We start from the raw sequence: 144,179 nt of genomic DNA, 5'->3' as shown, positions 1-144,179 counted from the left end.
TAAATCATATTTGGAATATCGTTCTCAGGTAACTGAAATTAAGTACATGGAAGGAAATGAACTCCTGGTACACCTTTCAGAACCATGTGGGCTACGTCATGGTGTTCCACAGGGCTCGATTTTAGATCCCTTTCTTTTTTTGGTCTACATTAATGATTTCCCATCACATGTTAGGGATTCTGAACCAGTCCTGTTTGCAGATGACACCAGTCTATTGATTGAAGGGAATAATGAAGAAAATCTTAATGCATCTGCAAAAGATATTACAAAAGGAGTATCTGAATGGTTTACCAGAAACAGGCTAATAGTTAATCCCCAAAAAACGGTACTCATGAATTTCCACACTGATGAAAATAAAAATCTGGCACAACCTGTAATATGTGTACATAACCAAAAAATTAGTGCTGTCAATGAAACTAAATTTCTTGGGATTCATATCCAGGAAAATCTTAAATGGAACACTCATATCACAGCCCTAAATTCAAAACTAGCAAAAATGAGCTATGTGGTAAGAATTCTTTGCAACAGTACTAGTGCAGAAACAGTTAGGACTGTATACTTTGCTCGTGTACATTCAATACTGAAGTACGGTATCATTTTCTGGGGAAATGTACATCAGGCCATAACAGTTTTCAGGAAACAAAAGGCAATTATAAGAATAATTAAACACGTGAGCAGCAGAAAATCATGCAAACCTTTCTTTAAAGATCTAAAGATCGTACCCTTTCCCTGAATTTATATACTGGAAGTAGACACACATGTCAAAAAAAGCATACTGAGAAAAGAAAACCTTTTTCCTCAAAACAGAAGTGTCCATGATTACAGTACCAGGTCAGACAAAACTTTACAATAGATTACCAAGACATATAAAATCTCTTACTGAACTACAAAGCTTTAAAAAGTCTGTGACATCCTACCTTCTGAAAAACTGCTACTATTCAATTTCACAGTATCTTATGCAAGAAAAAATGTAATTTGTATCTTTAATCGTAGAAATAAGTTATAAATATAAAGTATTTCAAAAATTTGCAATTATTAACTGTCTAGATCCCATTTGTCATAAAAATTTGTAATGTGTATATTTGACATTTGAAAATCCAATAGCTAAAAAGGTTTTCTGTCCAATATCCTGTGTACAATATATGTACCTAAAAAGAGATTTATATGGACAAATAAATAAATATTCCCGTGCGTCTGCATACCTTAAGGTATGTCCACATAATACATCTGCCCTTTTGTCATTTATTTGTTTCAAAGTGAGAACCTGCCTACTTCGCACTCATTTTTTGCGTACTGGTAAGTATTACCAAAAGGATATCTTCCAATGCTAAGTAGAGGTGCTTGTTGTGTGAAGTACCGCTATGTTATAATTTGTGCGAAAACTTACAAATCACTGCCAGAAAAGTAAACATCTTCTTTTACACTTAAAAGAAACTGACGCTACGAGAAAAAAACACCACCAGGAACATCCCTATCCATGTACCAGAATATACACTCCTGGAAATGGAAAAAAGAACACATTGGCACTGGTGTGTCAGACCCACCATACTTGCTCCGGACACTGCGAGAGGGCTGTACAAGCAATGATCACACGCACGGCACAGCGGACACACCAGGAACCGCGGTGTTGGCCGTCGAATGGCGCTAGCTGCGCAGCATTTGTGCACCGCCGCCGTCAGTGTCAGCCAGTTTGCCGTGGCATACGGAGCTCCATCGCAGTCTTTAACACTGGTAGCATGCTGCGACAGCGTGGACGTGAACCGTATGTGCAGTTGACGGACTTTGAGCGAGGGCGTATAGTGGGCATGCGGGAGGCCGGGTGGACGTACCGCCGAATTGCTCAACACGTGGGGCATGAGGTCTCCACAGTACATCGATGTTGTCGCCAGTGGTCAGCGGAAGGTGCACGTGCCCGTCGACCTGGGACCGGACCGCAGCGACGCACGGATGCACGCCAAGACCGTAGGATCCTACGCAGTGCCGTAGGGGACCGCACCGCCACTTCCCAGCAAATTAGGGACACTGTTGCTCCTGGGGTATCGGCGAGGACCATTCGCAACCGTCTCCATGAAGCTGGGCTACGGTCCCGCACACCGTTAGGCCGTCTTCCGCTCACGCCCCAACATCATGCAGCCCGCCTCCAGTGGTGTCACGACAGGCGTGAATGGAGGGACGAATGGAGACGTGTCGTCTTCAGCGATGAGAGTCGCTTCTGCCTTGGTGCCAATGATGGTCGTATGCGTGTTTGGCGCCGTGCAGGTGAGCGCCACAATCAGGACTGCATACGACCGAGGCACACAGGGCCAACACCTGGCATCATGGTGTGGGGAGCGATCTCCTACACTGGCCGTACACCACTGGTGATCGTCGAGGGGACACTGAATAGTGCACGGTACATCCAAACCGTCATCGAACCCATCGTTCTACCATTCCTAGACCGGCAAGGGAACTTGCTGTTCCAACAGGACAATGCACGTCCGCATGTATCCCGTGCCACCCAACGTGCTCTAGAAGGTGTAAGTCAACTACCCTGGCCAGCAAGATCTCCGGATCTGTCCCCCATTGAGCATGTTTGGGACTGGATGAAGCGTCGTCTCACGCGGTCTGCACGTCCAGCACGAACGCTGGTCCAACTGAGGCGCCAGGTGGAAATGGCATGGCAAGCCGTTCCACAGGACTACATCCAGCATCTCTACGATCGTCTCCATGGGAGAATAGCAGCCTGCATTGCTGCGAAAGGTGGATATATACTGTACTAGTGCCGACATTGTGCATGCTCTGTTGCCTGTGTCTATGTGCCTGTGGTTCTGTCAGTGTGATCATGTGATGTATCTGACCCCAGGAATGTGTCAATAAAGTTTCCCCTTCCTGGGACAATGAATTCACGGTGTTCTTATTTCAATTTCCAGGAGTGTATTTCATCTGCATATACGCTTTACAAGAAGCAGAAGAATCTGGCATGGTGTGCCCATTGTTTAACAGCCAACCTAGGCCTGACCCATGCAATAATAAGAAAGTGCGTGTATGTATATATGCAGACAGCCATGGAAGAAATATTGCTCGAGTGATGAGAGAAAAATATCTACAAGACATCACTAGTACAATGAAGCCAAATGCTTGTTTCCAGGATGTGACAGCAAGAAACGCTGAAATGGATGATTCTGAATGTGTTGCAGTGTTTCTGGCTGGCACAAACGATGTGGCTAGGAATGAAACAAGAAGCCTTCAACTTTCCCTTAACGAAACATTACATCGTTTAAGAAACACTAATGTCCTAGTATTCTCAGTGCCTCACCGCCGTCATCTACCCATATGGTCCTGCGTCAATTTAGAAGTAAGAAAAGCAAATGAAATTATGTTTAATAATTGTAAGAAATATACAAATGTATTATTTGTGGACATCAGTACATTAGGAAGTAGATTTCATACATTACATGGACTTCACCTGAATAGTCATGGCAAAAAAAATGTAAGTGAAAGAATTCTCGAATTTTCCAAAAAAGTAGTATTAGACTTTGGCACTAAATTAATTGAGAGTACTTCTACATCAATCCAATATAGTAAAATGAAAGCACGTTTAAAGACCCAGGAAAACGCGAGTCACTGACCAAGCCTAGTCCAGACCAGGCTTGGTCACTTCCTGTTAACCAGGGCCTAATCCATACTAAAAAACAGCAATTAAATAGTTCAGCAGGCAGTATATCCAAATCTAATAACATTATACCTAACTACACTGCTAAGATTATATTTGTTGACAAAAAGGGCTTATTAAATAAAACAGATGCATTGCATGTTCTGATTGAGTTAAAGTAAAAAGAAGCCCTTGGTTTAGCTAAACATTGGATGAACCCTGATGGCATCAACTTGACAGGCATTCCAGATTTTAAAGTAGCCTCTTACTTTTGCCGTTTAATATTCTGATCATCATGGAATTATTATTTATGTAAACATGGATACAATGATTTTTAATGTCACCAAGCCTTCTGTGATTTATAAGACACAACATTCAATTAGTGACTGAAATATATCTGTTTTTATAAAATGTCTCAGAGAAATTAATTGGTTGTGTGTGTATGGTAACACTGGGGCAGAATATAAGATAAGAAACGAGGTGGATCTGCCATTTTAATTAAGAACCACCTTGTTTTTGAGCCACTACCTAGTGTAACAAATTTATCTGTGGAGGAAACTTTTGAAATATCTGCCTGTTACATTGTGACTTATGGAACAGCCTTTATCTGTATTTACAGAAACCCAGTATTGGAAAATAAGAGAGAATTTTTTGAATGGTTGGACATCTTATTAAACACGTTGTTTTTAATGAAAGGTAATGTAATTCTAATGGCTTATTTTAATATTAATTTCAACTCCAGTACTTCTGACAACTTGGAAATAAATAGCTTAGTTAAAAGCTATGGGATGAATATCACGCTGAAGAATGTTATCACCAGACCTGGTAGTGTAAATATGGGTACTTGTATAGTCAATATTGTTACAACTTTTCATTCTTCAAACTACGATACAAGTGTGATTGACACTATTCTTTCTGATCATCATGGAATTATTATTCATGTAAACATGGATGCAATGATTTTTAATGTCACCAAGCCTTCTGTGATTTATAAGACACAACGTTCAATTAGTGACTGTAATATATCCGTTTTTATAAAATGTCTCAGAGAAATTAATTGGTTGTGTGTGTATGGTAACACTGGGGCAGAATATAAGATAAGAAACGAGGTGGATCTGCCATTTTAATTAAGAACCACTTTGTTTTTGAGCCACTACCTAGTGTAACAAATTTATCTGTGGAGGAAACTTTTGAAATATCTGCCTGTTACATTGTGACTTATGGAACAGCCTTTATCTGTATTTACAGAAACCCAGTATTGGAAAATAAGAGAGAATTTTTTGAATGGTTGGACATCTTATTAAACACATTGTTTTTAATGAAAGGTAATGTAATTCTAATGGCTTATTTTAATATTAATTTCAACTCCAGTACTTCTGACAACTTGGAAATAAATAGCTTAGTTAAAAGCTATGGGATGAATATCACGCTGAAGAATGTTATCACCAGACCTGGTAGTGTAAACACGGGTACTTGTATAGACAATATTGTCACAACTTCCATTCTTCAAACTACGATACAAGTGTGATTGACACTATTCTTTCTGATCATCATGGAATTATTATTCATGTAAACATGGATGCAATGATTTTTAATGTCACCAAGCATTCTGTGATTTATAAGACACAACATTCAATTAGTGACTGTAATATATCTGTTTTTATAAAATGTCTCAGAGAAATTAATTGGTTGTGTGTGTATGGTAACACTGGGGCAGAAAACCAGTTTAACTACTTTCTTGAATTATTCATGTGGGCAGTTATCATATGCCTGCCACTAAAGAACAAATGTGTTAAAATGAGCAGGGTATCGACTATCAATAAAAATAAGTGGTACACACAGGAACTATGAAAACTTAAAGATCAATGCAACAATTTCTACTACCTAGTGAAGAATTCATCTTGTCTGCATGCCAAAGTAAGATATAAGGAATGCAAATATCAGTACAGAATGGGTATTAAGAAAGCTAAATTAGAATATAATTGCAAATTGGTTGCACAAGCTATTAATAAACCAACAGAAATGTGGAAAATCATTAATGAGAATCTAGCATCGGGTAGCAAAGAATTTGTATCTAGATCCAGTGTTAATAATTATTTTGTAAACAGTGTAGATAGTGTAGGTACTAAGATACCTGATAGTAAACATGAACCTAGCTACTATTTGGATGTTGCATATAAAAACCAAAATGCTATGGGAAATGTGTTTTATTTTGAACATATTTTTGTAGAAGGTGTACACCCTTTCATTCTTTGTCTTAGCAAAAGCGATTCACTGGATTTTTACAATATCAGCTCTAAAATATTGAAACTTAGTAGTCATAATGTAGCAGAAGTTCTCTGTCACATCATAAACCACTGCTTTGATGAAAGTTGTTTCCCTGAAAAATTATAAGTAGTTTAAGTAATCCCAGTCCACAACAAAGATGACAATAATTTGCCTAACAATTATAGGCCAGTTTCTCTTGTACCACTTTTATCCAAGGTCATTAAGAAACTAATGAGTATTCAAATAACCAATTTTCTAGATTCTCATCAATTACTTTCTAATAGCCAGTTTGGGTTTAGGAAAAATCTATCAACATGTGATGCTGTTATGAGCTACATATGTAACTGTCTTGAAGCAAAAGAAGAAAAATTTACTGTAAGTATAAAGTTTTTTGATTTATCAAAAGCGTTTGACACTGTGTGCCACAACACTCTGCTGCTGAAATTAAAAACTGTAGGTTTCTCAGTCTCTGCTGTTAAAATTATTCAGTCATACTTAGGTAATAGATCTGAAACTGTTTACTTCAATAACCAATATTCCAGTTCCTCACCCGTTAACCATGGTGTTCCTCAATGGTCAATCTTGGGCCCTCTCTTGTTCATATTATATATGAATGACCTACCTAGCAATGTAATAGATGATACTACAAACTGTTGCTTGTATGCAGATGATATCAGTTTAAGTGTTACAGTGCCTACGAACAATAACATAAGTAACTCTACCTCACTCAAGGTAGATATACTTTCTGACTGGTGCAATGCCTATAGTGTGTCTATGAACATAAATAAAACACAGGAATTTAAAATGTCTTATAACAATAGAATCACCTTAGAGACAGTTCCTGTAAAGTGTCTTGGCTTTGTTTTGCAAAATAATTTAGGCTGGCAGGCACATGTGAATTATTTAACACCAAAAATTTCTAAAGGAATATTTATGCTCAAAAAATTACAAGCAACAGTAGATGTGAAAATTTTGCTTTCTGTCTATTATAGTTATATTCACTCTCATTTGATGTATGGGGCAATCTTGTGGGGAAATAATTGCTACTCAAAATGCTTACTTACAGCCCAGAAAAAAGCTGTCAGACTGATATAGAAAGTACCACCTAAAACTCACTGTAGAGAATTATTTATTAAACTTAGTATTATGACCTTCCCATGTATATGCATATTTCATTGTCTCTTGTACATTAAAAAGAACTTGTCTAGTTTTGATCTGAATTCTAATGTACATAGTTATAACACACAACACTGTAATGATGTAAAAAAAGACTACTGCTCACATACCAAAACTCTAAACAGCTTCAAACACACATCTGTAAAGCTATTTAATAAACTACCAGAGTACATTAAGAGTCTGGAGCTGAAAAAATTTAAGATATTTGTAAGAACTTTATTAATTCAAAATTGTGTTTATACAATGGAAGATTTCTGTGAGCATAATTTCTAACATAGATTAATTATTTGTGTATTTATTGTCATTGTTGTTTGTACATTTATTGACATTGCGTATACAAGCTTTACATCCCTGTAAGTTTTTTGTTTTTGGGCAATAAAAATCAATCAATCAATCAATCACTTGAACATGTCCTTGTTTGGAAAAGAAGCCTCCTAAAATGACCATAGCCTGTAAATTTTCTGATATATTTCATAGATGACTGAGATTTAGTCACTTTTTAATTCTTTTTCCTATGAGTCAATCCTTTCTATGTTTATTATTTTGAGTGGTACTTTGTTTTTATCAGATAATCAATATGTTTTGAATGTTCACCTTCATTTCTGTGGTTCATGCGTAATTTGTGTATGATTGACAATGGCAACTCATTCCTGAGAGAGCACTCTTATGTGCAAGTAATATCAAGTATCACAGAACATACTTCCATTTAATTAATAAGAAAAGCCCCAGAATCTTTCAGAAACATGAAGGTCAATAATAAAATACTGCTGATGTCCAAACACAAACTTGACTTTTCGAATTCTTAACTCCAAATCAATAACCACTACACCACAGTGATTAGGTATAAATTGTGACTTTGTACTGTGTCACCTGAAAGGCTCAATTCAGCTTGGTTCTATTTTATTACTCATCCCTTAACAATATGCACTGTATGGATGTAGTCACTTATTAGCTAGGACTATTTACAATACAGTATATTATATTTAAGCCATTTACAGTCTTAAATGAAAATATGATCTTACATCAGTATATATAATTTTTCATATTCATATATTCCTTAATGTTAAGAAAGCTATACATTATTAAAAATTGCCATAGGTTTACTTTGAATTTATGAAAATTTTTCATATTCAGATATTCTTCAATGTTATGAAAGCTATTCATTATTAAAAATAGTTGTAGGTTTAATGATTATAAAGATTCCACCTTGATTGCAAATTGAAACCAGTTTCAATTTGCAATCGAGGCAGAATCTTTATAAACCTCATCTTTATAATCTTTATAATCATCATCTTTATAATCATGATTATAAAGATGATGGAACTGGTTTCAATTTGCAATCAAGGCAGAATCTTTATAATCATTAAATTATTCATAATTGCTGATGTGCTGCAATGTTAAAAGTTCTCAAATTGTAGGTTTACTTTGAATTTATAAAATTCTTTTGGCCTAATTATCTTCAGTGTCAGACATCACATTCATACTATAATGCCCCAACTGAGGATAAAACAGATGAGGAAAAGCAAGAGTTACATGACCAATTAGAACAAACAATTGAGAGCACACCAAGTAGGAATATCAGGGTAGTGCTGGGAGATTTTAATGGAAAAGCAGGGAAAAAAAAGAATTCTACATGTCAACTATAGGAAGGCACAGTTTGCATGATGAGACCAGTGAGAATGGTCAGAGGATGATCAACTTAGCTATCTCAAAGAACCTGAGGGTAAGTTCGACTTACTTTGAACACAAGATATTATATAAGGGAACATAGTCCTCACCAGGTGGAAGAACCACCAACCAGATAGATCACATCTTGGTGGACTAGCGCTGCAGCCATAGAGTCATGGACATCTGGTTGTATAGAGGAGCCAACTGTGTGTCAGACCACTTCCTCGTTGTGTGCAGGCTTATAAACTCATGTTCACCTACATGCATAAGAAGAAGGGGACACTACAGTCTGCTTTGAATGTTGAGAAACTACGAGAAAGTGCCATTAAAGAACGATATGCTATAGAAATGAAAAACCATTTTCAGGTCCTAGAGACCCTGGAAGCAAGAGAGAACGTGGAGGATAAGTGGAAAGAAATGAAGTCCACAGTACTAGTGTAGTGGAGGAAACCAACTGTTGCAAAAAAAGTAGAAAGTAGGAGGAAAGTTCTTTTGTTATGTAGTAGCCATGGAAGAGGTGTGGCCTAGATTTTGCAGGAAAAATTAGGTGACAGGTACCAGGTCACAAGTATTTTCAAGCCCAGTGCATGTCTTAGCCAAGTGATAGAGGATGCAGGATCATTGTGCAAAGGTTTTACAAAGCAGGATCATGTTATGGTAGTGGGTGGAGCAGGAAACAGTATTGATAGGGATCAGGGCAACAATATTGAGTGTGACCTGTTAGAAATAGCACTGCAACGAACCATACAAATGTTAACTTTCCCTACTTTAATGTGGTATGACTGGCCCCAATTGAACAGCTCTGTCAGGAGGGTCAATGTGGAGCTAGATCAGCTGCTTTGGGCAGCTACTTTGTCAAGGATAGGTTTTGGTTCCTGTTGATGGTCTTGGTAGGTGAGACTTCACAAGACATGGCCTGCATCTCAATAGGAAAGGGAAGGCTATACTGGCTGGGATGATAGCAAAATCTTTAAGGGGGGGGGGGGGGACTGAAATTCATGGGAGTACTTTTTTAGGCTAAGATCAGTATCTAGTCATCCTGCATTGATTGAAATTAAGCTTAATGAAAAGTTCAGACAGGCAGGTACTAGTGGTGTGAAAATATCACAAGATTCTCATAACAATAAAGTGAAAAATAATGTTAGTATATCACAAGATTCACATAAAAGCACAGTTAAAAATAATGTTAATATGTTGCATCAGAATACCAGGGGATTAAAAAACAAAGTAGATGAGCTTCTTGTTTGTATAGAAGATTTAGAAACTGAGGGTGGAACAGATGTGCTATGCCTGTCTGAACATCATATAGTCACAGGTATGGAAATGGTAAATGTAGATGGATATAAGCTTTCAGCACATGTAAGTAGAAACACTATGGAGAGAGGAGGAGTTGCCATAGATGTGTAAATCAGTCATAGTGTGAAAAATTTGGAAACTAAAAATTTTTGCATAGAGCAACACATAGAAGCATGTGCATGTGAGCTTAAACTAATAAAGGCACTTTTATAATTGTAGCCATGTATAGGTTCCTATTGGGAAATTTTCAATTTTTTTTCGAAAAACTTGGATTCTTTGCTGTGCTACCTGTCAGACAAAGGTAAGCATTTCAACATTGATTTTCTGAAAGAGTCAGATAAAAAGTTTGATCTTGAAATATTACTTGGTTCTTTCAATTTGACATCAGTTATTGATTTTCCTACTCGGGTGGTACAGGAAAGCAGCACACTGATAGATAGCGTTTTCATAGACAAAGATAAATTCAATCAAATAAAAACTTTTCGTGTTAAGAATGGTATGATCATGATGCACAGCTAGTTACAGCATATGATAGAGCTCCATACAGTAATGCAAAACAGTCCTCCAAAATAGTGCGTTCCATTAATGATTTAACACTTCAAAGTTTTAGGGAAAGCTTGCAACAGTTAGACTGGGATGAGGTGTACAGGGAAAATGATGCTAATTTAAAATTTAACCTATTTCATGATACCTTTGTGAGTATATTTGAAAACAGTTTCCCTAAGTAAATAGTGAAATCTTGTAAACAGAAAAGGGAAATATATCTTATAGATAGGAGGAGTAATGATCCCAAAACAATGGAACATTATAAAAACTACTGCACTGTATAAAGAAATGTTATTAAAAAGTCCAGAAGTATGTGCATTATGTCTGAGATAAGCACATCTGATAATAAAATTAAAACAATTTGGAATATTGTGAAAAGGGAAACAGGGCAACCAAGAACACAGGAAGGCTGTATGTTTGTCAGACACAATGAAAAGTTTGTTAACACAAGTCAGAAGTAGAAAACATTTTTAATAATAATTTTTAAGTGTCATAGAGAAAATAGGTTAAAGCTATTCATTAGAAAATGCAAGGCAGTATGTGGAAGAGGCAGTACCTATTCAATCTGATAAAACTGAAGTTCAATGCACCTCTCTTACTGAAATTAGGAAAAGAATTATTTCACTCAAAAGTAAAAGCTCACATGGAATTGATGGCATTTCCAACAGAGTACTAAAAACTTGTTCCCAACAAATAAGTAGGATTCCCAGCCACATATGTAGTAGCTCACTGAAGCGGAATTTTTCCAGATAGACTGAAATATGCTATTGTTAAAGCATTGCATAAAAAAGGGGATAGATCTGATGCTAACACCTATCGCCCAATCTCACTTCTGACAGCTTTATCCAAAATTCTTGAAAAAGTAATGTATTCAAGAGTAGTATCAGATATTTGTGAAAATGAAGTACTAACAAAATGTCAATTTGGTTTTCAGAAAGTCTTTTCAACAGAAAACGCTATATATGCTTTCACTGATCAGATATTAAATGCAATGGATAAGTGAACATCACCCATTGGGATATTTCTTGATCTCTCAAAGGCTTTTGATTGTGTGTATTACGAAATTCTTGTAGATAAGCTTAAGTATTGTGGTATGAGTGGGACAGTGCACATATGGTTTAATTCATACTTAACTGGAAGAATGCAGAAGGTTGAAATTAACAGTACAGATAGTTTACAAAAACCAGCAAAGTCCTCTAACTGGGGAGGTATCAAGAATGGTGCCCCACAGGGTTCAGTCTTGGGACCCTTATTGTTCGTAATATACACTCCTGGAAATTGAAATAAGAACACCGTGAATTCATTGTCCCAGGAAGGGGAAACTTTATTGACACATTCCTGGGGTCAGATACATCACATGATCACACTGACAGAACCACAGGCACATAGACACAGGCAATAGAGCATGCACAATGTCGGCACTAGTACAGTGTATATCCACCTCTCGCAGCAATGCAGGCTGCTATTCTCCCATGGAGATGATCGTAGAGATGCTGGATGTAGTCCTGTGGAACGGCTTGCCATGCCATTTCCACCTGGCGCCTCAGTTGGACCAGCGTTCGTGCTGGACGTGCAGACCGCGTGAGACGACGCTTCATCCAGTCCCAAACATGCTCAATGGGGGACAGATCCGGAGATCTTGCTGGCCAGGGTAGTTGACTTACACCTTCTAGAGCACGTTGGGTGGCACGGGATACATGCGGACGTGCATTGTCCTGTTGGAACAGCAAGTTCCCTTGCCGGTCTAGGAATGGTAGAACGATGGGTTCGATGACGGTTTGGATGTACCGTGCACTATTCAGTGTCCCCTCGACGATCACCAGTGGTGTACGGCCAGTGTAGGAGATCGCTCCCCACACCATGATGCCGGGTGTTGGCCCTGTGTGCCTCGGTCATATGCAGTCCTGATTGTGGCGCTCACCTGCACGGTGCCAAACACGCATACGACCATCATTGGCACCAAGGCAGAAGCGACTCTCATCGCTGAAGACGACACGTCTCCATTCGTCCCTCCATTCACGCCTGTCGTGACACCACTGGAGGCGGGCTGCACGATGTTGGGGCGTGAGCGGAAGACGGCCTAACGGTGTGCGGGACCGTAGCCCAGCTTCATGGAGACGGTTGTGAATGGTCCTCGCCGATACCCCAGGAGCAACAGTGTCCCTAATTTGCTGGGAAGTGGCGGTGCGGTCCCCTACGGCACTGCGTGGGATCCTACGGTCTTGGCGTGCATCCGTGCGTCGCTGCGGTCCGGTCCCAGGTCGACGGGCACGTGCACCTTCCGCCGACCACTGGCGACAACATCGATGTACTGTGGAGACCTCACGCCCCACGTGTTGAGCAATTCGGCGGTACGTCCACCCGGCCTCCCGCATGCCCACTATACACCCTCGCTCAAAGTCCGTCAACTGCACATACGGTTCACGTCCACGCTGTCGCGGCATGCTACCAGTGTTAAAGACTGCGATGGAGCTTCGTATGCCACGGCAAACTGGCTGACACTGACGGCGGCGGTGCACAAATGCTGCGCAGCTAGCGCCATTCGACGGCCAACACCGCAGGTCCTGGTGTGTCCGCTGTGCCGTGCTTGTGATCATTGCTTGTACAGCCCTCTCGCAGTGTCCGGAGCAAGTATGGTGGGTCTGACACACCGGTGTCAATGTGTTCTTTTTTCCATTTCCAGGAGTGTATATTAACGACTTGCCACTCTATATTCATGAAGATGCAAAATTGGTTCTTTTTGCTGACGATACAAGTATAGTAATCACACCCAAGAAGCAAGAATCAGCTGAGGAAATTGCAAATAATGTCTTTCAGAAAAATATTGAGTGGTTCTCTGCAAATGGACTCTCACTAAATTTTGAGAAAACACAGTTTATACAATTCTGTACAGTAAATGGCATAACACCATTGATAAATATAGACTATAAATGGAAGTCTGCTGCTAAGGTAGAATTTTAAAAATTTCTGGGTGTGTACATTGTGAGAAATTGAATTAGAAGAAACACATTGATGATCTGCTGAAATGGTTAGGTTCAGCTACTTATGCTGTTAGGGTTATTGGAAATATCTTTAAATATGTCTGCTTGTGTCTGTATATGTGTGGATGGATATGTGTGTGTGTGCGAGTGTATACCCGTCCTTTTTTCCCCCTAAGGTAAGTCTTTCCGCTCCCGGGATTGGAATGACTCCTTACCCTCTCCCTTAAAACACACATCCTTTCGTCTTTCCCTCTCCTTCCCTCTTTCCTGATGAGGCAACAGTTTGTTGCGAAAGCTTGAACTCTGTGTGTATGTTTGTGTGTCTGTCGACCTGCCAAGGAAACAATCCACGTGGGACAAAATATATCTAAAAACAAAGATGATGTGACTTACCAAAAGAAAGCGCTGGCACGTCGATAGACACACAAACACAAACATACACACAAAATTCAAGCTTTCACAACAAACTGTTGCCTCATCAGGAAAGAGTGAAGGAGAGGGAAAGACGAAAGGATGTGGGTTTTAAGGGAGAGGGTAAGGAGTCATTCCAATCCCGGGAGCGGAAAGACTTACCTTAGGGGGAAAAAAGGACGGGTATACACTCGCACACACACACATATCCTTCCACACATATACAGACACAAGAAGACATATTTAAAGACAAAGAGTTTGGGCAGAGATGTCAGTCGAGGTGGAAGTGCAGAGGCAAAGATGTTGTTGAATGACAGGTGAGGTATGAGTGGTGGTAACTTGAAATTAGCGGAGATTGAGGCCTGATGGATAATGGGAAGAGAGGATATATTGAAGAGCAAGTTGCCATCTCCGGAGTTCGGATAGGTTGGTGTTAGTGGGAAGTTTTATTTTTGTATTTATTTTGGCATGTCTCCATAGGTTTCTACAGATAATAGCTGATTTTTTTAAAAAAATTCTTTTTCTTACACATGTGTTTGAGTTATTGAATTATTTTTAATGGGAATCCTATGTCTTTGACTTCTCTTTGAATTACTTTTAATGGGAATCTCATATCATAGCAGTATTAATAATCAGTGAATTGTTTCATACTTCTTGACTACATCATCAGTTTGTTCTCTGTCCCAGTGTACCTTTTGAAGCTTACTATTAAAAACCCTTATGTTTATTTCAATAATATAGTCACAAACTTTTTTGTTGATAAATGTCTGGTCAAGTGTTGTTTGGTACCCATCCCTATATCTGGTAATTTACTGCGCAGTTGACTGCATGTTTTATGAGCTAAACAGATTTAATAATTGCACCTTTTTCCCATTAACTGTTATAAAATTAATGTTGAAGTCATCAAGTACTATTACACATTTTGTTCTACTTTTCAATTCATTCAAAAGATCACCTCCACATTTATAACTTTCCCTGCAAAAGCCACTTATCAGGTCAAAGTCTGGTGTTTTTGCTGCACAAATCTGTGCGTCATGTAGCCAGTACTCATTAGTACACCTCACACAAACGTCCTTCAGATTAAAATTTAAAATGACTTCCAGCTCACAAAGATTGTTGCATAATCCTTGTTCTTCTGATACAGAAAAATTAAGGGATTGACATCTAGCTTTGATGAGTTGCTCACTTTGGTGTCCCCTTCAAGCTACTGGGCAGAGAAGAATTCTTCAAGTGTGATGTTTGTACGACTCTTCTTCTGATTGGAACTTAACTAATTGCTACTGATGGACTGGATGCTGTTGCTACTGCTGATGACAGATCTGCCTGCTGGTGGTGAGAGTGCAGCTGGTTGTTCTGCTACTGGTGCTGATGCTGACAGAGCCTTTGTTGCTAATGGGTGTTTTGTTGATCCGCTGCTGCCAGTGTGGTTCCTCTGCTGATGGTGGTTGTTATTGCTGTTCTGCTGCTGTTGCCAATAATGATGGTGACTTCACAACTGACACTTATAATAGTGGTTCTACTGCTGCAGATGACTCTTGTTTTGGGTGGAATTGGGAATGGACACCCTTGCTCTACAGATAACTTATTCTACATCTACATCTACATTTATACTCCGCAAACCACCCAACGGTGTGTGGTGGAGGGCACATTACATGCCACTGTCATTACCTCCCCTTTCTGTTCCAGTCTTGCAGAGTCTGCCACTTGAGTTTGCTAAACATCTCCGTAACGCTATCACGGTTACCAAATAACCCTGTGACAAAACGCGCTGCTCTTCTTTGGATCTTCTCTATCTCCTACGTCAACCCGATCTGGTACAGATCCCACACTGATGAACAATACTCAAGTATAGGTCGAACGAGTGTTTTGTAAGCCACCTTCTTTGTTGATGGACTACATTTTCTAAGGACTCTCCCAATGAATCTCAACCTGGTACCCGCCTTACCAACAATTAATTTTATATGATCATTCCACTTCAAATCGTTCCGTACGCATACACCCAGATATTTTACAGAAGTAACTGCTACCAGTGTTTGTTCCGTTACATATAATCATACAATAAAGGATCCTTCTTTCTATGTATTCGCAATACAGTACATTTGTCTATGTTAAGGGTCAGTTGCCACTCCCTGCAGGACTGCTACGGTCACAGGTTCGAATCCTGCCTCGGGCATGGATATGTGTGATGTCCTTAGGTTAGTTAGGTTTAAGTAGTTCTAAGTTCTAGGGGACTGATAACCACAGCAGTTGAGTCCCATAGTGCTCAGAGCCATTTGAACCATTTGAACCACTCCCTGCACCAAGTGCCTATCTGCTGCAGATCTCCCTGCATTTAGCTACAATTTTCTAATGCTGCAACTTCTCTGTATACTACAGCATCATCCGCGAAAAGCCGCATGGAACTTCCGATACTATCTACTAGGTCAATGAGTTTAAGTATTTCTACACTCTTTTTTCCCCTCTTGCTTTCACGTGGAGACTGTATATTGTAAAGTGTTCCTTGTTCCCACTGTTTATCTGTATAAACATTGCATTCAGGCAACATCTACAGATTTTCTCAAATATCCTATTTGCTGTAAAAATGTCAAAGTTTACGCATGAGTTTTCTGTCAAATCATGCCTCTGTGGAATAATGACAATCTAGAAAAGAGCTTGATGGCATTCTTTTGATTGTTTCCTTCAAGATTCTCATTGCACATAAAGTTTTGTTGTGATAAATATCGTCTGCACTTCCGATTATGATGCAACTGTTACCAGTCATCAGTAAAGCCGCTTTCATAAACACAACAAAAGTGTTGCCACAGCTAGTGATGTACTGCAGTTGCAATGCATTTGAATCCCTGTTTTTAGTGGCACAACTTAAGAGATGCAACTATTATCATGCCACAAAAAGTTCAACTTGGTTGTACTTTGTTGTGCCACTTTTTTCCATCACTGTTCCCTGGTGGTAGTATTTCGAAACAGGAGCATTCTGTTGCATTTATCGTGGAGTAATTGCTGCTGTACTCCATTCAATTACAGTGTGTTTTCATGATATTACCGAAAAAGTGAAAACAGTGGTCGGCAGGTATGTTTTTGCAGCTTCTGGAACTACAAGAACAGAAACTTATGTTTGATTTTCTGCAGCAGTGTGTGTGTGTGTGTGTGTGTGTGTGTGTGTGTGTGTGTGTGTGTGTGTGTGTGTGTGGGAGGGGGGGGGGGGGAGGCAATATCTACAAACCAATATTGTATCCTTCTGTCTTAAGACTTTTTTGGATGAATAAATAACCAAAAAAGTGAGTCATATAAACTTCTCAGTTTGTGAGTCCAAGCATTGGATAAATTTTGTATTAAATGATGTAAATAGCTCCCGAATGTGATGTGGGAGCTGTTAGAGTTAGTTACCTGAAATGGCTACATCAACAAATACAACAATATTCTAAAATCTTGGGAGATTGCCGTGTCTTCAGATGATATATGTATGATCGCCATTCGTTAGTTTGCCATTTCATACAGCATTTTCATCTCCTGAGTGTTATTTCTTTTATAAATTTGTTTGTGACCCCTGATTTATTTTTGTGCAAAATCTATTTTCAGATCCAAGATTTGGGTTTCATCTTTCTTGTATTTAACTGTTGTCACAGAAGCATTCCATTGGAACTACTGACGGCCTTGGGAAAGCCAGTCCTGACAAATACAACAATATTCTAAAATCTTGGGAGATTGCCGTGTCTTCAGATGATATATGTATGATCGCCATTCGTTAGTTTGCCATTTCATACAGCATTTTCATCTCCTGAGTGTTATTTCTTTTATAAATTTGTTTGTGACCCCTGATTTATTTTTGTGCAAAATCTATTTTCAGATCCAAGATTTGGGTTTCATCTTTCTTGTATTTAACTGTTGTCACAGAAGCATTCCATTGGAACTACTGACGGCCTTGGGAGAGCCAGTCCTGACAAATACAACAATATTCTAAAATCTTGGGAGATTGCCGTGTCTTCAGGTGATATATGTATGATCGCCATTCGTTAGTTTGCCATTTCATACAGCATTTTCATCTCCTGAGTGTTATTTCTTTTATAAATTTGTTTGTGACCCCTGATTTATTTTTGTGCAAAATCTATTTTCAGATCCAAGATTTGGGTTTCATCTTTCTTGTATTTAACTGTTGTCACAGAAGCATTCCATTGGAACTACTGACGGCCTTGGGAGAGCCAGTCCTGACAAAACTCTACCATCTGGTGAGCAAGATGTATGAAACAGGCGAAATACCCTCAGACTTCAAGAAGAATATAATAATTCCAATCCCAAAGAAAGCAGGTGTTGACAGATGTGAAAATTACTGAACCATCAGTTTAATAAGTCACAGCTGCAAAATACTAACACGAATTCTTTACAGACGAATGGAAAAACTAATAGAAGCCAACCTCGGGGAAGATCAGTTTGGATTCCGTAGAAACACTAGAACACGTGAGGCAATACTGACCTTACGACTTATCTTAGAAGAAAGATTAAGGAAAGGCAAACCTACGTTTCTAGCATTTGTAGACTCAGAGAAAGCTTTTGACAATGTTGACTGGAATACTCTCTTTCAAATTCTAAAGGTGGCAGGGGTAAAATACAGGGAGCGAAAGGCTATTTACAATTTGTACAGAAACCAGATGGCAGTTATAAGAGTCGAGGGACATGAAAGGGAAGCAGTGGTTGGGAAGGGAGTAAGACAGGGTTGTAGCCTCTCCACGATGTTATTCAATCTGTATATTGAGCAAGCAGTAAAGGAAAGAAAAGAAAAATTTGGAGTAGGTATTAAAATCCATGGAGAAGAAATAAAAAGTTTGAGGTTCGCCGATGACATTGTAATTCTGTCAGAGACAGCAAAGGACTTGGAAGAGCAGTTGAACAGAATGGACATTGTCATGAAAGGAGGGTATAAGATGAACATCAACAAAAGCAAAATGAGGATAATGGAATGTAGTCGAATTAAGTCGGGTGATGCTGAGGGAATTAGATTAGGAAATGAGACACTTAAAGAAGTAAAGGAGTTTTGCTATTTGGGGAGCAAAATAACTGATGATGGTCAAAGTAGAGAGGATATAAAATGTAGACTGGCAATGGCAAGGAAAGCGTTTCTGAAGAAGAGAAATTTGTTAACATCGAGTATAGATTTAAGTGTCAGGAAGTCATTTCTGAAAGTATTTGTATGGAGTGTAGCTATGTATGGAAGTGAAACATGGATGATAAATAGTTTGGACAAGAAGAGAATAGAAGCTTTCGAAATGTGGTGCTACAGAAGAATGCTGAAGATTAGATGGGTAGATCACATAACTAATGAGGAAGTACTGAATAGAATTGGGGAGAAGAGAAGTTTGTGGCACAACTTGACCAGAAGACGGGATCGGTTGGTAGGACATGTTCTGAGGCATCAAGGGATCACCAATTTACTATTGGAGGGCAGAGTGGAGGGTAAAAATCGTAGAGGGAGACCAAGAGATGAATACACTAAGCAGATTCAGAAGGATGTAGGTTGCAGTAGGTACTGGGAGATGAAGAAGCTTGCACAGAATAGAATAGCATGGAGAGCTGCAGCAAACCAGTCTCAGGACTGAAGACCACAACAACAAAACACAGAAGCAGTGCCATAACCTGCAGTATATCACTCATACTCGTCCATATGATTTCAATTGATGCCATATTGAAAGCTGTGCAACTACGTAGAATTTGTGGCATCCATTGTGAACGGTAGCTCATGATGACAGTACAGTAAACCACAAGCTGTGATGCCACGTTAGTTGCGTTTGAGAAACCGACTTAAGTTGTCACAGCTTTCCAAAACATGGCGTAGTGGCGAACGTGGCTTGATAATCAGGTCAACAATTGTTTTTAAACTTAGTGTTGGTACGGAGCAGGTGACAGAGGATTTAGGATCACTTTGCAAAGATTTCACTAAGGAAGACACCATGGTTATAGTGGGTGGGCCAGGTAATAGTATTGACAGAGATCCTGGGTACAGTATAGAGTCTGAAGTGGCAAAGATTGCATCAGCATCAGAGCATACTAGTTTTGAGTTTGTATCTGTTCCATGACCGACCTCATTTGAACTCTTTTGTCAGGAGAATTAATTTGGAGTTGAAATGGCTGCTTATGTTGGGTGCAGGGTCACACATTGGTGTGGTTCCTGTTGATTCTCTCAGTAGGTGGGATTATACTAGGCATGGCCTTCACCTCAACAGGAAAGGGAAGGGTAAATTGGCTGGGAAAATAGTAGGAAAGTTCAAGGGGGGAGGCACAGTCATGACTGATAAAATACCAGTGGTCATAGGGTCCAGAAAAGAACCTTTTTTAGGTTAGGGAGGACAGAAAGTTTTAAGAGAGGTTAGGATTGAGACAAACATTCAGTTTGAGAAAGAAACCAAAAAAACATAATTCTAGCTTATTACATCAGCATAAACAGCTTTTGGCTACGAAGTCTTTCGCGACGTATTTCTTGAGTAAAAATCTCTCTGTCGTGAACTAGCGAGGTTCCCACTTTTATATGCAAAGGATGGCTTCTGATTGGCTGGAATACGTCAGCGATATGGCGCATAGTGAAGTGGTGCCCTCTACTTCCATAGATGTAGTTGCTATCCCTCGTTGCTTGCAGCGCCATCCCTTGAATCAGGAGGTAAAGTGCGAGAAGTTTTTCTCTGCGATTTTTCTTTTTCCAGTGCGCTCTTCCACGTGTTGCTAAGTGCATAGCCGTTGTCTCTATTAAAGTTATTATCGCTAAGTCTAATTTCGACTGCTTCCCGGATCACAGAGTCCCAGTAATTCGATGTGTGGGCTATTACTCTGGTTTCTTCTGATTTGACGCGGCATGTACACCGAGAGATTTTTACTCATAAACAGCTTTTGGTTGAGAATTTTCAACAATCAGCAGAAATTTCAACTTTACCCAATTTTAACTCAGTCAACGTTAATGTCGGTTATTTTTATTGCATCAAAATGTTTGAGGACTGAGAAATAAAATTAATGAATTAATTATACGCATAAATGAATTAGAGTCCTCAAGGTGCTTAGGACAGTTGACACACACAAATGTTTTAGTGCTGAACATTCCACATCGGCATGACTTACCGTCTTGGTCATGCGTAACTAAAGAAATAATCAATGCCAACCAACAAATTTCATTACTTTGCAAACATTTCAGAAATGTAGAACCCGTAAATGTTAATAATATTGGGCGCAGATTCCACACATTACATGGATTGCACGTTAACAACATGGGGAAAAAACTGCTCGTCGGGAAAATTGAAGAAATTATCACCAAGAGGCATCAAACACTCAAAAGCAAAATCATCCTGGATTGGCCCCCCAAATATTCGAAGGAAACAATGCCAGCAGGACCTCACTCACCAACATCAACAACAAAAGAAGGAACTAGGTGCCTCCAATATTCAGGCACAATGAATGCAGTATCAGCTCTACCAATTGCAGACCCAGCTCTAACACCAGCAGCAATATTATCAACAGTAGGAACAGCAGCTGAACAACTACCAAGGGAGCCAGACACAGAAGAAAATTCTGCTGCAGATGATAATAGAAGAATAGGTGCAGTCGGGAAAAGAAAAGCAGTACTTCCAGCTCACCTGAATGATTTTTTATTGACAAGGTAAAGGTAAGTGATCAATTAAATATGCCAAAGTCTAACAATATGCCAAAGCCTAACAAACCCCTTAATTTCATGCTGATTCATCAAAATGTCCAATCATTGCTACACAAATTAAGTGAAGTTGAAATTTTATGTACTGATGAGCTAAAAAACGTTTCTGTAGTGTGTATAACTGAACACTGGCTGCCTAAAGATGCAATGTCAGTCACAAAACTTGCCGACTTCAATCTTTCTTCTTCATTTTTTAGAATTACATCCAGTCATGGAGGGTCATGTATATTTGTTAAAAGTGGCATTGATTATTGTAATATAAAACCCATTGAACTGTTAGCTGAAGAGAAAATTTTTGAAGTATCCGCAGTTGAACTGCCTGCTTTAAAATTAATAATCATCTGTGTGTATAGGAGCCATGATGGGAACTTAAATGATTTCTGTCGCCAACTAGAAGCAGCTTTAAATACTATAAAAAACTTCAACAAAACAGTGATCATATGTGGAGATTTTAATATAGATTTTCAAGAAATCTCAAAAGACCAGCAAAGCTTGATGACCCTACTGGAAACATATAACATAAAAGCCACCATAGACTCTCCTACAAGAGTTACACCAACAACTAGCTCAACAATTGATCAGATATTAATAAACACAAATGTAAATAACAATTTCTGTGCCGGAAATCTTAATACTGGCTTCAGTGATCACTATGCATAGTTTATTGCTTTTCACAGCCCAAGTGAAACAACTGAGAAAGAGGAACTTGTAAAAGAAGCAAGGAAATTCACTAACAAACAAATAAACCTTTTTGTACAGAGAGTAAGTGAAGAAACTTGGTATGAAGTGTATACTTGTGAAAATACTAACAAAAAGTTTGAAAAATTCATGGAAATCTTCATGTCATACTTTGAAGCTGCATTTCCATTAAAAAAGCAAAAATGTAAACCTAACTTCAAAAAGAACAAATGGATTACAACAGGTATTAGAATATCTGGTGCAGAGAAAAGAATATTACACGCTATAGCAAAGGCACAGAACATGCCTCATGAATTTCATTTGTACCTGAAGAATTACAAGAGGATCCTCAAAAATGTTGTAAGGAAAGCTAAAACAATGGCAAATGACAAATACATTGAAAATTCAAAAAACAAATCTAAAGCTATATGGGAAGTTATAAAAAATCAAACAAGTGAAACTAAACAATATAAAAATATGAACTTATGTTATGAAGGACAAATGATTTCTTGCCCAACAGAAATTGAAGGGACCTTCAACAAATATTTTTCAAACATTAGTGAACAGTTGGTGAGTGGACTGGAAGAACTCAACAAAATATCACCTCCATCATGCAATAGTATGAGAAATGTGTCTACATCTTTGTTCCTTTCACCCACAAATTCTGAAGAAATTTTATCAGTTATAAAAACCTTGAAAACAGGGTACTCATGTGGAATTGATGGAATACCAGATGTAATTATTAAAAAATGCTGTCTTGCCTTAGCTGAACCCTTAACACATTTGTCCAACAGCTCACTGGCATCAGGAACCTTCCCTTCATGCTTAAAAACAGCAAAGCTGAAACCACTGTTCAAAAAAGGAAATCCAGAATGTGTTTCAAATTATAGACCAATAGCCCTACTGCCTGTATTTTCTAAAATTTTAGAAAAAGTTTTTTATAAGAGACTGTCTGATTTCCTAAATAAAAATAAAATTCTCTCTCCTTCACAGCATGGCTTCAGGAAAGGCTATTCAACTGAAAGTGCAATATTTGAATTTCTTAATGAAATATATACTAAACTGGATGCAAGTGAGTTTGTGACAGGCATATGTCTTGATTTATCTAAAGCTTTTGATGTGATTGACCATAATGCCCTACTGCAGAAGCTTGACCAGTTAGGAATTAGAGGTATATCCAATGAGTGGCTCAAGACATACCTATGTGGTCGCAAACAGGTGGTTGAAGTGCAATATGCTGACCATAACAAAATCAGCTACTACTATTCAGGATATGAAAATGTGAAATATGGTGTCCCTCAAGGATCAGTATTAGGACCCATTCTGTTTCTCCTCTATGTCAATGATCTTATGTACAACAAGTATTGCCAAACTAACCTCCAATTTGCAGACGATACAAGCTTCCTTATTAGTGGTAAAACAGAAGAAAAACTAAAAGACTCCGCTATCCAAACAATGATCAGTGTAGAACAGTGGTTCAGCTACAACAAGCTAATTATAAACAAAGAAAAGACAGTAGCACTGAACTTCTATAATGTAAAAGGAAGACACCACCCAAATATAGAAATAGAACTTAGGGACAGAGTTCTTGAAAGTGTTGACAGCACTAAGTTTCTGGGACTCTGGCTCCAGAACAACACAAAATGGGAGGTACGTATTGAATATTTGCAAAGAAAACTAAGCAAAACCTGTTACATGATACGGATCTTAAAAACTTGTTGCAGCAAAGCCAGCCTGTTAAATGTATACTACTCCTATGTGCATTCTGTAATTAAATATGGGATAATCTTCTGGGGCAATACAACAACAAATATTAAACTTTTCAGGATGCAAAAGAGAATACTAAGAATTATTGAAGGGGTAAACAATACGAAATCGTGCAGACCCATATTCAAAAAACTGTCAGTTCTTCCTCTTCCTTGCATTTTTATCTATGAAACATCAGTTTTCATCAAACAATATATCAATAAACACCCAGATATCTTATTAAAAAATGAAGATATACATGCACAAAATACAAGGTAAAAATCTGACCTTCATGTGAAACAGGTGAGAACATCATTGTGCCAAAAAGGCACACTACATACTGGGATATGGATTTTCAATAATCTACCTAAACATATTAAATCAATAGGTAAACTCTGTAGTTTTAAGGCTGAAGTAAAGGCATATTTAATTGATCATTGCTTTGCCTGTAATGTTTGTTGTATTTATGAATCTGTGCTAAATTACCTCAATATCTAGTCCTTAGGATTGCAATACAAACTGTATTTTATCTTGTAAATACCTAACCATGTCCAATATCCTTGTATATATTCTATACATATAGGATTTGAAGGACTAAATAAATAAATAAAATAAATAAATAAACCCAGCTGACATAATCTGCCTCTCTGAACTTCATGTGACCACTGGTATAGAATTTTTAAGTGTTACAGGATTTAGGTTAGCATTGCATTTTTGTAGAGCAGAAATGGAGAAAGGAGGAGTTGCCACATTCATCAGGAACTGTCATAAATTAAGGAACATAGACATTCACAAATTGCCTAGAACAGCATATGGAAGCATGTGCAACAGGAGTAGAACCTAATAAAAAATCCTTCATAATATTAAGTGTATATCGAGCATCTGCAGGTAACTTTAATCTGTTCATAAACCACCTTGAAACAGTACTGGCCCATTTAACAACCAAAAACAAAGAAATGGTGGGTGCTGATGACTCCCACGTAGATTTCCTTAAAGACTCTCCCAGTAAGAACTTATTTGAGTTAGTAGCACTATCATTCAACTTAATACCTACAGTAATGTTCCCAAGTAAGATATGATCTTTTAGATCTACGTGAGGACAAACATTTCGAACTTTCCGCTGTTGAAATAATAGGACCTGGCATAGCAAAAAAATTAGTCATATTTTGTGTGTACCGCTCTCCCAGTGGAGATATTGATATATTCTTCTCAAAACTGAATCAAAGCTTAGACAAGGTTTCTGGACCAAAAGCAAATGTAATTATCTGTGGTGACTTAAACATTAATATGATGAAGCCTGATAAGGCTAGCAACATATATGTGAATATTGTAAGCTATTATGGAATATCCTCCCTTGTTAATTGTCCAACTAGAATAACGAAAGAATCCTCCTCATCTATAGATCATGTAGCTACAGATATTGATAGTAAAAAATGTCATATTGTTGTCCAAAACCTGGGCCTAGCAGACCACCTCTGCCAGATCTTAAAAACTAACATTCATGTAGAAACTCCTCCTAAACTTTGTATATACAAAAGAATGTTTTCCAAATCAGCCCTGCATCAGTTTAAATCCCAGCTAGAATATGAAGATTGGAGGGAAGTCTATGCAGAAACCAATGCAAATCAGAAATTTATCAAGTTCATGTCAATTTTTAAACTCAGATTTGAAGAGATGTTTCCCAAAACTCTTTATCAAATTAAAACTACAAAGAGAAATCAGTGGGTGACTAAAGGTATCAAAAAATCCTCAGAAACTCTTAGATATCTCAACTCCATAAAAAATAATCAATCTAACCCAGAAGTTCTGCAATCCTACAAAAAGTACAGGAAAATTTACAGAAAGGTGTTGCTAGCCGCAAAAAAAACTTTCAAACAACAAAATATTACTTGAAGCTGAAAACAAGAGCAAAGCAGCCTGGAACATCATCAAACAGGAAACATCTAACTCTGCTAAAAAGGACCTCAATTCACATATTAAAAACAAAGATGTACCAGTAGGTAACCCTAAAAAATTAGCTGATTTTGTAAACTCATATTTCAGTAGTATTGCAAAAAAATTACAGCAGAAATTTCCAGATACATATGATTTACCTACTCAGAACCAGCCAACAAATTCAATGGTGCTCTTGCCAACTACAGAAAGGGAAGTGGCACTAGTAGTACACCAACTAAAAAATAAAACTTCAGTAGGACTTGATGAAATCCCAGTCTGCGTAATTAAAGATTGTATAGATTCCATAAAGGGCCCATTAACAGACATAATTAATGAATCTTTCGAATCTGGATACTTTCCAGAGTACCTAAAACAAGCAAAAGTTATACCTATCCTTAAAAACGGAGATGTGGAAAATGTAGTACTGTCTATCATTTCTAAAATAATAGAAATACTAGTCAAAAAGAGACTGCTAAATTACCTGAATAAATATAATCTTCTTTCCAATGACCAATTTGGTTTTAGGCCCGGAAAAGGCACACAATATGCTATAGCACAGTTCACTAAAGTAATTTTAGAAGCACTGGACAAAGGTGAAAATGTAAGTGGTATCTTTTTAGACTTGTCCAAGGCCTTTGATACAGTTGACCACAAAATCTTACTTCATAAATTAGGGCAAATAGGAATAAGAGGTGTGACAAAGAAGTGGTTCAAATCATACTTGGAAAACAGAGTTCAACGAGTTGAGATATCACAAGTTTCAAACAATTCCCTTATAAAACACCTGTCTGACCCAGAAAATGTGAATATAGGCGTCCCACAATGAAGTGTATTAGGCCCAATATTGTTTCTTATATACATTAACGACTTCCCACAAAGTATCAGACATGGCGAAAAAATACTTTTTGCTGATGACAGCAACATAGTAATAACAGGTGAAAATCCAACACAACTGTCAGAAAGAGCATACGAGGCTCTCAATGATGTCCACAACTGGTCATTAAAAAATAAAGTAACCCTAAATGTAAAGAAAACTAACTATATTAACTTCCAATTGAACAAAAAACACAATGCCACTAGAATAAAAGTTAATAATAATGAATTAGAATGTGTAACAAGTACCAACTTCTTAGGGATGAATGTAGACAGCCAACTAAAATGGACAAACCATGTCAACATTTTGGCAAAGAAATTATCCACAGCATGCTATGCTCTTAAGAATCCTTGCACCGGTATGCAATAATACCTGTCTTAAAATAACATATTACGGATATCTACACTCAGTCCTCAGCTATGGGATCATGTTTTGGGGAACAAGTGCCAGTAACATACAAACTGTGTTCAAAGTACAAAAAAGAGCCATAAGGATAATAACAAATAGCAACAACAGGGCCCACTGTCTAGAATTATTTAGAAAGCTAGTATATCTTTCAGAATATAATGTTCATTAAGAAAAATCTCAACATGTACAACACAAACAGCCTAATACATGACCATGAAACAAGAGCTTGTCACCACCTCCATCTAGATAGAAAGAACAAGGCAAAGACGCAAAAAAGTATATTTTACAATGGGATAAAACTGTACAACAAATTACCACAAGAAATTAAAGAAATAAATGAGCCCCTCACTTTCAGACAAAAGCTTAAAACCGTTTTAGTAAGTAAAAGTTGTTATACTGTAAAAGAATATTTAACATAGATGTAGATTATTAGCAACATATGACATTATCACCAAAATATTATGTAATTATAAATATGTGTATGACTAGTTATAAAAACTACATAAAATATGAGAAACCTGTTTAATTGTAAATGTAAATGTGTGCTCATGTGTTGTAATCCGACGACATCCATACAATATTTATTGTTCCACGGATGAATAAATAAATAAAATAAAACCAGGGTAGCCAATTGCTCACAAACAGCCACTGATAATATCTTTATAGAAAAGTCCAATGAACAAAATCCTAGTAGAAAACCAATAGTCAATGGCCTCTCAGACCATGACATGCAGTTCCTTCTGTTAAATGTTAATACTGAACAGGATATAAAATCTGTTAAATCTGAACTCAAGAGGGTACTCAATACACAAAAAATTGATTATTTTAGGACACTCCTCAGAGGCATTCACTGGAGTGATGTTTACAGTGCTCATGGCATGAATGAAAAATACAACACTTTTGCTAATCAAGTGCTTACTTTATTTGAACACTGTTTTCCCCCAACACTAACCAAGGTTAGAGCAAAGTCTACAAAGAAGGTATAGAGGTATCTTGTAAAACAAAAAGAAAACTGTAACTGTCTATCCGAAACAGTTCTGATGTTGATGCTATAGCACATTACAAGAAATACAGCAAAATATTAAAGACTGTAATATGGACATCAAAACAAATATATTACAAGGAAAAGATAGTTATATGAGATAACAAAATAAAGACAATATGGGATATAGTGAAGGGGGAGGCCGATAGAATCAGACATGAAGGAGGGCAAAAAGCATTAAGAGTAAATGATACATTGGTGACAGATGTGTATAGTGTTGCAGAACTTTTTAACAAACACTTTATAACTGTTACTGAAAAGATGGGGTTGTCAGGTTCTGTAGATGCTGCCATGAGATACCTCAGCCCAGACATTTCAAGTAACTTCCATAAAAGATCCACTATCTCAGCAGTGGAGCTGCTTTTAAAAAACATATGGGGAACCATCGATAAGAAGCAAAATATTATGCTGTATTCATAGACTTCACAAAGGCCTTCAACCTCCTCGATCGATCATTAGTAAAAAGGATGCTCGACGAAACCCTGGGAAGAGACAGCGTCTGGATGAGGATCATAAACTCCATAAATGAATGGAACGAGATAAGGATCTCGGACAACCTCGACCTGTCTGAACCAATGAGGCAAACAAATGGAGTACTCCAAGCAGGCCCACTAAGCCCACTCCTGTTCATTCTGGCAGCAAAGGACATTATGGAAATCGCTCAAGATGAAGATGTCGAAGCATATGCCTATGCGGACGACATTGTGATAGGCTCAAAAAACTTAAAGAAACTACAGGAGACTATAGAAGACGTGGAAAAATGGTGCACAAAACACAAGTTCATAATCAACACCGACAAGACGGAAATGATGGTATTCAGACCAGGCGGGCAAATCCCAAAAACGACAAGAATTGCACTACAAGGAAAGCAAATATCTATCACAAAAGATTACAAATATCTAGGGATAACACTCCAGCTGTCCGCAAAGTGCTTCACTAAACACACAACAGAGAAAGCGACACAAGCCATCAGAGCGATAAACAAAATAAGTTCCATCAGAACACTAAATCTAGACACAGCTATGGCACTCTTCAAATCAACAATAATACTGATACTGGCTTATGGGATAGCAATCATATGGATACACCTAAATGAAAAGAACTTAGAAACATTGGAAAGAGTAAAAGCAACCTATATCAAAAGAGCATCAGCGGTAGCAAAAACCACGAGATCAAAATTAGTCTACCTTCTTGCCTGAGAATCTTTCCTCATAGAGGATCTAAGGACAAGGTTCTTACTTCCCAACACATCAGCATCGGAGAACCTACTAAGATCACTACTCAAGAAAAGAGATGAAGTACCAACGGAATTCTATGGATCCAGGGCCATGATCAACTGCACTTGGACTGCAGCAAATTTTGAGATGAGACACGTATTTACAAGACTCGCAGTACCCGGATTCCACCATGAAATTTGTGCAAATACAATATATCATGAACTGTCAAACCTTTGCAAGTGTACACTATGTGGACAGTCTTGTGAGAGATACTATATAGAAATATGCAACAAGAGGACCAGATCAATTAGAGACTATGCAATAAATGGTTCATATGATAATCTGTTATAATACCTGCACTGAATGTAATCTACTATTAAGAATTATGCAGACACTCAATACATCCTTGTAATTCACTCTCAAATGATTGTATTCTAATGTATAACTATAATGGCTATTTTGCTGCAATAAATCGTTTATATAATATGAATTTGACCCTCACTACCCTAGCAGAAGTAATGTCCATCATAAAATCTTTAAAATCAAAAACATCTAGTGGGTATGATGAAATATCAACAAAGTTAATTAAAGAATGTGATTCTGAGTTAAGTAACATCTGTGTAACCAGTCATTTATCAGTGGACTATTTCCTGAATGGTTGAAATATGTTGAAGTTAAGCCACTGTTTAAGAAGGGAGATAAAGAAACAGCATCGAATTTCTGTCCAATTTCACTTTTGTCAGCATTATCAAAAATTTTAGAAAAGGTAATGTACAATTGGCTTAATAACCATCTTATCACAAATAACATACTGCCGAAGTCGCAGTTCAGATTTCTAAAGGGTTCTGATATTGAGAAGGCTATCTACACTTACAGTGAAAATGTACTTAATTCATTAGACAAAAAAGTGCAGGCAGCTGGTCTATTTTGTGATCTGTCAAAAGCATTTGACTGTGTAAATCGCAATATCCTTTTCAATAAATTAGAATATTATGGTGTAACAGGAAATGCTGCAAAATGCTTCAAATCTTATACCTCTGGCAGGAAACAAAGGGTGTTATTAGGAAAGAGACATGTATTAAGCTATCAGGCATCATCCAAATGATAATGATTACATGTGGGTTCCCACAAAGTTCCATCTTAGGGCCCTTACTTTTTCTTGTGTATGTCAATGACCTTTCATCAGTTACATTACCAGATGCCAAGTTTTTTTGCTTGCTGATGGTACAAACATTGCAATAAATAGCAAATCAAGTGTAGTTTTAGAAAGATCAGTTAATAAAATATTTGTGGACATTAATCACTGGTTCCTAACCAATTCTTTGTCACTAAACTTTGAAAAAGCACACTGCACGCAGTTCAGAACTTGTAAGGGGTGTCCCATGAGTGTATGCCTAACATATGATGACAGGCAGATAGAAGAAGTGAAGAGTGTTAAATTCTTGGGATTACAGCTTGATAATAAATTCACCTGGGAGGAGCACACCACAGAACTGCTGAAGCATCTAATCAAATCTATCTTTGCAATGCAAATTCTGTCAGACATAGGGGATATAAAAATGAAAAAGCTGGCATACTATGCTTACTTTCACTCCATAATGTCATATGTGTCAGGAACACACATTTTCAATAACTTGCCAGCAGCCATAAAAAGATTAACAACCAATGAAATTCAGTTTAAGAGAATCCTAAAGGATTTTCACCGTAAATAAGTACTGTAGTAGTTCTATTATTTGTTTATTACCTTATAAATAAAAAAAACCCTTTTTTCAAATTTTAAATTCAGTGCATTAAGGTGATCTTAGTAAATGAGTGTTCATTAAAGAAGAGAGAGAGAGAGACAGAGAGATGATCATTCCACTTGGGACCTGTGGAAGGCACATTAGCGTATTTGTTTTAGTTGTAAATATTTGTCATGTACTATTGTTACACACACATACTACTATAAATAATTATAAGAGTAAAAATGGACAGGAGTACTTTGTTTGGCTAAATATTTTTTTTTTTTTTTTTTTTTTTTTGTCTCACTGCCCTAAAAATTTGAAAATACTGTGTAATGGAACTAATTAATCACATACCAGCAGGTGGCAATTTAAGCTCATTTCTTCTCTTATATACTTACCATCAGGATACAAAATGTGTAATATTGATGATAGACATATAAAAGTAAAAGGGACGCACTACCTAGCTTTCAGAAATAAGAGTTCCAATCCATCTGCCATTAAGTTAACAACTTAGTCTTTTCATTATCTGTAATCCAGTAAAGAACTTCCTTGATCCATCTGGGATTTGTTTGATTATGTGTCCCACCCATTTACATTTCATTCTCATTGGAATAATTGTAATTATGTCTTCCAGTCATTTCCTAATCCTTTTGTTTACTTTATTGAGTGTCATAAATCTGATACTTCGTGGCTTGCTGAGCAACCCTCAGTTTCTGAATAGTTTTTACATTTTATATCTTGTCTCACTGCCCTAAAAATTTGAAAATGCTGTGTAATGGAAATAATGAATCACGTACCAGCAGGTGGCAATTTAAGCTCATTTCTTCTCTAACGTGGTTTTGCATTTGTTCCTTTATTCTCTTTTGAGTTGAAACAGAAGGCTTTGTGTCTAATATTTTGTATCACCTCTTTCGGTGTCTTAGTATATTTTTAATTTTTTCTTTCTTTTTGTGTCAAATATTATACCTGAACTTTAGTGAAATGTTCATCACTTTAAGTGTTTCTTTAAGAAATTGATAGTAAGTTATCTTCTACCACATTGTCATAACTATTGATACATCTGACATCCTGTTATGAGGAGAGTAAAAGATATGGACCAAAAATGCTTTAATGGTCTCTGATACTAATAATAAAATCCAGCTTTAGTTGAATTGTAATTTATGCAACTACAAGGAAACAGGAAAATATTCGTCATCTAGAATTTGCATCATGCTGCAGCACTCAAAGTAACTGCAAGGGTCTTCAGAAGTCTCCCATCATATATGAAGTACGGTAACACATTTAGAATTCCTACAGATTCAAAAGAAAATTAACTATATAACTTGCTAGCCACTCCTTCTAAATTGCCTGATCATGTAGATTGAAAAATGTAATATTTCTATTTGCTTCATGAAAAGTAGCGATGCAGGGCTCAAATTTTGTGGTGCATAGACTGTTCTATGACAAACCTTGATGCAGTCATGCAGGTAGTAAGTTTGCAATAGGAGATACACAGCACTGATTTAATGTCAGCTTTGCTGCTAATTTTTGTATGTTCAGTTTGTGCTGGCTCAACATAAATACTTTTGTAGCAGTATTGTGATGATTAATTGTTAGTACCATACCACGGCTGCTTGAAATCTGTTATTGTATACTTCGACTATTTTCAAATCCTTAAAGGTTATACTTGTTTGCAGGATACACGTAACATGATGAATGAAGGAATGAAACTTCAAAAAAATCTAGGGGTCATGTTTTGATATTGAATGTACGTTGGAAATACAACATCAATTACTGCACAATTGCTGATAGTTGTACTGGATGTATAAATAATTTTATAAATTATATATGAAAGTTTTTCAGGCTGATCCATTGAGTAACTGTTGTTAATACAAATACTAGATGCATACTGTCTTCTTTTTATTTGTTAAACTGATATTTTAAAGAGTTATATTCTTGTACATTTTGTACAAAATCTTGATTTACATACTGCGTAGTTGCAATCATTGAGATAACATCTATCACCTTAAGACTAGGTGAAATCACAGACATGTAGGGAAGTCCACCACTAATGTGCGTGACTCATGAAATCTTCAGGTCCAGGTGTTTTCGTCTTTTTGCGTAATCCACTTAATGTGTTACAGAATTTAATGTAGTCTATCATTGCAACTCCTTTCCTCATGCAAACTGGAGCATCATCAAGAGCCAGATCAGCCTGTGAAAAAATTGACATGCTGTTAGCTATTATCTCCACTGTATCACCAAGTAAACATTTTTAAATTTGTTGAACTTATAACACTGCATTATCAAAAAATGAATATGAATTACAGTAAACTGAAGTTGAATACCAGGGTGTTGAACAACATAAAATATTTATATTATTGAGGGAAAATGGTGAATAGCAATAAAAAGGAAGCATATGTATAGCTTTAAATAGAGTGTTGACACCTGTGATAGATGATGGACAAAGATCAATAAGCAATAAAGCTGTGACAATTTAGGTGTGTGAAGATGGCTGACTCAGTCAAATTCAGTAACAGCTATATGTAAGCAATTTGCTATTGTATTTTAATGAAAGTAATTTTAAGAGTCCTCCAGCTCTGTCTGCACTTCATCTTGTGATGTCTGCAGATTTACTGCTATAGACACAAGTCACTAGATGGAAGTGTTTATATTATGACCAACAAAAAATTACCTTCTCATTTCAAATTTATTTTCTGCTCATAACATGTAATTTCACATGCATGGGCAGTATCAACAAAGTATAAATTATAGCATTATTTTTTACAATAAGCTACAATAAAATAATTTGAACAGTACAACACTAATAAACCCATAGCGCATAGTTGATTTGTTATGAAATTTATCCTATACTTGTTTCTTGGGAGGATTCTTACTTAATTATTATTTATCTTATATCTAAGTTACATGGTCATTTATGGATAAGCTGCTGCTTGAATCATTTTTTACAAGTGTCTCATGTCTCATCTTAAGAACATTTGGTAGAAAATTATAAAGAACAGGCCCTTGGACATATGGGCTTTTTGGTGATAAAGTTAATCCTCAATCAGCCATATACACTCCTGGAAATTGAAATAAGAACACAGTGAATTCATTGTCCCAGGAAGGGGAAACCTTATTGACACATTCCTGGGGTCACATACATCACATGATCACACTGACAGAACCACAGGCACATAGACACAGGCAACAGAGCATGCACAATGTCGGCACTAGTACAGTGTATATCCACCTTTCGCAGCAATGCAGGCTGCTATTCTCCCATGGAGACGATCGTAGAGATGCTGGATGTAGTCCTGTGGAACGGCTTGCCATGCCATTTCCACCTGGCGCCTCAGTTGGACCAGCGTTCGTGCTGGACGTGCAGACCGCGTGAGACGACGCTTCATCCAGTCCCAAACATGCTCAATGGGGGACAGATCCGGAGATCTTGCTGGCCAGGGTAGTTGACTTACACCTTCTAGAGCACGTTGGGTGGCACGGGATACATGCGGACGTGCATTGTCCTGTTGGAACAGCAAGTTCCCTTGCCGGTCTAGGAATGGTAGAACGATGGGTTCGATGACGGTTTGGATGTACCGTGCACTATTCAGTGTCCCCTCGACGATCACCAGTGGTGTACGGCCAGTGTAGGAGATCGCTCCCCACACCATGATGCCGGGTGTAGGCCCTGTGTGCCTCGGTCGTATGCAGTCCTGATTGTGGCGCTCACTCACCTGCATGGCACCAAACACGCATACGACCATCATTGGCACCAAGGCAGAAGCGACTCTCATCGCTGAAGACGACACGTCTCCATTCGTCCCTCCATTCACGCCTGTCGCGACACCACTGGAGGCGGGCTGCACGATGTTGGGGCGTGAGCGGAAGACGGCCTAACGGTGTGCGGGACCGTAGCCCAGCTTCATGGAGACGGTTGCGAATGGTCCTCGCCGATACCCCAGGAGCAACAGTGTCCCTAATTTGCTGGGAAGTGGCGGTGCGGTCCCCTACGGCACTGCGTAGGATCCTACGGTCTTGGCGTGCATCCGTGCATCACTGCGGTCTGGTCCCAGGTCGACGGGCACGTGCACCTTCCGCCGACCACTGGCGACAACATCGATGTACTGTGGAGACCTCATGCCCCACGTGTTGAGCAATTCGGCGGTACGTCCACCCGGCCTCCCGCATGCCCACTATACGCCCTCGCTCAAAGTCCGTCAACTGCACATACGGTTCACGTCCACGCTGTCGCGGCATGCTACCAGTGTTAAAGACTGCGATGGAGCTCCGTATGCCACGGCAAACTGGCTGACACTGACGGCGGCGGTGCACAAATGCTGCGCAGCTAGCGCCATTCGACGGCCAATACCGCGGTTCCTGGTGTGTCCGCTGTGCCGTGCGTGTGATCATTGCTTGTACAGCCCTCTCGCAGTGTCCGGAGCAAGTATGGTGGGTCTGACACACCGGTGTCAATGTGTTCTTTTTTCCATTTCCAGGAGTGTATATGGAAGTCTGTTTTATGCTTTGTATCATGACTGTGAATTTGCATGTTCCAATTTGTGATCTTAGTGTCTTCTTTCACTAGCATAATGGTTCTAGCATGCACATAGCCTAACTGGCAGAATACAGAAACTGTTAAACAGGCTTTTACAAGCTGTTCCTTGTTTCACTTCCAGTGTGATCTTCAAGGCTCTCATCTGTATAATACAAAACCTTTTCATGTTAGTATGGCAAGTCATTTTACTTAGGTCTGGCAAATGTACACAGTTAAACTTATTACACAATTTTTAGCTCAGAATTGTAGAACTGTACTACTTTATTAACTCAAAACCAATAACCAATGTGGCAGACCGTGCTGTGCTGCATATCTATGCTAATGACATTCGTAATAATTAGTTTTGGGAACAAGTTTCAAAACTATCAAGGGCTCTCTTGCTTTCATTTTTATTTACATTGTTGCCGCTACCTATAATCACCAAATGATAATCTTTTTTTGTTGACTTGTCCGTTAAAACATTCTGCACCACTGCATTTAATGTGGCAACCAGGCTTAACCTTAATAAAAATGGAATGTTTTAAATGTATATTTTTACAAATGCATGTATAGAGGTCTTTGCCATGGCAGTCAGCACATAGTAGGATCCCTTTGGTGCATCATTGCATTAGAACTTCAATTTTAGATTTTTTTGTAGATTTTGCCATTGCTTTTCTGTTTACCTATATTGGTTGTATTACCACAACCAGCTTGTAGTGCCAAAATTTTGACAACAATGTCACTGGAGGTGTACTTACATATTGAGCTTGCTGCATGTTTTGTTCAGCACTCACCACATTTTCTACATGGAATGATCCTTAATAACACCTTCAGTTTGGGATGTGTGATGTTTCCAGCTGAGTGCTTTATATTTCATTTCCAGCTCATGATATTACCCCCAAAAAATTGTACAATTTACCTCTCTTTTATCCCTTCTTCTGTTTCTTGTGGTAATTCCCATAATGCACCTCTCCATTGCTTCCTGAGTAAGTCTCTGTTTTTTAATGATTTTCATATTAAAAGTCCATATCTGCTCCCATAAATCAAAACTAGTAATGCACTCTGATTATAAATTGTCTGTTTTAGATACATCAGAGGTCTTGTTTTTAATGGTTTTCACATTAAAAGCTTGTATCTCACTCCCACAAAGCAGAACTGGTAATACACACTGATTGTAAATTTTATGTTTTAGGTATATCAGAAAATGAAAATAGTTGTTTAGTTGACTACAAAAACCCCAGTCAATTTTTACTCTTTTGTTCATTTACTTTTGTAGAAATTTAATATTTGTCATCAACTGTTTGACATACAAAGACCTATCAACTAGTCCTCTGACTTAAATGTTACTTTATTTTCTATGTCATCATTATCACCACCACCACCATTTCCCAGCTCCAGTTTCCCTGGTGTGATGTACAAGCCCTCACTATCTCCTCCTGCCTTCTAGATCTACTGTTGCTGTCCATTTATCCCAAAATATCATCTGGCTGTTATTTTTTTTTCCAATCTCATAAAATGCCCATACCACTGCAGTCTATGTTTCTTTATTGCACTAGTAACAGGGATTTCAATGCCAATTACATTCCTGTTCAGATTATTTTTTATCTTGTCCTTTCTAGTAGTTTGCTTCATAGGTCTTATGAATCTCATTTTCCCCCCCTTAATTCTGCCATTATCTTTTATCAGTAGGGTTTATTGCTCTAAACCATAAGCGAGAATTGGCACAAATTATGTGCTGTATAGGGTTGTTTTTGCTTTTTGTGGTGTTTTGCAGTCCCATGAATGTTTTCGGACTTTATTACAATAACTGAATGCTTTCTGTGTCCCTCTAGTGTTTCCTGGTTAATAGCATTGTCTTTGGAAATTGGTCCCTGTTGATGGTCATTTTAATAGTCTTTGTGTTGCTCATCTTCAGCCCAAAATTTTTAAACATACTGTTCATTCTATCAACTTTTTCTTACAGTTTATATGTTGATTCCTTATTCTCGGTATGTTGATTATAAATAATTTTGGTCTAATTCTACTGCTTTCTAGTAATACTCTCAAATTTTTTATTACAATCTTCCATTTGTTTCTGCAGTCAACACAAACAAGAAATACACTGTACATTCAGAAAGTGTTTTACGTACTGGGCATCTACAGCTGTTCAAGAGTGTGATGTTAAGAAGAATTCCACTGAAAGCTTGTAAAATTATTGTTTATTGACATGCAACTGGCCTTGCAGCCTAAAGCTACATCTTCAGGTGGAACAATGTTAAAAGGTCATAGGTACCCATCATTCCTAGTCAAGATATATGATGGTGATTTAAATAAGAACCTTAAGAGTTCCATAAAATTTCGAAAAGTTGTGTGCTGTGTTGGTAGTTGGTAGTTTAAAAAGTGACTGACATGTGGCAAAGAGCTGCTAAAATGCAGGATAAGGCAGCAGCATCCACAACAAGATGGCCACCCTGCTGTCAGCATACACTGCAATTGAGCAGCTGTATCTGATCCGTTTTTTGTGTAATGAAGGTGTCAAATCCATCAATATTCATCGCAGAGTTACAGCACAGTATGGTGATTCATGTTTGTCATTGCAGAAAGTGTACAAATGGTGTGGGAAGTTTAAAAGTGGTGTAACTTCTGTGGAGGATGCCCCAAGCCCAGAGCGGCCTCACCGCGTAGTGATGGACGAGACGAGAATGTTGCATTAGCAGAGGAGCTTGTAGAGGAGAAAAGACATGTAACTCTGAATGAAACAGCCACAAATTTCAAGTTTAATACTGGTAGTGCAGAATATTGTTCGCAATGTACTGCATTTCAATAAGGTGTCTGCAAGATGGGTGCTATGTCAGTTGATTGCCGAATTGGAAGACCATCGTGTTGGTACCTGTGAAGAACTTACGCAATTTCCATGTTGAAGATAAAGCATTTCTGTAAAAAATTGTTACAGGCTTGGGTCCCCTGTCACCAACCAGAAATGAAAAGGTCAAGCAAAGAATGGCACCATGGCTCATTCCTGGAATCAAAAAAATTTCGCACTCAGCCGTCTGCTGGAAAATTCATGTTCATTCACTTCTGTGATGCAAACAGAGTAGTTTTGGAGCATTACATGGCTAGGTGAGTGATGGTAACCAGTACTTCTTATTCACCCTGCAATCGGGAGTAAATGATGAGGACTTCTGATGTCAGGAGTATTGATACACCATGACAAAACCTGACACCATAAGACAGTTGAGACTATTCAGGAAATTAAATTTGAATGTCTGGTAAATTTTCCTTATTCACCAGACCTCACTTCTAGTGACTTTCATCTGTTTGGTGCACTCAAAGAAGCAATGGGAGGCAGGCATTTCAGAAGTAACAAAAAGGTGAAAACTGTGGTTTATGAATGGCTAAACACATGACCAAAATAATTCTTTCATCATGGCATCTATGCACTTGTGAAGCAGTGGAATATACACATTCAATGTCTGGGAGACTATGCTGAAAAAGGACATGTAAGTTTTCTTGTTCAGTGTTACAATGAAAAATATTATAGCACTTTTAAGGTTTTCACTTGAATCACCCTTGTATTATTTAGTGAGTATTATCTACATTACATTGGTGAATGAAGGGTGACCAAGACATGAGTCATTAATTTTATTAAAATTGCTGGTGTGTGAATCATATGGTTATAGACCACAGTATTATGATTTGTCTGCATTATTGTGATGACAGGGCAACCCGATGTTGGGAAGAGTAGAAGTGGCTTGCACAAGTGACTGTGACAGATGGTGTTAGTATCAGGAGGCTGCATATCTCCACAATAGCTAATTGAATTGTGACTCTAGTGAAGTGATGTGATCAGCGGTTACCAAAGAATTCTAAAAGCAGTTATCCACGAGTTGCCTATCAGTGGTCATCAAGTAACCTTCAAGTAATTTTCCAGATGTCTACTCTGATTTACAGATATTTATAGACTGGACTATATCCTGTGAGTTGGTTAGCCTGGATTTAGTTTGGACTTTGCTTTAGAGTGATCTTTAGTGAACTTATGCATTTTATTCTGAGTCTCCTCATATAACTCTAATTGTGTATATTGCTTTGAATAAATCTGATGACTCTTGTTAATACTGTGTTTTGTAGGTAAGTAGCCACCTTGGAGAAACTGACATTTATTTACGTGCAATACAGCTTTCTGTGACTGCCATCACAACAAAATGGTGATAAGAATGTTTGAGCATAGTGATTTCATTTGTGACTACTTTCTGCTGTGCATATTTTTTAATTATTCTCAGTGAAATATTTTTTACTCTGTTCTAATCAGACACTTTCACATTTCAGTATGGCAACTTTGAACTCTGATATTCAGTTAAAATATAAGCTAGCAGATAACTATGATTTGCATGTACATGTTGCAGATACTAGAAATAAACTAGTATACCCTCAAATCTTTGAAAAATCAAACTACCCTGTATATGTGATTACTGTTTGCAAAATGTATTGCAAATAGAGTTAGTGGTAAAGCAATATATTAAAATGTGATGCCTGATGTTGAAGGTTTACTGCATGAGCGGTGAAAATGTAGCACTATAAACTTTTTCCTCTCATTATTTTATGAGGGTGTCAGTGAGAAAAAGTTTCATAAGGGTTTAAAATTTTGTGTCGCATTTGTTGAATGTCACTAAGTGCTCTCATTCTCAGATACTGGGTGAATAAACTCTGAGTAATTTTGTGCCATGAATTAAGCTGCCACAAGACACATATACAATTTCTAGCTGTAATACCTATTTTTGAATTCAGTCAGTAATCACAAGAAATGTTGAAAAATCATATTTTTGTTGCTCCTGGAAGTTATTAGATAGACAACCTGCAGCTGGTAGTGGTTACTGGGTTCTGGGATAGTCGAATAGTAAAGTAGATAGACCCAAACATTTTGAATCAGTTAATGTAGAGGAGAGCATCAGTGATCATAACGCTGTTACAACATCAATGACTATAGGTGTTGCAAGGAATATTAAGAAAGGTAGGAAACATTTTTTTCTTAGAAAGAGTTACAGTATACAAATTGCAGAGTAACTGATAGTCAACTACAAATATTCAGCTTTGAGGATGACTATGCAGGACACAAAAGGATAAAATTCAAAAGTGTTATTTAATACACATTAGACCAGGTTATGAAGGATGTGAAAGACTCAACATAGATGAGGAACTGTCAGAAATTTGCTACTAAAGCAAAGAGATTCATAATAAATTTAGCCAAAGTCAAAGCCTAGATGAAAAACAACAGGGGCTGAAAGAAGCCAAAGTGAGCATAAGGAGAGCTAGGCAAGGAGCACTCAATGAATTCAAATGCAAAATTTCATCAGCTGATCTGAATAAAAATCTTAAGTTTTTGTCAGTAAGTGGATCGAAATCATCTGCTCAGTCACTCAGTAACCACATATCACTGAAATTTAAGACAACAAGAGCAAAGTGTTAAATGCTGAATTTGGTTTTCTGAAACTATTTCCCCACAGAAGACTGTAATACAGTTTCATTTTTCAGTCATTCCATGAATGATTGAGATAAGTGTTGTCAGAATAAAAAATCAACAGAAATTATTTAGTATTTGAAAGGCCACATGAGATACCTATGAGATTCTGAAGAGATTATGCAAAAGAATTTACTCCCCTTCTACAGAAGTTAGCATAGGTCACTGGAGTGACAAAGGGTACTTGGCGACTGGAAAATTACAAGAGTGATTCCCATTTTCCCAAAGAGTAGTAGGGGAGATGAACACAGTTGTAGACCTATATTGAAAACTCCATGAGGATGTTTCTGCTATCAATGCAGTTATTAACAGGAAACAATGCCAGAACACCAGAGTGCAGAGTGAATTGCAAGAAGACCTGCAAGGATCAGTCATTGGTGCGAGTACTTGAAGTTAACCCTTAATGTAACATATTGTTCATAAATAGGTGTAGAAATTCACCACTGTTTGAATAAAACTGTTGGTGGCAAATCACTGAAAATTTTAACTACTGTAACTGAGATTCGTTAGAAGAATCTCAAGAAAATGTAATTCACTCATGAAAGAAGTAGATTATAAAACACTTGTTCAACTGTTTCTTGATTGATGTTCAGCAGTCTGAGACCCTTACCATGTTAAGATTAGTAGGAGATAGATAGACAGATAGATAGATAGACAGAGAGAGAGAGAGAGAGAGAGAGAGAGAGAAAGAGAAAGAGAAAGACAGAGAGAGAGAAATATTCCAAAAAAGAGAGGTGCATTTTATCATGTTCAGAGATGCTCAACAAACTCCAGTGGCAGATACTACAAGAGAGTCATTGTGCACAATGGAGAGGTTCACTGATGAAATTCTAAGAGCATACATTTGAGAGAAAAGTCAGGCAACACATTATTTCTTCCCACATACATGTAATTAATGATCACGACAATGAAATCAAATAAATTTGAGCTCATACAGAGGTTTACAGAAAACCATTGTTCCCACATGCCATTTTGAAGTGGAACCAGGAAAGGTGGTAAAATAGTGGTACTAGAAATATGCTCTACCTCACACTGTGAGATGGTTTGTTGAATATAGATGTAGATGTAGATGCAGAATCAGTTATGAAAGACAGATTAATGAGTTACATGAATAAATACAATCTTCTTATCAGATTACAGTTTGGCTTCCAAGGTGGCACAAGAACAGTATCAGACTTAAATGTGCTTGCAAAAGTGTTACCTCAAGCTGTTGACAGTGATGACTGTGTTATAGGCTTATTTCCAGACCTGTCTGGGCTTTCGCAATGTTAGCCACAAAATATTACTAAATATACTAGAAGCACTATATATAAAAGGAATAGCTAATGGGTGGCTCCAGTCAAACCCAGAAAATAGACTGCAAAAAGTAGAAATAGCCTACACATCAGATGACACTAAATTTTTAGTGAAACAACTATCAGATGCAAAACATATTAACATATATGTTCCTTTGGGTAGTGTATTAGGGCCAATTCTGCTCTTAATTCATAAATGACTTAACAGACAGTATTAGGTATGGATAAAAAATTGTCTTTGCTGATAACGGCAACATTACAGTCACTGATGAAACAACAGAACTCCTAGTTGAGAAGGCAAATGTAATAAATTAGCACTGAACATAAAGAAAACAATTCACTTAAAGAAGGAAAACAATTCTGCCACTCTAAATATAAATGATGAATCTAGGAAAACAATTCTGCCACTCTAAATATAAATGATGAATCTATAGACTGTAGCAGAAACAAAGTTTTTAGGAATGAAAATTGATTTTCAGATGACTTCAAATGAACATGTCAAGATACCAGCAAAGAGAATGCCATCAACATGTTATACCAGTAGGATTCTATCATTAGTATCTAACAGCCAGAACCTTGGGTGACGTACTATTCACATGTACACTCATTCGTAATTATTAGCTATTGTATTCTTTTCTGGGAATTAAATGCACAAAACATGGACATGATTTACAAACTGCAGAAAATGGCCATAAGAATAATAAATAACTAAAAGTAGTAGCTGGGCTCACTGTAAGGAAATATTTAAAAGAATTAGGTGTCCTCAGTGTGCCAAGTAGGTTTACCTATGTGTCTGTTGTGCACATTACGAAAAACATTAATAATTATATCAGCAATAATTATGCATAATCACGGAAAAAGTAGTATTTTGAATTTGCAGTTAGCATAGGGAAAAAAAAAATTGAAGTCTCTGAACAGTGTTTTCTTGTATGAGTTAAAATTGTGTAATAATTTATCCAAGGAGATGGAAAAGATAGCTAAAGTACATTTATTTGAAATGCGCTCAAAGCAGACCTCTTAAATACAAGGTCTGTTCAAATATTCTGGAGCTTTGTCCACAAAATTTTACTGAAGTTAACTTTTACTTCGTGTGCATGGTCTCCTTTGAAGTACTCTTCTCCACAATTGATACACTGCTCCCAACACCGTTTCCCCTTCCAGAAGCAGTCTCAGCGTGCCTCCTCCTCAATTGCGCAAAGCACCATTGTGAATTTTCTTTTATCTCATCTATTGTTGCAAATCATTGTCCTTTCAACAGGGCCTTCAATTTTGGAAATAAAAAGAATTCCATAGGACCAGGTCTGGAGAGTGTGGAGGATGAGACAGCACAGTGATTTCATTTTTTGTGCAGTAGTCACACATCAACAGAGATAAATATGGAGGTGTGTTATTGTGATGCAAGAGCCATGAATTTTCTCGCTACATTTCAGGCCGTTTTCTTCACACATTTTCTCACAGGCATCACAAAACATTCCAATAGTACAGTCAATTAACAGTTTATCCCTGTAGCAAGAATTTGTGATGAAATAATCCTTCAAAGGCAAAAAAACTAACAGCCTTTGACGAGCTTTTTCTTGTCTTGGAGAACTGTTCCTGCCCCCCTGTGAAGACTGAACCTTGGTCTCAACATCATAACCATAGATCCACAACTCATCGCCAGTTATGATTATATTAAGGAAAATCTCATTCTCATTTGCACAATCCAAAAGCTCTTCGTAGATTGCAAGGTGAAGGTCTTTCTGGTATTGACTCATGAGCCGTGGGGCAGACTACGTGGCAACAAGAAGCATTTCAAGATGCTGTGTCAGGATTGCCTGTCATGATCCACCTGAAATGTTACACTCTTCTACAATCTCTTGGACAGTCAGTCTTAAATTGGCATGCACAATTTTGTTGACGTTCCTGACATGAGTGTCGTCAGTAGATGTCAACGGGCGTCCTGAGTGAGAGTCATCTTTAACTTCTGCCTGGCTACTTTTAAACCATGTGAACCATTCATAACAACAAGTGTGGCATAAGCACTCATCACTGTAGGCTTCCTGTATCATTTGGTGTGTCTCTGTAAAGGTTTTCTGGAGTTTCACGTAAAATTTAATGCAGACTCACTCCTGTAACTCTGCCATTTGCAAACTGTGCAACACAATGTTGAACTCAATACAGCTCTGAATAATAACTAAAAGACATACAACAATGAAACTTCCTGCAGTTACACACTAAATACAGGCATGTTCAAGGATTCTGATTGCATTTTTTTCCAACACACCACTGGCGCAAAATTGCAAATGTTCCAGAACTTTTTGATCAGACCTTGTAATGCATACTATACAATTAAAAGTTACTTAAAGAACTTAAAGTAGGGTTTAATAAAAAAACTGACAACAACTAAACCACCTCTGTCAAATTATATGTTCACAATATAATGTTTTCAAATGGAAAATCTTACAAGTAAAATTAACAGATTATAATATTAAAGCTTCACCTTTTTCTAACCTCAACATCTTACTCATCATAATGGGATGCTAGTAAGTTTTTCAGACAGGCAAAAGGAAAGTGATGGAGATGTAACAGAGGTATTGCAGTAGGATCACAGTACTAAGTCATCTAGAAGGATATGTGGTGTGTGCCATGATAAGTGTTGAGAGACTAAATGAGCTGTATTTAATTATTGTCTCACATTGTCAAGCTAACTTGTTTTCAGTATGTGTATACAAAAGAGCATTATATGCTAGATATAACTGTCTGAGTTAGTGCATCCTGGGTTTTCTGTAGTTAGACTACTACCTAAAAATCAAGACAGTTGCTACAGGGTCAGTGTTTTTGTATTCAGGATGTAGTGCTTAGTAAGCCCATAATATAACTCTTCAAAATACTGCCTTCATTTATTTATTTATTTTATTCATCATCCAAAAGATCTCACATGTGATTCATCATTAGAATGTTTACATGTAACACATGACAACAATGCATAACATAATAACCAAACAAAGCAAATTATATACCCACAGTATATAAATAGAGAACAAACACTTAGTGCACAGACAAAACACATACTCATGCGAAACATGTATAGGGCATTAACTGTGCCTTATACACTAAATGTTCTGAGAGCATGTAACAGAATTTCTATAAGTATTTCATAATTTGAAAATAAATTTAAATTCATTTAAATTATTGAAAGCATGTAAAGGCTTCAATTTATTATCTGATACAGATATTCATTGACACTGTAGAAGCATTTATCCATCAGGTATTTTTTTAGACTGATATTTTCACTCTGCAGTGGAGTGTGCGCTGATATGAAACTTCCTAGCAGATTAAAACTGTGTGGTGGACTGAGATCAAACTTGGGACCTTTGCCTTTCATGGCAAGTGCTCTACCATCTGAGCTACCAAACACGACTCATGTCCCACCCTCACAGCTCCAATTCTGTCAGTACTTCATCTTCACAAAAGTTCTTCCGCGAACCTTGCAGAACTAGCACGCCTGGAAGAAAGGATATTGCGGAGATGTGGCTTAGCCACAGCCTGGGGGATGTTTCCAGGATGATATTTTCACTCTCAGTGGAGTGTGCACTGATATGAAACTTCCTGGCAGATTAAAACTGCGTGGCTGAGACTCGAGATCTTTGCCTTTTCTGCCACACACTTTTAATCTGCCAGGAAATTTCATATCAGTGCACACTCCACTGCAGAGTGAAAATATCATTCTGGAAACAACCCCCAGGCTGTAGCTAAGCCATGTCTCCGCAATTTCCTTTCTTCCAGGAGTGCTAGTTCTGCAAGGTACGCAGAAGAGCTTCTGTGAAGTTTGGAAGGTAGAAGACAAGGTACTGGCAGAATTGAAGCTGTGAGCGCGGGTCGTGAGCTGTGCCTGGATAGCTCAGATGGTAGAGCACTTGCCTGTGAAAGGCAAAGGACCCGAGTTCGAGTCTCAGTCCACCACACAGTTTTAATCTGCCAGGACATGTCAGGTATTTTTTTACTTCATGCTTGAATTTACTTTAGTATGGAAGCACAGTTAAAAGCTTTATTCCTAAGTGCTCACATGGTTCTAACTTCTGGATTTTGCTCCATAGCTAATGTGGAAGTCTTTACCATGCCTTGTATTGTGATTATGGTAGCTAGAGCTGATTTGAAGATTACAGTGATTTTTGTGATCATTTCCAGGAATTTTAAAATATATGTGGATGGTAATGTTAGCATCTTTAGCTGTTTAAATAAGGGTCTACAGTGTGTTTGTGGTGTGCATGAGTCATTATATGGATAGCTCTTTGCATAATAAAAATTTCTTTTGATCTTGACTTGGTTTTGTCCCAAAAACTTATGCCATAGTTTGCAACTGACTGGAAATAACCAAAGTACATAGCTCTAGTGCATTCTGGGCTACATACCTTCGATATTATTCTCGAAGCAAAACATGCTGAACTGAGTTTCTGAGTAACATGCACATGTTTGTTCCAGTTAAAATGTTGATCAATCTACATTCCCAGAAACTTTTTAGTACACATCTTTTCTATTTGTTTGTTTTCTGGCATTATGCACATATTATCCTGTTGATACTTACTTCTGTACTGTATAAAGTTAGGTGTTTTTGTATTTAAAGTCAGCTGATTTTAGTAAAACCATGACAGTAATCATGAGAGCACTTTCTCTGCTGTAGTACACAATGATTCTTGCCCTTTGTCAGTGCAAAAATTATACAATAACTGGTTTATAACTAAACTTAAGTATACAGGTTTGTCATAAAAGATACTTTCCATGCCTAATCATAGCTGAACTCACAAAACTGTTTTTCTTTGTATAAATAGTTCCTTTGCTCAAGGGAAATGAGGATTTCATATAAAGGAAACACAATAAATTCCACATAATTAATCTTTTATGTTCTGAAGTACAATTCATCAAAAATCATTTGCCAAAATTAAGAGTAAAAAATTGGCAAGACAAATTTGTAACTAAACTCATGGGTATAAAACTTATAACATAATTATACCAAATAAAAATTAAGATTAAATAAATAGATGAAAAATAAAGTGAGAAAAGCTCACCTCTTCGGGAGTAAATCTGTCACCCCATGTGACTAGATCATGTTTTATCCTATAAGAAAAGATGAAACTGGTCATATGTGATGCCCAACATACATAATCACACAATTTTTTTTGTCTTGTGTACATAGGACAGTTCTTTATTTCAAATGTGACAACAAATAGTATTAACGATATTGCAAGCTCATACCTAAATATTATTCTGAAAGTTGTTGTTATTGTTACTGTTACTGTACCTTTCTTCAGAAATCAAGCCAGAATTGTCATAGTCCCATCTTGAGAGAGCATCAATTAGTACAGTTTCTGGATCCAACTCTACCGTTTTATACCCCAATAGGATAACAAATGATTCAAAATCAAGTGGACCAATTGTCTGAAATGTTAAACACCTTAGATAAATTCTTTGTACTACAATAATCAATTTTGGGTTTCATTTGATGATTTTATTCAGTGCATTTGCCACTCAATGTAGCTTTTATTTTTCACCACTCATGTTTGGAAGAAAAAGAAAAGACAAATGCTACAATAAATTTACTTTTTGTATAGCTACTGCAGTCATCTGAGAATGCGTGAGGACATCGACAAATAATATTTTCACTGATTATTTTGGATTTACGTATCATTCTTGGTAGAGGGATGTGTAACACTGTGTCTGCTTGGCTGATGAAAGTGGTCACAATCTTAAAACTACATAATGATTTAGTAATTAAGAATATGAAACTGTTTGAAGTCTTGTTATCTGTTTATGCATGTAACAAATGTATGGAAGGCCACCACATGTCTTCAAGGTGGGGCAGCAATCACAGTGTCACCAAGAAATGAGGTACCTGTCTGGCTTTTGTGTGTGTTCATTGCATCACTGTCCCAGGCTGCAGTAAAGTGGCGTGTCACTGAATAACAGTATGCAGTGTTAACAATGTGGCATGGCATCAGTGCAGAACAGGAGAATAATTTTGAAATTGCTTGGAGAGAGGAAAAAGTTATGATGATTAAATTATATTTAATTTAAGATACAAATGTAATAGAAGAGGTGGTAAGCTTTAATTTTTTATGTAACTTATGTCAGAAAAATGTATGTAGAAGCACTGTAAGCACTGACTGTTGTATTTTGTATTAAAAAAATCTAGATAAATGATGATTCAAAACAAGAATCAAAATACTACATTCTGTAAATGAAACTATTTTTTATAAGGCAGAAGTAGATGGAGATTTAAAATAAGGTATGAACTGCACTTGTGAAGGTAATTAATTATGTACAGGAACTGATATATAAGGAAAGTATAATAAATGAACTTCTTATAGGTATGTACTTGTGAAAGTAATTAATTGCATGCAGGACTTAATATGTAATTAAAGTATGATAAATGAATTTGTCACAACGACTTTGCTTGAGTCGTAGAATACATGATTTACACATCACTCTGGTAGAGTGATCTGTAACCCTATGTCTACCTAGCAGATGAATGATGGTGATGAATTTAAACTATATAGTGATTTAGAATATGAAACTATTTGGATGTTTTGTTACCTATATCACTATATAGTTACCTATATCACTATATAGTGATTTAGAATATGAAACTATTTGGATGTTTTGTTACCTGTTTTTGCGTGTAATGTTTGTACAGAGGGCCACTGCATGTCATCAAGGTGATCACACTATCACCAGGAGATGATGTACCCTCAAGGGCTTTGTGTATTTTCCTTGCATTGTTGTCCCAGTTTTGAGTAACACTGGCTGCCATTGGATTAATGTACACAGTGTAACAGTATGGCATGATGTCATTGCAAAACAGAAGAAGAATAATGAATGTTAATTAATGTAGGTTTTATGTCAGAACTTGAGATGTATTGTCATGTGATGTACTCTAACTTGTGAATAATGAATGTGAGAAGTTGCATCATACTGGACAATATGCAAAAATTATTACAGAAGAAACTCTTTGCATTTATTTGAGAAAGTTGAACATGTGTTGAAGTATTTTGATTCCAGAACATTTAAGACTGCAATGGTAAAGAAGTCCAATTGATTTGCATCAGCAAGGTCAGAAGATAGTTTTATGTCAGGTACAGTTGTTCAGAACTGTGAGATGTCAACAAACTCTAATCTGAAACCATCATCTGATATCTGATATGTGTAGTATCTGACAAGGGGCCGAGTTAACGCACCTAGTGCAACTGGTGGAAGGCAGGAAAGAAGTAGCATAGTGGCAGACCTTAGATTGCACCCAGCAGTTTCTTGTATTAGTGTTACATTACTTGCAGTACATACAAAAAACTGACATCAGATGGATAGAGACAGCCCCTGATGCACATGGATACTGGGGGAACTGTTCACTGTCTGTAAACAGCTGAAAGCTGTTTTGGCCACAATAGACAGGTGTCAAGCAGCTACCCTGGGCTATGGTGGCATTGGGCACCTGATATGACTGCTTTTGTACAGCTGGAGCCTATAATGATACCTGGAGTCCCTGATTCCACTGCACCCTCTGATTTGCACTTCCTGGCTGGACAACACTTACCTGACCCTGATTGGTGAACAGTGGTAGGATCATGTATCTTGGGGTGCAAAAGCAAGCATGGGTACCAGCTGCACAGTTGCCCCCCACATGTCTTAAAAATATGTTTGAGGTATTGCCTACTACTGGAAGTACATCTGAACAGCATGGGATGCTTTGCACATTGGGACTGTAGCTGATCTTCCTGAGAGGTCCAGATAAGTGCAGAGAGTGGGACTACATATCATTAGGAGCTACAATGTTAGTAAGCTCTCAAGGGAAACAGCAGGCTGGTCAGTAAAGAAGGTCAGTGTCTACTCTGTTTCCTACTGGGGGGTCTAATCTGAAATATGGAGGAGACTCTGTCAGCAGTGATTTAGCACAGTGGGTGTACATAACTGCAAACTGTGCCTCATGTAGGCATGAGTGATGCTTGCAACCTTGGTTCAAAGGCGATTCTCAGTTCCTGCACGTGTCTGGCTGCTTTAGTGAAGACAGCTAGGCTTACCTGTGGAATGGAACCAGAACTATCATTTTGAGCTGAGTGGAAGGCTTAAAACAGTGTCTCAGATGATTATATGATTATGTTGAATGCAGGTCTTGTGGCCTCCTCTATTGAGGGGAGAATAGATCAGATGTGCACTATGCGTGGGAAGTGGCTAGTAGGGTAGTGGAGTAAGTGTGGCAAGCACATGTGGATGTTTAGGATAGAGAAGTCCCCCCCACAGATCCAATAAAATGCATCCTGCTTCCAGGTAAAGTTGAACTCATTATAAGAATTCCAAACTGCAATTGGTATGTATATCACTAAGATAATTTTAATGTTTATGATATAGATGTGTTTATAGCCATTAAAATATGATAATTTCTAGTGAGATTAGTACAGATTACAAATGCAAAATAATTTGGATGAAGACAAATGTTAAAGTTGGGTCAAATGTTGTCATTAGATACTTTTATAGATTCCTCCAACCACCATCTCAGGAACATTAGTGGTGTAACATTTGAGGGGAAACTTGGAGAATATTTTGCATAAATTTTCTGGTCATTTTGTGGTATTAGGTGGTGATTAGGGTAGGTAGTAGGGACAGCGAATCATGTAAAAATTTTTCTAATGCCTTATCAAAGAATTTTGTTGTGCAATTCATCAGAGAACCAACTTCTGCAGGTAATATTGTAGAGCTGCTGGTGGCAAACAGACCTTAAGTTTTCAACTCAGTTAGTATAAAAGAGAGGAAGCTGTTACAGCATCATTGAAAATGGCTGTAAACAGGAACAAAGAAAGGTAGGAAGATTTTCCTGCTGAGCAAGATTGACAAGAAACATATTTCAGATTACTTGAGTTGTCAGTTTGAAAATTTCATATCCAGCACTAACAACATTGAGTATCAATGGACAAAATTTAATAGCATTATGCAACATGCTTTAGTGTGCTGAGCAAAGTTGTGAGGGATGGAAAAGGCAAACTGTGGTTTGACAGCTCTTTTATGAATCTGCTCCCTAAGCAGAAAGAGCATCACTGCAAATTTAAATACAGCCAAAGCCTCACAGACACACAAAAACCAAAGAAAGCCAAAAGTTTAAATACAGCCAAAGCCTCACAGACAAACAAAAACCAAAGAAAGCCAAAATTAGTGTTAGGAGAGTCAACATGCAGCTTTCAGTGGATTTGAATGTAAAATTCTGCATACTGACTTGTGGAAGCACACAGATGATGCAATATTAGTTGTAGATGACTTTAAGCTACCAACTACAGATTGGGATCTCTATGAATTCAATGCAGGGGGTATGGACAGACAGTACTATTGAACACGTGTTTTTGAATATATTTTTCAAAACTTGTCTTGAGCAGCTAGTTCAACAGCCCATACACAATGGAAATATTTTAAACCTTGTAGCTGTAAACAGATCTGACCTTATTGATGGTGTCAGCAGAGAAACAGGGTTAGCAGACATGATGTTGTCATAGTCATGATGGTTACGGAAGTTAATAAACAAATAAAGAAAGATGGTAGAGTATTTTGGGGGAATGGGCAGATAGGCAGTTGTTAACATCCCACTTAGACAATGAATAGACATCATTTAGAATGAGATTTTCACTCTGCAGCGGAGTGTGCGCTGATATGAAACTTCCTGGCAGATTAAAACTGTGTGCCCGACCGAGACTCGAACTCGGGACCTTTGCCTGTCGCGGGCAAGTGCTCTACCATCTGAGCTACCGAAGCACGACCCACGCCCGGTACTCACAGCTTTACTTCTGCCAGTATCTCGTCTCCTACCTTCCAAACTTTACAGAAGCTCTTCTGTAAAGAGGGAAGCGTGCAAGGGATAAGTCCCTGCAGTCGCTCTATTCATCTGTGTCCTCGGTGGCTCAGATGGATAGAGCGTCTGCCATGTAAGCAGGAGATCCTGGGTTCGAGTCCTGGTCTGGGCACACATTTTCAGCTGTCCACATCAAGGTATATCAACAACACCTGTCGGCAGCTGAGGTTGTCAGTTAGTTATCATTTATTCCAGGGAAAAGCTGCACGGTCATCAACAGTAACTGTTCTTTCGAGAACAAGTTACTGACTTCATATATATATATAATTAGCAATAAGTCTGGAGGTGGCCGTCATCCAATAGTGGATGTCCAGTGGCTGATGAAAATGACTGTGGCAATGATAAGGATTGTCTGCTGTGAAAGTAATATTGGAGGATGATATGAGTGCTCGCCAACCTGTTAGCAATTTACTAGTGTCATCCAGAGTATTTCAATACCCATTTTCTGTTAATAAGTTAAATCAGTACTTTATTGGTATGGACAAGTATGCTGAAGTTTTACAAGATGGTGGCCAATGACAGTTCGTGATGAAGCAAGCTGGGATATTTTCACTTCCCCTTTTTTTTTTACCATCTGCCTCCTTAAATTCGTTTTTCACTTTTAACTAATTACCATTAACATATGTGAATATAATATGCATTTTCATAAAAGAGAAAGGTTGACTTTCAGTTTTAAAGAATATAACACCAGACCTAATTTTGTGCTTAGTTTTAGGTATGTAATTGATTTTCTAATTTATTTTGACTATTCCTAGTTAGTATATTTCATCATAGGGTGAAATCTGTGATTGTTTCGTAATTAAATTCTATTGTTGACATATAAACATATATAAATTCTGTATTAATTGTAAGCATTTGGAAGATGAAATGCTAATAATCTTAAAGTATCTATTTGGCTCTCTTCGAAACAGTGTTAGCAAAGCCAGCCCTAGCTGATTTTGTAAACTCATATTTCAGTAGTATTGCAAAAAAATTACAGCAGAAATTTCCAGATACGTATGATTTACCTACTCAGAACCAGCCAACAAACTCAATGGTGCTCTTGCCAACTACAGAAAGGGAAGTGGCACTAGTAGTACACCAACTAAAAAATAAAACTTCAGTAGGACTTGATGAAATCCCAGTCTGCGTAATTAAAGATTGTATAGACTCCATAAAGGGCCCATTAACAGACATAATTAATGAAATCTTTCGAATCTGGATACTTTCCGGAGTACCTAAAACAAGCAAAAGTTATACCTAACCTTAAAAACGGAGATGTGGAAAATGTAGAGAACTACAGGCCGATCTCTATACTGTCTATCATTTCTAAAATAATAGAAATACTAGTCAAAAAGAGACTGCTAAATTACCTGAATAAATATAATCTTCTTTCCAATGACCAATTTGGTTTTAGGCCCGGAAAAGGCACACAATATGCTATAGCACAGTTCACTAAAGTAATTTTAGAAGCACTGGACAAAGGTGAAAATGTAAGTGGTATCTTTTTAGACTTGTCCAAGGCCTTTGATACAGTTGTCCACAAAATCTTACTTCACAAATTAGGGCAAATAGGAATAAGAGGTGTGACAAAGAAGTGGTTCAAATCATACTTGGAAAACAGAGTTCAACGAGTTGAGATATCACAAGTTTCAAACAATTCCCTTATAAAACACCTGTCTGACCCAGAAAATGTGAATATAGGCGTCCCACAGGGAAGTGTATTAGGCCCAATATTGTTTCTTATATACATTAACGACTTCCCACAAAGTATCAGACATGGCGAAAAAATACTTTTTGCTGATGACAGCAACATAGTAATAACAGGTGAAAATCCAACACAACTGTCAGAAAGAGCAAACGAGGCTCTCAATGATGTCCACAACTGGTCATTAAAAAATAAAGTAACCCTAAATGTAAAGAAAACTAACTATATTAACTTCCAATTGAACAAAAAACACAATTCCACTAGAATAAAAGTTAATAATAATGAATTAGAATGTGTAACAAGTACCAAATTCTTAGGGATGAATGTAGACAGCCAACTGAAATGGACAAACCATGTCAACATTTTGGCAAAGAAATTATCCACAGCATGCTATGCTCTTAGAAACCTTGCACCGGTATGCAATAATACCTGTCTTAAAATAACATATTACAGATGACATCTTGGGTTGTCGGGTGTTCTGCCGGATATCAGCGTCGTACTTGCACGATATTTCGGTCACGTAGCTCGTAACCTTCATCAGGTGCGACCTGAGACTGCTTTGTAGAGATTTGTGCATCTATAACAAGATTGGTGTGCAACTACCACCTTTGCAAAAGATCTTGCTGAGAGCCTGAGAAAATTCTGGTCCTACGTAAAGTTGCTAATTGGGTCAAATGCTTCTGCCCACTTCTTGTTGACCAGTCTGGTGTGGTAGAAGAAGATAGCAAAAGGAAATCTGAAGTTTCAAATTTCACATTTAAGAAATTGTTCATACATGAAAATCGTAAGCGTACCATTGTTTGTCCAGCATCCAGATTCCCGCATGGAAGACGTAATAACAGGCATCCCTGGCATAGAGAAACAACTGAAAGAGTTTAAAACAAATAAGTCACCAAGTCAAGATGAAATTATGATTGGGTTAAAGAGTACTCAATGGCACCGCCCCCTTTTTAGCTTGCATTTATCGCAAATCTCTTGGTCAGTACAATGTCCCAAGCAACTGGAAATAAGTGCAGGTCACTGCTGCATAAAGGGTAAAAGAATGAACCTGCGTAATTACAGACCAATATTGTTAACATCAGTTTGCTGCAGAATTCTTGAATGTACTCTCAGTTTGAATATAATAAATTCCCTTGAGACACATAAGTTCTGTCCACAAATCAGCATGGTTTTAGAAAGCATCACTCATACAAAAGTCAACTTGTCCTTTTCTCACATGATAACCTGCAAACTAAAGATGAAGGGAAACAGGCAGGTACAATATTCCTAGATTTCCAAAAAGTGTTTGACATGGTGCTCCACTGCAGATTGTTAATGAAGGTACAAGCATACATAATTAGTTCCCAGATATGTGAGTGTTCAAGGACCTCTTACATAATAGAAACCCAGTAAGTTGTCTTCGACAATGAGTGTTCATTAGAGACAAGAGAATCATCAGGAGTGCCCAGAGAAGTGTGATAAGACTGCAATTATTCTCTTTATACATAAATGATCTGGCAGGCAGGGTGGGCAGCAATCTCTGGTTTTTTGCTGATGATGCTGTGTGCATGTGAAGGTGTTGAAATTGAGTGGCTGTAGGAGAATACACGATGACTTAGACAAAATTTCTAGTTGGTGTGATGAATCGCAGCTAGCTCTAAATGTAGAAAATTGGAAGTTACTGCAGATGAGTAGGGAAAACAATCCCATAATGTTCAAGTACAGCATTAGTGATGCGCTCTTGACACAGCCATACCAATTAAATAACTAGGCATAATGTTGCAAAGCATCCACATCTGTAGCTGAGTGGTAAAGGCAACTGACTGCTATGCAGGAGGCCCAGGTTCAATTCCTGGTCAGGTTGGAGATTTAATCCACCTGAGGACTGCGTGTCACGTTGTCCTCATAACCATTTCATCATCATTGATGTGCAAGTTGCTGAAGCGGTGTCAAATAAAAAGACCTGCACCAGATGGCCAACTATACTAGATGGTGTATCCCAGCTAAAAATGCCATATGATCATTTAATTTCATGACACGTTGCAAAGCGATATGAAATTAAATAAACACATTAGAACTGTAGTAAGGAAGGCAAATGGTCAACTTCAGTTTATTGGGAGAATTTTAGGAAAATATGGCTCATCTGTAAAAGAAACGGTATAAGAGACTAGTGTGACACATTTTTGAGTTCTGTTTGAGTGTTTGGCATCCCCACCAGGTCAGATTTAAGGAAGATATTCACGCAATTCAGAGAAAAGCTGCTAGATTTGTTACAACATGCATGAATTTCAGAGGTGCCTCAGGAACTCAAATGGAGATCCTTGGAGTGAAGGCAACATTCTTTTCAACGTACACTATTGAGAAAATTTAGAGAAACTGACATTTGAAAGTGGCAGGAGGCCTGGGATTGATTGATGTTAACATAGCTCTGTCAAAGTGTGGCAATGTTCATGTACCCTGTCAAACTCACTGGATACTGACTGGCTACTGTACTGCAGGTAGGTTTGTTGCTGGCCATGTGTGTGAATTCTTTGCGCACTGATCTTTTGGTATTCCAGCCCATTTGAAAAAATATTGGGAGTAGTGGTATGAGGGAGCCCATCGGTGGCTTTCGGCCATGGAAAACACCCAGCCATTGCTTTCCCCAAATCTTGCTATTGCTTTCCCCAAATCTTGCTACATGAAATTTGGGCTGGATAAACAATAAAAGGAGCTGTAAACCCAACTAGTTCAAGTAAGTGCCCCTAAATAAAAATTAGTAGATGAACTTTAGGAATTGAAAACGAGTCAGTGGAGCAGGAAGAGGTGTAAAATGACATCACATGGGATATTTACCAGAAGGGCAGTGATAATGAAGATTAAATCAAATAAGAATGATATTTGTTTTACTACAAAGGAGAATATCAGAGATATAATTCAGGTGCAGGCTTAATTGTAAATAAAAAATTATTTACAGCATTACAGGGGTCTTGCGGAAATAATAGGAAGACTTATATTCATCATGAACAAAATATGTTCAGGTTTTTGCACCAAATGTGCTGATTTTGTAATGAGGAGTTAGAGGATCACTACAAACAGTTACAAAACAAAAATGATAGAAAATACCACTACAGTGTGATACAGGGGATATTAATACAAAAGTGAGACAAACATTAAAAAGTGAGTTGTCAATGGGGAACTCAAGGTGTGATTATAGAAAGAACTGAGGTTGTACATTAACCGTTGACTCACAAAGGGTGGTCTCTCACAAAGCGTGAAAATTTTTGAACTCACTCTCCAAGATCAGTTCTGGTGGACTGCTTCTATAACCCTCCAGCTCCTTTTTCCCTTAAATAACCAATCCTACAATACTGTATTGTCAGTTGCATTATTGCCTTCTCTGTCTGTTGTTGACATGTTTTTGGGTTTCCTAGACGGAGCCTTGTGAACTACATACCCGTTTTGCTCAGTATAATATGAAATGTGTCTGCAGGAACATTTCAATTTTAACAATCCTAAGTTTGATAAAATTATTGGTCTGTGGATGCAGAAAGATATCAGTGATATAGAACAAGATGAAGATTTTATTAGGTTGGTGCAAAAATTCGAAGCATTTTTGTTTTGCATGTTAGTATTCCGCTTACTGTGGGTTTACTTGTCAATTGTCTTTTTTATTTGTAATTCACTGTCGTATTTTGTCATTTGGAGATGGTGACACTCCACGAGCTGTGGATATTAGAAAATGGAGTGCCAAGTGGAGAAATCAGAAGATTTCCAACATATGCTTCTGTTAGAGTTCAACAGAGGGGTGACAGCAGCAGAGGCAGGCAGAAACATTTTTGCCATGTATGAGAATAATGCCATTGGACAGAGCATGGCAAGAAAATGGTTTTCTCATTTTAAGAAGGATTGTTTTGACATTAGTGACTGTTCACATTCAGGAAGACCTTCGAGATTTGATGAATATCGTTTAAATGCAGTACTCAAATGATCCACATCATTGTACTCAAGTACTGCCAAACTGTGGTCATTCTATCATTGTGTGACATTTGGATGTGATGGGGAAGGTTAAAAAATTTGGTGTATGTGAATTGCATGCTCTAAACCAAAATCACAAAAATCATTAGGTGGCCATGTGTACATCTCTGCTTACTCATTACTCATTACATTCCTATCCAGTATCATTAATGGTCATGATAAATGGTGTTTTTATGCTAGCATAAGAAAAAGAAAGGAACAATTCAGCCCAAGCAAAGCAGCAACTCCCCGTGCAAAGATCTGCGTGAATCCACAAAAGATAATGTTATGCATCTGGTGGACCACTGTTGTGGTTTATTAGGAATTGCTCTCCTTATGTGTGACCATTACTACTGACATTTATTGTCAACAGCTGGGATGTCTTACAGACACAATCCAAGACCGATGACCAAGAAGTTGCGTGAAGAGATGCTACTTCACAATATTGCCCATCCGCATTCTGCTACACTGACAGAAAACACTATGCAGGTGTGGGGTAGAGAATTCATTCCACACCCACTTTGTTCACCTGATTTTTGCACCTTCAGGTGTTCAGCTCTTCAACTCTCTGTAAAACAACCTTGAAGGAATTTTCTTTCTAGATGAAAATGTGCTCCAAACATGGCTCAATGAGTTATTCACCCCAAAACCACATGATTTCTACCATAGTGGAATCAAAAAGGTACCCCAGAATTGCAGACTGTAGTAAATAGTGAAGGAGAATATATTATTCATGACTAAAGTCTGTTATCTGTATCTGTTGTGTTTATTAAACTTATGGAAAAATGTTAGGAACTTATGCACCAACCTAATACAATAGCCAGTAATCACAGTTCTTCTAGCGGAATATTATTTAGAGGAAGAACTTCAGGCAAATTGTGATGGGGAACTTTCTGTTTCTCCAATAAAATCAAATTCTCCCAAATGGTGATAAAGAAAAATGTATATGGGGGCAATTTTTGTGTGTGTGATCAAAACCTGAAATTTAGTTTTATTTTAAAATTTACTTGCTACAAAGATACTACATTTTTTCAGAAAGTAAAATTCACGTCTCTAACAGTTTGTTTATGTAATGTGTAAAAAACTGCAGAAACATGTTATTTCGGTATGATAAAAAGTAAAGTACTGCAGGCTTTATTTAGTGCAATAATGTCAACAAGGATTATTTAAACAACACTTAAATAATTTAAAAATAAATATTAAATAACTTAAATAAAAAAATTAAAATGATTTGCACATTAAGTCTCAGTTACAACAGGGGTCTCAGAGACCGTACCTCACAGTATACATTACAGATACGTCAGTGTTAAGACTTATTAAAATTCAACATAAAGAGCAACAGGTGAGAACTTCAAAAAAAATTGTCCGCAACAAAAGAAATAGAAAATAATCTCAACAGGAGCCAACTAAATGTTAGACTGCCTACATTTTATCGGTTGCTAATGAAATTGTACAGAATGTGATTGTCCTAAATCAGTTTTAAATTTCAAATCATTATAGGCTAGTGAGATGCTGAGTAAAGAAAGATGCAAAGCAAGAGAGAATGAAATTCATCAGACAAGAAATCAGAAATGCAGATTATGAGAATTTATCTACAAATGGGAAGCTCTACAAGACTAAATTAAGTAGCAAGTTCACCAACTGAAAGGTGTGATTATTTCACAAAGGTATTGTGGTAACCAACAGACCTGCTCATATAGCATAACATTCAGTGAGATAGGTTGTGAATTATGGAGGTGAGCCAGACCTGGACTTAATCCATGCAGCGGATTAACAGCTATTTGTGGGTACACTGGGCAGGCTGTGTGTGGCTTTTAGGTGGTTTCCCATGCTTGTTTAGGCAAATGCTGATCTGGTCCCAAGTTTCACCTCATAGGTTACAATAATGTTGTTCTTCTTGTGGTCTTCAGTGCAAAGACTGGTTTAATGCAGCTCTCCATGCTACTCTATCCTGCGTGAACCTCTTCATCTCTGAACCGCTATTGCAGCCTACATCCTTCTGAATCTGCTTACTGTATTCATCTCTTGGTTTCCCTCTACAATATTTAACCCCCCCCCCACTTCCCTCCAATACTAAATTTTAAATTTGTGACCCCTTCATGTCTGAGAATGTGTGCTGTCAACCGAGTCCTTTGTTTTGTCAACTTGTGCCACGAATTCTTTTGTCTCCCCAGTCCTATTCAGTACCACCAGTTATTTTGCTGTCTAAATAGCAAAACTCATATACTACTTTAAGTGCCTTGTTTCCTAATCTCATTCGCTTAACATCACCTGATTTAATTCGACTACATTCCATTATCTTTGTTTTGCTTTTGTCAGTTTTCATCTCATTTCCTCTTTCAAGGCTATGTACATTCCATTCAACTGCTCTTCCAAATCCTTTTCTGTCTCTGACAGGATTGCAATGTTATCGGAAAACTTTAAAGTTTTCATTTCTTCTCCCTGAACTTTAACTCCTACTTCAAATTTTTCTTTGGTTGCTTTTACTGCTTCGTCAATGTACAGATTGAATAACATTGGGGATATGCTACAACCTTGTCTCACTCCCTTCTCAATCACTGCTTCTCTTTCATGCCCTTTGACTCTTATTACTGCTGCCTGGTTTGTGTACAAATTGTATGTAGCCTTCCACTCCCTGTATTTTACACCTGCTATCTTCCGAATTTCAAAGAGAGTATTCCAGTAATATTGTCAAAAGTTTTCTCTAAGTATACAAATGCTGTAAATGTCAGTTTGTCTTTCCTTAATCTGTCTTCTAAGATACGATAAGGGTCAGTATTGCCTCACATGTTCCTATATTTCTCCAGAATCCAAACTGATCTTCTCCAGGTTCTGGATCTTCCAGTTTTTCCATTCTCCAGTAAAGAATTCGTGTAAGTATTTTGCAACTATGATCTATTAAACCAATAGTATGGTAATTTTCACATCTGTCAGCATCTGTTTTCTTTGGAATTGCAATTATTACATTCTTCTTGAAGTCTGAGGTTATGTGTGGGAAATGTAGATGACTACAGTAATAAATAGTTAAAATACAAGGGTCATTTGATTAGTAATGCGACACATTTTTTTAAATAAGCCATTAACAGATGTAGACAAACATCCTTGTTGGTGCTTCACATTTGATGTTTGTTCTGTGTGCCAGTGAAGTTTCGAATCATTCTGGCAGATAGCAGAACCATAGTACAGCATCAAAATGGCGTCTACATATGACTCACATTACAAGCAGTGTGTTGTTATTGAATTCTTGTGTGCAGAAAAGGAAATTGTGTTGAACATCATAAATTAAATGTTTGCAGTGTATGGTGATGCTGCAGTTGATATGAGTACAGTTGGGCAATGGGTAAAGAAAGTTACAGCCTCAAGACATGCAGAAACAGAGCTCCACGATCAGCGACACTTGGGATATCCTGTCACAGCCATTGCTCAAGACATGCTGAATCATGTGGATGCCATTATTTGTGCTGACCGGTGCATCACAACTCGACAATTGGCTCTACAGTTGTTGGTCAGCATTGGAAGTGTGTCTGCAATGATCGAGACTCTCGGATATTCAAAGAGGTGCTCATGATGAATGCTCACAGTGGACCACAAATCAAAGAAAGTCCATTTAATCTGAATAGTTGGAGCATTCTGAGACTGAAGGAGAGCCCTTTCTGTCTTTTGAAGATGACAAGAGTGTCAGTCATGCAATGGAAACATGGCTACGCCTACAGGACAAGAGCTTTTACCAGCAGGGAATACGTGCTCTTCCACAATGTTGGCGTATGGCCGTAGAAAGTGATAGAGACTATGTAGAAGAATAGGACATGGATAAGACATGGTGATGTATATTGCCACTGAATTCTGACTCTTAACAAACAATATGTTCTGAGAAAAAAAATGTGGGGCATTACTTATTGAACGACCCTCATATAATAACATACAAAAGAAAGTTTACATGATTCACAGACAGATGGTACATATGTCTTCCCTCCATTATGTAATCTTGATGGATTTGGCAACAGGAAGGGCATCCATCCAGAATGTTAATAATAAAATAAAATTTGTCAAATTCTAAGAAAAAAAGAAAGAAAGAAAAGAACCCTGTACTAGATGGTGTAAATGCTAGGGAAAAGAAAGAAATATTGTGGCAACTAGCAGAAGATGCTGGAGGCATGAAGGAGGCAAACTAAAGAGATCTCAAATGTAATGTGGCGACTATTAATGAAAAATGAGAGTTTCACCCTTATATAATAGGAACACTCATTATGCAAAATCGTTTGGAAATGTGAGGTGGTTTGAAGGAAAATAAAATTCCATACCATCAAAACTGTTCTCAGCAGTCCTGGGGTATGTTTTTAGATTCTTAAACTGGGGAAATGTAGAAGGAATACCTGCCCTAAACCACCATTGTTTTTCGCCCTTGAGTTTTTTGATAACATTATACAGTTTTCCTTTAGTGCAGATAAATTCATAAATTAATTTGTACCATTGATTAATAGACTTATAATAATTAATAGAGTCTGAAATTAGGACAGAAAATCAATTACAAAAAGACTAAATTAATATATAACTTCACTTCTAAAAGAAAATTGCAGAAATTAACTACAAAATCATAGAACTAGTTGATGAGTTCCTGTAGTTATAGTAGTTGAAGACAACTGTGGGATGGATAGGAAAAGAAATAAGCAGAAACGTAAAACTGGCCTTTAGTGCTTTTAGTAAACTGAACAGTTCTCAAAACTAAGCTTCTGGTGAGTCTAAAACTTAAATTTTAATTTTCACTACATTTTGCCAGTTTTGGTTTATAGTGGTGAGAGATGAAACCCATTCAAAAGTGGAAGGTTAATCAATTAGCAATAAATGATGACTAACTGACAACCTCAGCTGCCGACAGGTGCTGTTGATATACCTCGATGTGGACAGCTGAAAATGTGTGCCCCGACCGGGACTTGAACCCGGGATCCCCTGCTTACATGGCAGACGCTCTATCCATCTGAGCCACCGAGGACACAGATGAATAGAGCGACTGCAGGGACTTATCCCTTGCACGCTTCCCGTGAGACTCACATTCCCAACTGTCCACAACTCTACATATGTATTGTACTTTATAGACATTTGCCCACCCACTCATTACTCGCGCACACTTTGGCGATTTCCGTAAGAGTTATATAAAAACAAAGATGATGTGACTTACCGAACAAAAGCGCTGGCAGGTCGATAGACACACAAACAAACACAAACACAAAATTCAAGCTTTCGCAACAAACTGTTGCCTCATCAGGAAAGAGGGGAAGGAGAGGGAAAGACGAAAGGATGTGGGTTTTAAAGGAGAGGGTAAGGAGTCATTCCAATCCCGGGAGTGGAAAGACTTACCTTGGGGGGAAAAAAGGGGAGATATACACTCGCACACACACACACATTTCCATCCACACATATACAGACACAAGCAGACATATTTAAAGTTAGGGCAGAGATGTCAGTCGAGACGGAAGTGTTTGTTTGTGTGTCTATCGACCTGCCAGCGCTTTCGTTCGGTAAGTCGCATCATCTTTGTTTTTAGATATATATTTTTCCCACGTGGAATGTTTCCCTCTAATATATATGAAGACAGTAACTTGTTCTCGAAATAACAGTTACTGTTGATGACCGTGCAGCTTTTCCTGGGAATAAATGACGACTAACTGACAACCTCAGCTGCCGACAGACCGCAGAGGGAACACCTAGAACCGCAGCGGACGGAAAACGGAGCAGCAACGCTCCAGCAGGTCGCAGGGAATGGGCGCGGACCACAGAGGAAGCGCCTGCAGCCGTTGGTGGAGGGGGAAGGCCATAGGCATAAATACTGGACCAGGTCCACTCGAGGAGCAGTCTCAGGTCGCACCTGATGAAGGTTACGAGCTACGTGACCGAAATATCGTGCAAGTACGACGCTGATATCCGGCAGAACACCCGACAACCCAAGATGTCATTAGATCGCCGGGAAAGCCTGAAGAGTTACATATTACAGATATCTACACTCAGTCCTCAGCTATGGGATCATGTTTTGGGGAACAAGTGCCAGTAACATACAAACTGTGTTCAAAGTACAAAAAAGAGCCATAAGGATAATAACAAATAGCAACAACAGGGCCCACTGTCTAGAATTATTTAGAAAGCTAGGAATTCTAACTGTTTCTTGTGAGTATATCTTTCAGAACATAATGTTCATTAAGAAAAATCTCAACATGTACAACACAAACAGCCTAATACATGACCATGAAACAAGAGCTTGTCACCACCTCCATCTAGATAGAAAGAACAAGGCAAAGACGCAAAAAAGTATATTTTACAATGGGATAAAACTGTACAACAAATTACCACAAGAAATTAAAGAAATAAATGAGCCTCTCACTTTCAGACAAAAGCTTAAAACCTTTTTAGTAAGTAAAAGTTGTTATACTGTAAAAGAATATTTAACATAGATGTAGATTATTAGCAACATATGACATTATCACCAAAATATTATGTAATTATAAATATGTGTATGACTAGTTATAAAAACTACACAAAATATGAGAAACCTGTTTAATTGTAAATGTAAATGTGTGCTCATGTGTTGTAATCTGACGACATCCATACAATATTTATTGTTCCACAGATGAATAAATAAATAAATAAATAAATAATTGCAAAGTATTTATCAGTTTTGTCAAAACTATTGTTCACATAACTATACCTGTTAATTTTATCATTTAAACAAAGAATTCAGCCTAACTCTTGTATGAGAACAAACTGTTAAGAAGAACCAATTTTTCGATGTATTCGGTTAATTTAATGAGTTAAGTTTTAATTGTAGTTTCTGTAAGTTAAACTTTGACAATGTATAGTTTCAGTAGCTATTATTGTGAGGATATATAAGGGCACGATTTTTGGTCATGAGACAGTCAGTCCATGGCGGAGTTTCAGATGAGAAACATGTGTTGGTTAGAATAACAACAATGCTTCAACTTAACTGTGGAATAAGTGTTACACAATTAGGCTGTGTGTAAAAACAATGACAGTGTCTGCTCCATACGTACCTTTCTATTCTTCAAGAACTGTGAACTTTGTGGTTAGGTTTTTACTACTTGTAGATGTTCAACAGTAAACTATTGTAGCACTATGTGGATGTTCACCTGCTACCTATTAATGAGACTTGCTACCTATTAATGAGACTTATAAAATGTTGAGCAATAGTGAACTGGCTATGTTAAATGTGTATATGGGTGGTTGTGAAAAGTGAAAGTAAATACTGTGAAACGCAACTGTGCATCTGTCAGCTACATCATTTCAAGTGGGCAGTATTGCACCTCCACACCCTATTTTTTTAGCCAGTACATCGACACCGAGGACAACAAACGAAGAAACAAAGCAGACCACCATTACAAGTTATGCCATATGTACCTACCAGAAATAAGTAATAAGGAGTAAGAATCAGCTGTTTAATCAATGAATCGTACAGATTGATACAAGTATGATGAACTGTCAAGTTGGCTAATGAAGAGCAGTACATCATACAGTTGTGCAATACTTAGTTACTTGTGTAGTCAGTTTGTATCAACAGAAAAAACAGTTTATTATTTTGTGGTAAGGCACAGACAGTGCTAAGTGATAAGTTGAAGATAGTGTGAATTTTCTTTGTTTAAACAAAACCATTTGACTGTGTGGAATATTCAATATTTATGCACAGACTGAAGCATTATGGAATTAAATACTGCAGCATTTACAGAAGAACATTAAAAACAAAACATTTTTCATTTTGGATAACACTTCCTTCACCATACTTTTGAAAGATGTACGTTATTTTATAGATTCAGTTTCTTATAGGTTTTCAGTATAATTGAAAAAGGTAGGAGATAAAAAACAATTTTTCAAATTGAAAGGATTCTGTGTGACACATTCATTGTACCTTGCAAACAAAATCATCACGGTATTTTAGAGCCTTCTCCCACTATTATTATTACTTATATGCAGGCCTCACATTTTAATTTGTTTGTAATCACTGTGCGAGTTATGTAACAGCTAACCCATTTCATAATCAGTTAGCTTTCTTAGGATGGTCTCATGAAACATGAGAAAAATATAAAACAAATTACAGCTTTACACCTACCAATTGTTTGGCAGTAAACTAACTCTAAATTATGTTTACAATCATTCATTTGCATTGTCTGTGTTGTTCTTTTTTCTTTAATTTTGCGACAAATTATTCCATGTATATACATTTTAGATCCTTCCACACACAAGAATTTCAGAGTACAATATAAGGAATTATAGAGTTCAAATTTGTGATGGTATTTGTTTTATGGGCATTAGGGTGTGATTGAAGGTATATTTCTCTGCAAGAAGAAGGTTTGAAATTACACATTGGTGTGGTGGGCAAAATGTCATACAGAATCTGGATCTCATCGTAGGACATGATTTTTAGGAAGCCATGGCTTTGATAAAGTAGCTGATTAATATATACAATACCAGAATAATACTGAGAGATGAGAAGTAACCCCTAAGTTGGTTTTTGGAGGGGTTAGAAATACCAGGATTGGGTACAATAGCCTGAGAAATCTGCTTTGGGCCAGGCTGGTGAGGTAATTATGTCCAGTGGATGCTGAGGTGAGGATGGTAGTGTATTACATTAAAGAGTCTACATCTGAACAACATGCTGACTTCAAATGGCCAGGCTGTATGGGAGGGATTGTTTCACATAGAAATGATGGTAACTGTCAGAATGTAAGAACTGTTGTTCGCTAGTAGGTTTAATGTGAAGAGAACTGTGTAGCTGAGCCTCAGTGAGGATGAGGTCAACATAAAGGAAAGCGGCATGGGATTTGGAAGAAGACCATATGAAATTTAATTGGAGAATGTATTCATAAATTCCAAAAATGTTTACAGTCCAGCCTCACGATGAGTCCATGTGGGAAGGATGTCATCAATGTATCTAAACCAAACCAGGGACTGAAGGCTTATGGATCCCTGGAAGGTACCCTCCAAGTGAGTCACTGGCACTAAAAGCATGCACATTTCTTTAACCTTTATGTGTGTTTTCTCCTGCTGCTGCTTGGCGACTAAATTTTTTTATCCATCCAATTATATTATATAATTATTAACAGACATTTATCTCCACTATTATATGCAGGCCTATTTCAAACTTCTCCACACATTACTATCATCAGAATTTTGGATCTACATTTGTGCTGCTTGTTTCCTTATGTTATCAGTCTTCCATTAGATTGGTCTGTAGGTTTTTTCATATCATGAGATGTGTGACCCAGAATTTCCTTAGTTCCATTCTCACCATTTGCACATTTACTTCTGAATAGAAAATACATTTTCCCAAATTAAATTTAAGCAATTTTTACTCGCCTGCTTATTTCTTGAAGAATCCATCTGCTTGTTAATTTCAGCTGAACTAACTGTACAAATTCGTTGTTTCTATAACTTTGTCAATAATCTTCACTATTATCTTTATAAGATACAGGTTATACATTATCCTCTTCTTGTTTTAGTTAATCTTTGGTCTAATGGTATACCTGCTGTGTTTATTTCCTTCATCTTTTTCTGCAGTTATTATGTGCAAACTGAAGACTGTCCAGATAAGATCCATTTATGTAAATTCCTTCTTGATCTCAGTTACACGATTTGAAAACCTCTTCCAAGGGTGGCATAAACAGTGTTGGGCAAGTGGACTCTCTTCACCTAATACTTTTCTCAATTTTGATCATTATATTTGCTTGATGTAATTGAGTGGAAGTTCTAACCTTGTTGTGCATGTTATTCAACAAACTGATGTCAGTGGTTTGCATTCTTTTGTTCTGCAGTGCTGCCAGCTTAACTTCTTACAGTCTGTAAGCCCCATATAAAGAGGTAACTGATGTGCATTGTTGACAGCTTGAAGATGGCCAATTGTGCTACACCTAGTTTTGAAATCAGCTTATGTTGCCTGTTTAAAGTCTGAAGTTTTTGTATAAATTATTAATAAGGATTCTTTTTAAAAATTCTGTATCCCACTGACAAAAGACTTATGGGCCTATAGTTATGAATGTCTTCAATTCATGTAAAATACTGGATGGTTGTAATTAAAGTGTAGCTTCTGATGGATGTTCATAGCAAGCTGTAATTGTTATATGGCAGCAACATTTGTTAGATGTGCTAGTGTGTTAATGTGGAACTGATTTGTGCTGAAAAAATAGTTCAAGTTTTGGCCAACAGGTGTACATCAGGTGCTGTGAATGTAAGAAAGATGTATAGAAATTTTTCCATTGTAATGGATGAAGAACAGGATGTGGGCAGAAAATGTCAAACAAGTGACAAAGGCAGAATGCTGATTTTGTTATTAACCATCTTCCATGAAAACAGTGGTTTACACGCGCGCACACACACACACACACACACACACACACACACACACACACACATAGAGAATCACTTGGTCTCAATAATGTGCAGACATCACAGTACACCTGACAGTCCCTATGAGTGTATTATCTTCATAGAAGAATGGACCGAATAAAGGTGCTAGTGAATCCACACTACACAATCACACACAGTGAGTACAGGGGCTCTTCATGCACAACACACGGTTTAGCAATACCCCAAATTCATCAGGTCTGTGTATTCACTGCACCCTGTAGTGTAAAATGTGTCTTGTCACTGCATAAAATATTGCCTGATCACATGCCATCAACTTTTCAACCCACGCCAGAAACCGAAGAGCAAACTGAGAACACTGCTGTAGATTGTGAGGTTTCAGGTGCTGCACCATCTTTATCTTGTATGGTTACCAGTGTAATAAACCTGCAAAACTTTTTTAGTTTTGACCATGGGATAGAAAATTCTTGTGATACTGCATGAGCACTAGCACTATCTGGGGCACTTGCTGCAAGATCAGTTACAGCAACAGCAATCTTGTCAATAATTTTCACCAGCATAGGATGCCTTACATTTCCAGGTGCCACACCAAGGTCACACAGGTTTTTGAATTTCATTATAATCTTTGTTAAACCATTTAATGACATAGGGCATCTCCTCAGACCTTTCAGCCAATGGTCCTATCTCAGTGCATCACTGTAAGTGGTGCTATTCACATAAAACAGTTTCACTAAAAGCACATGGTACCTCTTCTCTTTAACCATATGTTCACTCATATAATGGCTTGTCAAATGACACTGTCAATGTCATATTGCCATACAAACAGTGCACAGCACCAGATTTGCACCTGGTGGGCAAAACTGAAATAATTTTTTTCCAGAGTAAATTGGTCATGCATTAATGTATGCATATCTACCAAGTTTCACTACTATATGATAATCACAGCCCACACTGGACCTCTGTGAGTAGCTGCACTTTCATTATAAACACTTAATACAACAATTATGGTATTGATCAAATTATATGATGACATCCTTATAAAGAGACACATATGGATGTTTGTGCAAGTTTTGCTTTCAACACCTTTCCCTTTTCTTTTATAATATCTGCAGTTATTCCATTATTTCCAGGGGTTTTTCTTCTTTTGTTGTTTCCATTTCATGCACAATGTTTCAGCCACTAACCCAGCCACTTACTCCAGGTGCTGTGGGTTTTACAGCATATGAAGAAGATGACTGGGTCAGTTGTTGAAATATCATGCATCGAATCGAAACAACAACTTGGCAGAGCACCCATGTGTACACCATTAATCAGTTACACTGAGAAAACCTGAGAGATATTATATGAGTATTTGTTTCCTTTGGTGTATTATGTAGAGTTTTGAAAACATCATTGAACCCCATTAATATGATCTCCTGGTTCATCATCAAAGAGTCATCTGATACCTTGACTGATGTGATATGATGTCTACCCAATATAACTATCTGTTTTGTTTTCTTCATAGTTTGGATACATTTAACTGTTCTCCTTGTAATCTTCTCTTTATACTGTCTGACATCTTCTCATGAATGTTTCTGAATATTTCAGTGTAGTTCAGTTAATTCTCTCTGTCTTTTGTTATCATTTACTCTTTATTCTTTCTCTTCTCCATCAACTATCAGACTGTCTGCTGTAAAATACTCCCAAAACTACACAGGGGAAATAAAATGAAACAAAACTTTTATCATTCCAAGAGACCAACATTGTGAACTACTTGTATTTTGTATTTGTTAAACAATTGAGAGTTCCTATTTTAGAGAGAGAGAGAGAGAGATAGAGAGAGAGAGAGAGAGAGATATGTGACACAAAAGCCTATTCTGATGACTTGTGCCTATCTGTGAGTTGTGTTGTCACTCAGCTGTTAATATGGCTTCAAGCTGATGAACTGTAAATAAATAATTTGAGTACTTCCCATAGAGATTTTGACTTTATTATTGCCTAGGCCATCAATACAAATCAATGATTAGCTTGAACCACACCCTCTGCTTGGTACACTCAGTTAGTTGGTTAGTTTCATGTTCCATAGACTAATCATAGTTATGTTAAATGAATCATTTTACAATCACATTACAAATTAATTTGTAAATATGGTTATATGCAGAACATTTATAATTTTTTCCCATCTATAACAGGCATTTTGTTCTAATTACATTGTCACCTATCATATAAATCTATCATGCCATTTTCACACATATTATTATTAAAGTTATTACTAACTGTCCCTGGCCACACATTGCTATGGCTCAGTCTGGTTAAATGGAAAAGAAAGAAAAGGCAAAGCACACATTTCCAATATGCATGCAAACTGCATATACATCCTAATCTCTTGGGCTCCTCCTCCTTGCCCCTCTTCTCACCATCACCTTCTCCCCCTTCTCTCTGTTCATCTTCTCCTTCCTCTCTCAGTCCCTACCAGCCCACTCCCTCTCCCTGTCTCTGTGTCCATCACCTGCTCTACTTCTCTCTGTCCATCTTCTACTCCCCATCTCCATCTCCACATTCTGACTCTCTCTCCCTGTCTCTCTGTCCATTACCTCCTTCCCTCTGTCTCTGTCCATCTTCGCCTCCCCCATTACTCCATCTCTTCCTACCCCCCTCTGTCTCCCCCTCTCTCTATCCAGCTCATTTTTTTCCATTTCATTTGTCCCGTTTCCTCCAATCGCTCTGTCCATCTCCTATTGTACTTGTACACCCCCCCCCCCCCCCCCCGCCCATGACCTAGAGGCTTTTTTATTGTTACTGAAAATTCAGATCGCTGTTGCACTTGCCATATGTGACTATTCACAAGCACCTTTATTCATTCTATTCTTCTTTTAAGAGAATACATCCAGAGAGGCTGTCTGGTGTACCATATCTGCATGTTATCGAGACCATGCGATTCCGACTTTCAAAGAGCATAACTCCATGTGTGTGTGTGTGTGTGTGTGTGTGTGTGTGTGTGTGTAAACCACTGTTTTCATTCAAAATGGTTAATAACAATCATAAGCTGATGAGCCATAAATATGTGTATGTATGCATGTGTCCGAACATTTATTACACTAACATGTAAAAATTTTAAGCAAATTGGTCAAGTACTTTCTGAGATTTTTGGTAATGTTGCCCCTTTACATATGACAGATTTATTTATTTATTAAGAAAATAGATAAACAACAACATGCAAGTATTTGAATACAAATTTGTGTGTAAAATTCAAAGCAGTTATATATAAATATATTAAAAAAATAGGTATACAAAAACATGCATGTATTCAAATGCAAAGGTATGTCAAAATTTTGAAGAAACCAGTGAAGAACTTTACAGATTTTAACATTTTGACAAACGATTATTTACATTTTTATATAGAGTTCCCCCAATAATTATTACATATAGATTTATATATTACATATGTCACTCCAGCAGGTACATAAAAACAAGCACTTATTTGAATGCAATGTTGTGTCAAAATTTCAAATTAATCGGGGAAGAATTTTCAGGGTTTTAGGATTTTGAACAAATGAACTTTTACACTTTTATTTATAAATGTTCATTTGTTCAAAAACTTAGTCCCCTGAAATTTTGAGACAATGTTGCATTTATTTATTTATTATTCGAATATCCTTCTCATCGTGTCCTGTAGATCTTCTCTTACTTGGGGTTCTGGGCAGTTTTTCCGAACTTTACTCCTTTTTCTAAACCTCACCAGTTCTTTTTCTTCACTCTTCTTCCTTCAACCCTTCTGTCAGAAGAAGAACCACTGCCTCCATAAACTTGCAGACTTTAATACCTTTCTATGAGTGTTCTCCTGCCACTGCTGGGTGAGTAGATTTTTTATCTGTTCAATTACCTTGTATTTTCAAAAGTGATTATTTTTAAAGATGTTAGCAAAGATCTTATATTCATTTATTCAAAATATGAAATCTCTGAAAGTTCTTCACCAACCCCTTTGAAATTTTCACACAATATTGCATTCAAATATGTGCATTTTTTATATACCTATGATAGTGTCATGTGGTATATTTTACAGTTTTATTTATTATTTATCTAATATATGTTTATTTATACCCATATGGCGCTCCTGTTGTTTTATAATAACATGCAGAATTTCAAAGCAGTCAGTAAAAAAAAAATTCAGAGATACATGATTTTGAACAAATGAACGTTTATACTTTTATTTTTAGACATTATTATTAACCAGAGTCATACTTGCTTCTATTAAATAAGATTACAGTACACCCCTATAAGTTAATGAAGGATTACAGCTGATGATTCACCTTTTAAACCTAATAACTTGATCTTATAACAATAATGGAAATTCGTGGTTGGAGCAATACATAAAATAAGGAAAAGGCAGGTGTGTGTATTATTGCCAGAAAAAGACCTAGTGCTCAAAAGCTCGTGTGAATGCTGTTTTCTGTGTTACTGTGCTCTAAGCACTGATCTGCTACAGCTGAATAGTTTCCTTTCCTTTATTTTAAACTGATCTTATAAAGCACTTCTTCATTTAATCTCATTTCCTGGAGTATGATTACCTTGCAGCTGATATTATGAGTATCGTCCATATGAAGTGTGTTATCAACCAATTGTGTACTACTGCTGTTGCAGTACGCTGCAACTCAAATGGGAAATTTTGAATAACCCAAGGAATCTAATAATTGCAAGAGCTATTGTTTCCTTGTGTTTTAGGATCAACTTCTTAGTATCTGTGCTCTGCAAAATACTACCACAAAACTTACCTCTGACAACATTTGCTTAATTTCAGTGTCTGGTATGTCAGGCTGTCCTAAAGTAGCAAATGTTAGCCTTAGGTCTGTAGTACTAATCACACCATCTTTATCCAGGTCAAACAGTTGAAATGCCTGAAAAGATAGACACATAATGGAGTGAAACATTGCTTGTATAGTTGTGTGATCATATTTTGAGCTACTGAAAGAGACATGTGCAGGTTTTCATAAAATGTTAGAAAAAACAGATGCAACAAGACTTTATACTAGTTAGTAAAAAACTTTTTATTGTTGCATAAAACATTTAGTCTGGATAACCTTTATTTAATACTCTCTCCAAGATATAATGTCTTTTCCAATATGACAATTGTTGAATGACAAAGAGAACTGTGAGCTCAAGCATTTGTCAGTTAGGTGGAGCGAGTTTGTTACCAATTGTGTAGAAGTGTGGCCAATAATTCCAGTCTATTATACTGTTACTGAATGTGTAATCCATTATAATATAATATTTTGTAAAAAATTAGACAGTGCCAGTAAATCTTTATTGAATATTCAGTCAGTCTCTGTTAAAACATTATGAAGCTAGCTTTAGTTTTGTACACTTTACGCAGTTGTAGCTATTTTGGGAAAGTTTGTGTGAATGATCTACCTGAAATATTGATACTGAACACTGATGTCTTCTGACATTATGCAGAATCCAGGATCTGAAAATGACATTGTTAATCTTAACCATGAAAATGAGAAGGAAAGATTCCTCATCATCTCGTCCTGTAAGTCTCCCCTGACCCAGGATTCTGGATGACTTTTCTAAACTCTACCCCTTTTCTTAAACCTCTCCAGTCCTTTTCCTTAGCTCCTCTTCCTCCCCTTCAACCCTTCTGCTGGAAGAAGGAACCACTACCTCCGAAAGGTTGTGTAAGTAACAGCAACAAAACATTTTTTTAATGTGTGTGTTCCCTTGCCACCACTTGATGAGTAGAACTTATTAAATTATATTGCCAAAAATTGATTATTTTCGTTGTTAACCATGAGAATGTTTTATAAACATAAATAAAAATTCTTAAAAAGTGTTTGTGCTACTTTCCTCAGCAAAATTAAGTAAAAGTGCAATTTAGTTAGTTATTACTTAACATGTGCACCTGGAGAAGAGAGTTCTCACACAGTTGCAGCAGAGAAGTTGAGAATGTGTGGGAAGTAGTCAATAAGTGAAACTGAAAAGCAAGCGGAAAAGGTATACTACAGCAAATATCTGTCAGAAGCGTTGTGAGGTACCATATAATGTTCAAACCATTTTGATTATGACTGGTACAGGCTCTTTACACAAGTAGAAGGTAATATGTACAGATGTTTCTGAAAATTTGCTCCAGAAGCTGTAAGGGGGTGATACTTTTCTGTCATATACAGTTTTTAGCAATAAGTTAACATTCCACTTATGTACCAAAGTAATTAAGACACAACAAGAAAATGGTTCCACCATCCCAGTGATGTTCTCAGGAGCAGAAGTGCAACCTTCAACATCAAATAACTGTCAATACAAATGCGATGATACTGCAAATACTACTCTACCAGATGCACAAACATAGACAAAAATAACAAAAGCAACTGCACAACCCATAAGAAAAAAAACAACAGAAACTACAACAAAAACAGTTAAGCAACCATTAGCTTCTCCAGCAGAGAAAGAGACTCCCACAGCAACAAAAACTGTCAAGCAACAATCAGTTTTTACACCAGCAATAAAGAAAAAGAGACACCAACAGCAACCAAATCAGTCAACCCGCCATCAGTCTCACCAGCAGTGATAAACAAGATGACACCTACAGCAGAGAAAACGATGGTCAACAGAAGAACTATTGTTCCTCCTCCCAGATTCAATGATTTTTTGTGGACAGGACTGAAGAGGAAAAAGCTACCACCCAGTCAGCTGCAGCAAGTAAGGTAGAACCAAAAATTTCTCAACAGTGTTCAGTACTTTCTGACTCTTACAATCAGCAAATTTACTTCCACAATGTACAAGGACTCAGAAACAAAGTGAGTGAAATAGAAATTTTAATAAATAGTAACAGTGAATTATCAAATATCCAAATACTATGTATTACTGAGCACTTAATGAGCTGTTCTGAAATTGAATGTGTTATGATACCACAGTTCAAACTGATAAATCATTTCTCAAGGAAAAAATTCAACGGTGGAGGGAGCTGCATATTTGTAAAAAACAATACTATTGTTCTACCACTGGACATATGCAACTCCCACAGCATTGAAAAAGACATAGAATTATCGGGTATAGAAGTCAATGAACATTGTATTTACTTAATATCAGTATACAGATCACCCTCAGGCAACCTAAGCTGTTTCTATAAGAACTTGGCCTTAGCATTAGAAAAACTAACTAAACGGAAATCCTACAGAATTGTAAACTGTGGCGATTTTAACACAGATTTCCTAGTAGAAGATAGTGACCATGTAAACTTCAAAAACTTTGAATCTCTACAATCTGGAACTAAAGGTTAAATCCCCAACCAGAATATCCAACCACAGTGAATCTTGTCTTGACCAATAGCTACTGACACAGAAGGCACAGCATGCTCTGTAAAGCTAGGATTCTCTGACCACAATGCCCTAATTATACGGATACCAGTAAGCAAGCCCCCTCAAAAAAGCTTACAACACAAACTAGAAATTTCTGTCAAAGAAATATCCACACCTTTCTGTCCCACATGCAAACAGAAAACGGCAGGATATATATCAGTCTCAAAATGTAGATGACAAATTTGAGACTTTTCTAAATACCTTTAGTTATTATTTCAACTACCACTTCCCTTAAAAACAAAAAAATGTTTCCAATAACAGTAAATTTCTCCAAGTGGATGACCCCAGGTATTATCACCTCAGCAAAAAGAAAAAGAGAACTCTTCAACCTCAGCAAGACTGAATTTGGCAATACTGAAAAATTTAAGAATTACTTTACCAAATATAAAAAAAATCTTTAGAAATGTAGTTAATGCAGCCAAAAACCTGCAAAATGATAACCTTCTCAAATTATCAGCTAACAAAAGTAAATGCATGTGGAAAATCATTAATACACATATTGGCAGAAATCAACAGCTGACAAGTAATATGAACCAAAAAATAAATGGGAAATCAATCACAAACAAAAACGAAATAGCAGATGAATTTCACTCATATTTTATTAAAAATGTTGAAAGTCTCACAGACCACCTTAAAAATAATCATCTCCCAAACTTAGTACAAAACAACTGCACTGACACGCTGTTCTTATTACCAACAACAGAGGCAGAAACAGAAAAAATTATTCATACAAAAATTAAGAAAAAATCCTATGCAGGACAAGATCAGATACCCTGCTTTCTTCTCCATAACTGCAGCAACCTCATAAGTAAACCACTGTCCCACATAGGAATCTCTTCATTCCTCAATGGCATATTTCCTAATAAACTCAAGACTGCAAAAATCATACCCATTCATAAAAAAGGAAGTAAAGATGATATCAGCAATTACAGGCCAATAGCAGTACTCTCAGTATTCAGCAAAAATTTGAATATACTATGGCAGACAGACTAAATTAATTTCTGAAAAAAAGAAATGCCATATCACCTGCTCAGTTTGGTTTCCAAGGAGGAAAAACCACAACTGATGCAATACAGCAACTCCTAGATTACACCTTAACACTAGTAGACAAGAAGCTTGCAGCCATAGGCATTTTTCTTGACCTAACAAAGGCATTTGATATGGTCAGTCACAATATACTGCTCCAAAAAATTTGTTCGCGTGGAATAAGGGGCACAAAGACAGAAACCAATATGTCCAAATGAATGTAACCGACTGACCAGGAATTGCTAATACTGTACTACCCAAGTCACAGAACATGGAGTTCCCCAAGGCTCAGTGTTGGGACCCTTATTATTCTTACTTTATGTAAATGACCTCCTCTTAAATTTACACAATAAAAGAACGTTCCTCTTTGCTGATGATACCACAATTGCGATATCTGACTCAAATGAACATCTTCAAGATGCAATAAACAGGAGCACAGCACACCTAAACTCACAGACTACTCCTAAATATAAAAAAAGACAGCTGGTATTACTTTCCACACAGTCTAAAATAAAAACCCACCAGTACCAAATATATCACTGAGTGATGATAAAATCAACTATGTAAAGGAAACTAAATTTTTGGGGGTTACCGTTACTGACACACTTACATGGAAAAGTCATATTGATATAACCTGCACCAAATTGAGTAAAGTATGTTCCATGATTAGACAAATAAGGAATATTTTAATACCAACACCCTCACATCAATGTACTATGCTCTTTTCTACTCTATATTAAGCTATGGAATTATCTTTTGGGGCCACAGTACAGAAGCAGTGAGGCTGTTTAAACTACAAAAAAAGTAGTTAGAATAATATTATTCAGACAGCAGAAAGAATCTTGTAAACCACTGTTCCAGAATCTGAACATATTACCCCTCCCATGTCAGTACGTACTGGACCTACTATGTTTCACCAAGAAAAATATTAGCAACTTAGATATAAACTCAGGCTGGCACCAACATGATACAAGGTCAAAGAACTCTCTATGAGTAATTCCTTATTCAACAAAACTATACAGTAAAGGTGTCAAATATATGAGAATAAAACTCTACAATCACCTGCCAATACCAGTGAAGAACATTACACAAGTGAAGGATTTTAAAGTAAAACTATGGTCTCTCCTAATTAAACACTGCCTCTACAGCATACAGGAATTCCTCGAAAACAACCTGCTTTAAGGAACTGCTATAAGGAACACCTCAACAAAAACATCAGCTAATGAATCCCAAACTATTGACCTTACATAACATAACTGAGTGTAATGAATATAATAGAGGGAAACATTCCACATGGGAAAAATATATTTAAAAAAACGAAGATGCTGTAACTTACCAAAAGAGAACGCACTGGTATGTTGATCGACACAAAAAAACACACAAATACACACACAAATATTCAAGCTTTCACAACCCAAGGTTGCTTCATCAGGAAAGAGGGAAGGAGAGGGAAAGACGAAAGGATGTGGATTTTAAGGGAGAGGTTAAGGAGTCATTCCAGTCCTGGGAGCAGAAAGACTTACTTTAGGGGGTAAAAAGGACAGGTATACACTCGCACACACTCACATATCCATCCGCAAATATACAGACACAGGCAGACATATGTAAATGCAAAGAGGTTGGGCAGAGATGTCAGTCGAGGTGGAAGCACAGAGGCAAAGATGTTGTTGAATGACAGATGAGGTACAAGGGGCGGCAACTTGAAATTAGCGGAGGTTGAGGCCTGGTGGGTAATGGAAAGAGAGAATATATTGAAGGGCAAGTTCCCATCTCCGGAGTTCTGATAGGTTGGTGTCAGTGGGGAGTATCCAGATAACCATGACGGTGTAACACTGTGCCAAGATATGCTGGCCATGCACCAAGGCATGTTTAGCCACTGGGTGATCCTCATTACCAACAAACACTGTCTGCCTGTGTCTGTTCATGCGAATGGATAGTTTGTTGCTGGTCATTCCCACATAGAAGGCTTCACAGTGTAGGCATGTCAGCTGGTAAATCACGTGGGTGCTTTCACACGTGGCTCTGCCTTTGATCGTGTACACCTTCCGGGTTACAGGACTGGAGTAGGTGGTGGTGGGAGGGTGCATGACACAAGTTTTACACCGGGGACGGTTACAAGGGTACGAGCCAGAGGGTAGGGAAGGAGGTTTGGGGATTTCATAGGGATGAACCAAGAGGTTACAAAAGTTAGGTGGATGGCAGAAAGACACTCTTGGTGGAGTGGGGAGGATTTAATGAAGGATGGATCTCATTTCAGGGCACGATTTGAGGAAGTCGTATCCCTGCTGGAAAGCCACATTCAGAGTCTGATCCAGGCCCGGAAAGTATCCTGTCACAAGTGGGGCACTTTTGGAGATCTTCTGTGGGAGGTTCTGGGTTTGAGGGGATGAGGAAGTGGCTCTGGTTATTTGCTTCTGTACCAGGTCGGGAGGGTAGTTGTGGGATGCAAAAGCTGTTTTCAGGTTATTGGTATAATGGTTCAGGGATTCAGGACTGGAGCAGATTCGTTTGCCACGAAGACCTATGCTGTAGGGAAGGGACCGTTTCATATGGAATGGGTGGCAGCTGTCATAATGGAGGTACTGTTGCTTGTTATGGGTTTGATGCGGACAGATTTGTGAAGCTGGCCATTGGACAGATGGAGGACAATGTCAAGGAAAGTAGCATGGGATTTGGAGTAGGACCAGGTTAATCTTATGGAACCAAAGGAGTTGAGGTTGGAGAGGAAATTCTGGAGTTCTTCTTCACTGTGAGTCCAGATCATGAAGATGTCATCAATAAATCTGCACCAAACTTTGGGTTGGCGGGCTTGGGTAACCAAGAAGGCTTCCTCTAAGTGACCCATTAGTAGGTTGGCGTACGAGGAGGCCATCCTGGTACCCATGGCTGTTCCCTTTAATTGTTGGTATGTCTGGCCTTCAAAAGTGAAGAAGTTGTGGGTTAGGATGAAGCTGGCTAAGGTAATGAGGAAAGAGGTTTTAGGTAGGGTAGCAGGTGATCGGTGTGAAAGGAAGTGCTCCACTGCAGTGAGGCCCTGGACGTGCGGGATGTTTGTGTATAAGGAAGTGGCATCAATGGTTACAAGGATGGTTTCCGGGGGTAACAGACTGGGTAGGGATTCCAGGAGTTCGAGAAAGTGATTGGTGTCTTCGATGAAGGATGGGAGTCTGCATGTAATGGCTTGAAGGTGTTGATCTACATAGGTAGAGATATGTTCTGTGGGGGCTTGGTAACCAGCTACAATGGGGTGGCCGGGATGTTTGGGTTTGTGAATTTTAGGAAGTAGGTAGAAGGTAGGGGTGCGGGGTGTCAGTGGGGTCAGGAGGTTGATGGAGTCAGGTGAAAGGTTTTGTAGGGAGCCTAAGGTTCTGAGGATTCCTTGAAGCTCTGCCTGGACATCAGGAATGGGATTACCTTGGCATACTTTGTATGTAGTGTTGTCTGAAAGCTGATGCAGTCCCTCAGCCACATACTCCCGATGATCAAGTACCACGGTCATATTTGTGTGTGTGTTTGTGTGTTTTTTGTGTCTATCAACATACCAGCACTTTCTCATTTGGTAAGTTACAGCATCTTTGTTTTTTATATATATAACTGAATGTAAGTTTTATTGGTATTACTGCTAAATTCTGATACAGAATAAATATAAGACCTAAGTGCATTACACATGTGATATAAATATGTAATCATTTTATAGATTCATAGACATGTACCTCTTCTTATAAATGCCTAATATGTGTCAAATGACCTGTCCTATATCATGAAGTGCATTTATGTACAATGTATGATTCAGAGGATCAAAACAAATAAATAAATAAAAAAGTAAATAGATGAAAATTGGAGATGCAGTTTTGGGAAAAATACATGGCGAACCTAAATTCATAACTACTGAATGAAAGAAATTCTTTTTCATATATACAGTGCCATTTGAAGCTCTGGAAAATCCACTTCCTAATGCATATAGGTTAGTCCATCCAAAGACCAGAAAATGATTTGGTTTGACAAACATTATAGAAACTGAAACCTTAGGTTACAATTTGTTAACAGTATATCTCCAGTAGGATTAATCATGCACACTTGATATAATTTTATTGATGCTAAAGGAAAATTTATCACATAACTATGTATCCCCATGAGTATTCTCACTCTTTGTCAGCTATACGCTATCTGACCACAAAGCTCAGATTCATGTAGTATAACTTCCTTATTTTGTTCTTCTGTGCTTCATTTTCTCTTTGTCCTTTCTATGTATCTAGAAAGATATGTTCTGTGTATCTACAAGTGTCTACCTATGTATGATCAATTGTTGTCAGACATTCAGTATTCTCCTTTTTATCCTCAATAGAAAATATGTTGGTATATGACCTTAAAATGTGTATTTATTGTATAAATGGTTAGCTATCTATTATTCAGAAGCCACTGTGCAGTTCCTTTGTTGTTCATTTAACATCATTGCCTTCAATTTAATATTGGAACATATGTAATTACAGTCCTCTATGATACAATTTTATGCATTCAGTTCTGTCTATTTTATACTTATATCATCCTTCCTGTATCCTGTGCCTACTTATTACACCAATATATTGTCATTACCATACCTTTAATAACATATGACAATTTTTTGCATGTGGGAATTACCAACAACCACCTTTCCACACAAATAAATGACCGCTGCCAAATTAGGGCCAAGAACACATTTGACCATCTAGTGAAAGAACACACTGCTGAGCACAAAATACTCAATTCGAATGACTGGTTCACAACTTGTGCCATATGGGCTCACTGTACCCCCTCCTCTGTCTCCTCTCTCCATTTTCCATGAATTATATAGATGGGAACTATCCTTATCACACTTCCTTTGCTCCTACAATCCTCCCAACCTTGATCTCCAGTAGCACCCATTCCACACACTCTGCCACCTGCATCCCAATATCCCCCAGTTTTCTAATTTTTACACTTAATTTCCCTTTTCCTTCACTTTGCTCCCCCTCTGCACCTTCTTTCTCCTCTCACCAACTCCACCTAATACAACCCCTTACCCCTCTCAGGCTACAGCACTGGTATTAGTTAAACGTGTGTGTGTGTGTGTGTGTGTGTGTGTGTGTGTGTGTGTGTGTGTGTGTTCTGTATCAGTTATCTCTGAAGAAGGACATTGTCCAAAAGGTTAGCAACATATTCAGTCAGATTCTTTCTATGGCTATTGACCATTCAGCACCTCGACTATATGGTGAGGTGCTATTTTTATGTCTACCAGTATTTCCTAATGGTTCATAATTATTGTTTGCTTGTTTCACTGTTCAGTCATCCCCATTCTGTTGATGTGTTGTTTCCTTTTTACACATCCTGGCTCTACTTTTTTGCTTCTTACAGGAAATGCATGGTCCAGTCATATTAATATGACCACCGTCTGTCTTTAATAGCAATGAACAATAACCACTCACAGATGGCAAGTGGCACCACTAGCAGTGGAAGGTATATAAAGTATTTTGGGGGGCATGGAAAACAATGCAGTCATTGTCATAAGGTGAAAACAGAACAATTTATCTCATGTCCAAAATGGCCTGATCATTGGCTTTTGGGCCACGGGTGGCATCATTTCTGAAAGGGCCAAGGGTGGCATCATTTCTGAAACAGCTAAGTTTGTAAACTGTTCACATGCCACCATGGTTAAAGTATACTGTACATGGCAAAACGGCATTAGGTATCACTGGTGCCGAGGCCATGAATGACAAGGTGAACGATGGCTGCGGAGATGTAAATGGGTGAATAGACATGCCACTATTGAGCAACTGGCCACAGTGAACCAAGGACTACCAACAGTGTCTCCTCAACCACATTCAGTGGATGTTGCTGTGTATGGGTCTCCACAGCAGGCACTTGGTTCAGGCACCCATGTTGACTGCTGCTCTTCAGTGACGAAAGCTGGAATTTGCATGCCAATGCCACAACTGGAAGTCCACTGAGTAGCAACAGAGGAATCACATTTTATGCTTCATTGGACAGATGGCAGTTGGCATGTACAGCATGAAAAGTCTGAGAGTAAACACCCTGCAACAATGATCAGAAGGGTCCAGGTTGGAGGGCATTCCCTGGGCGATCTTGTAATTCTGGTAGGCACAATGAATTAATATAAATATGCTCCTTTTCTTGGGGACCATGTCCAACCTACATGCAGGTTGTTTTTCCTAGGTATGATGGCATCTACCAGCAGAACAATGCAATGTGTCACACAGCTTGTAGTGAACGAGTGTGGTTCAAAGAGCACCAGATGAGTTTATTGTACTCTCTTGGCCACCGAACTCCTCAGATTTAAACCTGAATTTCTGGGACCACTTCAATCAGGCTGTTCACACTGTGCAACCTCAATCTAGCTCAGCTGACTACGGCACTAGAGTCAGCATGGCTCCACATCACTGTCAACACCTTCCAGAACTTCACTGCCTCTCTTTTTGCTCATCTCACTGCAGACTGCACTGCAAAAGGTGGTTATTCAGCCTTTTGATGGGAGTTCACATTAGTGTGACTGGACAGTGTATTACAGACTTCTCATATAATATTGTTATGTTTTTACCTCTAAGCATGCATCCTTTTACTTGTCTTACAAATTTTATTACAGACAAATGTAGTTTTCTTTTGTCAGTCTTAGCTGGAGTGCAGGGTGGAGGGTAAAAATCGTAGAGGGAGACCAAGAGATGAATACACTAAGCAGATTCAGAAGGATGTAGGCTGCAGTAGGTACTGGGAGATGAAGAGGCTTGCACAGGATAGAGTAGCATGGAGAGCTGCATCAAACCAGTCTCAGGACTGAAGACTACAACAACAACAACATCTTAGCTCCTGTGCAGGTTTCGGTTCCATACTTTGTTATAGGAGTATCAATTGCTTTATAAAATTACAGCTCTGTATTCTTCCTTATCTTTCCACCAAGTCTTATGTGCATTGTGCTACATATCATTAAAGACTTGTGTAGTTTATTACTGATGATATTTTCATCTTCTATGTGAATTTCATAGCCTAACAATGGAAAGTGTGTCACCTGTTCTATTGCGTGTTCACACATTATTATTTTAGAACATACTGGAACTTTCCACTTGAAGACCATGAGTTCAGTATTCTTTTCTCTTCTTTTTTAATGAAACTTTTAGAAGACAGTTCTCAGATATTTCATTCAGGTGTGGTATTGCAGAATGAAGATCATTTTCTGTCTGTTGAATTATTTTTGGTTGTCAGAAAAGAGTAAAGGTCTTAATATATGTGTCATGATGTAACTCTGATACCTTGCTTAACTTCACATATCCATTGTCGTCTGTGTCACCACTACAAAACGTAAGTGAAACATTAAACTCTTTGTTTCAATCCTGTGTTCATAATGGTCCTGTTTTCTCTTTGTCTGTATTTGTTATAATTTCTATGTGATGCTATAAAGCCTCTATAATTTTGTTAAATACATGGGAAACATTCATTTTTCCATGGTGTTGGAAAAAGCTTGCTTCTGTTTACTTAACTGAAATCCTTTTCACATATATAAATATGGTGTTGTGGTCTTCAGCCTGAAAACTGGTTTGATGCAGTTCTCCATGACAGTCTATCCACTGAAAACCTCTTCATATCAGCATAACTCTTGCAGCCTACACCTGCATGAACCTGCTTGCTGTAATCAAGCCTTGGTCTCCTTGCACAGTTGTTCTCCCTCATCATTTCCTACCATTATTTTAATTCTCGGTAACTCATCACTGAAGAAAACTATTTGTTGTACAGAACTTTAAACAGTTGGGTAAAGTGACAACAGCCTCACAGTACAATTATTCTCTTATAAAGTTTGTTGACAAGAATCACTAATAGTTCAAAATCAATAGTAACATTCAGAAATATAATATTAAAATGAGAAACTACTTCCACGATCCTTTCCTTAGCCTTGATTTGGTATGTTAGGGGGTGAGGTATTAAAATATAAAAACCTTTTAACATCTACCCAGTGTGTAAATAATTTGATATATAATAAAAACAACTTCAAAAACAAACATGCTTGTTTCAAAGAGGAAAAGCAATATTGAAAATTGCGATTTTTTTTCAGTGTGTTCATGTTTTTCAGTGAGAAAATACATTATACTTGTAAAACTGAATTGTTCAACATCATCATTAGAGGCTGCAGTTATGATCAGTGGAACATGCAAATGTCTAAATTAACTAAACTTCTCCCCAAATTTGATTCAATAACTCTTCATATGTGAATCCCTCTAATTGAATCATTATTCTGTAACACTACATTTCAAAAAATGGTTCAAATGGCTCTGAGCACTATGGGACTTAACATCTGAGGTCATCAGTTCCCTAGAACTTACAACTACTCAAACCTAACTAACCAAAGGACATCACACACTTCCATGCCTGAGGCAGGATTCAAACCTGCGACCGTAGCAGTCGCGCAGTTCCAGACTGAAGCGCCTCGAACCGCTCAGCCACCTCGGCTGGCCACTACATTTCAAAAGCTTCTGTTCTGTCTCATCTGAACTGTTTATCTGTACTCTTATAAATACACTGGGCTCTTATTTCAGGATGAAACATACATCTTCTGACAGAATAGATTAAATAATAATCAAGAAATAGGCCAAGAATTGTGTTAAGTATAACAGCAATATCAAGCCTTAAAATAAAACAAAGGATATGTGATCTGTTGTGTAGTTGGGTTTGAGAGCCTCATGTTGTCAGACGATCTATATATTTTCATAATGGGGCAAAGTGCACAATTCAGCACTACTGCAAGGCTACTATTGTTGATATTTCACACTCTGTTTAGTGGACATTGGTTTGTGACCTTTACTCTAGTGACTACTTCCTGATCTGGCAAATCTGCCAGACAGAGCATTCCCTAAAACAAAGCCACCATGATAAGCACTCTGTAAGATGAACTGCACAGTGGTCAGCCATTGATTGGACATATAGTAACCATGGATGGGTGGACTACTTCACCAGCACGATCTACAATGCCACTTATGTATCCCTATCCCATTTTTAGGAGTCACTCTGTGGAGCAACAGGTGTCATTTTGCAAACAGAGGGAGATAGGGAGATGTGTGGTTCTGTAGTGTCACAACCGCATACCACTTGCTTAGAATGTTTTTCGTAAAAAGTCAATTTACACCCTTAAAAAATGAAGTTTATTCACAACAAGACACACACACCAGACGCTACTAGGGGACAGTGCAAGCTATAGTAAGTCCATATTATAAAGCAAAGTCCGGTCCAAGCAAATATAACACCATGGGCAGCATGATAACACTTGGTGCATGCACTCCACTGCTCACATCAACACACACAGGGGACAGAGTCATCTTGCCCTGTGCTGACTTATATGCTGGAATCCCATCAGAGGACATGCCTGAGGATCAGAACCACCTGAGTGGTGGTGTCGTAGTAATGTTATCTATACTAATTTTGTGCCAGCTTCTCAGTTTCTATGGTAATGTTGTTAATGTGGTAATTAGTGGCCACTAAAGGATAAGAACCTAGGTGATGTATGGTCCAGAGAAGCCACTACTGGGGAAGGTGGCAGATAAATGTCCCTGGGCATTGCTGTGAAACTCCAGGGCAGAATGGTGCTCAGTAGGAGTTGCACGATTCATCCCAGGACCAGAGGGTCTGCCAGGGATGGAGAAACTGACAGCCACTGACCAGGATGGAGGAGGCGAAGTTGACATTGGTTGTGCTGCTCATGGCTGGAGGCCATGGGATAGATCACGGAACCTTGGGGGCAGAGATCATCCCATGGATCCAGGTTGTATGGCATACAGTGATTGTCCCATGGATCCAGGTTTGATGGCATTGAAGCTTGTGCTGGTGATCCAAGTTTGGTGGAATCTGAGCTCATGGGTCCACACTGGGGTGCCCATCTGGAAAGGAGAAGCCTGAACAACAACATAACAACATGCAACTTTGCGCAATATCCAAGAGGGTGCATTGATGGATGGCCCATTCTGCTGGACTGCAGCCTTTAGTGAGAGCAGCCTTGAAATTTATTAGAAGACCACAACATGTATTAAATGCAGTGGTGGACATCATTTCCTTTCAGGTAGTAGCTGTAACATCATCTTCTTCTTGTTCAAGTCCATTGGCCAAGGGACTGAAAACCATGGCTGTCACTGGCAGTTGCCTGAAAGAATAATTGTGCAAATTGTATTTTAGTCCTTTTGCTGTTTCATGAATCATAAAGCAAGAAAAGAGTTTGTTCCAAAATACTGCCTACTGTGTGGTTAGCTATGACAAGAACATTTACTGGATGAGTTACTTGTTGTAAGTAAAACTGTAAGTTTTTCTTGTTGGAACACCTGATAGCATCCATAGGCCTACAGGTTTCTCTCCCCTGCCTTCATGGGTGGCACCCCTAAACTTAAGTAAGTAGATTGGTTTAGAAAGGATATAAAAGCACCAGTGGCCTGAAGTAATTTCACAGGGTGTTTGACTGTGAACACATCTAAGTACATTTGCTAGATTTTTTCCTGAGAAGCCTATGCTTCTATAGATCTATCAGTTACTTGGCATATTTTCATAGGTCGGGACGTATCTGCATTAGAACTGCTCTGCAGCAGTGTGCCTCTTGCAGTTGTCCTTTTCTTACCCACCTGGAGGATGTTGTGTGTTAGTGGGATGTGTGTGTGGCAAAGGAAACAATGTTTACTACAGGGCAGTGGCACTGTTGCTGACACAGCTCGTTGTTACTGGCATGGGTGTTTACAAGATCACCCTACCCACAGAGTAGTTGATGGCCCTGTGGGAGGTGGTGTGATGTCTGAAGTAACTGTTTCAGGGGAGCTGAATACTGTGACAGAGTTGACTTCCTCAATATGTGGTTCCTCACTTCTGCATCTGGAGCAAAGCGAAGGGGGGGGGGGGGGGGGGGTAAACACATTGTAACATGCCTAATTAGGTATATACACATAATTCTGCCCACAAAAGCATTTAAAATTGTAGTTTCTATTTAATCAGTATAGTTTGCTCGTTGCATTTGATTGATTGAGGCTCTTTTCATGATATTGGAATTCTGACTGGCTGCAATAGTATGTGTCTACATAAAAAAATGTTCTTGCAATGAGGAAAACATTCCAGGGAACTCAAGTTCTACAGCTCCTGATACTCTGTAGTATTTGGTTGAACACTAATAAATATTCCATGTTGAAAAATCTATACTTTCACCTAATTATGAAAGTGTTCAAAGCCCTTCTTTAGACCAGCAAAGGAGACATGGAGACATGACATGATGAAGAATTTTGGTTTGTGTTACCATGACCATCAATCAGCATTCAGCTTTCAATCGACACCAAGAGAGAGACGTTGTTGGGATTTCAGTTCTAGTAATGGTTTAGTTTAAAACTGCCCATTCAGTACACTAGCTCTGGAGTAAGCATGTCTGTGGCACATGTCACATGGTCATGATTAAGTCCGTTGCAGCATGATGTGGAACAATATCAGAAATGCTAAAAAATGGTTCAAATGGCTCTGAGCACTATGGGACTCAACTGCTGAGGTCATTAGTCCCCTAGAACTTAGAACTAGTTAAACCTAACTAACCTAAGGACATCACAAACATCCATGCCCGAGGCAGGATTCGAACCTGCGACCATAGCGGTCTTGCGGTTCCAGACTGCAGCGCCTTTAACCGCACGGCCACTTCGGCCGGCTCAGAAATGCTAAACAAGTCCTCGGTATCTTTACCATAAAAAAAGCAAGAGAGTTACCAAAATAATTGCTCTCACTAGCTGAACAGGAAAGACCTTTGGGCAGGTGGTCAACTTCCACCTTGTCTGAACCTTACAGTTGAAATAGATCCATAGTCACTTTCAGTGATTGTTAGAGGGAAATCGTTCACTATTGGTAACATGACTACGTGGGAGGCAGCTAAGGAGTAGGCTCTTACTGGTAGAAATAATCTCATATGGGTTTTCTTTGGTACTGTATAGGCTTAAAACACAACTTGGAAGTTCTATGTCTTCAGACTGCTCCATGCATGTCGTCTCCAGGGATGTCATATGATGATTTTATAGATCTCCCATTTCTCACATTAATTTTAATATAGAGTGGTGATGTACTATCAGACCAATTTAGAGAATGATGTTTCTTAAGATAGTTTCAAAAGTGCTAACCTGGTTTTCTATTCATTGCCAACAGACCTGTTAAGTGCTACTTATTTGTGAATAACTTTTCAGCTTTATGCTCTTCTTCCAACATTCCAGCAACCATACAACAGTTGCAGCTGACAGTTAAGAGTCTAGAAAAACTGGCTTCAGATACAATTTGAAATTTAAAATTTTCACTGAAAAATTTATGTATTTTGGTTTCAAAACGGTTCAAATGGCTCTGAGTGCTATAGGACTTAACATCTGAGGTCATCAGTCCCTAGAACTTAGAACTACTTAAACCTAACTAACCTAACACATCCAAGCCCGAGGCAGGATTCGAACATGCGACCGTAGCAGTCGCGCGGTTCCAGACTGAAGCGCCTAGAATCGCTCAGCCACACCAGCCGGCTATTTTGGTTTCAAACCATTCACATGTTGTTATTGGCTTTCAATACAGAGAGACAGGTGCACCATTTAAACTTACAGAAAGAGGTTTCTTGGACTAATTTTTTTCTGAAAAGCTTAAATGGCTTCCACACTTGAAGAACTGGATAGAAGTGTCTCTCAAATTGCTTAACATGTTTGATAGACATATGACTTGCGCAGCAAGAAGAAACTACTTTCCCCAGTTATAACAAAAATTTGTCAGTTATGGCTTTGCTATGGCTATGCACCAGATCATCATATTAGAAATATTAGATGCAGTCTGCCATGAGTGTATATTAAGCTGTTCACTTCAGTGCTTAGAAGCAACCTCATTCTCAGCCCTCTATTGTCTGCCTCCCAGTAGCTGAGTGGTCAACGAGACAGAATGTCAGCCCTAAGGCCCCAGGTTCGATCCTGGCTGAATCGGAGATTTTCTCCACTCAGGGGCTGGGTGTTGTGTTGTCATCATCATTTCATCCCTATCGACGTGCAAGTTGCTGAAATGGCATCAAATCGAAAGACTTGCACCTGGCGAATGGTCTACTTGACGGGAGGCTCCAGTCACATGTCATTTCATTTCAGCCCCTTTATTGAGGCTGGTGAGCAACCTTTGTACTTCAGGCAGTTACTCTTAATGATGCAACAAGTACATACAAGATAGAGTCATGTCCCATTCCACTTGTATACCATACCATTGCTCACACCTCTTTCTAACAGCCTTTTAACATCACAACATTTAATGAGCAACAAGTCCACTTAGGATATGTGCAAAGAATATATATACTTTTTTCCAAATATCAAATATTAATGTTATACCTTGGCTCCTTATTTAAGACTTGACTCTATTAAGAACAGAATGCACTTGAAATGTAATTTCCAACTTGACTCCTTACAATATTATAGATCAGGACAATGATTTTATCATAATGTATACTGATGACTCAAAACATCAGACACCATTGACTGTACCATAGACCTTCCTCATTATGTCTTCAGGACATGAACAAATTTCTCATCTGCTTTGAATCCCTTCCTTTAGTACCCTACATGCAATAAAGCTAATGTAACCAGTGGAATAGTGGCCAAAAACATGAAACTCCCTGTTTACCATACAGCAGAGATGCTGAGTTGCATTTTGGCACAACAAAAAGACTCTCACAATTATAGCTTTTGGCCATTAAGGCCTTCGTCAATAATAGACAGGGATATGCACACTCACATACACACACTCACGCAAACGCAACTCACACAAACGACTTCAGTCTCAGGCAACTGAAACCTGAGATTGCAGTCATGTCTGTGTGTCTGTCTGTCTGCCTGTGTGTGTGTGTGTGTGTGTGAGTGCATGTACGCGCGCGCACGTGCACGCGCCTGCCCGCGTATGTCGATCTAGTGTTGACGAATGCCTTAACGGCCAAAAGCTATAATTGTGAGAGTCTTTATGGTGTGCCTATCTGCAACTCAGCATCTCCACTATATGGTGAGTAGCAACTTCCCTTCTCATAATATTGTTAAATTCCATAGTGGATTTTCCATTGTTTGAAAACTCCCTTATTCTCTTACAAGATGAGATATGCGTATAATTTGACTGGGAACTGGAATATGTGGGAATTCCAGCAAATGAACATGCAGATATAGCAGCAGTGTAGGCCAGCACAGAAAACAATGGACACAATGTGCCATTCTCATACTGGTTGTCAGCTCACTGTTCAGTTGAAGAACCATGCAGTTGTTAGACAAGGTGCGGTTGATGGTGAGCAACAATAAGTGAAACCAAATATCCAGCCATGGAATACCTCACACAGGTTACTCCAGTGAGATGAAGTACCCTCGAAATGTCTCCTTATAATGCATAATCCAGTAATCCATTCGTTCATGATGCAGTGGGAAGAATACACAAAGTGAGATCCTGTGGCATCATATACATTTTAAGACTGTATTTTGTACCCTGACAAGATGGCAGAAGTGAACTTTAGTGAGGACTTGCTCTCTATTTTATTTGGTGGCGAGGGGAGGTGTCCAAACTTTTAAAATTTTTTATGTTGTCTAGACTCCATTTTAAGTTTTTGGGTTGGATGTTTTAGTATCTTGTAAACAGTGTGCATCATCCCTTTTTACTTTGGTGATCAGCCAGCTATGTTTCCATGCTATATTATTTTAGATCCTTCTCGGTCCACTTTCTCATATTTACTACAAGTTTTAGAAGTGACAGATGCTATGTTTGTATAAATATGTATGTCTCTCTCTCTCTCTCTCTCTCTCTCTCTCTCTCTCTCTCTCTCTCTCTCTGTGTGTGTGTGTGTGTGTGTGTGTGTGTGTGTGTGTGTCAGAGAGAGAGAGAGAGAGAGAGAGAGAGATAGAGAGTACTGTCCCTTTTTGTATCGTGTCTTTTGAATACTGTAAATACATTCAGCAACATATGTCGAACACAAACTGCACACCTACAATAATGTATATGCATAGTGAGAGAACCAGGTGATCTGTGGATGGTGACAGCATTGTTCCATGAACTTATGATTTCACAAAATGGAAATGGTGAGGAACTCTTGTTGTAAACTTGAGAGAGAATGGTTGTGAGTACTTTTTATGTAACAACTAGTGTTGTTTTAGTCGCCATTAAAGGATTTGAATGTAAAGCTACATCCTTATGTGAACAACATTTCAACTGTGATTGATGTCAAATGATAGGCAATGTATATAAATATTATTGGAGAATATAATTATAATTTCAAGGTACATTTGTGATAATTATTCCAGTAATTTTTTACCATGCTCTCACCATGTTATTAATGACAGTTTGTGGACCTTAGGCACAGATGTACGATGGATGGCTAGTACAAACCTGCATCGTGGTCATTGCCGTATTTGGGGAAGTTATTATTTCACTGATTTTCAATTTCCATACAATATGACAGCTACCACCCACTCTCCACTTACAACTCTACACTAGCACACATGTGGTCTCCCTGCACCTATAAACGTGCACATGATTCAACGAACAAATTTTCTATGTCAAAGAAATAATATCATTTGTCTGTCATTTCAGATACTTTGCTGAAAATGAGTTGGAGTTACTTAAGATATGTCAATAAGAGCTACTGAACTTTTGCAAGCATACATAAAGAAATACTGTTTTTTTGTGTTAAGATATTTTAAATTGGAAAATAAAAGTATAATATATACTGTATAAGACAGAGTCACAAATAGAGCATAATAAAATTAATACATAAAGAGATAAGTAAGGAGGATGTTTCTAATTATAATCCAACATCATTAATTCCCATATTTAATTATATATACCGATGGAAAAAAATTGCAACACCAAGAAGGTGTTGTGCAACATAAACAAAAGTTGGTAGGTGTGGTTCTGTATCTGAAAGATGGTATCTGTTCATGCCACTTGCATAAGAGTGGAGCTAGTAGTGCCACTATGAGGAAGCAGATCAGGTTTGCTTTAAATACACACTGTAATGGTCATGAGTATTAGTTACCTTTCAGATTGGATGTGGCTAATTGATGTTAGTGAAGAATGTCTTTAAGGCAACAAAGACACACCTCAATGAGTTTGAATGAGAGCATGTAGGGTGATATGAGAAGCTGGATGCTCCTCCTGCGATACTGCAGAATTCTAAGTGAATAGTATTTTTGTTGCCTTCCCTGATGTTTCACAGTGAAATACAACACAGAAAGAGCCTGGTCATCATATTAGTAATATCAAAACACAACAGTAAGGCTCATCACTTCCAGAACTTCATGTCTAAATATGATCTAATTAATAAGGACATAATTTAAAAAATAAATAACTAACAGCATGAGATAACACCTTACCTCTCGCAGTTCTTCAAGTTTAGCTTCATCCATATCTTTGAGCAGGTCAACATCTCTCTTTGTTGCTGCTGGTGGTGGAACATAATCAGGTTTAACCAGTGGTCTCTCAGAAATGTCTGCAGGCACAAATTCTGGTTCCATTATCTTTTGTGCTGGACCTTTTTCTGCCTGTGATTTATCTGTTGTAGGTTTTGGATCATCTGAAATGCCACTGACAGTGGGCTCATTATTTTTTTGAATGTCTTTAGATGGTTGATCAGTTAATTTAGTTTCTTCAGTATTTTGATGTCCCTTGGTTTTCTGTGGAGTTGTCTTTACTTGTTCTGTTTGTTCATCTTGTTTCTCATTTTTATTAGGGTCTGTTCCAGTTACTTTTTCCGTTGTTTTCTTTTCTTTCTCCTTTGTTGATCCAGTTGTCTTCTTTTTCTTTGGCTTTGAGAAGATAGATAGTGTTAAAAAAAAAATAAGTGAAAAGACAATACTCTTAGAATGAACTTATCACTGAAAATTGAAGTAAGAAATGTGTGTATCTGACATGAAAAAAGTGAGACTGGAACAAGTTCTGAAATACAGTGTTGACCAAAGTAGTATCGTTACTGTGGCTCTGCAATATTAAAAGACTGGTTAAAGCATGAATGTTAGAGACTAAAACTAGTAGGAGACTACTGCTAGTTTTGTACTATATCACCAATGCTTTGGCCAGCCATTCAAAATTGGCGAGTTCACTTACTAACAATGTTGCTGTGGTCAGCACTGGACTAGCTTCCCATTCTAGTGTAAGCATGATCTGATGACTGTTGCCAGTTAACCAAAACTGGCAATTATCGAGTTGTAATTACATCTTATTGCAACCAATACCATTAAAATTTACAGTAAGTAATGCTGATTACTGTGCCTCCCTCACATTACAATATCAAATATTACAAACATTTGAGAGACAAAATAGAAGATGTAAAAAATTTGTTGGCGAGCAAGAACGGAAAAGTTTTTGAATTCTTATAAAAAAATTAAATACTGAGACGGCTTTTATTGTGGCACATAAAGTGTTTGTGTTTACTTGAATTGTTTGCTTGAAATACCCTGAGTTAAATGAGAAAACAGCTAGAATATTTATTTTTCTGAAGAAAGGAGAAACTAGCAGAAAAGGGAAAGTCTATGAACATGAGAAAAGTGACAAAAAGAATAGTGAATCACAAAGAATACTATGACAAGACTAACACAAGAGACAACTCATTTGTAACACAGGTACTGCTGAAGTTGAAAGAAAAATTTCTGTAGAGAATATTTTTGTTGTGTGGCACGATTGTTTAAGTTACACATAAATAATGCCCCATAAAAACAATGTTTGATGAATTTACTATGACAAACATTTCAGTTACTTGTTGAAGTTGTCATTTTATGAGTCACTTGAGGTTATGTTCTAATACATTGATGATTATCTGAGTATGGGTAAGTGAGAAAGGTCTTTGGAGAGGAGAGGGTCATACTGACAAGGTGCAGTCATAATTTTAGTGTCTGATAAATTGGAAAATCATATGTACAACACTGACAAAAAATCTGTTTGGCATAATACAATGAACAGACTGTGAAACAACAATACATAATAAGAAATACTTATGACAAAAAAATTTCTCATTCAGAAACTAAAAGGTTACAAAACAGTTGCACAGCTAGAACTAACAATACAAGTGAAATTTATTCCATTTTTGCAGCTTAAAACGTGACTGTATTCAAAACATAGGAGGTATGAATTAAACTACGCCTTCAGTCACAACTTTTTCGTGTTTTATTAACAACACGCTGCATTTCGGACTCTGTGGGTCCATCGTCAGGCGAAATTTGTCTTAATACATGTTTTATTTCTTCTCTTGAATGAGGTGAAATGCATATTCCTGTCACGGAGAGGTTTAATGTAAGTTTATGAATTTCGTAAGTCGAACGAGGAAAATATGTGCAAAATAGTGGAAAAGGAACGGTGTAAACTTACCACACAGTACAAGCGAAATTATTTTCAAAACAACTAACTTTTCAGAAACAGACAGAATAATCAACACAAAAAGACAGCTATTTGTAACATGCGTAAAAAACACTAAGAAAACTGTCACAGGAGACTAGCTTCTAATGTAGTGTTTTACAAGGAAATAGAACCAGCAGTGGTCATGATCAGAAAGATTTACATCTCATTCTTTGGATATCTAATCAGGAAACAAAATCATCCAGAGAATGATAAAAGATATTCCCTCCCCCCTCACACACACACGCACACACACACACACACACACACACACACACACACACACACACACACACACACACACTCTCACTCTCTCTCTCTCTCTCTCTCTCTCTCTCTCTCTCATTCCTCCATTACCAAATTAATGATACGGCTGTCTCTTATCAGATTCTACCTTTTTTAAACATACTGTATCATAATTATCTTGTCTCCATAACTCAATTCAATACCTCTTCATTGATATGATGGTTAATAATAAAACAGAAGTTAAAAACTGTAAATGACCAGAAATTCAAATATAACTTATAAGCGTATTACACTACCTGTTTCTTCTATTAATTACCTAATTTTAGTCTCTGGTAATATTTGAGGGACCATTGCTCATTTTAAATACAAGCTACCTGTAACACACACCCTAATAACTGATATAGTCACATAATTTTTGAACGTATACTGATAGCAAACAGTGACTGAATGATAATAACCAGAAAAGTAACAGCCTTTTCATCAGATTTAGGTATGTATGTGTGTATGCTCCTGACAAGTAACATGAACTTTTTATCAATAACGTTAGTCAGAATCCAGTGTGCTTTAGTAACATACTATAGTTGAGTTTCTTGAGTAGTGTATAACTGATGCATTGTTGTTCACCATGATACTCCCATAGTATATGATTTTTAAACACTGTGAGCAAATGGATAAGTGCAGGAACGAGACTATGAAATTGATGCGCTGAGCATTTTTACACTGCCCTCTAAGCAGAGTGTGAAGCAGCAGATGGTTTGTTATATTTTATTAGGCTCATCTGATAATATGGAGCTGATTGTAATAGATGACATCAGATATCTGAATTATATCTAATGTTTCCAAGGAAAAATATTAATTTTTATATGTATGTGTACAAGAAAATCATATAGTGACTTACTGAACAGAGAGGGCTCTGGGACAATTGTTAAACAAATTTATTCCAATATAGAATGTATCCTTCTTTCAAAAAACTTATATTAACTGAGTTTTCATGTAAGTGTATCTTTAATGTTGTGTTGCTGTATATTTCATCATTTTTGTGTAACTATTAATACCCCCATTATACTGGTGTTTTCATAATAAAAATATATGGGAATGGTAGCACTAGTAGTGCTTTAAACAGTGCCTTACACACAGATGAAGTTTCTATATGGACTGTAACATTCTTTTTTTAGATTTAAAGAGAGGTCTGCAAGGAGATTGTTATGTACTTTTCACAATATTCACTGTGGTAAGATTGAAGGTTATCATTCACCATATGATGCAGTTGTTGAGCAGTGGCCAGGCACACAATCAAGATGATGAATATTGTATCTCACTTTACAAACTAGCATTTTTTCTCAGAACAACATACAGACAACAAATTTTACACAGGGTGGTCCATTGATAGTGACCGGGCCAAATATCTCATGAAATAAGCATCAAATGAAAAAAATACAAAGAACGAAACTCATCTAGCTTGAAGGGGGAAACCAGATGGCACTATGAAGGCTCGCTAGATGGCCCTGCCATAAGTCAACTGGATTTAACTGCATTTTTTAAATAGGAACCCCCATTTTTATTACATATTCGTGTAGTATGTAAAGAAATATCAATGTTTTAGTTGGACCACTTTTTACGCTTTGTGATAGATGGCGCTGTTATAGTCACAAATAAGTACGTGGTATCATGTAACATTCCGCCAGTGTGGACGGTATTTGCTTCATGATATATTACCCGTGTTAAAATGGACCATTTACCAATTGCAGGAAAGGTTGATATCGTGTTGATGTATGGCTATTGTGATGAAAATGCCCAACTGGCATGTGCTATGTATGCTGCTCTGTATCCTGGACGACATCATCCAATTGTCCGGACCGTTCGCTGGGTAGTTACATTATTTAAGGAAACAGGAAGTGTTCAGCCACATGTGAAACGTCAGCCATGACCTACAACAAATGATGATGCCCAAGTAGGTGTTTTAGCTGCTGTCGTGGCTAATCTGCACATCAGTAGCAGACAAAGTGCATGAGAAACAGGAATCTCAAGAATGTCAGCGTTGAGAATGCTACATCAACATTGATTGCACCCGTACCATATTTCTAGGCACCAGAAATTGTATGGCGACAACTTTGAATGTTGTGTACAGTTCTGCCACTGGGAACAAGAGAAATTACAGGATGATGACAGATTTTTTGCACGCATTCTATTTAGTGAGAAAGCGTCATTCACCAACAGCGGTAATGTAAACCGGTGTAATATGCACTATTTGGCAACGGAAAATCCACGATGGCTGCGACAAGTGGAACATCACAGTGACCTTGGTGGGTTAATGTATGGTGCGGCATTATGGGAGGAAGGATAATTGGCCCCCATTTTATTGATGGCAATCTAAATGGTGCAATGTGTGCTGATTTCCTACGCAGTGTTCTACCGATGTTACTACAAGATGCTTCACTTCATGACAGAATGGCGATGTACTTCCAACATGATGGATGTCCAGCACATAGCTCGCATGTGGTTGAAGTGGTTGAATACCATATTTCATGACAGGTGGATTGGTCATCAAAGCACCATACCATGGCCCACACGTTCACCGGATCTGACATCCCTGGACTTCTTACTGTGGGGAAAGTTGAAGGATATTTGCTATCGTGATCCACCGACAATGCCTGTCAACATGCGTCAGCTTATTGTCAATGCATGTGCGAACATTATGGAAGGTAAACTACTCGCTGTTGAGAGGAATGTCATTACACATATTGCCAAATGCATTGAGGTTGACAGACATCATTTTGAGCATTTATTGCATTAATGTGGTACTTACAGGTAATCATGCCATAACAGCATGCATTCTCAGAAATGATAAGTTCACAAAGGTACATGTATCAAATTGGAACAACCAAAATAAAATGTTAAAATGTACCTGTGTTCTGTATTTCGATTTGAAAAACCTACCTGTTTCCAGCTGTTCATCTACAATTGTGCGCCATATGCTTGTGACTATTACAGCGCCAGCTATCGCAAAGTGAAAAAAGTGGTCCAACTAAAACATTCATATTTCTTTACATACTACATGAATATGGAATAAAAAATTGGGGTTCCTATTTAAAAAATGCAGTTGGTATCCGTTTGATCTATGGCAGTGCCATCTAGTGGGCCAACCATAGCGCAATCTGGTTTTCCCCTTCAAGCTAGACAAATTTCGTTCTTTGTAGTTTTTTCACTTGACACTTATAGTTACTGCTACTATTTACTAATTAATGCATGAAATATTTGGTTCTTTTTGGAAAAAAGATTGGAATCAGTGCTAGACAAAGTAAATCAAATGAGGTATGATCTGATGAACTGTGAAGACTTTAAATTTGGCTTCCTTACTAAAAATAGGAACATAGAGGTTTTCTCAATCGTGAAACAACCTACAATTTAAAAACAGAAGTAAATATTTCAACCTATGCAACAACAGTATGTAAAACAGTTTTAGGTCAATTTCTAGTCAAGATGCGTTTATAAAATACATCACTATAGATTTTTACCTATGTTTTCAGTGCTCTTATAGCTCAAATTCCCACAGGAGATACCAACTGTTCATGACAGTCAGCAGATACCAAAGGTGCACACCATCAAATTCCTAGGCCTCCACATAGACAGTAGGGTTAGCTGGGAACATCATGTCCTCCAGACCATAAAGACTGTCTTCACAATTTTTGCCATTAGAATAATCTCACAATTTGGATACATCATAGTGACCAAGTCTGCTTACTTTATGTACTTCATCTCTGCTGTGTGCTTTGGAATTATCTTCTGGAGCAAATCACCCACACCAAAGAAAATTTTCCTTCTGTAGAAAGAGGTTGTTTGAATAATGTGCAGAGTACCTCGAGAATCTCGTGGTGTAATTTCTTCAAGAAACTTGGGGTACTTTCTACAACTTCTCATTATATCTATCAAATTATGAGTTTCATGTTTGGCAGTCCTGTGGAGTATGAAAGTGGTGAGATGTACCATAACCACAATGCAAGAAGGAAGGCTGAGCTCCACTGTGATCTCAGAAATCTAACTCGGGTACATAAAGGTGTACAGTATTCCCAGTTAAGATATTTAATTCACTGCCAAACTACATCAAAGGCCTATGTAGTAACAGTGCATTATTTATAAATATAGTGCATCCATGAAGTTTCTCTGCAGCAGTGAGCTCCATGTGTCTCACCTTGTGGGGTGCATAAGGTTGACAGCAGATTCATGTCACTGTATAAGCTAAGGGCTGGGATTCTCTCATAGTGACTGCTGTTACGATGGGAAATGGGATTCAACATTGTTACAGTTAAAACAATGAAATTAATTAATTACATGAATTACATTTTAATACACTGTACTCACCAACATCACAGTAGGTGCTGGAAATGTTTTCCTCTTCCTTTTATCGTAGATAAATTAGAGACTTAAATGTCTCAGGGAAAATTTAATTTAAGACCTATACGGTCACATGTAGTACAGCACTTCCCCATTCCGTCCAACACTGGAGTGCTATTCCAATGACTGAGAGCCCTGGTAATAGTGATAATATAAGGGGAGATGTGAATTGGAGTTTGTGTTGGGGAGGATATTTGACTTCAGTAGTTTGTGCAGCTCTGTTGACCATAATGCTGTGGTGGTGTAATGGTCAGCCTATCTGCCTAGTAAGCAAGAAGAATTGGGTTCAGGTCCCAGCCACAGCACAAATTTTAATTCACTTCTTCAGCTTCCGACGTTATCGTACATTTATATTTATTTGCAAACACCTTTGCCAATGTTTCACATGTAATTGAATGCAGATAATCAATGACCACTGTCTTCACAGCTCATCTATTGTCTTTGGGTTATTTTTGTACAAAAATGTTTTAGCCAAACCCCAAAGGAAATCGTCAGGTGGAGATAGATTCTGGTGATTGCAGGGGGCAGAAATCTTTCAAAATTACTCTCTCTCCAAAAATTTCATCTGAAAGTGATAGGGACTGGTGTACCACATGAACAATAGCCTTGTCTTGTTGGAAAAATGAGTGATTGCTTTGATTTTCATTCAGCAGGGCAATAAATGGATAAATTATCTAGGGTCAACAGACATCGGAAGTGACGGTGCTATCAAAAAAGATTGTCCCTGAAATTCGCACTTGTGTTATGGCAACCAATACTCCAATTTTCTCTGCGTGCACTGGCGTTTCTCTTAAGGCATGTGGATTTTCTGATGACCAAATTCGTGAATTTTGGGAATTAATGTAGCCAGATAGGTGAAACCAAGCCTCATCAGTCAAATAGGTTCAATCTGAAACACCAGCTTCATGTCAGTTACCAAATCACTGAAACCATCCACAATATGCGATTTATTTTGTATGACCCATATACCGTAATTGTTGCACAGTAATAATTTTATATGGATGCATCCCCAGATTTTTGGTTACTGCCTTATGGGCTGTCATGCAAGACTAGCCTCTTGCAGTAATCTCCTCAATGATTTTGTTGGACTCTGCAACCTGATGTCTGAAATGTCATCAAGCTTTTGTTCTGTTAAAATAGTGGGCCTACCAGTTCGTTGCACATCATGAACTGGACCTGTTGCATGACATATGCAAATTAAATCATGTACAATGTCACAATGTGGACACCTTGAAGCAGGAAAACTAAATCTAAATTGCCATGTCACATGTTCTGTAAAGCTCCCTTCTGTATGGAAAACCTCTTCCACTACAAAAGCTCTCTTTGCAATAGAAAGCACTCTCACTACATGCAGACTGCACAAGAACTAGATAATAACATAACTAATAACTGCAATGCACACACAACATTGCTACCCCCACCATTCCACTGCAGATCTTTGGAACACATGCAGGCAAGACTTGAACGTGGTGTCAATCTTAAGTGCCCCACATGATAAGACACATGAGGCTCACCACTGCAGGGAGACTTTTGCAGACACACGGTATACCAGGTCTGTTCAAAAATTCTGGAACTTTGCCCACAACATTTTAAACGCTTACATTTTACTTATTGTGCATGGTCTCCTGCAAAATACCCTCCTCCACAAATGATACACTGCTCCCAATGCCGTTTAAACTTCCAGAAGCAATCTTGGTATGCCTCTTGCTGGATCGCACAAAGTGCCGTCTGCGAATCTTCTTTTATCTCATGTATCGTTGCAAATCTTCAACCTTTCAATGGGGTTTTCAACTTAGGAAATAAAAATAAGTTTGTGGGCACCAGGTCTGGGCAGTACAAAGGATGAGGCAGCACAGTGATTTCGTTTTTTGTGCAATAGTCATGCACCAAAAGGGATCAATGTGTGGGTGCATTATGATGATGCCAGAGCCATGAAATGTATGGCCACATTTCAGGCCATTTCCTTCTCATATTGTCTTGCAGGCATCACAACACGTCCAGATAGTAACCACTGATTAACAGTTTATTCCAGTGGCACCAATTCATGATGAAATAATCCTTCAAAGTCAAAGAAAACTATCAGCATGGCTTTGACATTTGATCTGACCTGAGAGCTATTTTTGGTGTTAGGGAACCTTCCCCGACCCATTATGAAGACTGAATCTTTGTCTCAACATCATAACTTGTAACACAACAACACAGTGCCCACATATAAATTTTTTCCAACTTTATTAACTATTAATATTTAAATAAAGTGCATAAATTTATTGTGTATATTATTGTGATGTACATATGTTTTAATAACTTCCTGTGTGAAAAATAACCAGTGAAAGAGAATGTAAAGAATTGTAGAAGATGCGCTGGCCAAGTCAGCAAATAGTGTCATGTACACCAAAGAGGTTACTGTTATTTTTGTACTGTCGCTGAGTGCAGGAGCGCAGCACAGTCAGGCAGTGTCTGTCAGGTGGTAACGAGAGTTGGTTACTAGTGAATGAGCGGTTTGGACAAAAAAGAAGAATTCTGCTGTGAGAGAATGCAAGACTTGTTTCTTGCAAGTTCCCGGGTATGGTATGGCCAGGCTTAATGTGGAGAAGTAATTGGGCAGAGTGCAAAGCATTGAGGTGAACCAGTGTTTAAGAAGAGTGCTGGGGGCCAAAGTCAATTGTGATGAAGAGCCTGTAGCCGTACATTATCGTTGTCTGATGAACCTTGTCACACCAACTGCACTGCTATGAAGTTAGACAAGACCAGTTCATCATTTAGAGTTGTAAAAGCCTTGCCAGTGTTACTTGTGAATCATTCAGTAACAAATACTTTAGCAGTTTATGTGTATTAATGTGTGTAATCCTCAGTAACACTACTTGACGGATCCTCTCCATATCCATAAGTAACTGAGCGTGTCATTAATGAACTGAAAGTAAATGATAAGAAGGGTGAAGTTTATCAAATTGATTAATAGTTTAAATGAAAGCGGACAAAAAAGTTAGTTTTTTTGGACTTGCTAATGTAGTGCTGATTATTGACAAATAATTTAACAAAGCAGTATAGTTAACAATATTTCATGTTCAGACAAATTTGTATGAGAAGTAATTTATGTAGCAAAGAGTTAGTTTTTTGGACTTGCTAATTAAGTGCTGATTATTGGCAAGTAATTTGACAATGCAATATATTTAACAATACTTCATGTTCAGACAATTTTATATGAGAAGTCATTTACATAACAATAAGTCGAAGTAGCGAACTCGGCAATTATTTTGAAATCCAGTTATTATTATAGAACAGCTAATTTAAATACTAAAATTATTCTTTTCAAAACATTTACCTTTTGCAAAACAGTTTAATAGCAACAGCATTACAGTGAGAAATGCAGTTCAATTGTTACTTAACTGGTTGTGTAAAGATCTAATTTCATGAAGTAGTTGTAAGTTTGTTTTTGTCCATGAGTGGAATTTTCCTGGGTTTATCGTTGTGTTTTGATAATGAGCCCAAGTCAGTGCCTTTGAAACTATCCACATCTGCCAACGTGCTATAATATTAACTTAATTTAATTTCAAAGTCAAGAGTTTTAATTGATTTTGGTCATGCTAAGTGAGCTGGTGACTGTTTACATTACTTATCCAAGCAGAGTCAAAATTAATTCATCATTTTGGACCAAAATTTCACTAGCTAGTTTCTGTAGTATTTTGTACATTATTTTATTTCTGCCGATCATTACTGCGCAAAGTAAATAGCACAATAATGACCAAGTTACGGTATGCCCGCACTGTCTTCTTCAGGTAATACTGTCACTTCGGATTTGATGCCTCATCCAAAATTAATATCAAACCATTAGCAACACGGTAATTCTTTAATTAGTCTACCACCTGGTGAGGAAGGAAGGTGATGTACATGGCGCCACGTGATAGGACTACTTCAATCTTGTGATTGTCCAGTGGCCTGGACCTTACAAATTTGGCTACTACATTCACATTAGGAGGGGGTTATCCCAGTCATGCTAGCTCCTAAATTGAAAAGTTTGAACCGAAGGGAGGGATTCACCCAGTTATTTTCATGGACACATGCAGAAAGATAATCCCTTCAGCATTGTCTGAAGATGACCGAATCAGAATAGCAAGGACAAAGTTAGTAGGGGACCCAAGTAGCTGGATAGTGCATGGCACTGATGATGACCAAACTTTGAAGGAATTTTTGAGGAAATTTGAAGAAAAATACTGGTCTATTGATAAATAGGATGAAGTTTTGCTGGAATTTATGCAAGCTTCTCCATACCGACCAAGTAAAGAGACAAATTTAAAAATGATATTGCAAGGAGCTATTTAAAAAAGTGGAATATATCAAGGGCCAGATGTCAGAAAGAAGTATGTTAACTGTACTTTGCAGAAAATTACCATGGAGAGTCTGATGCTATCTTATGGACAGAAACAACAAAAAATCTTTTCTGAAGAAAGTTGGTGATACTGACATGTGGTATCATGACAGTGACAGAGGGTACCACAGCAGAAACAATAATAACCAGAACAGAAACAATTTCAATAAAAACCAAAACATTAACCATCACAATGATTACGATGTGAGATGTGCTCACATAGATAGAGGTAGCAGAGGAGGAACAGGTGGTGGTCATGAAAGAAGTAGTCTTAGCAGCCAAGTTTGTGAAAATTTGTGCTCAGAAAATGTGAGTCTGCAACAGTAAAGAGGCAAACTGGTGGGGTTGGTGGTATGCACCTTCATCAAAGGAAACAATATAACTGTGGTGGTGGCAACAAAGCAAGTGGACACGGGCGGGCTCACATAAGAAATGCAAGGGCAATGAACTTTGTGTACAGGACAAATCAGAAGCAATAGCACCTGAAATTGTTTGTGATGCTGAAGTGACAGAGGGTACGGCACAGACAAGTGGTACAGTGGTGCCAATAAAAGAGCAGTGTCCAGTTGTGGAGATGCATATTATTGTAGTTAATGAAGTCAGAACAGTAGGCAATGATAGGGATTGGCTGAGGCAATTAGGCAAAATGTATGATGGGATAGAGCATTGGTAAAAAAATAGGAAGTTAAGTTTTGGTGGGAACAGGAGTCAGAGTTGGAAGATGATAATAATTGTAAAGTGTGTGTAATGGTGTGGGCGAGTGATCTGAGGGAGATGCTGCATGAAGCAAATGAAGTTAATAAGAATATAATGAGTACTTGTGACTGTAGGCTTTCCCAGCGTAATCTGTTGATGAAGGTTTCTTGGGTCTCCAGCCGGGTGGTAGCGTTGATATCTCACGATGCTTCGGGAAGTGTCATACTACCCATCTTCTGGCCAGAAGATGGGTATTATGACACTTCCCGAAACGTCGCGAGATATCAGCGCTACCACCCAGCTGGAGACCCGAGAAACCTTCATCAATAATGAGAACTGTTGATGAGATTAATGAGTACAGTGGAGACGAAGGGGCACGTGAGGTACAGATGAGTAGATCTTTGGTAGATGCCATTTCCGATTCAGCCAAATTTGGCATATTTGATTGAGCAACTGGAAACCGTGGTGTGCAGCCTGATTATGTAGTTTACGACAGCCAAATAAAATTAACGACCGAAACAGATGGTTGTAATTTATACAAAGTCAAAGCAGATGTGATTCGTGAGGGCAATGATAACAATGAAAGTGAACCTGCCAATCAGTTGAGTAATGATGAGTTAAGGTATGTTTCGTGTCAGAAGGAAGAAGGGAACAGGGGAAGGTGGAAGAAACCCCCAGATCAGTTATGTAGATGGAACGACACCTTGTGGATCGATTTGGAAGTCGAACAAGACCTGTTATGGGAAGGGAAGTGCAATAAATTGAAGCAATGTGATCAAATTATGATACCCATTAGTATATATGGAATGGAAACTCAGGCATTAATTGATAGCGGAAGTCAGATTAATGTTATGTCACAGTCATTTTATGAGCAAATTAAAACCTTCACAGATATAGTCAAAATGCCTGTTATGGGAGTGAAAGTAGTAGGTGCTGCTGGTGCTTGTAGTAAACCGATTAAGATTCAAATTTTGATGCATTTTTATATTAGGGGTGTTACATTTGAACATGGTTTTCTAGTGGTGTCTCAGTTGAGCACAGAAATAATTATGGGCATAGATTGGATGATACAGAATAAAGTAATCATTGATTGTGACAGAAGAATGATGGTATGTATTGTAGGAGAAAACAAATTAGAGGTGGGTTTTGATGATGTTGATCAGGAAGTCAGTGATCATGACACCAGACTGAATATAATTACATTACCTATGAACGAAGGGTTGAGTGAAGGGTCCGAGTGTTACCATGTCAGGAAGGTAAATATATTACCCTCCAATGATGAGTTTGCAGCAATATTGGAGAATGTGTCAGGCATAGCTTCTGACCAAAGGTGGAGCTGTATGATTTTGATTAATAACAAGGTCATTTTTTCAGATAAACTTGGTCATGCACGTGATAATGAGTATAAATCTGAGATGGCACCCCATGAACCATTTTTTGGACCAGTTTATCAAGTACCAATACTGAGGGGGGAAGTGGTACAAATAGAAATAAACCACATGGAGGAGTGGGGAATCATAGAATGTTCTAAAAGCCAATATAACAACTCACTTGTTTTGATGAATAAAAAATATAATAGTGTTAAGATTGTGATAAATGCACACAATCTTAACAAGGCTGTGAAGTGCGAGACAGATTGTCTTGAGTGTTTAGACAATGTTTTTCAAAAGTTTCACAATGTGCAGTATAAGACAAGTCTCGATCTGACTGCTGGCTATTGGCAATAGCCCTCAATGAAAAAAATGTGAAAACTGGCAGCATTCCTGTTTTCTGGGAAATGCTATCAGTATAAAGTTACCCCTTTTGGTTTGACCATATCAGTGTCAGTGCTCATTCACATGCTTGATAGTGTACTGGAGAAAGCACTTGGTGCCAGAATTACAATCTATGTTGACGATTTGTTAATAGCAACATCATGGGAAGAGCATTGTTAACTACTAACAGAAGTTTTCGAAGCACTGAGATGCAGGAAATGACACCGAAGTTAAAGAAATGTGAATTTGTGAAAAACGAAGCAGTATTTATAGGCCATATCACAACAACTCCAGGAAGACCTGGGAAAAGTGGAGGCAACAAGAAACTCTCCGCACCAAAGAACCAAAAAACAATTGCAGGCTTTTCTTGAGCTTTGTAATTTTTGTCATAAATATGCAGAAGATCAAGTTTTTAATGACCTAGATTTGTGTGGTTTATTAAAGAAAAATAGTGCATTTTTTTGGGTAGATAAATGTCAAATAACATTCAATAAACTAAAGGATGAACTTAAAAAAGAAAAGTATTACATCACCCAGATTTGACAATACCTTTTCATATGGGAACCAACTCATGCAATTTTGGTAATGGGGTGCAGATATTTCAAGAAACAGAGAACTCCAACAAAACTTGAGAGAAATTATACAGTCTTGGAAAAAGAACCTATAGTATGGGGATTTAAAAATTTTAAAGATTTCTTATGTGGCCCCAAATTCATAGTAAATAATGAGCAAAAGGCCTTGAAGGTTTTGGAAAATTGTCAGTTATTGCATGATAGGTTGAAATGGTGGGTATTGTAGACACAAAAATTTGATTTCGGAATACGTCATGTGAGGGGCTCAAAATGGCTCTGAGCACTATGGGACTCAACTGCTGTGGTTATCAGTCCCCTAGAACTTAGAACTACTTAAACCTAACTAACCTAAGGATATCACACACATCCATGCCCGAGGCAGGATTTGAACCTGCGACCGTAGCAGTCGCACGGTTCCGGACTGCGTGCCTAGAACCGCGAGACTACCGCGGCCGGCCATGTGAGGGGTGTAAACAACTTTGTAGCTGATGTGTTGTCTAGACTGCCTTATGATCCTGGTGGAATAATTAACAAGGAGGGTGTAGAGTGTATGTTTAAAATAATCTACATCAAGGATGTTGATGGAGAAAGAAAAATAGGAAACTGTGTTGAAGTATGCATCGTTGCCAGAACGAGGACAAGTGCTTGAGGTCGGTTAAAACTAAATTTGATGTAAAGAAAGAGAGGGATGAAAAATTGTGGCAGTATTATAAAATCTATGGAGGTATCCTACACTCATGAAAGAATACAGATAAAGAAGAGTGGCTCGTTAAGTGGCCAGAAAAATATTTCCCAGAGTTGATCGATTATTTTCATTTAGCTATTGATCACTGTGGAGTGAAAAAATTTGTGGATTAGATAGCGGAATCTGTGAGTTATGACAAAAGAAATAGGAAGGTGGCTGAAAGAATTCAAACATGTGATAGGTATCAAGAAATTAAGGTGACATACGTGACTAGTCCTGGTCCTATGTAAAGTATACAACCTAAGGATAATTTAGAAATTCTGGTCTGTTACCTAAAACAACTGGTAATTTCGCATACATTCTGGTTGTATTGGATCCATTTTCGAAATTTTTAAAGCTGTATACTTTGTGTAAGGCCACAGCTAAAGTGGTGTTGAGCAAAATTGCAGATGATTATTTAGTGAAAGTAGGAAAACCGAAGGCAGTATTATCCGACAATGGATCACAGTTTATATCCAAGGTATGGAATGAAGGTATGAAAGAAAGAGGAGTAGAGGTCATTCATATCTTGGCTTACCATCTATCAAGCAACCCTTCAGAGCATACATGTCTGAATTTGGTAAATATTTCAGAATGTATTAACATAACAACCATTGGGCATGAGTCAAGTATGTAGCTGATATTGAAAAGATCATGGAGTTGTGGTCTCACAAGAGTACAGGCTTCACACTGGAGGAAATCATGTTGGGTGTTAAGTTGAAAAGTATAATAGAGGAGATAATTGATTTCCCACTGCAGCAAGATTTAGACATCAGTCAAAAGAAAGAGATGCTGAGGGAAAAGATGAGAAAACATCCTGAAGCACAAATTAAAAAGCACGATGCCAATTTAATACCAATAAACTTCATGTTAGGGGACAGTGTCCTCATCAAAACACACGAGTAGAGGCACCCGTTTTTTGCAAAGCGCGAAATCGCGAAATTTTCACGAAATTTTACACATTTTTCTGAAAACGCAAAACTATTTACTTTTAAGCCAAATCGCGAAATAATTGACAAAACATTGCAAAATCTCCTCATTTGAACTTAACTGCGGAAATTCGATTGGAGTAATGGTAATACAATCTGGGTATTGATTGTACACCATTTCGATATATATAATACGAGGGCAGTTCAATAAGTAATGCAACACATTTTTTTTCTGAAACAGGGGTTGTTTTATTCAGCATTGAAATACACCAGGTTATTCCCCAATCTTTTAGCTACACAACACTATTTTTCAACGTAATCTCCATTCAATGCTACGGCCTTACGCCACCTTGAAATGAGGGCCTGTATGCCTGCACGGTACCATTCCACTGGTCGATGTCGGAGCCAACGTCGTACTGCATCAATAACTTCTTCATCATCCGCGTCGTGCGTCCCACGGATTGCGTCCTTCATTGGGCCAAACATATGGAAATCCGACGGTGCGAGATCGGGGCTGTAGGGTGCATGAGGAAGAACAGTCCACTGAAGTTTTGTGAGCTCCTCTTGGGTGCGAAGACTTTTGTGAGGTTTTGCGTTGTCATGAAGAAGGAGACATTCGTTCAGATTTTTGTGCCTACGAACACGCTGAAGTCGTTTCTTCAATTTCTGAAGAGTAGCACAATACACTGCAGAGTTGATCGTTTGACCATGGGGAAGGACATCGAACAGAATAACCCCTTCAGCGTCCCAGAAGACTGTAACCATGACTTTACCAGCTGAGGGTATGGCTTTAAACTTTTTCTTGGTAGGGGAGTGGGTGTGGCGCCACTCCATTGATTGCCATTTTGTTTCAGGTTCGAAGTGATGAACCCACGTTTCATCGCCTGTAACAATCTTTGACAAGAAATTGTCACCCTCAGCCACATGACGAGCAAGCAATTCCGCACAGATGCTTCTCCTTTGCTCTTTATGGTGTTCGGTTAGACAACGAGGGACCCAGCGGGAACAAACCTTTGAATATCCCAACTGGTGAACAATTGTGACAGCACTACCAACAGAGATGTCAAGTTGAGCACTGAGTTGTTTGATGGTGATCCGTTGATCATCTCGAACGAGTGTGTTCGCACGCTCCGCCATTGCAGGAGTCACAGCTGTGCACGGCCGGCCCGCACGCGGGAGATCAGACAGTCTTGCTTGACCTTGCGGCGATGATGACACACGCTTTGCCCAACGACTCACCATGCTTTTGTCCAATGCCAGATCACCGTAGACATTCTGCAAGCGCCTATGAATATCTGAGATGCCCTGGTTTTCCGCCAAAAGAAACTCGATCACTGCCCGTTGTTTGCAACGCACATCCGTTAGAGACGCCATTTTAACAGTTCCGTACAGCGCTGCCACCTGTCGGAAGTCAATGAAACTATACGAGACGAAGCGGGAATGTTTGAAAATATTCCACAAGAAATTTCTGGTTTTTTCAACCAAAATTGGCTGAGAAAAAAAAATGTGTTGCATTACTTATTGAACTGCCCTCGTATATTGAGTATTCCAAAGACATTCTACAATGTTCTGGTGGTGAATTCAGTATTGCATGTTGGAAATCATTGTGGATCACCGGTGCATTGAGTGTGGCATTTTGTGTTTTTTTTTTTTTTTCGTGCTACAGATGATTAATATGGTAGTGACAGTTTTTGACCTAGAATTAGAATTTTCGTCATAAGGATTTTATGTTTTCGACAAAAGTAGGAAGATACTTATGTGCAAATACTGCAATGTACGTATTGAGTGGCAGAGGAAGGGCACGTGCCTGAAACACATTAACCCTAGGACTCACTCTGGGGTCATAGGTGACCCCAATCATCTTTACTATGGATAAAATAATATTTCTATTTCTTGTAAAAATCCAGAATTTTATGACTTTTACCACACAGTATTGTAGTTCTCTCACAAAAAGTTTTAGAGCGCTTGACGCAACATTTAAATCAATAATTAACAAAAACTACTGTTGGGGTCAATTATGATCCCAGATAGATTAAATGTAACATTCATAGAATGTATAGATTATCAACTATCAATCTCTTTCTTAGGTATTTTGAGTTGGTAACACTGAATTCAGGTGTTACTCAGAACTAACCTCAAACTGGAAGTTCGTTTGTACGTTTGTTGTACGTTTGTTGTTGCAGTGTAATTTCAGCCTGGATGGAATACGTTTTGCTCCTGGCTATAGTGTAGAACAAACTGTAGAAGACTTATTTTGTAGCAGTAGTGATTCAGAAGGTAGTGACGCCGAAGATGATGGAACAGAGACACAGGTAGACCAAAGTGATGAAATTTGTTTACATGAATTAGAAGAAAATGATATTCTTGCTGAAAATGATGACAGTGGAGAAGATGAAAGTGCAGTACTGGTAATCAGGGGTCGGGATATTGCATGAAGTACAAAAGAACCATCAATTCGTAGATTTCCAATCCGCAACATACAACGATTTTCAGCAGGTACTCCTAGTACAGTTAGTGTTAGCTCAGCTGTTGACTGTTTCAGGCAGTTTATTACTAATGAATTGCTGGATATAATAGTTCAGTTCACAAATCAATGAGGAAATGAATTGAAAGTGTCTGGAAAATTAGTTGACTGGCGTGATACAGACAGATGCGAGCTTCTTTCAGTTTTAGGCTTGCTGATTCTGTATGGCATACAGAAGAGCCGGGGGAAACCTATTGACGAATTTTGGGACTCTGAATATGGCACTCCTCTATTCCGTGCTACTATGTCGAGGAGGCGATATCAGGACATTCTGCGTTCACTTCGTTTTGACGACCACGTCACAAGACTTGAAAGGAAAGAGAGGACAGGAAATAAGGCTGAAGCTGTACAGGAAATATTTGATTTGTTTGCCGTGCAATGTCAAACATCATTTATACCTTCCAGCGACATTACTGTTGATGAACATCTTTGCATATACAGAGGTCGGTGCAGTTTCAAGGTCTACATTCCTTCAAAGCCAGGAAAGTATGGCATCAAGATATAGTGCGCAGTAGACTGTGAACATGGTTATCTGACAAATGTTCAAATGTACACTGCAAGGAGTGGTGATGTGAGAGAAGTGAATCAAGGCAAGAGAGTGGTCTTAGAGTTAGTGCGTCATCAAGCTGGCAGTGGTAGGAATATTACCACTGACAATTTTTTCACGAGCTATGACCTTGGCCAAGAATTGTTGAAAATGAAGTTGACACTTGTAGGTACTCTACGTTCTACAAGAAAAGAAGTCGCAAAAGAGTTTTTGCCTTCGAAAACTAGGGAAGAATACACTACCAGATTTGTATACAGTGGTAAAACCCTATTAGTTTCGTATGTTACAAAAAGAAATAAGGCTGTGCTACTCCTGTCAACATTACATCAATCATTTATATGCCCAAAGAAAACAACTTGAAACGAAAACCAGAAGCAGTGTTGTATTACAATTCAACAAAATCAGGTGTTGATACGCTAGATCAAATGAGCTCTTACTATTCTGTGAAAAAGGGTACAAAACGTTGGCCATTAGCAGTATTTTATGATCTTGTCGATCTAGCTATACTCAGTGCCTACAGACTCTTCTGTGTTGCTGTTGAAAAAACAGAGAGACGTCTTTTTCTAATGAAGTTGGCCAAAGAAATGGCAAAGCCCCAAGTGGAACGTCGTTTGAGTTTACCACAAGCAAGGGACAAGGATATTATCAGCAGTATCAAACGGTGTGGATTTGATGATCTGTTAGACAATGGACATCCAGACGTAATACCCGACAATCAGAAGAGAAAGCGAGGCAGAGGCTCAATTTGCCCCCGATCAAAGGACACAAAATACAGTTCAACATGCAAAAAGTGTAACAAATTTGTTTGCAAGGAACATTCTGAAATAGTTACTACTTGCAAAATATGTGCAGATGACTATGGTACGGATTCCGGTTAGAATTATGTTTCCTGTTGAGTTGTTCATCACATTTTCTGTAAATTTGAAGCCATTGTGAAACATTTATGAGTGAAACAAATTATGACTTAGAGTAATATTGTAACTTCTGATATGTAATTACTCTGCCATATGTAATTTAATTCTACTATGTACATACCTGTTAAAAAAAGCTGTGAAATGTGTCTAAATAATAAATAAAATGTAAACAAACAGTATTAAACGACAGTACGTTGTTCTCTGAATGATTAGTACACACAGTCAATTATATATTGATTGGGGTCATGTATGACCCCAGATGGAGTACTAGGGAAATTTTTGCAGAGTGAGTCCTAGGGTTAATAACAGTTCTTCCCATAAGAAGAACAAGGAGAAGGCGCTAACAACTACTGGTATAAAAAGACAAGCTACACTCACGGAAGTCACTGCAGAGGCAAAACGAGCGAAAAATGCTAAAGAAGAATTCATTTTATCGACTACTCGAGCTTTCATTGCCCAGCGGTCTAGGGCGCTGTAGTCATGGACTGTGCGGCTGGTCCTGGCGGAGGTTCGAATCCTCCCTCAGGCATGGATGTGTGTGTTTGTCCTTAGGATAATTTACGTTATGTAGTGTGTAAGCTTAGGGACTGATGACCTTAGCAGTTAAGTCCCATAAGATTTCACACACATCTGAACATTTTTTGAGCTTTCATTTAGGCTAACATCCCGATGGAAAAAGTTGATCATCCGAAGCTGAGAGAATGGATGAACAAATACATACCACGTTTGTGTAATAATTAATTTACCGTCTGCTAATTGCAGCAGAGATTAGGTAATTTTGATAGCCAATAATTTTTGTTGGTCAGAATAGGCCTATATTAAAAATAATTTTTCCTCGAGAACCCTCTTAAAAAAGTCTTATAATTGGGTAATGTGGTAATTTAATTCGTTACATAGTACTCTAATAGCAGTTCTATTGACATTTTTAAGGTGCTGGAGACTTACCGTCAGCTGGAAGACTACGGCAAGGTTACATACCTCGAATCATCAAAGAAGAAGAGGAAAGATTAAAAGGACGTCATGAAAGACGAAAGTGTTTCAGTTCTTTGTGATGAAACAACAGACAGATAAAAGTACTTAGTTGTGGCGATGGTGCAGTTCAGAAATTATTTGTCGGAGGAGTGAAAGTTATTGCAAATGCAAATGTTACAGAATGTGCGCAAGCCATTATGAGTGTAATACAGAAACTTGAAATTCAGTACAGAAATGTAGTTTCTATAACTTAAGATTTAGCACGTTATATGGGCAAGTGTATAAATGCAGTTAGGGTTTTAGTTTCAGAAGAGTTAGTATACACACAATTCTGGGCTCATAAATTAAATTTGGTTGGCAATGTGTGGGCTGTGGAACTTTGTTATTTGAACCATTGTGTTTTGCAGACAAAACACATCTTCCTTAATACCCAAAAGAGAAAGCATGCATACATTCAGTTCTTAGCTCAAAAATATGTAGGTGTACCCACAAAAGCTAAACTTTTCTTTATTCCTGTCTTCACCAGGTGGAACTTGTGGTTTGAAACTGTCGAGTACCTTGGAGAATATCTCTGTGATATAGTAGAATTTGTTGAAACTGTTGAAGATGAGAGTGTAGCTGTCAATTATTTTAAAGCTTTGACTTCTGCTGAAGCAAAAAAATTCAATGCCTAGCTATTTTTCTTGTTGAGCACTGCTCAAAATGTTGCAATTTGCTGCTGACATCAGAGGGCTCCAAGATACCATTAATTCATCTTCTGCAGTCTAAGCTTGGTGACCTTGCAAAAAGGTTTAAGTTACTAGAGGATGCATTTTTTTTTTATCGAGATAACCTCAGAAAAACTTCTTAAACTGCCAGAGCAAATGCAAGTACAGTTAACATCACTCTTCCAGTCTGTAGGTAGAGCAAGTCTTACAAAACTGAACCGCTTGATGGAGTGTGATACAGGAAAAATTGTCATTTCTTCTATAGGTAAATTGTTTGATCCAATAAACATAATAAAAGGCAATTTAAACAGTGCTGAAATCTTTCAGCTGATAAAGAAAATTCCCATTCTATGAGAACTTCCAGCGTCAGAATTTCTTGTACCATACATATTGTTTAGGGATTTAGTAGTACCATACATATTGTTTAGGGATTTAGTAGCTAGTTCTTGTAGAGCTGGTAAAGATGTTGATGTGATTGGTATTCTTCTTTCCCTGAAAGCAGAGTATGGGCGTTTTGTGGAAGCTGCAGTGAAGGCTTTGTGTCTCCCAGCCAGTAATGTTGATAGTGAGAGATCATTTTCTAGATATTGCAGTATAATGTCTGACAGGAGAACAGCTCTGACTCCCAGTAATATGGAAGTCATGGTATCCTTGTCTTTCTCAGACTGACTTGTGTGTTGTGTACATAGACTAGGACAGGATAAATATTTTCCAAACTTTCATGATTTGGTATTTGTGTTTTAATCATCATCATCATCTTGGACAGTTTCCAGCCACTGGCTGGGTCTGTCGGGAACACAAGCCTCTCCATCGTGTTCTGTCTTTCCACCATTCCCCCTCTTCCACCTTTGTCCAGTTCTCTCCTCTTCTCATCACACATTCCTTCACTCCCTTCATCCATCTATCTCTTGGTCTTCCTCTGGGCCTCTTCCCCTCCAGTTGCAGATCAAACATCCTCTTTGGAATTCTTCCCTCATCCATTCTCTTCATGTGTCCATACCACTGCAGTCTTGATTTTTCTATCCTGTCCTGTACTGGTTCCTCCTTTAGTCTTTCCCTCACATACACATTTCGCAATCTGTCTCGGAACATATTTGTGTTTTAATAAGATTCATAATTTTTATGCTTTTTCAATTTATGTAAAATAAAAGATTTTTCACTGCAAATGTCCCATAAATGTATTTCCTTTACCTTTTACTGCTGAAAAGTGGAAATAAAATGTAGCGAAATTATTGACGAAATGGAAAAAAAAAAAAAAAAACTAGCGAAAAATATACCGAAATAACTTTTTAAAAATGACGAAATCAGGCAAAAATTTTCACCACAAACAGGTGCCTCCACACATGAGAAATCCAGTGATGAATATAATGAAATTTCCAAGTTCAAGTTTATCTGTAATGGACCATTCAGAACTGAAAGCGTTCCTCACCCTAATGCTTACTGTCTGAAATGCCATCAACCAGGTCAAGCATTGGGTGTACGGAATTAGTAGAAATAAAGCTCTATCAGAGTAAAGACAAATAATGATATTCTGCATGTAAGTAGTTATTATTAATTGAGTACTAACAACTACTTTTTTAATTAATGATCACACAATGTGGCTGTCATGTCAAAATAATGACGATAACGGTTTTGTGTGAATAAATCAATGTTTAATTTGGCATGTAACTTGTAATAAGCTTATTAATTGTATTGTAATTAATTTTAGGAGATGTATAATGTAGGCCTATGTAACTGGTGACTTCAGATGAACTAAGACTTGTCATTTAAGTTGCAAGGACAAATGCTGTAAAATGGACGCTAATTAACCCACAGGACACTAAATTATTACCTGAGAAAAAGTAAAAAATGTTATGAAAGAGGTGTTTATGGACATGGAATACATGCAGGCACCCACACAATAATGAAAGCTGATGAGGAGATGCATGAGGCAGTGCACCAGTAATCTGTTTCAGCTATACAAGAAATGCTTATGAGTAGATAGTGCGTATGTGAATAGTATGCTGCAAAAAATGTAAATAGTAATTCAAATGTTTCTTGTGTGGATACAGATAATGTAAATGCTATGGAAAAATAATTTTTGGATCACTTTTGAGTAATGAATACTCATGATATTTAGCTTACAAGAGTTATAAATTTTATGTGGACACAGATGTTATAACTGTTGTGTGAAAATTTCTCAATCGGTTTTAATTAATGAGTGTTCATTCATGTTGGTTAATTGGTGTCAATTGTTAATAGGTTAATGAACAAATGTTTTCATTTTTTATTGTGTATTTTACAGCATGCTATGGACTCAAAAATTTCCTATCAGATTGAATGTTTTTGTGTATGTAATTGTTTTTGTAAAAAAGTACTTTCTGATGAGCTACATAGTACAGACTTCAGATTAGTAATAAATAGCATATTTTGGACAGTTATAAACAATTAATTAAATTTTAATTCCATGGTACTAGAAGCTGGTTGGTTTAGGGACTGGTTGTTACATTCTGAATGTTTCCTTGAGTGATTATTTGCCAATAGACATCAATGAAAGGTGGGGCACGTGTAATGTTACAACACAATACCCATGTATAATTTTTTCCTACTTTGTTAACTATGGACAATTAAATGAAGTGTATAAATTTGTTGTGTATATTATTGTGACATATATACATTTCAATAATTTCCTGTATGCAAAGTAACAAATGAAAGAGAATGTAAAGAATTGTATTAGATGCACTGGCCAAGTCAGGGAATATCATTATGTAAACCAAAGAGGTTATTGTTTTTGTCATACTGTCAATGGGTACAGGAGCACAGCACAGTCGCGCAGTGTCTGTCAGCTGGTAACAAGAGTCAGTTAGTAGCGAGTGACAGGGTTGGACACAAAGGAGGAATTCTGCTGCAAGAGGAAGCAAGACTTGTTTTTCTACAAAATCACAAGTACAGTATGGCCAGGTACAATGTGGAGAAGTAATTGAGCACAGCATAAAGCAACACGGTTAACCAGTGTTTAAGAAGAGTGCTGGGAGCCCAAAGTCAATTGTGGTGAAGAGCCTGTGGCCATCATACATTATAGTGGTATGATGGACCTTGTCGCACCGACTGCACTGCTATGAAGTAAGACCCGACCAGTTCATCATTTAGAATTGTAAAAGCCTTGCCAGTGTCACCTGCAAATCATTCAGCAACTTATGTGTGTTAATGTGTGTAATCATCAGTAACACTATCTGATGGATCCTCTCCACATCCATAATTAATCGAGAGTGTCATTAACAAACTGCAAATAAATGATAAGAAGAGTGAAGTTTATCAAATTGATTAATAGTGAAAGTGAACAAAAAAGTTAGTTTTTTTTTGGACTTGCTAATATAATGCTGATTACTGACAAACAATTTAACAAAGCAGTACCAGTTAACAATATTTCATGTTCAAACAATTTTGTGTGAGAAGTAATTTATGTAGCAAAAATTTAGTTTTTTGGGCTTGCTAATTAAATGCTGATTACTGACAAGTAATTTGACAAAGTAATTTATTTATGAATACTTAATGTTCAGACAATTTTATATGAGAAGTAATTCACATGACAATAAGTCAAAGAAGCAGACTTTGTAATCATTTTAAAATCCAGTTATTACGGTAGACAATTTAATTTAAACACTATAATTATTCTTTTTGAAAAGTTCCTTTTTGCAAAACAGTTTAATAGCAATTAGCATTACAGTGAGAAATGCAGTTCAGTTATTATATAACTGGTAGTGTAAAGATCTATCAATTAATTTCATGAAGTAGTTGCAGGTTTGTTTTTGTCCATGAGTGAAATTTTTCTAGGTTATCATTGTGTTTTGATAATGAACGTGAGTTAGTGCCTTTGCGACTGCCCACGCCTGCCAACATTCTACGATAGTAATGTAATTTAATTTCAAAGTCAAGAGTTTTAATTGATTTTGCTCACACTAAGTGAGCTGGCAACTGTTTGTTTACATTAATTTTCCAAACAGAGTCAAAATCAATTCATCATTTTGGATCAAAATTTCACTAGCTAGTTTCTGTATTATTTTGTATATTTTTTATTTCACCAATTGTTATTCATGAAGTAAATAGTAAAATATTGATCAAGTTATGACAGCACTGACTTCTTCCAGATAATACTGTCACTTTGTATTCGATGCTCCATCAAAAATTAATATCAAACCATTAGCAACACAGTAATTCTTTAATTAGCCTACCACCTGGAGAGGAATGCGGGTCTCATAAACTGTAGTCCCATGTCTCATCACCAGTTATGATTCTCTTAAGGAACACCTCATTCTCATTTAGGCAATACAAAAGCTCTCACAGACTGCAAGGTGAAGGTCTTTCTGGTCTTAGCTCATGAGCCGTGGGACGAACTTGGTGGCAAGATGCCGCATTCCAAGATGCTGTGTCATGATTTCATTACCTGATCCAACTGAAATGTACATTCTTCTGCAATCTCTCAGACAGTCAGTCTTCAATTTTCATGCACAATTTCATTGATGTTGCTGACCTGAGCATCGTTGTTAGATGTTGAAGGGCATCCTGAACAAAGGTCATCTTTAACTTCCGTCCAGCCATTTTTAAATCTTGTAAACCATTCATAACACTGAATATGGCCTAAGCACTCTTCATCATAGGCTTCCTGCATCATTGTGTCTCTGTAAGGGTTTTCTTAAGTTTCACACAAAATTTAATGCAGTGACATTGCTCTTCAAATCTGACGTCTCAAAATTCACAAACTGTGAGACACAACATTCTACTCAGTACATCACTAAACAATAACTAGAAGACATAACCAATTAAGCTTCCAGCAGTTACACATTAAACACAGGCATCTGCAGGGATGCCAACCGCATTTTGCTCCCAACACACCTTTGGCATGAAATTGTAAATGTTCCACAAGTTTTTAAACAGACCTCATATTAAAGTTGCGTTTACCTGGAAAAACTTTTCTTTTCATGAGATGAATTTTTCAACTGAGAAGTATAGACTTCGTATGCATATATTTTTATTGTGTGTTTGTTTGGTTTTGTACAATGTGTTAATCCTTGCATGATCTCATTCATCTGTTTCCTTCTGTTTTGTTGTAATTTTATGTTTTGTAATTTCCTTGCAACCCTTTTATAGAATATCTATGTTCTAAGTAATCTACATTTGTATATTCTTTATCTTGTTCATCCTAGTGTCTCATACATATGAAAGGAACTACAGAATATGTATAATGTATATAAAATGTTAAGTGTAAAATTTTGAGAGCTTACCACAAAAACAAAAGTATTAAAAAACCATTTTCAAACTTTACATCTGCATCTACATCTGCTGTCTAGTGCTTGAAGGAGGGTACCCTGTACCACTGCTAGTCATTTCCTTTCCTGTTCCACTCGCAAATAGAGTGATGGAAAAATGACTGTCTGTACATCTCCATATGAGCCCAAATTTCTCATACCTTGTCTTTGCAGTTCTTATGTGCAATAAATGTTGGAGGCAGTAGAATCATTCTGCAGTCAGCTTCAAATGCCGGTTCTTTAAATTTTCTCAATAATGTTCCTTGAGAAGAATGTCACCTTGCCTGTAGGGATTTGCATTTGAGTTCCTGAAGCATGTCCATAACACTTGCATATCGTTTGAACCTTCCAGTAACAAATCTAGTAGTCCACCTCTACATTGCTTTGACTTCTTCCTTTAATGTGACTCGGTACGGATTCCAAACATCAAAGCAGTACTCAAGAATAAGTTGTACTAGCATCCTATATGCAGTCTCCTTTATAGATGAACCACATCTCCTAGAACTCTCCCAATAAAATGAAATCACCATTTGCCTTCCCTACCACAATATTTTATATCATTTTGCAGTATTATTCCCAGATACTTAAATGAAGTGACTTCATCAAGCATGACACTACCAATGCTGTATCTGAACACTATGGATTCATTATTCCTACCCATCTGCACTAACTTACATTTTTCTACATTTGGAGCTAGCTGCCATCCATCACACCAATTAGAAATCTTGTCTAAGTCACCCTGTTTATTCCTACAATCACTCGACTTAGACACCTTTCCACACACCACAGTGTCATCAGCAAAGAACCACAGATTGCTGCCAACCTTGTCCACCAAATCATTTATGTATATCTAAAAACAAAGATGATGTGACTTACCAAATGAAAGTGCTGGCAGGTCGACAGAGACACAAACAAACACAAACATACACACAAAATTCAAGCTTTCGCAACAAACTGTTGCCTCATCAGGAAAGAGGGAAGGAGAGGGAAAGACGAAAGGATGTGGGTTTTAAGGGAGAGGGTAAGGAGTCATTCCAATCCCGGGAGCGGAAAGACTTACCTTAGGGGGAAAAAAGGACAGGTATACACTCGCACACACACACACATATCCATCCACACATATACAGACCCAAGCAGACATATTTAAATATGGGTGAGAGTTTCATGATAAATGCAATTTAGGTAAGGGACCAATGCTGTAGAGTACTTTTTGAAAAACCCAATTGGAATTCCATCTGGACTGGATGTCTTATTTGTTTTGATTCTCTTTTGGTTGTTTCCTATGCCAGGGATGTTTATTACTCTGTTGCCCATGTGGTAGTCTGTTCGGCGGTCAAGCAATGAGTGTTTGTATGATTCTCCTGTGTGAATGATTTCTTAAATGTGAAATTTAAACTTTGGCCTTCATTTTGCTATCTTCAACTGCCACACCAGATTGGTCAACAAGTGACTGGATGGAAGCCTTAGACCTACTTAGCAGTTTTTCATAGCACCAGAATTTTCTCAGGTTCTCTGCCAGATGTTTTACTAAATTATGATGGTAGTAGTAGTTGTATAATTTGCACATAGATCTTTTCACAGGTACATGAATCTCTGCTAACACTTGGTTTCATCATTTGTGCATTCTCCTTTGAACCAAGAATTCAACAGCCTCTGCTTTCTCAGCTATTTCTGAATGTCGATATTAAACTATAATGGGTCTTTTCCATCCATAATCCACTTACTAGGCACATAATTCCCCAGACCATGATTTACAATCTGCTTAAGCTTTGCCCAAAATTCCTCTGTGTCCATTTCACTGGAACTAAATGATGTCAATTGACTGCCTATGTGAGACGCAAACAAAGGCTTATCTGCCCCTTCTCGCAGAGACACTCTCCTAGCCTTCTTGACTGATTGAATAACTTTCATAACCATTGTAGCTATAATGACATCGTAATTTCTAGTCCCAATTTCTATACTGACATTGTTGATAAGGTCCGCCCTGTTTGTAGTTACAAAGTCTAAGGTATTTCCATTGCATGTGGGCTGTTGAAATAGCTGCTCAAGATAGTTTTCAGCAAACATGTTCAGAAGTAAAGCTGTGAGGATGGATCATGAGTCATGCTATGGTAGCTCAGTCACTAGAGCACTTGCCCGTGAAAGGCAAAGGTCCCGAGTTCGACTCTCCGTCCGGCACACAGTTTTAATCTGCGAGGAAGTTTCATATCAGCGCACACTCTTTTGCAGAGTGAAAATCTCATTATGTTCAGAAGTATTTTGCATGACTGTCTGTCTATACCCCCTTCAATGAATCCATAGACATCCCAATCTGTACTGGGTACATTAAAGTCGCATCTGACAAGTATTGCATAATCTAGGTATTTACACATAAATGGCCGCAGACTTTCTTTGAATGCCTCCAGAACTGTCACAGCAGAACTGAGTGGCCAATGAGAACATCAAACAATTAACTTGGTTTCACCAAGACCTTTTATAAGTGACCAGATAACTTCACTGTCACACTCAATTTCAACCTCACTTGCAACAATATTTTTGTCAACTGCAATGAACACTCCCCCTCCTATGGCCTCTAATCTGTCTTTCTGATACATGTTCCATGACTTGCTGAATGTCTCTGAGCTTTCCACTTTGGGTTTAATTCAGCTCTCAGTCCTGAGAATAATTTGAGCCTGAGAACTTTCCTGGAGGCCAATAAATTCGGGAACTTGGTTATGAATATCTGAACAACTTACTGATAAAATTTCACAAAGTGGCTTTACTATGAATACAGTCTGTCTTTCCTTGCTGTGTATTGACTGGTAAGTGTTTATCAGAGTACCTCAAGCTACTGCCTACTCTAAAAACCCCTCAAGTGCATTCCACAAGTATTCTGCTACCCAACTAGCTGAGTCCTTTGTGTAGTGCAACCCTGGGAAATCCCACAAACTCCAGCTTTAAGACCTTAAGAAAAAAATTCAGCTAATTTTCTGATATCATAACCTGCCACTTAAAACATAGTGTTTTCATTGAAAACTGTAACCATAAGGAGTATTCTAGAAGCATGTCTTCATCGCAAGTGGAGCATGAATTTTTCTGCCAGAATAAGAGAGACTAATACACAAATATGTAAGCTGAATAATTTTACAATGATATACTTCAAATAATATTCCAAAATATCAGTCCAAGTAACAAGAAAAATGAGAAAAATGCAAGACGATGAAAACATGTTACAACTCAAGAAATAAAGCAAAAACCATGTGGAACATTACAAAGAAATTGGTAGAAGCAGAACATAATGTAAAAATATTATACTATCACATCACAAGAAAATTAAAAAAAAGTATCAAACATGTTAGAGGTAGCAAATCAAGTAATAATTTGTATAGTCACAGAAAATATGGTGAAAGAAAACAAACAGTTGTACTCAACCTAACAAATATAAAATAAGGAAATGTTGTAGTATAGTGTACATCAGCACTGTCACACGAGACAAAGTAACAAAAGCAATTATTTGGCTCAAATATTAAAGAAAACTCTGTAGGTATTTATGGTGTTGTATAAACAATCTTAAAGAATAATACTTTTAACTTAATTGAACCACTGACTCAGTTGGGTGACTGTTCACTCCAAGCAGGTATTTTTTTTCTGAGATTTTGAAAATCTGAGGTATAATGTAAATAACTATAGGCCCTTTACAAATTTATCTTGTTATAAGATATCAAAAATAAAATCCTTAGTAAAGAACAACATAGATTGAAACTTCCTGGCAGATTAAAACTTGTGCCAGACCGAGACTCGAACTCGGGACCTTTGCCTTTCGCAGGCAAGTGCTCTACCAACTCAGCTACCCAAGCACGACTCACGCCCCATCCTCACAGCTTTACTTCTGCCATTACCTCGTCTCCTACCTTCCAAACTTTACAGAAGCTCTCCTGCGAACTTTACAGAACTAGCACTCCTGAAAGAAAGGATATTGCGGAGACATGGCTTAGCCACAGCCTGGGGAATGTTTCCAGAATGAGATTTTCACTCTGCAGCAGAGTGTGTGCTGATATGAAACTTCCTGGCAGATTAAAACTTGTGCCGGACTGAGACTCGAACTCAGGACCTTTGCCTTTGGCGGGCAAGTGCTCTACCAACTGAGCTACCCAAGCACGACTCACGCCATGTCCTCACAGCTTTACTTCTGCCAGTACCTTATCTCCTACCTTCAAAACTTTACAGAAGCTCTCCTGCAAACCTTGCAGAACTAGCACTCCTGAAAGAAAGGATATTGCGGAGAGCTTCTGTAAAGTTTGGAAGGTAGGAGACAAGGTACTGGCAGAAGTAAAGCTGTGAGGACGGGGCGTGAGTCGTGCTTGGGTAGCTCAGTTGGTAGAGCAATTGCCCGCGAAAGGCAAAGGTCCCGAGTTCAAGTCTCAGTCCGGCGCAAGTTTTAATCTGCCAGGAAGTTTCATATCAGTGCACACTCCGCTGCAGAGTGAAAATCTCATTCTGGAAACAACACAGATTCAGGAATAAGAGATCAAGAATAAGTACTATTTATTAAGTGTATACTGAGCCTGACAGACAGTAAATGGAAATATACACTGAGCTAACAAAAACTTGGAAGCAGCGGATCATAAATTTTTGCTATCATAGCTTGAACAGTATGTAGATCAAAGTCTGTGCAGTAGTTGGATCAATTCCTGAGTTATCATAAACATGCAGAAAACATCAGGCACACTGATAAAAGCCTTAAAACTGTCACAGAATGCTTATCAGGTGATCATTTAATTACATATAGTGTGCCTCAAGGATCAGTATGGAGATCCCTCCTGTTCCTTCTATAAATTAATGATCTAAGTTTAAATGGGCATTGCAATAGATTCAAAATGGTTCAAATGGCTCTGAGCACTATGGGACTTAACATCTGAGGACATCAGTCCCCTAGAACTTATAAGTACTTAAACCTAACTAACCTAAGGACATCACACACATCCATGCCCGAGGCAGGATTCGAACCTACGACCGTAGCGGACGCACGGTTCCAGACTGAAGCGCCTAGAACCGCTCGGCCACACTGGCCGGCATTGCAATAGAACTTACCATGTTTGCTGATGGTACCATAATTCTAGCAAATGCAGAAAGTAGAAAGTAATTACAAAAATGGTTCAAATGGCTCTGAGCACTATGGGACTTAACTTCTGAGGTCATTAGTCCCCTAGAACTTAGAACTACTTAAACCTAACTAACCTAAGGACATCATACACATCCATGCCCGAGGCAGGATTCGAACCTGCGACCGTAGCGGTCACGCGGTTCCAGACTGTAGCGCCTAGAACCGCTCGGCCACCAGCGGCTGGCAAAGTAATTACAGCAATCAATAAACACTCTCACAAAACAACTTCGCAACTAGACATTCAAGGTGTGACAATAAAGTAATGAGACTGATGTGAAAAAACATGTTGCTTACCGTTTTAGTCAAGTTTAGTGTTGTCTCCTTCAAGTAGTTCCCTTCTGATTGCACACACTTTTTCCAGTGCTTCTGCCATTGATTATAACATTTCTGGAACTCATCTTCTGTAATATCCTCCAAGACCCTCATCACAGCTTTTTGGACATCTGGTGTCCCTTGACCACCGTTTTGACTCTTGGAAATAGAAAAAAGTTGCACTGAGCGATATCTGGTGAATAAGGCGGCTGTGGTAGTACTGAAATTTGTTTTCAGGTTTAAAATTGCTGTACTGACAGAGCAGTATGGGATGGCGCATTATCGTGATGCAGAATCCAATTATCAGCAATGTTGGCATGGACACGAAGAACTCTTTTATGAAGTCTTTCTAAAATTTCTTGGTAGTAATATTGGTTAACTGTTTGTCCAGGAGGCACCCACTCTTTATGGCAAATTCCCTTGGAATCAAAGACGCACACAAGCACGCATTTCACTTTTGACTTTGACATGCAAGCTTTTTCAGTCTGGGTGATCCCTTTGAGCACCATTGCGAACTTTGGCATTTTGTCTCTGGATCATACTGAAAAAAACAACTTTCATCACCAGTGATAACACGGTTTGACAATTCTGGACTGATTTCCGTTTGCTCTAAAAGATTGGCTGCCACATTTTCCCCTGTTTCTCGCTGTTCTGGTGTGAGATTTTTGAGGACCATTTTTACACAAATCTTTCTCATACCAAGATCTCCAGTTATTATTACATGAACCATTTCTCGATTGATGTTCAGTTCTTCTGCAATCATTTTCATGGGTAATCTTTGAACAGATCATACGAGATCACACACCCAGGCCAAGTTGACATCCATCCGCAAGGTTGATGGTCGTCCACAGCATTATTCATCTTCAATATTCGTTCTGCCTTCACTAAACGTTTTATGCCTACGAAAAACTTGAGCTCTTGACATAACCTCCTCCCCAAAAGCCTGCTGAAGCTTACCATAAGTTGTTGTCTTGTTTTCACCCAATAAGAAATGGCATACCATTGCGCAATATTATGTGGTTCCATTTCCATGACGAGAGACACAAACACATGTTAACTTATTGCGGCACAATTCACGACTTGCAGTTGCATCGATGTGCCGCTTGGACTAGAAGCAGCTTATAGGCCAAGGTCAAAGATATTGTGCCTACGTAAGCCTAGGGTTGCCACATTTTGCAAAGAAAATCAGTCTCATTACTTTATTGTTGCACCTCGTAGACTAATTAATTAGGTGTGCACAGTAAAAAACTGTCTCACAAAAATTCCACATTGCTCAAAATGATAGTCCACATTTCCCATACTTTCTGTCTATGAGGAACCAGTTGGTAACTGTTAAGATACTAATTTCATATGGGCTTATACTTCCAAAGTGTTTTAAAATTGAATAATGTCATCTAATGTGACTACATAGATATAAAGACGTTTACTATATGTTTGGACAACATTGTTGTGGAGAAACAGTGACTGCTATAAATTAACTCAGTATTAAGAAAACAGTCTTAATCGCAACTTTTTATTTATTTAGTGCCGACCGGTATCAGCCCATCGCAGGGGCCATCTTCTGGTGACGTCACGTTTACTGAGGTGTGGCAGGAGACAGTCTCCTGCCACACCTCAGTAGATGTGACGCCACCAGCAGTCGACCATATGTTTGCCCTGAAGATGTCCCCTGCAATGGGCTGAAACCGGTCAGCATTAAATAAATAAAAAATCTCGATTAAGACTGTTTTCTTAATATGGGGTCTGTATTATATGATTACATGATTGCAGAACAATTGCTGAAAGCAGTCACTTCCATAAAATATCTAGGAGTATGCTTATGGAGTGATTTAAAGTGGAATGGTGATTTAAAATTAACTGTGGCTAAGGCAGTTGCCAAATGGAGATTCACTGGGAGAATCCTCAAGAAATGTAGTCTATCAACAAAGGAAACAGTTTACAAAACACTTGTTTGACCAATACTTAAATACTGCTTGTCAGTCTGGGATCCACACCAGATAGGATTGATTCCAAAGATGAGTAGCATATTTCATTACAGGTTCATTTCGTAAGTGCAAAAACCTCACAGAGATGCTAAGTCAACTCCAGTGGCTGCTAAGTCAACTCCAGTGGCAGATGCTGCAAGAGCGGCATTTTGCATCACAGCATGGTCTACTGTTAAAATGCTGAGTGTCAACCAGTATAATGCTTCCTCCTCCATATATTTTGCAAAAAGACCATGAAGATAAACGTAATGAGGTTTGAACTGACACCAAGGCTTACCAGCAACCATTCTTCAAACGAAGTGTACATGACTCAGCCAGAAAAGGGGGAAGTGACGGCAGTGCGCAAAGTACCGCCCACTGCGAACCGTAAGGCGGACTGTGGAGAATAGATGTAAGTGTAGAAGTAAAAGCTGCCACATTGAAAGTCTGATGTAGTGGGAAAGTTAAAAAGTGCTTATCATACCTATTTTCATTGTCATATCAAATATGATATGATATTTAGGGCAACCTCAAATGCAGGACTTTCAAATTGCAATAGAAAAGAGCTTCAGAATCCTGAAAGGATACAAACAATGAATCTCATGTAAACCACTCTTTAAAATCTCAGGTGTTTCCCCTCTACTATTCATCTATATTATGGAAACTCTTGCATTCTTTAAAAGGAATGTAATAAACAAGAGCAACAGACATCAAGAAAGTATAATATCCATGATCACATTGCTATACATGCCTAAATCTAGCATAGTAATACTGCCTGGCAACAGAAAGAAACTATTGAACGTGGGAGTGAGAATGTGTGCAAAAGAACTAAGTAATTAATTCCAAAGTAATTGAGGATCTTTGCGCCCTGAAAACAGTTGAGCTAAAAACTGCAGTGGAACTATGTCACTAGGAAGTGATTTAGTATTATGTGCATACCACACACATTAATTCAATACCAAAAACATCAGGTGTCCTCATGCAATGAAAACTACTGAACAATGAACCAAAATTATATAAAGAAATATTCACAAAATGAGCGAGGTATTATATTATTGATACACTATGAACAAGAAAATGTATTTTCTGAGTACTGGTGTGAAACGAAAGAAATGCTGATACAAAACAAAAGGCAGTGGCACAGAGTGAGAGGCAAGAAATGAAAGACGAATTTAGGCATACATTTTTCATTGTGGCATTAGCAATTGACATTAACAGTATAAATCAAAGAAACACTAAGAACGTTAGTGATTCTGATATCTATAAGAATTCATTCAGTGTTAGCTGTGGCTACGACACATACTGAATGAAGAATTCACTCTTATAAGTGACTGTGACACTTACAGAAATAACAGAATGAAATATGTTTCAAAAGATACCAATCTCACACTATGTTTCACTAAAACAGCGAGGTTAAAGAAATATAACAGCAGAATGAAGCTAGTAGATGTTGGATAGAATAATATACTACTTCAGGTTTTTCAGGCAAGACATATGAATCGAAAAGAACAATTGGTAGAAAACTTTCAGTAGCTAAGACCACATAGATTCATCTTTATTTTTGACAACAGACTTCAACAAATATAACTGTCTGGAGATGACAGTTATATCTGTCAAAAGATCTTGGCTATCAAAAACTTTTTATTATGTAAAGCAGATCGCTCCTTCTAATTTCTCAACAGCAGAAAATTCAGACAAAGAGAACAACTTAAGATGTGATAATCAAACAAGGAAGAGAGAGATCTAAGACAAATGTCACACTCAGAATTAGTTGGTAACATACAGATTAAGAATCTCATCTAAATAAGTATTTGTGTGAATCAAAACTGCAATGAAAGTTTTTTCATGGTGGTCCAAAAAGAAGAAAGAATTTGAGAGCTATAACTAGAGACAATTTGGTAAGGACAAATATTTCTCAGGAATATGAATAAATGAATAAGCATTGCACAAAAGTCAGAAAACAGTAAAACTGTAAAATCTGCAGGAAGGGCGATGGGGAATATGATAAAAATCAGCTCATACACAATAGGCATATCATAACCAATTGAAAAAACAGAAGCCATGATTTTTACCGGTATCTGAGAAAGTGATGGAGCTAGCATTTAGTGCATAGAATGAACAGTTTTTAAATCGTTATCGATCAACAACCAGCATAAAACTTCAGTAGGTACAATTTTAGATTGTTTCTATAGTTTTGCATGAATTGCATGTTTTTAGTCAGTCAGTAAAATGCAAAAAGTTGAATTAAATATAAGAAGAAATTACCATTCTTGGTGCAGCTGTCATTATTCAGTTTAAATGAAAGTCTCAGAGTCTTGTACTCCTACTAGTTCTCTGAGTTTCATTTTCTCATTATATCATTCTCTTTTATATCTTACATAAAATGTTTGGCTAAAAACAATGAGTCTCTTAATAGTGAAAAGTGAATTTTTATTCTGAAATAGCCAAATGGCATGAGAGAACAAAACAATTTGTAGAATTCATGACATTTATTTGCAGTACTAAAAATTCATAAGTGGAACAGGAAGAAATGATGCAACACATGTCAAAATAACGCACCTTATGATGATAATGGCTCACAATATTATGTCCATCTATCTCAGTTCTAAATTTAAAGTACTTAAACTTGAAAAGATATGGTATAATACTAACAATGGTAACTCACTGTAGCCTTCATATCTACTGTGAGGATTTATTATCAGGTATCTTAATAATATTTTACAGAAAATAGTCAGTAAGAAACACAATTTTTGAAAAAATCATTACAAATTTCCTGTGAACTGTGATGACACCAAGTGTAGCTTAATGTAGGAGAAATCTGGAATCTCACATTTATGCTGAACCAGAAATTATTACTCACTTTTTCCTTTGGTTTCTCTGCTGCGTCAGCCATGGCTCAAATGCAGATGAATGAATAAAGCAGAAACTAATCTGTTTCTTCTTCTACTATGAATCTGTATTTGGTGGTTTCTGCACTTTTCACTGCACTAAAAAACTCAAGGGCTGGAACACCCTGGGTGTTACTTTCCACAGCTTGCAGTCAAATCAGAGGTTTTTGGAGGAAACAGCAGTTTTGATGTTACCCCCTCCAACTCAGTTTGTGAATCACTCTCCACATAACTTCCCCTCTTTTCTGCTCTTGCCTTCCAGCTCCTCCCCCATCCAGACTCCAATCCCCTCCTGTGACGGTTTGCTAATTTCATGCACCTGTTCCCAGACTTGTAGAATATTTTAACCTGATACATCTTACTTGCTGAAAATTTATGAAGCATTTCCTTTAATGATGTAAAACTGGCAAATATAATTATTACTAATGTAAGTGATGATAATTATTATCCCAGAAAACCATTTTTAATATAGGTAATGTCATGTTTACTTGTGTATGTTCTAAAACTATTCCAAAACTGAAGTTCAAAACAAAAATACAAAATTACAAAATAACAATTACAGCTTCAACCCAATCATTTCCAATTTTCTTTGTTGTAGTTATTCATTTTCTTTATCAATAATACATTTATCACTGGTAGAAGAATCTACTGTATCTCCTTTCCCAAATGAAATAGGTCATGTGAAGAAAGTTGTGGATTGCTTTTGTAATTTACAAGTCCAGTCCATGAGCTGTGAATAATTTTCCTCTAGCAAAAACATAATACAAAGTGTTTTGCTGATTTCATATATGGTAATTTTATATCACAGGCAACAAAATTTATAATGCTTCCAGAAATTAGGAAGCTGATTTTAATGTTACCTGTCAACTTGAAACACTGTATCATCTTACAACATTTGTGAGTATAACTGAATAAAGGAATTCACTTGGATAGCCGAGCATGTTAAAATGCCCACTTCCAGGACATGGGAAGGTGTGCTGGGCCTGGATTGAGTCTGAATCTTGGATTAAGAATGGAGCCAGTATGCTGGTCAGCCGGATGTATTTTTAGGTGGTTTACCACATCCACCTACTTGATAAAGGGCTGTTTCCCAAATCCTGACTCAGATACACAATAAACAAACAATTTTAAAAATGTCACATTTGATGCAAAACACTAGATGCAAACAGGAGGGATATACAAAGTCCTTCCTGGGGGCAGGTGGCGATAACTTTAAACTGCCTTTGGAAGTGGCAATCACGTAATAATAATAGCCTACAGGTACAGACATATATGGTGGGTTCTCTGCATAACTGGAGAACTACCATATTAGTCCCAGCCCAGAACTGGCTGGATAAAGGCACAGGAAGAGAGAGAGTGTGTTGAATTAAGGATAGACATGTAATGCTTTGACATCTGTGAAATGGAATTACAAGAATATATATTCCTCAGCTCATGGGCTAGTGGATATTATCACTGTTTCTAGATTGTGGGATCCCAGGTTTTATTACACGCTGAGTCAAAGGTTTCATTTGACTTGGAACTCAGTGTCTGCGTTGTACCAATCATTTCACCTCATCTTCATCACAATGCTGAAGTCGCTTCGAATAGAAAGACTTGCACCAGGCAGCTGAACAATCCTGGATAGGGCCTCCTGTCCAATAATGTCCTATGATCATTTCATTTCAGAAGAATATATGGTTCTGAATGACATACATTTCACTGTTGTGTTGTTACATCATACTTTTGTTGCTGGAGTGACGAAACTGCACAAGACAATTGCTGTATTACAGCATGAGCTGTGAAACTAGAACTGGTATCTGCAGTGAAAATAAGAATAATGGAAATAAGATGTTTTAGGCACTGGTCCATTATTGCAGTACCCCTTTGACACTCTAAAACATGTTTATACATCTCTGAAAGTAAATTCTGCACACTAGTTAAATTGCAAGTTGAGAGAGCTTTCTTTTTTAAGAAGGAGATTGTTAGTTGCACTTACAGTGGATGCAAGTTCTTGAACACGCACTCTACGTAATAAACACGAATATTCAACAAGAAAATGGAATGCTGCATTGTAATTTTTGATTGTTAAGGTTTGCAGTGAGCAGACTTGAGGCATGTCTTATAACAATGTTTTTAGGAAATTAAACAGTGATTTACAATCCTTCCATAGTAATTTTTCAGATTGTCTTAGTGAAGCACACACATAACATTATAATAAATATGATGATATATTTTCATTGGAATAGGTATTACACCAGTGGAAGACATTTTTTATTAGTCATTGAAATGACAATGACAAGTTTTTCAAAATGATGTGCCCTCATTTTCTTGGCAATATATTCCTTTTTTCTCTATGTACACTGACATGCTCCAGTCTGTGAAGTATGGCACCCACTAAGCAGCTAGTAGTAGTAGCTATATAATGCCTGGAATTATTTTTGGTGCTGTATACTCAGAATGCTCCATTTTCTTTGTGCTATGGACTGTAACAGGTCCTATATTGTATATAATTTTTTTTATTTGTCCCGAGCATATGAATAACTAACTCCATATGTAGCCTTGCAAAACAATTGTGCCGTCACTGTCACATCCACCCTTCCCTTGAATGAGATGTAGTTATTGGAAGACTATATTTTTGTAGTGATGTAATCACACAGTGGCAAAATTAGTTAGTAGGTACCAAAGATTTTCCAGTAACTGGTCCTCACAATCTATTCGTATTTTTGGAGCTCAGGGGCACAAACAGAAGTGTAGGTTGTGAATTCAAACTGGTTTTTAATTATTGAACATTGTATGAGACCAAGTGTAGGGATGTCCTATTTAAAATGAACATAACAAGTAATTCTGGATATGTGCAAGAATATCACCATTTACTGTTGCAGCAGGATTGATCACGAGAAAGCAGTATTTTATTTTATAGTTGTTCTCATATAAATGATGTGAGTTGAATTTCAAAACATATTTCATTTTACTCAACTCACTCACATTTTTATTCCATCTTTAGTTTAAAAATGTCATTATTAAGGATTTTCAAGAATGGTTTGATAAGACTGGTAAAAAGCATGAAAATATTTTTGTTTAGTAAACAGTTCATCTTACTTCTCAACATAGTCTCCTTTGAGGAATATACACTTGACCCAGTGATCCCCTGACTTTTCATTTCATCAGACAAATGTTTTTTGTCAGACTCTACAACATACTTATCATTTCCTCATTTGATGAAAATTTCTTCCTAGCAAGCTAAAGTTTCAAGTTATGGAACAGGAAAAAGTCACTTGGGGCTAAGTCTGGTGAATAGGGTGGATGAGGAACCAGTTCAAAGCCCAATACATGCCCTTTTGCCACTGTTATTACTGATGTGTGGTGTGGTGCATAATCCTGGTGAAAGAGCACTTTTTTGTATGCCAATGTTTTTTTTTTTCAACCAACACAAGTTTCAAATGATCCAACAATGTAGCAAAATCCGATCCAGTTATGGTTCTGCCTTTTTCCAAGTAATCTATGAGAATTATTCCTTGGGAATTCCAAGAAACAGAGGCCATCACATTGCCAGTTGACAAAATTATCTTTTTCTTCTTCAGTACACTTTCTCCATCTTTTGTTCACTGGTTTGACAGCTGTTTTCGCTTTGCTGTATAATGATGGATCCAGATTTCATCAACAACCATAAATTGACACAAAAAGTCTTGTGGGTTATGATTAAACATCACAAATGTGGTATTGAAATGTGCCAGATGTGCTTTTGGTTGACTGAGCAATCGTGGCCCCCACCTTGCACACAGCTTTTTTCATAGCCAATTTACCATTAGGTATATTATGCACTAGCTCAGCTGTGATGCCTACAGTGTCAGCAATTGCACCAATTTTTATTCAGTGGTCTTGCATTGCCATATCATGGATTTTGTCACCAGTTTCCTTCATGGTTACCTCAACTGAATGCCCAGAGTGTGCTTTGTCTTTAGTGCTTGTCTGACCACGTTTAAATTTATTAATCCAAAATTAAATGGTCTTCAGTAATGGTGCTGAGTCCCTGTGAACTTCGTCCAATTCTGTGCAATCAACACACTGACCAATTCATACAGCTGTCTACAATGACTCGTATGCTGCATGTTGTTGAAATTCTTTATATGATCCATGGAACAATCAAGCTTACCAACCATCTAGGTGCAACAAAAGTGTTCCATCCTTTCATGGAAATTTACCAGACTTATCAAACCATCCTTGTAAACACTCAATGTATTATACTCACGTAGCCCACAGAATGGTGCAAGCCAGCATTATCCGATAGTACATTTATATTTACATGTTATCTTGACTGAATCTGTGTTCTTGTTTATACATTGTAAATTAATATTGTTATCATGGAAAGTGAGTCTTTTCTAGAACGTATCTCCATGTTTAGATATTTTAAATCATGCTCTGGACACTTGTATAGTTGAAGCCTCTGTCTACAGCAATTTGAGGGCAACTTTGCATTCTACAACTCATTTTCTTATGAATAATGTGAATTCACGTCTACATAAAGGCTGAGCCAGACTTCATCTAAAGAAACTGAGGATCCAAATTACCCGATACTACTTCATTCAAAAATAACTAATAGAACATGACTCATGGAGGTTAGTCTGCAAGCTTTAGTTCACAAAGAACAGCAGATTAGTAACTATTAACAGGTACATTCTTTTTGATAATGTTCTGACATAATGATCTTTTAATTCCCACTGGCATAGATAACAGGCATTGCAATTGGTAGACTTATCCTTAGGTTAGTTTTGACATGAGCAATGTTTTTTCTTTTTTATATATAGCTTGCTTTGGATAATTTTCCAATGATCTCTACACTATTTAGATTACATAATCATAAAATCCCTTAAACACTTTTTCGGTTAGTGCTTATATGGTTAATAAAGTGGTTCAGTTGCAAGTACATTATACATGTTTGTGTAAAAAAAGGTTTCTCATGCAAAAGGTGGCTTTGTTCAATAACAGTGGTTGTCTTTTAATGGAGCTGGATGCTGTGGCCGGGCGGTTCTAGGCACTACAGTCCAGAACCGCACGGATGCTACGGTCGCAGGTTCAAATCCTGCCTCGGGCATGGATGTATGTGATGTCCTTAGGTTAGTTAGGTTTAAGTAGTTCTAATTCTAGGTGACTGATGACCTCAGATGTTAAGTCCCATAGTGCTTAGAGCCATATGAACCATTTATCTTTTAATGCTCTTACTGCTACATATAGGTTGGGAGAGAACTATACTGACTAACTCCCAGGGACTATTTATCTGTCACTATATTGTTTTATGTCTCCAACAGCCACCAAAACAAGTAGTTAACTACTACTGATTCCTTCTTTTAAACTACATCATCGTCATCACCATCATCATTGTCATCATCACCGACATTACCAGTTTGCACCTGTGATTTTTGCACATAGTCTGAACATGACAGTAGTTGGTAACTTTACCATTGACTAAATTTTCAATGGAGAGATTGGCCAAAGATGGTAGTATGATTCTGAGTCTGTTTAATGGTCTACACTGTCATTAAATATGCCAGCAGTGCATCTCTTTTTGGCATATACACCAGGTATATTACAAAAAAATGGAAGGCAATAAAAATACACTGGTGTAAGGGGAGGCACTTGAACACTGCTATAAAATGACGATCAAGTTATAAGAAATAAAGTATAATATGTAAAGATATATTTATAGACTAAAAAAGTTATTATTGGAGTATGATCTGAAAATCCTAGAACAAAAGACAGAAATCATAGCATTTAGAAGAACAGAATGCTCTTACTTCAAACTCAAATTTTAGACCAAGTCAGACATTATAAATATTTGGTATGTGAAGCAACATGTGGAGTGGACAGAGAAATCTTCTTTAAAATTCAAAAAGTAGAACCAGAAGAATTCTCTCTAGAAGTCCTATAACACACAGCATTTATCAGCATTGTTGAATGGCAGAGACATGGGTTTATGGATAGAACACTATGGAAGATGAATTAAAGCCATGGAAATGAGGACTATGAGAGCAGCCAAAGGCTCCACATGAAACACAGTGAGAACTAGGTGAGAAAGAAACAGTAAATGATGAATCGTTGTTGAGATCTTCAGAGAGTTGTCTGATGGAGCTCTCATTGCTAATATACCCTGTACACGTCTCTACATTCCTACATAACTCCTGAATCCTACATTCATTTGAACATACTTTACTCAATCGTACCAATTGATCCCTTCATTGGGAACTGATGACCTCAGCAGTTAAGTCCCATAGGAAAAAAAAGAAAAAGAAAGATCCCTTCATTACATCAAATTCTAATGGATGTAGGTTGCAGTAACTAAGCAGAATGAACGAATATTGAAGAGGATGTCAGAAAACAGGCTGCCACAGGTGGAGCTGCAGTACTGGTGAAGGAACTTGAAGAATTGGAAGATATGGCTTAAAGCTGGTACAGGCTATGTGTCTAACCAAAAGAAGAAAGTGGAAGAAGGAGGTTATTAAAAGTTACTCATTTACATCCATATTCTGCAGATGACTGTCGAAATGCATGACACTGGGCACTTCCCACCGTACCAGTTATTAGGGTTTCTTCCATAATTAGTCTTTGTGGCTTTTCTCAGACATTATTGGTACTTAATTACAAATAACTAAATCATCTGCAAAAAGTCTAAGATAACTACTATGACTATTAATATTGGTATTATCTGCACAATTGTTAATACACACGAATACCAAGATTCCCAACACACTTTGCTGGGACACACCTGTAGTTACTTCTCCATCTATCGATGACTTTCCATCCGAGATAATACGCTGCACCCTCCCTCCCAAGAAATCCTCAATTCTCGTGCACATAATTAGCTGCTAGAAACAGAGGACAGGGAAGATGATGCCTTCTAGCTTGGATGCTGTCGGGGATGGGCAAGTCCAGGCCAACATTTCCATTGTGAGAGCACTATGAAAGCAGAATTAAATGATGAATCAAACACAGCATAAGCAATTAGAAACCAACTTTTCTACAAGTACAGCAATGTAGCAAGCGAGGTAGAAGCCGTGCCTGAGTTAGGAGAGTGCCTCCCTGGTGTCGGGTTTCGCTGGCCGCTGGCCCTTTTGCGTGGGCTGAGATACGCCACACCAGCTGACCTCGCCTCCCTCCTGTCCAGCGACGTCTGCTCCCTCCGTCCCTCTCCAGCACGCCTCGGCCGTATCTTTCCGGACGCAATATTTCTCCACGCGCGCGCGCACCTCGCTCGATGCTCCGTTTATTTCTGCCGAGGCCTCGCTCAAATGAAGTCCACCGACTTGCGACACGTCATTTTCTCTCTCCGTGCCTCCACCGTGAAACACAGAAAAAAAACGAAAGATTTGCACATTTTTCTTCCGCTTTAGCAAACGGATACTTAAGCCCAGAGATATAAGGCAGCGGCTGTTGCTCTAAACCAGGGGTTTCCAAACTACGGCCCGCGGGCCGAAACCGGCCCGCGAGGGCCGGCGAACCGGCCCGCGTTAGCTGGTCGAACATCCCTGGTATCCGGCCGGCCAAATATTTGAGGTGGTGCCTATACTGCCAACAATTGAGTTTCGAGGCCTGTCGTGACCAATACACCGCGACATTGTCGGAGCTCTATCTTTACAAAGCGGAAGGTCATGGTTAAACTTGTGGCTATCCATAATAAACAGACAGACCATTCTCCGTGCGATAGTGAAAAAAAAAAGAAGATTAACAGACTAGTTAGGCGAAAACATTTTAAGTAAAAAAATTCTTTGCATTTTATTCTACTCACGAGTCTGGTGCAAGTCTTTCAGATGGACGCCACTTCGGCGACTAGCCTTAGTAATCAATCATTATGGAAGATGCTTCTTAAGCAAAGTTTCACTTTCTTTACGTATTTAGATTTTCAGGTTTTCCTTGTCTCTTCGAATTCAAACTTTGAATTGTCCCACACCTACTAGTACAGCGCATAAAACAGTAAAAAACTCGTGAGACACTCGCAACATAGACACAATCACGCAACAGAACTATCAAATATATGCCCTGGCTCTGCTACTTGCTACAAGACTACATAACTAAACTTATTGTTGCGCTGCTTGAAATAACAATGCGTTGACATACTCTACCTCTGTTACGTATTGTAGTAATAGTGTTGCTAACAATGATTTTGAGATTTCGTTAACTTTGCAGGACGCTTTCGTGAAGAATGTGCAGTGACATACTTTCTTGTCGGTGCAATTCGCCAGAATAAAATATGCCAGAAATTCGGTCAGGTACGTCCACCAATCAAAATTATGTAATTAAATAAAAATCGTAGTTCGTTTCAGTGCTAGCTATTCCCACAACCTTAGATTTTTGCGATTTCGTCTTTCCTTTAGCCTTACATTACGGTGATCATGGAGTGATAGGGTTCTTTAATCCTACTAGGTAGATCTTGGCCCTTATAACTTCGTGGAGGAATCAATGTGGCCCGCAGACTAAAACGTTTGGAGACCCCTACTCTAAACTAATACTGATGAAGCCCTGCAGCGGCAACCCCAGTAAGTGGTAGCCGGAAAACCATGCGGATTTGATCTGTAATGACAGCAGATTGTACAGCTTGTACTGAAATTACACACTGAATGCGATTTGGTTTCATACAAAATAAACTTTTTGTCTATTATTGTAAATAAATACACCGGATAATCTGCGAAGATGTCCAAATGGTAGGGTTGACATATCTAGCTGGGACCCCTGGTGGGACACTCTGAGATGGGGGTGTAGAAATGAAGTAAAAAGTTTATTTAATACAGTTATATTTTATTTAGAGCACAATTACGCGGAACTTTGTTGCGGCAGGAGTAGTTGGTACACTATATTTTTTGGAAGATTTCACATTTTTCAGCAAGTCTTTTTTTCCCCTTTTACGTATTTATAAGACTCCATGCAAGTCAGCTTGCATTTAAACTGGCACTGGAAGATTGATTCCACAGCCCCTGGGAGCAGCCAATTTCTTTCATCTGTCTCCTGGGCCGACATCAGCAAAAATTATCTTGCTACAGATTTTCAGTGTAAATAAAACCACCTTACTTCCACGGAGTGTTTAGATTTTCATTCTTCCGAGTCACGCTTAGTTTCTACAAAGCTCATCTTCACATCTTTTTCAGTCAGATATTTTATAGTGTTTTCGATCACCACCCAATTTGGAGTTTCAGATACAATCATCCAATCAATTATTTAATAGTTATTGAAAGAACTAACCCATTTCTCTAAGTAATCAAATGCTATGGTCTAGAAAGCCATTGTGTCTTCCTCAAATTTGGAAACCAAATTATTTCTTGGTTACGGTTCTCATTCCTTAATTTGTTCAAATTCATCTTGGTTTGCATGCCAATAAAATTGGCAGTCTCCCTTTCATTCTGATATCTTTTGAGTGTCGATTAGTATATTTCTGTTTTCAACTATCGAGACTTTATTTTTCTCCAAGCTTTTTATAATACATTTTTTTTCACACAGAACCAAATTTGATTTCAGAAACATGAAATTAATTTCACTGATCAGACTACAGAAAAAAATTTGAAATTGTTTTAGGTGGTACGTCTTCGGCCTCAAAAAATTGTACTTCGGCGTCAAAAAAAATTTTTTTAATGGAATCCAAAGCTTAAGAATTTTCTCAAGTGCGGCCATGAACGACAGCCATCTTGTTTCTGAATGAAACAGAAGAGTCTGATGATTGAAATCAACGTATAAGCAGATCTCTTTCAGCTTCTCTGTCCTTGGCGTGTATATTGGAAAATAATTAAATATATCCATGGCGATTATTTCAATGTCGACAGTTAAGACTCCAGCAGCGCTTGATACAGTATTGTAGAGAATATGGGCAGGGTGTCCAATTCCTTCTACAATTTTTTTTTTTTTCCTGTTTCTTCTTCAGTTTGGTGAAACACATTCCAATGGCCCTCCGAAATTGGTATTGGTATTGTCTCCACAAAAAGCGGTTAATTTATATAATGGAATTTATAGTTGTCTTGAAATGAGTAGACAAAACTTTGCAATTGACTCCGGTGTTTCGTTACTAAGTAAATCCAACTTCAACACATTCTGCCGGATTCCACTAAAGGAAACATCTTTTCAGCCTTGTGGTTCGACGCGTCTGTGCCTGTGCCTTAAAATGAAACTTCTTGAAATTGTTTTATGCATGCGGACTCGGAGTGTGGTGCAAGAATATTTTTAACAATTGCTGTAGCTTTGGTCGTGACTATAGGCAGCTTTGCAGCGACTTTGGAGTCATAACATATTGCGGCATTCAGTGCAGGTGATCAGACAGAATGCTCACGTACGTGTCACCTGTCAGAGTCGTAAGACGTATCAGGGGTCCCTCATCACTTCAACTGCACACTCCCCACACCGTTACAGAGCCCCCATCAGTTTGAACAGTTCGCTGCTGACATGTAGGGTCCATGTTTTCATGAGGTTGTCTCCATACTTGTACACGTCCAACCGATCGCTACAATTTGAAACGAGACTCGTCCAACCAGGCAACATGTTTCCAGTCATCAACAGTCCAATGTAGGTGTTGACGGGCCAAGGCGAGGCGTAAAGCTATGTATTGTGCTGTCATCAGGTGTACACGAGTGGGCCTTCGGCTCCAAAAGCCCATATCGATGATGTTTCGTGGAATGGTTCGCATGCTGACACTTGTTGATAGCCCAGCATTGAAATCTACCACAGCAGTTTGCAGAAGGGTTGCACGTCTGTCACGCTGCACGATTCTCTTCAGTCTTCGTTGGTCCCGTTTTTCCAGGATCTTTTTCCGGCCACAGCGATTCGGAGATTTGACTTTTACTGGATTCCTGATATTCACGGTACACTCGTGAAATGGTCGAACAGGAAAATCCTCACTTCATCGCTATCTGGGAGATGCTGTGTCCCATAGCTCGTGCACCATCTATAACACCACGTTTAAACGCACTTAAATCTTGATAATTTACCATTGTAGCAGCAGTAATCGATCTAACAACTGCACTGCACTGCACTAACGGACTGATCGTTGCTGCTGTTCCTCCTTTGGTGATGTGATGACCTCTCTTGTGAATTGGCATAACTCTGCTTCTTCAGGTTGTTGACGTAAGTGATGGCGGCAGGCTCTTCTGGGGCAGGCTTTTTCCAGCCTGAGCGCCACTCTTCCTTCACGCACTTCTCCGAGACTGGTAGATGTGCTCCCAGTCCTGGGGGAGCGGGGGGGGGGGGGGATGAAGATCGGGTGGGCGTTGATTATGCGTAGTTCCTTCCTGGACACCACATCATACAACAGGCCACGAATGTGGCTAAGTCATACGGATGGTGGGGAAGGGGAGGCTTGTGTGTGTCCGCTGGTGTGAATGGGTATGGATTGTCCCAAAGAGCGTACGATCCATCCCTGAGAGACGCAGCGATCTTCTTTAGGAAGGGCTGCACGCTGCGCTCGTCTGGCGTCTGGGAGCGGCAGGCACTGGGGCAGGTCTTCTTCCCCAGACTCTTCCTTCTCTTGCGAGGAAGTGGTGGGCATCTCTTCCTCGGTCCGAAAGTTTGCCTCCGCAGCGGGAGTTTACACCTCTGTATTTGAATACGAATCGCTATACCAGTTTCTTTGGCGCTTCAGTATGTATACCAGAGTTCATCGATTACAGTGGATAGTAACTGGTGTCATGCCAGTTACTCAGCAACACATACCTGTATGTTTTCAACGGGTGAGAGTACGTGCTCAACAGAGCAACAATCGAACACCTTTTGTATCGAGCCGTTTCAGGACAACACTGGCAACATACAGTCTCTCATATCTTCTTAAAAGATGACTTCACGTAGACCTCAAAAATGTCAAAAATGTAAAGACGGCTGTTCACATTACCGACAATGTCAACCACAGATGATCATATTGTGTAAACGTTTTCCCTTCTTACACGAGGCATAACACTATCTATTCACAAACAAACGGTAGCCAGATATTACGAGTACACTGACGGAAAAAAATCGCATCACTAAAAAATAATTAATGTAGAGTAATTGAATTTCGGGAACATTTTTGTCTAGGTAATATATTTTAGTGATTAACATTGCAAGATGACAGGTAATGTAAGCGCGAGATAACCCATTGCAAATGTGAAACACTGGTGCATTAAAAACTGGTATAACTGGCAAAATGTTGAATGCAAGCTTGAAAACGTGCATGCATTGTGTTGTGTAGGTGCTGGATGTCAGTTTGTGGGATACAGTTCCATGCCTGTTGCATCTGGTCGGTCAATATAGAGACAGCTAATGCTGGTTGTGGATGATACTGTAGCTTTTGTCTGATGATGTCCCATATGTGCTCCAATGCTCCAATCTGGTGATCAAGCAGGCCATGGCAACATGTCGACATTCTGCAGAACTTGTTGAGTCACAATAGCGGTGAGTAGGCGAACATTATCCTGTTGGAAAACACTCACTGGAATGCTGTTCGCCGGCCGTTGTGGCCGAGCGGTTCTAGGTGCTTCAGTCCGGAACCGCGCTGCTGCTACGGTTGCAGGTTCGAATCCTGCCTCGGGCATGGACGTGTGTGATTTCCTTAGGTCAGTTAGGTTTAAATAGTTCTACGTTTGGGGGACTGATGACCTCAGATGTTAAGTCACATAGTGCTTAGAGCCATTTTAACCATTTTTTGAATGCTGTTCATGAATGGCAGCACAACAGGTAGAATCACCAGACTGACGTACAAAATTTGCAGTTAGGGTGCGTGGGATAACAACGAAAGTGCTCTTGCTGTCAAACGAAATCGCAATCTAGACCTTAACTCTAAGTGTAGGTCTTGTATATCTAGTACACAGACAGGCTGGTTGCAGGCCCCCAACTGGTCTCGTTCTAACACGCGCCCATCACTCGCACCGAGGCAGAACCGGTTTTCATTAGAAAACACAACAGACCTCCACCTTGTCCATCAATGAGCTCTCGCTTGCCACCACTGAAGTCGCAAAAAGAGGTGTTTGGGATCAGTGGGATGCACCCTACAGGCACTGCCTTCGTGATAAATACAAGCCTTAGCACAAAAAATGGTTCAAATGGCTCTGAGCACTATGGGACTTAACTTCTGAGGTCATCAGTCCCCTAGAACTTAGAACTACTTAAACCTAACTAACCTAAGGACATCACACACATACATGCCCGAGGCAGGATTCGAACCAGCGACCGTAGCGGTCGCGCGGTTCCAGACGGTAGCGCCTAGAACCGCTCGGCCACTCCGACCGGCTAAGCCTTAGCTCAGAGATGGCAGTAACGAAATGAGCGGTTGCATTGAGTCTATGGATCATGCTGAATAGCGTGCATTTATATGAAGTTTTGCGTTCTTTTTCTTTGGTATAAGAAGGATGTAAATCTAATTATTATAAATGGAAATTTGTGTTAGTTTTTTCTTTTCCTTCTGATGAAGAATAGAGGAAGATGTGGATAAAAAAATTCCGACGGGAAGTCTGGTTGTTGCAGAGGGCACAGAAGTTTGCATCCTACATTATCATGAAGTTTTATTTTTTTCGGGAAATCAGAGCAACGCGATTGATGGTAAATAATTACTAATAGGGGCCCAGCTTCCACAACGTTTTATGGAGGTACAAGCACCATGGATATTGGTACTGAACATAGGCTTATTCTTTTTTAGATTCTGTACTAGCAATCCCTCTTTAAATGTTGGGTTTATAAAGTAATGCTGTTCCATGCTTATTTCCAAATTTACGTCCATGTTTCTCCTCTTGTTCAGTGCACAGACCTATAAGTCCAAAGAAAAGTTTAAGGACAAGTAACTGGCGTTTATTCACATCATTATATAGTCATGCCAACCAATAATGATTTGAAACGTAGCTTACTGATGGAGTCACGTGGTACATCTTTACGTTTACTCTCTGTTAGTTCTCAACAACTACGAGTATGTACACGTAATATGTCTTATTAATTTTATTTGCGTTTAATTGCTACCCAAAACGTCCGTTGCCATACCTCTTATCTGGAGAGAGCACGTATTTAATGACATGCAGAATCCTGTTAGTAAGCCTCTACAAAAATTTCGAATAAATTTGCCA

At 38.0% G+C, this 144,179-nt stretch overlaps 1 protein-coding gene across 1 annotated transcript; it reads right to left on the bottom strand.

Annotated features, from left to right (window-relative positions):
* Positions 1-33,157: 33,157 nt before the first annotated feature.
* LOC126252877 (myosin regulatory light chain, striated muscle, 25 kDa isoform-like) lies at positions 33,158-130,322 on the bottom strand. The gene is made up of 6 exons (XM_049953836.1): positions 130,119-130,322; positions 93,198-93,629; positions 73,225-73,347; positions 47,866-48,002; positions 47,633-47,681; positions 33,158-33,476 (listed from the first exon to the last, which is right to left on the bottom strand). The coding sequence occupies exons 1-6, from the start codon at positions 130,149-130,151 to the stop codon at positions 33,330-33,332; spliced, it is 921 nt and encodes a 306-aa protein (XP_049809793.1). The 5' UTR covers positions 130,152-130,322; the 3' UTR covers positions 33,158-33,329.
* Between the last annotated feature and the right edge of the window lie 13,857 nt (positions 130,323-144,179).

Source organism: Schistocerca nitens, chromosome 4, assembly GCF_023898315.1.
Source record: "Schistocerca nitens isolate TAMUIC-IGC-003100 chromosome 4, iqSchNite1.1, whole genome shotgun sequence".
NCBI lineage: Eukaryota > Metazoa > Arthropoda > Insecta > Orthoptera > Acrididae > Schistocerca > Schistocerca nitens.
The sequence above is the reverse complement of the archived record's forward strand: the minus strand, read 5'-3'. Positions and strand labels throughout refer to the sequence as shown.

Excerpts from the sequence above, each read along its gene's own strand:
- LOC126252877 (XM_049953836.1), bottom strand. The coding sequence starts at position 130,151 with ATGGCTGACGCAGCAGAGAAACCAAAGGAAAAA. Across the intron at positions 48,003-73,224 it reads TTAAGCAAATGTTGTCAGAG|ACAATTGGTCCACTTGATTT; the intron begins GTAAGTTTTGTG and ends TTAACATTTCAG. Across the intron at positions 33,477-47,632 it reads ACAGATTTACTCCCGAAGAG|GCTGATCTGGCTCTTGATGA; the intron begins GTGAGCTTTTCT and ends ATTTTTTCACAG.